This window comes from Rhinichthys klamathensis, unplaced genomic scaffold, assembly GCF_029890125.1.
Source record: "Rhinichthys klamathensis goyatoka isolate OS25496 unplaced genomic scaffold, OSU_Roscu_1.1 h1tg000378l_1, whole genome shotgun sequence".
In the NCBI taxonomy this organism is placed as follows: domain Eukaryota; kingdom Metazoa; phylum Chordata; class Actinopteri; order Cypriniformes; family Leuciscidae; genus Rhinichthys; species Rhinichthys klamathensis.
Genome location: NW_026606885.1, coordinates 1,295,820 through 1,439,998, shown reverse-complemented (window position 1 = coordinate 1,439,998; position 144,179 = coordinate 1,295,820). Strand labels below are relative to the sequence as shown.

At 38.8% G+C, this 144,179-nt stretch overlaps 2 protein-coding genes across 4 annotated transcripts; both read right to left on the bottom strand.

Annotated features, from left to right (window-relative positions):
- Positions 1-67,939: 67,939 nt before the first annotated feature.
- cylda (cylindromatosis (turban tumor syndrome), a) lies at positions 67,940-126,227 on the bottom strand. 2 transcript variants are annotated; one of them, XM_056233843.1, is made up of 17 exons: positions 125,861-126,227; positions 97,251-97,887; positions 96,644-96,949; positions 91,059-91,164; positions 85,716-85,808; positions 81,944-82,060; positions 78,844-79,235; positions 78,233-78,398; positions 75,248-75,389; positions 74,655-74,777; positions 74,373-74,464; positions 72,257-72,323; positions 72,012-72,144; positions 70,456-70,564; positions 70,164-70,282; positions 69,693-69,909; positions 67,940-69,518 (listed from the first exon to the last, which is right to left on the bottom strand). In XM_056233843.1, the coding sequence occupies exons 2-17, from the start codon at positions 97,740-97,742 to the stop codon at positions 69,334-69,336; spliced, it is 2,859 nt and encodes a 952-aa protein (XP_056089818.1). In that variant the 5' UTR covers positions 97,743-97,887; positions 125,861-126,227; the 3' UTR covers positions 67,940-69,333. The 2 variants fall into 2 exon arrangements, with proteins under 2 accessions (XP_056089818.1, XP_056089819.1); XM_056233844.1 differs by lacking the exon at positions 81,944-82,060.
- An 830-nt stretch (positions 126,228-127,057) lies between these two features.
- On the bottom strand, positions 127,058-133,341 carry nod2 (nucleotide-binding oligomerization domain containing 2). Of its 2 annotated transcripts, none has more exons than XM_056233841.1 (11): positions 132,999-133,341; positions 132,191-132,716; positions 131,394-131,520; positions 129,319-131,083; positions 128,883-128,966; positions 128,691-128,774; positions 128,514-128,597; positions 128,337-128,420; positions 128,061-128,144; positions 127,866-127,949; positions 127,058-127,207 (listed from the first exon to the last, which is right to left on the bottom strand). In XM_056233841.1, exons 2-11 carry the CDS (start codon positions 132,665-132,667, stop codon positions 127,135-127,137), a joined length of 2,946 nt encoding a protein of 981 aa, XP_056089816.1. In that variant the 5' UTR covers positions 132,668-132,716; positions 132,999-133,341; the 3' UTR covers positions 127,058-127,134. The 2 variants fall into 2 exon arrangements, with proteins under 2 accessions (XP_056089816.1, XP_056089817.1); XM_056233842.1 differs by having other exon boundaries at positions 132,497-132,716.
- Positions 133,342-144,179: the final 10,838 nt, after the last annotated feature.

Below are 144,179 nucleotides of genomic sequence, written 5' to 3'. Positions count from 1 at the left end.
GAGCTGGAGGGTGCACATGTGTTTGTGCGTTGCGTTGGGGGGAATATCCAATCTGTCCAACGCTCCCCCCTCAACAGCAGCTGACCCCTCTGGGTCGTCACGACTTAAGTAAGAGTGAAGTTGCTTAAACAGAAGAGCTCTGGTCAGAGGGGCCTGGCCCGAACCCACAGCTGCACCGATCTCCTCTCACGCTCAGGCCTGTCTGTGATCCTTTAAGAATCCATACATATTGATTCAGACTGATAATAAACAATTTGATTAGCCTTCTTCTATAGGCTGTCAGTCCAATCACTCTCAGCGAACCATCCGAGTGGAAGAGGAGGGGAGGGGAAGGAGGGAGATAGAGAGATAGAAAGTGAGCGAGAGAAAGCGGCGTAAAGCTGAAAAGGACGGATGGAAGGTACGCGGCCCAGGGGCGAGAAGAAGGGAGGGCAGAAAAAGGGATCCTGGTGTGATTAGGCGTCAGCGTTTGCTGAATTGGACAGGACAGCTGAGCTGCCTGGTTATTAACTCCCTCAGAAAATTCTCAGGCTCTCGCGAGCGTGCCTGAATACTGCCATCTGGATCGATAAGCAATCTCCGCTGTGTACTGAGCAACTGCACCTTTCATTTGTCTCAGGCGGTCCCACTCTCTTACTCTTGCCCCCTCACCATTGAACAGGTGTATTGTCCAGTCAAAAGAGAGGGAGAAAGAAACTTCTTCTCCTCTCTTCCCATTTCTGTTTCTCTCTGGCCATCACTCAGATTTGGTCTTTCTTCTTTCCTCACTAACTCTTCTGCAGTCTCTAGCTAGCGACTCTATCACCACTAACATAATGACCCTGGGGGAGAAAAGGTGAAGCCATCACTCCCCAGCACAGGCGAGCATTCGGAGGGGATGCTAGGCTTTCGCTCGGAGGGGGATGGGTTTAATGTTTGATGCTTAACAGTGGAGCAGATGTCATGACCAGGGCTCCACCTCAGCCCAGAAAGGACAAGCATTTGGCAGACACTAGAGAGGGGAAAAATTAGAAAATGGGAATTGGACATGTTTCGCTAAACACAGAGGATGCCTTTAATAGGATGATCTAGCGAACACACCTGTGTACGCACCATATCGCTCGGCAGTGTGTGGGTTTAATAGACCCTTAAACACTCATTTGCGTTTGCAAAATGGGATCCGTGCTTGGGTTGAAGCATCCGCACATAATAGCAATGTTGTAGAGTTTTAGCTAATGTTTTGGCCGCAGCGGGAGGGAGAGAGTGTAAATGTGTGTGCTAGCTTAACGCTGCAAATGGCCTGTGTGTGTGTACTAAAAAGATGAATGTCCATTCTGATTGTGTGCGCGGATTGAGCAGGCCTTGGGCTGATCACTTTGAGTGATTCTGCAGGCCATTGATTGGGTGGATGGATCTATTGATGAGCCAGGCAGCTGATGGGGAAGATGGGATGAACATTAGCCCGTCCTCTCACAGCACGTACATTTACTTCAGGATTCAGAGGATCAGAACACAAATGAACACATAAACTGCATGAGGAAAATCATAGAATGTAAATGAGGACCCCAATGACTCACCATAAGCCTTATCTAAAACAGCTGTATAGAGAAATAGTACAATAATGATGAGATATTTAGTGTATTGTTTACAATAAGTGACTTATTTTTGCAATAATGTCATTGGTTTTCCTTGACTATAGCTATTATTGACCAGCACTAGATATTTTATTCTTATTTTGATGTACACATAGCATCGCTGTTGACCATATTTCAGAATTATTTTTTCATAAATCAGTGCTATTGGTCAATCTTTTTACTTTTGTCTGTTGGATTCACAAGTATTATGCAAGAGCTACATTGTGTGACCTAAAGCAGGTTACGCTGCATTAAAGGAAACACAATCTCATAGTCTCATTTTCACAGTAGCCTGTTTGAGCAACAGGAATGCTCTTTTCAAAAGTAAGTCACAACAGGAAAATGATAAATGTGGAGGCACAACACACACGCACAGTACACCCCTCACTAGGGATGTATTTGTCATAGGCAAACAATATACACTAATAGACACAATACAAACAGCACTCTAATGTCACCAGACAAAATAGGAAGAGCAAATACACTTTTAATCAGTGCAAAGCTGCAGCTGTGTGGGTGTTTGGAAACACAGATTATGGAATACGGCTCCAATTTTCCCACATAATGATGGATAATTACTTGTCCTGAGATATATTTAAAAGGAATGTCATAGCTGCTGTAACACTTAAAAATGGAATATGTGTACAGTAAATATAAATTCATGACAAACACTGGAACAGAATCACTGTAAATCAGTATTTTGAATAGTGATCTTTTTACTTTAAAATGCTTTTCTGGACTTCCCCTACTATCAAACTAGGTTAATTTCCTGTTGATATTTCACTGATGTAGACACTTTTCCCTAAGAGGCTTTTTTTTATCATGTCTTTGTCCACTCTTCTTTCAAGGTCATTTCCAACCTGGAATCTATAAACCTCTAAATGGGCAAAGTTATATGAATTCTTACTTTTTAATGAGCAAGTAAAAATATTTCCATCTAAGACTCACCTATTTAAAACGATCCCACAATCTACTGAGTGGAGAGGGTGAAATTACTGTGCAATTACTGCTTGCTCTTTCTGTCTTTCTCGCAGTCAGTCGCACTCTGGGATGTGACATGTCTGTAGTCTCTCTCTTTGAAATTCAGAATGATTCCGACTGCTTGATATTGTTGGTGTCTGTCATTACTAAGCTTTTAGATGATGCAATTGTGAAGGCTGAGAAGTGATCCATGATCTGAAGATCCCATAGTCCGTCTCTCCGTTCTGCTATCAATAAAAAGCTCTGATTCACTGTCACTGGATATGTCTTCATAAAGCCCAAGGCTCAGTAGGCTCAGTAAACAAATACAATGTTTGGGAGCATGACAGTGATGGTAATATGTGGCTAGGTGAGCTGCCTCCTTGAGTTGGTCACCTTTCACCACCTGTCATCCACACCTCATATCAAACACACACAACTACTCGCGTATGTTTTACTTGCTGAAGCATCTCAGAGGTGCCAACATGCCCTAACCCTGCTAACTTCTCAGGAAGATGCATCTGACGCTCTTTAGATTCCCCTCCAGACATGTCTCACTCTCTGGGGCATTGATATAAATTAGATGGGATTGCATGCTGTTTGTCTGAATCTTCTTTCTACCTGTTTGTGATCTATAATTAGTGTCCATGACACCTGCTGTCAATGGGTAAAAGTGCAAGGCAAAGTTTAAAAGCTTGTAGAGCAACAAAAAAAACAAAAAACAAAAAAAAACCTCCACTCAAATATCACTTATCAAACAGCCCATCCTTTAAAAAAATATTTGTGTTCTTAGCGGCAGTGGCTCAGTGGTTCATGTAGGTTGTCTACAAACCGAAAGGTTGGTGGTTCAATCCCCGGTTCCACCTGACCAAGTGTCGAGGTGTCTATGGGCAAGTCACCTAACCCCAGCTGCTCCCGACGAGCTGGATGGTGCCTTGTATGGCTGACACCGCCGTCTGTGTATGTATGAATGAATGAGTGAGTGAATGGGTGAATGTGAGGCAATATGTAAAGCGCTTCGGTGGCCATTGGGTCTGTGAAAGCGCTATATAAATGCAGTCCATTTACCATTTACCATTTAACTACAGAGTTTTGCTTCCGAAGATTTTGGTTACATTACATAAAACAAACAGTATAATGATAATGTGCTTATTACTGTGATAATTAAGCACTTGCATTTAAGCACGCAGTAGAGATGCCATAGATTATGCTCTCGCGGCTGCTTCTTGAGAAAGTGCATATGTAGGCATCATACAAATTAGAATTCATTTGATGACTTATGGATTTAAATTTGCAACAAATTTGATTGAGGATGATTCACCGGCTTGGAACCAGATCCATCCAGCCTTCTGCCCACTGTGTCCCTTGATTGATTTTTAAGTTAGCGGGAAGCAATCGGTAAGCACCACCCAATCAAGGTCTACGAACATAGCGCAGATTAGACAATTTGTGGTAATCAATGAAAATATTCCATGATTTGCTAGCACTCAATCGGCACCGTAAATCAAGACCGTAATGCCTGAGTTAGTTAGCGATAAAACAAGAGCCCCTGACAGGACAAACTATAATGGATGAATTAGAAGGGCAGGTCAGGAAGTGGGGGGTGTAATAAGGCTGATATACAGGTTTCATACCCACCAGAATACTGCGCCCGCACCAAAGCTGTCAACTACTAATGGGTTAGCAAAAGTACTGGAGTTTATCATCTGTCTTCCGTCCACATATTTATTCATTTATTTAGTACTCTGATGCAGAATCATCATTTTCAATGTTTGACATCCTGCCATCACACACACACACACACACACACACACACACACACACACACACACACACACACACACACACACACACACACACACACACACACACAAGCTCCTGCTGAGCTCTATATTACAGTCATAAGTAAGACAATCAATTGAATGCTGTTTTTTTTTGTCATGTTACTGTAAGTGCCGTTTGCATCACATTTTAAGCATATGTCATGACACAGTTCTGATACAACATTCTGCTGATAGAAGTGTCTACTAAAGTTCTGAGCCTCTTCTCTTCAATTGTAAAAATAGTGTTTAGCCAAAAATGAAAAAGCATTTACTCGTTATTTGTTTATTTATTTCTTTATTCCAAAAAAGGTCTAGGATTTACTTTGAAACCATTTTTCACTCAGAAATTGCTAGTAAATATAGTAAGTAATTATAAAGTAGCACATTGAGTTAAAGATTACATTTTGATAATTATTTTCTTCACATATCACAATCTCTAATCAGTTCTCATTTAAAAAACACAAATTTTCGCATTCACTGAATGCAATTATTTTGATTTGTTTATAAAAACAAAATCTATTTGAACTAAAATGCAGTTTTCTAGAAATCACAAATGTTTAATGTTAAAAGAATTGAGCTCTAACACTGAGCCCTACAAACCCATAGGTCGACCCTGTCTCGACTCTTCGAAAAGAAATAATCTCATTTGGTTTGGAAAAGACAAGGATACCCAACGCATTCTCATCCCAAAGCGTAATATTTTGACTCTTTTGCCAAAGCGTCTATATCCAACGCATATGGCACCCTTTAGCGTCAATATAACACGCTTCGGAAGGGTGCCATGTGCGTTGGATATAGACGCTTTGGCAAAAGAGTCAGTATATTACGCCTTGGGATGAGAACGGGCTCGGATACCTTAGACCAGGGGTCTCAAACTCGCGGCCCGCGGGGTGATATTTTGTGGCCCCCTACTTGACATTAAAGTTTAATGTTAGTGCGGCCCGTCGTTGTGTGTGCCGCGTAAAAAAAAAAAAAAAAAAAAAATATCCCTTATGAGCTACCATAGATAGTCTCGTGACAGCTTACGGAGGGTTTGTTGTCAATAGTTGTCATAGACAACCGCGAAGTACAAACATACTGCGCCTGGAAAAAATGAGCGCGTCGCTTCAATTATGAGCGCGCTTGCCGCGCGCCTACATTTGAAATTACGAACTTGAGCGCGCAAAATATGTGAGCGCGATATGTGAACGGCCCCTTGGCGAGCTACCACCAATCAGGCCACGAGCTACTGGTAGCTCGCGAGCGACGTGTTGGAGAGAGACACTGCTCTAAAACAATGTGAGAATAATCACTTTGAGCTTGTAATATGTGTCCAACAGGTTGATAAGAAGGTTTGCTTTGATTTGTGCAGTCAGTAATTTGAGACACTATACAAAGAATTCAATAAGACGGGCAGACATGACTGCAAATATTTGTATTTCAAAAGCAATAATTGTTTTTCTAAGTATAATAAAAGGAAATGTGCCTTCCAAAAAAAACATTCAATATCATTAATGTGTTGTATAAAGAAAATAAAAAGGACATAAGCAAATATAAATATCACAAATATGTGTTATAGACAAAGAAAGTTTGTAAAATGAACTTCAACTGTCAGAAGGACAGCTCATGAAGAACCAATCATGTACAGAAAGGAATGTTCAAATTCAGAGGAACAGTTCAGAAGAAACGTTAATAAATATTGAGAAGATTGGATCAGTTGTGCTCCTTTTTTGGAATACTTGAATACTATTTTTTTGTGGAATACTTGATGCGGCCCAGCCTGACCCAGACTCTACCTCTAGCGGCCCCCAGTTAATTTGAGTTTGAGACCCCTGCCTTAGACTCTTTCCCTCTTGCCCACCTGTCTTGCTCTTTTGACAGGAGCTGGGTCTTTGTTTTCTGTTGTAATGGCTTGACTAGACTGATGCTCCAACGGCTGACCTCTACCAGAACATTTGATTCTATCATCCTCTACCCTGCTTGGGGGTCAGACTGCGTTATCAGAGGAATTACCTAAAGTGCCTGTTATTTCATCATCCTGCCCGCCAATACAGGCTATTCATTTAATTTATAAACCCCCAAAACAACTGCAGTCTCCATATATCACCCTCTTCCTGCAAGAGGTAAAATATCACTCGCTCATCCGAGGCCAGGTGTAGAATCATTAACCTCCGTCGGAGTGAGAGCAAGGGGCTATTATGGGATGGAGGGGATGCCCATACAGAGAGAAAGAGAGAGGCTATTGTGACTTGAGCTGTCCTTTAATATACACTTCTCAGACAACGGCATGCATCAATACACTGACTTCCTGCTCCCATATGCAGCTGCTGAACTCAGGAATGTGAACTGACGTGTAGGACTTGCATTTGGTGCAATTCTATCCTTTGATGAGGGGAAATCTAAGAAATAATTACTTTAAATGAATATTCTCAGTTCGATAAGTTAAATGGGTCATGAGTTGAGAAATCACATTTTCAAAAGCTTCATGCGTGCGGTACAGTTTTGCATGTGTGTGAGACAGAGCTGCTTTTTTACAAAGTGAGACTTTGTTGTGTGCTTGTTTGTATGTGAGGTTAATCTAGTTGATTAAGCTAAAATTAAACCGAAATCGCGATTAGTGGGATTATAAAATCACAAAGTTTTCATTAAATAAGTATATGTGCATCGTGTTTCACAGTGAAGCACTGCACTGAGATCAGAGCGGATCGATCGGTTCACAGTAAATGCTGCTCCATCACTGCAAGTGCTGCGAGTATGAGTCAAAAGCAACACGCGCCAAACATCTTTCCAAATAATGAGAAGCGTTTACAAACCTATTGTCCAACATAAATATTTATGACATGTTTTTATTTCAAACTCACTTCTTAACATCAGTCAAATGTTTGAAAAAACTTCATTTTGTGATCTGACGTGGATTCATATCATAGAATGAGGCAGAAATGATATTATAGTACCATAGTATTCTGTGCAGTGATAAATTAGCATTGCATTATAAGTAAAATACTTTATTCTTATGAAAATACCCAGGATGTCTAAAAGAAAACAGATAAACCATATATGTATTGTATTTGTATTGTCTTCATGTTTCAGTTAGTCAAAACATCATTATCTGTATTTTATTCTGCAACAGCAATTAGCTGGATGCCTTTTATAAGAGACATCCATATATGACTTCTATGAGTCTCACTTGTGGACTTTCTGTGCTAGGGCTATGAGTATGAATGAAACAGACATTAGTGTGTACTCATATATAGTATGTACTATATTGCTTCTTCTCTCTAAAAAAATTGAAGTAAACATACAAATCCATACATTTTCTCCAGTATAGAGAAGTGTACAGGAGTTTTTTTTCTCTCTCTCAGTGCATGCATAAGATTTCCTGACAAAAATTAGGATGTTACCATTGCAGATTTTAATCATAATAATTTCATGTTTAAAAATAATACAACTTTAGACCTTTCTATGATTTATAGGAAAATTAAGCAAGTGCTCAACCAAAACGGATGGATGTTGTTGTTGATATTGGGCTATATAAAGAAAATTGACAGTGTTATTTTCCTGCAGTCTGACATTTCTGGCAAGAAAATGTTTGTCTGAAAACATTTCTTGTTAAGGTTTGGATTTTATGTGCCCTGTATGGAACTTTAATGTCCTTTGTCAGTCACATGCCTGTTTAAGTGATAAACTGCACTACTTGTGGTTGTTTTGGTAAGAGATGGTAACAGACGTGTTATTGTGCTACAATTGTGTGGCCTGTGCTACAAAATGTTCTTTCTTGTGTAGCGTACTCGTATTACGTACAGCCCTGAGATCATTGTTCTATAAAAATATCAATAGCTTTAGACCTCAAAACTTCCTTGTTAGTCCAAAAACTGCTTTTCTTGCATCCAAGCGGCCGAGACAAATGATAGAGATGCTTTCGAAGATTACCAGATGTTTTGCAGTGCCAAGTTGTGGAAAAACACAGTCTTTGCAGTGCCAAGTTGTGGAAAAACACAGTCATTGCATTGAACTTTATTTTTAAAGAAGGACCAGAATGCATCAGCAAGACTGTTCATTTGTTTGCTTGATTTTAAACCGGACTCTTTTTTAAACAAGACGGTTTTAACGCAGTATTTTAAGAACGACATACTAAAAGATGATGCAGTGCCGATATACACTATCTGACAGTAATGTCGCAAAACACACAAGTGTGAGTAACAATAATTTTACCATGTGTCACTATTTTTTGTCTGTTACAGATCGTTTCATATGTACTCCCTTCACTTTCACTATACTGAAAATGATGAACGTCGATGAATATAAGAAGCAACAAACGAATCATTATCGAATCATCATCGTAATTTCTCCTCTGGCCAACGAACAAACACGGTGCGATTATGATTCAGGCTGCATCGTCAGCAAGTCAGAAATCAGATTTTGGATCAGTAACATTCAAATATTTCATCCAGTTCCTTTTGCTTGAAGATTGGATTCATCACTCCAGTTTGGAGACGAAGCTAGTCATAGGGTCTGTGCAGAGGAATTGTCTGGTTCTTGTGGTCTTTGCATCGGTGCCTGTGGCTGTCATGACGACAAGGCCTTCACAGGGGATTGTCTTTGACAGGATCTCTGCTGACCTTCAGGGCTTCGTTGTGGTCGTGTCTAGGTGCAGCTCCACCATTTGATCTGGATATGGACTGGATACGGCTGACTACAGTAACCTCGGGATAAACAGAGAGACTAAAGCCGCTTTTCCACCGTCAGGCCAAACCATTCTCTTTGCTTAACCGTTCCATTCCATGCCGATCAGGGCCAGCCGGTATGGATATGGTTTCATTTTCCACTGTGGGGCTGATGTAATACAAATGTGTCAGTCGTTGCCCTGGAACCACAACAGTTTACTGATGATATGAGATGTAAATTGCGACCACATTATGGATGATGATCAGATATTTATTTTACATTTATTATTAATTTGTGTTTACGTCACTCAAATAGCGGGCTTAACCAGCTACAGAGAAACTGGTAGCCAGGCAACATACAAATGATCAATCTTAAGTGGCGACATCTCTAAACACATTCTAGCAGCATCGTTCAGCGCGGTTGGCCAATCGCGCTGAGAAATCTGAGCCGAAAACGGTTTGTAATCGTGCTGTCCCATACCAACCTCAAGTGGAAACATAACTTGAGCCGTTCCTTACCGTTCTTAGAACCGTTTCACCCAACGGAGGTATTAACGTTGATTCCGTTCTTCTTACGATGTAACAAGCACATTGGTGTTATGGGAAGTGTTTCGGTTGACCTAATTTATGCAGCCTTACTTTAAATAATAGATATCACCATGAAACTTCCTCAGTTGATTACTTACTCAAGTATATAAAAAAATGTATTATAAGTTTTTGAAATTTGTACGTTTAATTATGCAAATTAGGCATTATCTCATTAAATATGCGCAGTTTTGCATATATTTTCGGTAGATAGATCTGAACATATGATAAAGCCAGGTGCAAAATTCTTTTTTCATTTTGTTTACACACAAGATGAAAAAAAAAGTTCAGAGGGATTTCAGGATATACACTCACCTAAAGGATTATTAGGAACACCATACTAATACTGTGTTTGACCCCCTTTCACCTTCAGAACTGCCTTAATTCTACGTGGCATTGATTCAACAAGGTGCTGAAAGCATTCTTTAGAAATGTTGGCCCATATTGATAGGATAGCATCTTGCAGTTGATGGAGATTTGTGGGATGCACATCCAGGGCACGAAGCTCCCGTTCCACCACATCCCAAAGATGCTCTATTGGGTTGAGATCTGGTGACTGTGGGGGCCATTTCAGTACAGTGAACTCATTGTCATGTTCAAGAAACCAATTTGAAATGATTCGAGCTTTGTGACATGGTGCATTATCCTGCTGGAAGTAGCCATCAGAGGATGGGTACATGGTGGCCATAAAGGGATGGACATGGTCAGAAACAATGCTCAGGTAGGCCGTGGCATTTAAACGATGCCCAATTGGCACCAAGGGGCCTAAAGTGTGCCAAGAAAACATCCCCTACACCATTACACCACCACCACCACCAGCCTGCACAGTGGTAACAAGGCATGATGGATCCATGTTCTCATTCTGTTTACGCCAAATTCTGACTCTACCATCTGAATTTATCAACAGAAATCGAGACTCATCAGACCAGGCAACATTTTTCCAGTCTTCAACTGTCCAATTTTGGTGAGCTCTTGCAAATTGTAGCCTCTTTTTCCTATTTGTAGTGGAGATGAGTGGTACCCGGTGGGGTCTTCTGCTGTTGTAGCCCATCCGCCTCAAGGTTGTGCGTGTTGTGGCTTCACAAATGCTTTGCTGCATACCTCGGTTGTAACAAGTGGTTATTTCAGTCAAAGTTGCTCTTCTATCAGCTTGAATCAGTCAGCCCATTCTCCTCTGACCTCTAGCATCAACAAGGCATTTTTGCCCAGAGGACTGCCGCATACTGGATGTTTTTCCCTTTTCACACCATTCTTTGTAAACCCTAGAATAGGTTGTGCGTGAAAATCCCAATAACTGAGCAGATTGTGAAATACTCAGACCGGCCCATCTGGCACCAACAACCATGCCACGCTCAAAATTGCTTAAATCACCTTTCTTTCCCATTCTGACATTCAGTTTGGAGTTCAGGAGATTGTCTTGACCAGGACCACACCCCTAAATGCATTGAAGCAACTGCCATGTGATTGATTGATTAGATAATTGCATTAATGAGAAATTGAACAGGTGTTCCTAAAAATCCTTTAGGTGAGTGTATAAGGCCTACAACTGCAGTAACTCAATGAATTAACATTGGCAGAGTACACCACGTGATGCGTCTGAGCGAATCACGTTAGCAGAAACCAGCAGTAGCCAATGAGATTTCGTCATTAGCTTTAAATCACCCTTTGGACATTCACGATTGGTTACTGAAAGAAAGAAAATGCCCATATTTGGGTTACATAGCGTTGTGCAGGAGATTCAGAGCTTTACAACGATACCGCTCATGACAGACTTCAGTAAACAGACGGAACGCGGCATGACGCGTTGGAATGCTAACTTCTTGGTAAATTCGGGAGAAATTTACTGCCGCAAGTAAACAAAATTTAATAAAAATAAACATCTTAATTAGGGCTGTCAGTTAAACGCGTTATTAACGGCGTTAACGCAAACCCATTTTAACGGCGTTAATTTTTTTATCGCGCGATTAACGGTCTTTTTGGCCTAGCAAACTTTGTAGTTTTTTTCACATGCTTTTGCAACAGGACGCGGCATGCGCGGCGCTGCGCTATGAAACCCATTCATTTCAATGGCTTGCGCCGCGCGAGGACGTTTTGAAAGTGCAAGCGGATCTAGCTAGACCGGAAACAAAACAACAGGCACGACACTTGTTTAGGCTTGTGAGCCGGCCAAATAGTTGGTTAACGTTACGTTTTGAGTGGATGACGAGCGTGAGACGCCGATGGATGCCAATAAGATTCTGAATGGAAAGTTTAATTTTAAAAAGTTGCCAAATGGTTCCATTGACAAGACCAAAGTGATCTCGGAGATAGAGGGGATGAACGGATACTCTATCCTGATCGTTTTCAATACTCGCAATTCCAACTCCTGACTCGCTACAGTGGTTTTGACGAAACAAGATGGTTTTTATACTGCCATGGACGTGGTAGCTCGTACCAAGGGCGTGGTAAGCTGAAACCTGCTTACGTCAGCTCTCACCGCTACACACACACAACCAGCTGATGCGAATTCTTCGCCCCCTCGTCAATATCAGGACCTCGTCAGTATTTCTTTCACCCTTTTATTGATGGACAGTTACATTGTGTGAGAGATTATTTGCTCCAAGTGAGAATGTTAGTGTGAAATTGAACACAGTATATGCCAATGTTGTTTTCAATAAAAAAAACATTTGCACAAAGCAAGCCGATCCACTTTTCCATTTTGATAAGAGCATTAAAATGAGAAAAAATAATAGGACAAAAGGAAATCAAGAGACATTTAGAATAGATAAAAATGTGCGATTAATTGCGATTAATCGCGAGTTAACTATGTCATTAATGCGATTAATCGCGATTAAATATTTTAATCGTTTGACAGCACTAATCTTAATGTATATTTTCAACGTTTTCTTTATAGCAGCTTAAAAGAACACATATTGGAGTAAACTAGCCCAAAATCTCAAAACTGATCACTGCATGAAAAATGTTTTTGCCTGCCGTGTCTCACCTTAACAGATATAAATTATAGAAATGTGATAATGTGTTATGTGTATGCCAGGTTAAAGAGATGTGTTTTGAGTCTAGATTTAAACTGACAGAGTGTGTCTGCTTCCCGGGCAAGGCTAGGAAGACTGTTCCAGAGTTTGGGTGCTAAATAGGAAAAGGATCTACTTGATTTTGATATTCTAGGTATTATCAACTGGCCAGAATTTCGAGATCGCAATAGATGTGAAGGACTATAATGTGTTAAGAGCTCGCTCAAGTACTGAGGAGCTAAACCATTTAGTGCTTTGTAAGTAATTAGCAAGATTTTAAAATGTATGCAATGTTTAATAGGGAGCCAATGCAGTGTTGACAGAACCGGGCTAATTTGGCCATACTTCCTGGTTCTAGTAAGAACTTTTTAAGTGTCTCCCTGTAAATCAAATATTTGTGATAATCACATGTGCTGTCAGTTGATCTTAACGCTTGCCATAGTATGTGAAAACTTTACTAAAGGACAGTATAACTATGAGAATCAGTCTCCTTAAAATCAGTTTCAATGTGTTGTAGTATACCATTCTGCTTTAACAAGACCCCTGTGAGAATGCGCTTCAGCAATCTGTCTGTAGCTGTAGTATGTTGATGTTACAGTAAGGGCTTGCCTGACTTTGCTTACCCTTGGAAAGCTTCTTTCTCCCTATGATCCAACATCTGAAGAGATGATAAAAACCCCCTGGTAGCCTCAGAGCAGCTGCCTGGCTTAACATTGTCAAAAAGCTTTTTTTACTCCCCCCATCGCTTCAACCTCTGGTGTGTATTTTATTGAGCCGTTCTCATCCCTCCCAACTGCATAAGCTGTGTTCAAAATGTATTTCCCTGCTCATTAAAACGGACAGGCATGCACACTACATACAGACACTTTCTTGTTCTGAGATCAGGCTATGAATGTTCTCTGAACTTACTTTTAAGTTTTCACAGAATGAACTTCATTAATATTCTATAACTTTGATAAGTAAAAGTAAAAAAATATTCCATCTGCACTGCTTTTTTAATCATTTGTCTTTGTGCAGGTTCATCGGACAGATGAACTTATACACAGCCAAACTATTTTAAGATGCCTGAGGTAGTTTGAAACATGCATCTCCAGACCCTTTCTTTCTGTTGCACTCCAGCTGTTTTTGAACACAAGAACAGCCTCACCTGTCCTCAGTAAGTGTTGCATGTTGCCTTTAATAGCAGTATGGCTACAATGGTAGGGATGTTAAATACGGTTCAGTGGGCATATAATTGTGAGTTTTTTTTTAAAAATAATTATTCACAGAAAATTAACGTGTTAAATTGACGGCCCTATTAATAATACACTGTATGGATATACAAGAAAGCACAACTATTTAAAAAAATCACACCGTGTAGAAGCTTAAGGGTTCCAAACCTTACATAATTTACTAACTAGAAAATTATAAAAACTGTGTGTATATTATAATGTGCATATTATTTTTTTATCAATGTTTACAATGGTTCCTAAAATTTATAGCATATAAAGTTCCCTTTAGAACCAATTCTATGGAGCATCATCATATCTTGAGATCATTTAGATATTAATTCTTTACAGGATTAGAATCTTTTTCATGTTGACATCTCTAAAACACTCAGTAGCTATTCAGTAATTTGTCTCTAGGCATGCACAAATACAATGGCTGAGGTAAAGTTGTGGACAGAAGAACTCTCTTGAGACACTTCTGGAATCCCATGCACACCTTAAATGTCTTCACTGATGATGACTTGCTAAACTCAGCCTCATGTGTAAAAATGCACCAGCACAAATCTTTCTAACACCAGGCAGACCTTTTCTTCAATGCATTAAGACCAAACTCCCTAAGCGCCCTCACAAGGGTACAGACAGCTCCCAGTACACTTCACGGGCTGTTTTCATCTTATCTCCCATCATACAGAGCAAATATCAAAAATGTGATTTGAATGTCAGGGAAAATTATCACTGAAGGACAAAGGAAAGAGGTTGGCTACAAAATGACAAACTCTTTCAAAAGCACATTCAGTTTTCTTTTATTGGAATCAAACGAGCCGTCTTCCCTCTCTCTTTCCAGTATTCCCTTATGTAAAGACCTCATGACTGAGAGAGGGAGAGAGATGAAGAGAAAGTGAGGGAGGGAGAGAAAGCCTTCGCTTCTCCAGACAGGCTAACAGCCCAGAAGGTTAATTGAAGTCTGGGAGAGTGACTTTGGTGGCCTATCTTTAACAGGATGACCTATAAATGTTTAAATGTTTGATTTCTGCTTAGCTATAGAAAAAATGGATCTTGTGATCTTTTTTTGCATGGCTAATGTCCTTGGACAAGGACTTTGGACAGGTTATTGAGTTAGTGCACTAGATAAATCTGAACACCAGTCTTACATTACTCAACTAATGAGCTAATGAAATTTGAAAAATCAGTGCACTTCCTTCAGGGGATTGGACAGAAACCGAGACATTAGCAGGTGGCATGAAGATTGTTTGGAACTTTGAAAAATGCCCTGACTTATAGGGGAATCGGTCAACAGCGTTTCATCCATCAATGGGAACCTACAGATATTTCAAAGCCATGAAACTTCAGGCCTATCTGAGAATGAAATCTGCAGAGCATCCTAAATCTTTAAAAACTAATTTAGTTAATGACTTACCGCTGGCGATTAAAAGCTCTGCCTCTAGTTATACTGGCCTACTGATCAAAGTGTTTCATGATTTACTCTGCAGCATTTGTGTGTCCCTGCGTGTTTGAGTGTGCGCGGGCATAATCCTCCTTTTGCATCCTCGTCATTTGCGAGATAACCTTGTCATCGATCCGCAAAAAATGCCTGTAGATGAAACGTGCATTCTTGAGTTCTCTTAATCAAGAAGCTTATTGATTATATGACTAATGATGGACCATTAAGATATGGCTGAAATGAATGGTCTGTCGTATCATACTGAGCTCTCAGCTAATAGGATGTTTCAATCAAGAGATGTTCATGATATCGCTTCTGTTACAACTGCTCTCTAATTTTATCTGTTCTTTAAGATAAGTTAATGTCCTTGTTATGTCTAGAATGCTATTGATTTGCCACCGCTTGGGTATTACAACACTATTTCATCTCTTTTCCTCTGCACATAAAAGTATGATACGCTCTGGAGGGGGGCAGAAGCAGTGGACAGGTGTGCTACATGACTGACCGAGCAAATATTACACTTCCTGTGTCTTTCATATATTTTACAATGACTTTTCCCATTTCGTTTTTATGTACTTGTGTTGTTTTGGAACCATTTCAGAGAGAAATTCAATTACATTTAAACAAACACAGCGGAGAAAAAAATGCAGGTCAAAGAGGGTCAGGCAGTAAAATTAGAAAAGAAGAAAGAAAGAAGAAAAGTATAGCAAGGTTCAGTCTCAGGTGTACTTTGTTGCTCTTCCTAAGATTACTAATTTTCTTTTGTTAGTATCACATGAGCTGTAAGTTGACTGAGATGTGTATTGTGTTAGTTGTTAATATATATATATATATATATATATATATATATATATATATATATATATATTTAAAAGCTAGTGCCAAAGCTAATGGTTTAAAAATGGGGTGTTCGGATTGGTTTGAGGCTAAATAAATTGTAAGAAAATATATAATAAAATAAAACTGAATATCTAAAATAATATGGTACAAAATAATAATAAAAAACAATAAATAAAATTATATACATTAACTTTCAAAAGTTTGGGGTCAGTATGATGTTTTTAAAGAAATTAATACTTTTATTCAGGAAAGATGCATTCAATTTATCAAAAGTGACAAAGACGTTCACATGTAACGGTACACAGATGCCATGGTTCATGCATTTACATGTCGCCCCCACCCACACAACAATCAGTAACTGATAGGGGTGTAACGGTACACAAAAATCACGGTTCGGTACGTACCTCGGTTTTAAAGTCACGGTTCGATACGTTTTCGATACAGCAAAAAGTAAGAAATGCCAGAGAAATTTCCTATTTGTTAAAAGAAAAAATATTTTTTAAATAAGTGTGAGTTTTCCTACATCTTGAAACTTTCAGGTTTATAAATGGGTGTCATCTTTGAAGGATGAACAAATAATGTTTTGGTCATCACATTAAAAATAACATTTAAATATATGAAGAGTTCAGATGCAAAAGCCATTTGAAATTTTCTTCTAGAATGATCATTTTTATCAAGCTTGTATATTTAAGTTCAGTAATTTCACTTAAATGGCAATGAAGATTACCTATTAATTGTCGTTTGATTACTGAACTTAAATATACAAGCTACATAAAAATGATCATTCTAGAAGAAATTTTCAAATGGCACGTAGAGGCTTTTGCATCTGAACTATTCATATATTTATTTATATAATATTTGAGTTTTGAAGTGCTGGAAAAAGATGTGTGTGAAGTACTTGAAAGCATTTCACTATTCCAGCCAAACTGGTTACATTTAGTGTTACTATATTAAATCCATGGTGAATGTTGCTGGTCTGTGGACGTAAAGTATTACTAGTTCCCTTTCGTTGTCACTCCGAGTTCCGTCGGAGGACGACGAATGGGGTTTTCGCATCGAAAGCCTATCAACTTCAACTATTACAAAACGAGCCAATGGCAAAGAAATGCCATGGGTCTGCGGAATTTGCATAGCGTATCTCCGCCCCACCTCGTGGGTATAAAGCGGAAGACGCCGCAACATGCAGATATGTTTTTTGCTTCGGAGCCAAGGCAATCCCTTCGCTCCACAAGCCATCTCTGACTGTCAGCTTTCTACAAGACGAGATTCTTCGGTGTTGGTGTGACGGCTATCTCCCAGCGACTGCACACTTTCCTGCTTATCTGTGCAGTGGTTTGCCAGTGAGTGTGTTTCTCCCTGGGCGCTTCAATACCGAGGTTTCCACTCTAAAAGAGCTTGCACGCGGCACGTCTTTTTAAAGATGCCTCGCCTGTGCACTTCTGGTTGCGGTGGATTCGTGTCTGACTCTGATGGGCACGAGCGCTGTCTAGTGTGTTTAGGCATTGATCACGCTAGATTGGCGCTCGTGGATGACTCATGTTCTCTCTGTGGGAACATGACCATCACGTCACTACGGTCGAGACTCAGTGATCTCGCAAGAGTGAGAGTCCCCTCATCCACACCCCGATCTACTGACTCTAGAAATAGAGCTAGTACTTCGGCTGGTGGCCAGGGTGACCTGAGGGTGACGGTGTGGAACAAAGCGTCGACTATCAGTCCGTGCTCTGCACCTACCCCTCTCGTGACGGTGCCCGTTAGTGTCCAGGGGATTCCCGCGGGTCCATCTTCGGATGACCCGCGTGTTTCCTTTGGCGCTACAGAGGATGACACGATGTCCATCGCAGCATCACAAGGTGGGCAGGATTCTTCGGATGATGACTCGACAGCGCTGCCTCCTTCGGGTGCGCAGTCGTTTGCCGAGTTGGACCCCGAGATGACTACCATGCTTGCCCGGGCGGCCGAGAGGATCGGGTTGGAGTGGACTCCTCCGCCCCGTCCCGAGCGCTCGTGGCTAGATGATTGGTTTTTGGGTGCGGCTGCGGATTCACGTCCGCAACCAACCCCAATTCCTTTCTTCCCGGATGTGCATGATGAGATCTCGAAGTCCTGGAAGCCTCCCATGTCTTCCCGTGACCGCTCGTTGATTTCATCCGCCTTTCCTCCCCTCGATGGAGCAGCTGCCCGTGGGTACACTGGGCTCCCCCCGGTTGAACGCTCTGTTGCGATGCAACTGTGTCCTCAGAGTGCTTCTTCTCGTGGCGAGCCTAAGCACCCATCCAAAGCCTGTAGGTACTCGTCTACGTTAGTGGCGAAGTCCTACAGAGCGGCGGGACAGGCAGCTGCTTCGCTGCATGCTATGGCCACTCTGCAGGTCTACCAGGCCCAGATGCTCAGAGACATGCACGAGAGTAGGACAGACCCCGGGCTCTTTGATGAGCTGCGCGCCGCCACCGACCTCGCTCTACGGGCGACGAAGGTGACCGCGCACTCCCTGGGTTTGGTGATGTCCACTGCCGTGGTCCAGGAGAGACACCTGTGGCTGAACCTGGCTGACATGAAGGATGCCGAGCGGTCCCGGCTGCTCGACACCCCCATGTCCCAGGCCGGCCTCTTCGGCGGTGCAGTTGAGGACTTTGCCCAACAGTTCTCAACTGCTCAGAAACAGACTGAGGCTATCAAGCACATCCTGCCCCGGCGAACCGCTGCTGCCTCCACCCAAGTCGGCCGGGCAGGTCACTCAGTCTGTTCGCCGCCGAGGACGCCCTCCTGCGGCTCCCGCCCCTCCCACCTGGCCCAAGCAGCAGCCTTTACCCGGGCCTGGTCGTGGAGGAAGCCGCAAGAAGGTGTCCCAGCCCTCTCCAGCCCCGCCCCCCGCTAAACGCCGGGCCAAGCGGCGCTCCTGAGACGGGCTGCTCAGGGATGTTGACAGTTACTTCACAGGAGGTGGTAGCAGGACCACTCCTTCCCCCGGTGGAGGGCCGGGGGAGAATCTTTTGTTCTCCACTCCCCGCTGCTCACCCCCGGGTGGGCAGCACCCCAATTTGGTTAAAGAAAGAAGTAACATGTCCATCCCTGAGCACACAGAGTTTTCGGACGACACGGAGCGCCGCCCCCGGGCCGTGCTCCCCTCGTCCTCCTCTGTCCCAGAGCCGGATGACAGTGTGCACCGTCCCCGGACCGTGCCGCTCTCATCCCCCTCTGTCGCCAGCCCCCTGGCAGAGCAGACCCCCGTGGAACGTTCGTCCTTCCCTGGTCTGCTCTGTCAGGGCGCGGTCAATGACTGTGCCCCCACTTCGGGCCGCTATGCCGTCCACGTCTGGGCCAGTCATTCCGCCTCGCTGCACCACCGGTGGGAAGTCTGTGGTTCGTATGACCCCGCTGGTACAGTCGTTGGGAGCTTGGCTAGAGCTTCCCAACCTGTCCGGCTGGGTCGCTCGGACAATCAGGCTCGGCTACGCGATTCAGTTCGCGCGGTCTCCTCTCCGCTTCAGGGGTGTCCGCTCCACTATAGTCGGTGGCAATGCCCCTGTCATGAGAGCGGAGATTGCTACCCTGCTGGCGAAGGATGCGATCGAGACTGTCCCTCCAGCCGAAATGAGGTCCGGCTTCTACAGCCCGTACTTCATTGTCCCCAAGAAAACCGGTGGGTTACGGCCAATCCTGGATCTGCGCGTTCTGAACCGCTCACTTCACAGGCTGCCGTTCAAGATGCTCACCGTCAAACGCTTTTTCGAATGTGTGGGCACCAGGATTGGTTTGCAGCGATCGACCTGAAGGACGCCTACTATCATATCTCCATCCTCCTGGATCTTAGCACTGTGTTGTAACAGTGTCGCTTGATCGAGATCGGCTCGCGCTGCACAGATGTTGCTGGTCCGAACCGATAAACGATCCGTGAAGCACATAATAAGTAGCGCGGTTTCGTTCCGCTTTCATTACGCTTGCCATTTGATGTTGCGCAACGTCGTGGTGGTCGCGCCAGCGCGAAATTTGTCGGCAGAAAAAATGCTCCAAGGAATCGTTCGGTTTGTATGCGTACCGAACCGGAAGCCTCGAACCGAAACGGTTCAATACGAATACATGTACCGTTACACCCCTAGTAACTGATGTGTTACTCTAATTAATACTCTAATTGATAGATAAGCCAATGCTGCGTGGTAAAATACAACGACTGTTTTCAAACTTATTGGTTTGATTAACGTCATCAAAATGCCGCTGTCATTTTCTTTTTGGTGAGAGTTCATCAAAGTATTTATATTATAATGTTACGCTATTTATATTATAAAGATTAGCGAGAAAGAGAAAAAGTGCTTTCTACATCTACTTTCCACAAGGAGACAGCGAGTGAAGTGGATTCCCATTTCCAGGACACCAGCATATTTCCAGCATATTTCATCACTGGACTGTAGTGAGACTTCCACGACACAAATCGGCACAATGCCACATGATTTTGTCTCATTATAACAGTGGAAACAACTTAAATAATCTTTAAATTTATGGTCAAAGAGATAAGAGTAAGACATCATTCGAAACTGTAAAGGTCTATTTTTATTTGTGTTCAGTCACAATAAAAACTAAACATTGTGCTTTTGTAAAATAAAGAAAACAAACAGGATGCCGCTTTCTGCCATTCCGGTTTCTTTTTCCGTGAAGCTTGTGGAGCACGTCACAAAAATGAATCGAAACTCAGCGTATAGGCAACTAGCAAGCTCTTGCATGCCATCTGAACTCTTGTTTTGGGTTGGTGCAAAGATAGTCTCTTCTTCTTCTGCTCTTTTTCCAGTTGTGTTAGTCAAGTCAAGTCAAGTCACCTTTATTTATATAGCGCTTTTTACAATACAGATTGTATCAAAGCAGCTTCACGGTGATAACATGAAAATAATACAACAAAGTTTGTTTCTAAAAGAAAATTGCGTCAACGTCCACCTTAAGTAAGGCAGATCAATAATATTATTGAATATTAAATGTCCCCAACTAAGCAAGCCAAAAGCCAAGGCAACAGTGGCAAGGAACCAAAACTCCATCAGGTGACAGAATGGAGAAAAAAAACCTTGGGAGAAACCAGACTCAGTCGGAGGGCCAGTTCTCCTCTGACCAATGAAGGAACAGTGCATGATTCGGGCAGCATTACAAGTCAAATTGGATCGGAACATTTTGAGTATTTATCCATTTCCATCTTTTTGGAAGTCGAAGTAATCACGCCGGTATGGAGACGAGTTGTTGAGGATCAGTGCCGTGCTGTTAGTTAGCAAGAAGCATTGTATGAACGCGTGCTTTTGAACCCCTTCTGGATTGGAGTGTGGAATACCTGTGATTGAATGTATTCGTCGTCTGACTGTCTGCACCGAATCGTGACATGTACTATCATGTACAGTTACACCCCTTATATATATATATATATATATTAGGGGTGTAATGGTGAAGTTTAGTTTATTTAATTTATTTAACAGGGACTATGCACACAACAAATATTGTGCCAGAGATAGCTAGATAGCTAATTTGCATATGTGGTCCCTAGGCAGGATGTTGTTACATAAAATTACAGCACTCCATTACAATCCAGAAAAAAGAAGAAATTAATAATAATAATAATATCACATAACAATATTAATGATCACATGATTGATTTTTCTTAAGCCATAGTTTAAGTGCAGTTTTAAAAATACTAAATGATGTAGACTTTCTAATATTAACAGGCACTGAATTCCATCTTTCTGCTGCTCTAAATGAAAAAGCTGATTGTCCAAAGACAGTTTTCTTAAATTTAACTGAACAGTTGCCTCTAATGGATGCCAATAAGAGTTGGTGGCGCAAAATCATGGATTGCTCAAGGTTCGATTTGTATCACGGTTTTAGGCTCAGGGTTTCGGTACGGTTCGGTATGTGCAATGTTCAGGGGAAAAAGGACTACTGTCAAATAAAAATAAAGAAAATAAGAACAAATACAACAAGAACAATATATATATATATATATAAATTCCCAAATACCAGATGGTAGGGATGCACTGATACCACTTTTTCCAGAACGAGTCCGATACCGATACCTATATTTTTACTGAATTTGTAATTTTTTTAACTAGTGCAATGCCCATGCAAAATCAGTTTTTGTGTGTTTTTAGTAATTGTTGGTTTGGTATGTTTGAGTTGCTTAATAGCCTAGGCTACTATTACACAGGAGCCTAAACTCTGAGAAAATGCTAACGTTAAGCGCACCAGAATAAAATATAATATTCAGAATTAAACAGTTTAGCTGACTTACAAATTCAGTTAAATCGCTACTTTTTCAAAAATGAATTGATACTTTCAAAAATGAATCGCTACTTTTTGAAAAAAGAATCGCTACTTTTTTCAAAAATCACTACTTTTTCAGAAAAGAATCTCTACTTTTTAAAAAAGAATCGCTACTTTTAAAAAAAGAATAATGTAACAAAATAATGTAACAAATGTATAATAATGTAACAAATGTATAATAACACTGTAATAAACGTATAATTACATTGTAATAAATGTATAATAACACAGAAAACAATGTATAATTACAATGTAATAAACGTATAATTACATTGTAATAAATGTATAATAAGACTAACAAATGTATAACTTTTTTACACTACTTTTTTCAAAAAGAATCGCTACTTTTTCAGAAAAAAATGGCTACTTTTTAAAAAAGAATCGCTACTTTTTGAATAAAGAATCGCTACCGTTTCCAAAAGAATCGCTACTTTTTAAAAAAGAATAATGTAACAAAATAATAATGTAACAAATGTATAATAATAATAATGTAACAAATGTATAATAACACTATAAAAAACAATTGCATTGTAAAAAATGTATAATAAGACTGTAACTTTTTACACTACTTTTTTCAAAAAGAATCACTACTTTTTCCAAAAAAGAATCACTACTTTTTCAAAAATGAATTGCTACTTTTTCAAGTGAATCGATATTTTTCCAAAAAAGAATCGCTACTTTTTCGAAAGAATCGCTACTTTTAAAAAAAAAGAATCGCTACTTTTTCATAGTTCTACACATAGTTTTTCATAGTTCTATACATAATTTTTAAACTATGTATAGTTACATTGTATGAAACGTATAATTACATTGTAATAAACGTATAATTACATTGTATTAAATGTATAATTACATTGTAATAAATTATACTTTTTCAAAAGTGAATCGATACTTTTTCAAAAATGAATTGCTACTTTTTCAAGTGAATCGATACTTTTCCAAAAAAGAATCGCTACTATTTAGAAAGTGAATCGCGACTTTTTCAAAAAAGAATCGATACTCTTTCAAAAAGAATCGCTACTTTTTCATAGTTCTATACATAGTTTTTCATAGTTCTTTACATAATTTTTAAACTATGTATAGTTAAATTGTATGAAACGTATAATTACATTTTAATAAACGTATAATTACATTGTATTAAATGTATAATTACATTGTAATAAATTGTACTTTTTCAAAAGTGAATTGATACTTTTTCAAAAGTGAATTGCTACTTTTTTAAAAATAATCGCTACTTTAAAAAAAAAATTAACAAAATAATAATGTAACAAATGTATAATATTAATAATGTTACAAATGTATAATAACACTGTAATAAATGTATAATTACATTGTATTAAACATAACAACACTGTAATGTATAATTACATTGTAATAAACGTATAATTACATAGTAATAAATGTATTATTACATTGTAATGAACGTATAATTACATTGTAAAAAATGTATAACACTGTAATGTATAATTACATTGTAATAAATGAATAAAAATACTGTAAAAAAAAGTATAATTACATTGTAATAAACGTATAATTACATTGTAATAAATGTATAATAACACTGTAAAAAATGTATAATAAAACTAACATGTATAATAAAAAATTGTATCCAACTTTTTCCAAAAAGAATCACTACTTTTTCCAAAAAGAATCGCAACTTTTTTCAAAAAGAATCGCTACTTTTTTTAAAAAGAATGTAACAAATGTATAATAACACTGTAATAAACGTATAATAACACTTATGTATAATTACATTGTAAGAAACGTATAATTACATTGTAATGTATAATGAGACTGTAACAAATGTATAATTACTTTTTTTTTAAAGAATCACAACTTTTTCAAAAAGAATGGCTACTTTTTTCAAAAAGAATGGCTACTTTTCCAACAAGAATCGCTACTTTTCTCAAAAAGAATCGCTACATTTTCAAAAAGAATCGCTTCTTTTTAAAAAAAGAATCGCTACTTTTCAAAATAATAATGTAACAAATGTATAATAACTGTAATCAATGTATAATTACATTGTAATAAACGTATAATAACACTAATGAATAATTACATTGTAATAAACGTATAATTAAATTGTAATAAATGTATAATAAGACTAACAAATGTATAATAACATTTTTTACACTACTTTTTTCAAAAAGAATCGCTATTTTCAAAAAGACAGTGTTAAAACATTAGTGTTAAAAAATATTTTTTTACACAACTTTTTCCAAAAAGAATCGCTACTTTTTTTTTAAAAATCGCTACTTTTTGAAAAAAGAATCGCTACTTTTTCAAATAGAATTGCTACTTTTTTAACACTAAGGTATAATAACACTAATGTATAATTACATTGTAAGAAACATAATTACATTGAAATAAATGTATAATAACACTGTAATAAATGTATAATTACATTGTAATAAATGTATAAATACATTGTAATAAATGTATAAGACTAACAAATGTGTAATTACTTTTTACATTACTTTTGAAAAAAAGAATCGCTACTTTTTTCAAAAAGAATCGCTACTTTTTTCAAAAATAATTGCTACTTTTTGAAAAAACGCTACTTTTTGAAAAAGAATCGCTACTTTTTTCAAAAAGAATTGCTACTTTTTGAAAAAATCGCTACTTTTTGAAAAAAAGAATCGCTACTTTTTCAAATAGAATTGCTACTTTTTTAACACTAAGGTATAATAACACTAATGTATAATTACATTGTAAGAAACATAATTACATTGTAATGTATAATAACACTGTAATAAATGTATAAGACTGTAACAAATGTATAATTACTTTTTACACTACTTTTTCAAAAAGAATCGCTACTTTTAAAAAGAATAATGTAACGAATGTATAACAACTGTAATAAACGAATAATAACACTAATGTATAATTACATTGTAATAAACGTATATTGTAGAATTTTTTAAAAAAGAATCGCTACTTTTTGAAAAAAGAATCGCTACTTTTTGAAAAAAGAATCGCTACTTTTTACAAAAATAATATTGTAACAAAATAATAATGTAACAAATGCATAATAACACTGTAAATGTATAATAACACTGTAAATGTATAATAACACTATAATAAATGTATAATAACACTGTAATAAATGTATAATTACATTGTAATAAACGTATAATTACATTGTAATAAATGTATAATAACACTGTAAACAATGTATTATTGAAAAGTATATAACAAAACTTTGAAAAGAATTTACAGATATATTTAACGATATCTTTTGCATTTCTAATCCGAACAACGTCCAACTCTGCACTGCACTTACTCGTGCCTGTAGCAAGTTACCTGTCAAGTTTGGAATCCATCGGACTAACGGTTCGAGAGATATTCGATTAACAGACAGACGGACAGACAGACAGACGTTCCTGTAATTTATAGATAGACTAGTGCAATGCCCGTGCAAAATCTGTTTTTAGTAATTGTTGGTTTGGTGTGTGAGTTGCTGAATAGCCTAGGCTACTATTACACAGGAGCCTAAACTCTGAGAAAACGATAACGTTAAGCGCACCAGAATAAAATATAATATTCATAATTAAACAGCTGACTTACAGATTCAGTTAACATCCACAAATGAATAAACACGCTGATTCAGGGAGCAGGCTACACAGTGAACTCCGAGAAAACGCTACGTTTGAGCAAACAATTTGTGAATAGGCTACTACAAATGATGGCCGTGAATAAAAGTGGCCAGTGGTTAGAGCAGCAAAAGCCAATGTGTGCTTCTTTTACCAATATATTTAACGATATATTTTTGCTTTAATCCAAACAACGTCAAACTTGTGCCCGTAGCAAGACACCTGTCAAGTTTGAAATCCATCGGACTAACGGTTCGAGAGATATGCGAAGAACAGATATGCCCGTTCAAAATCAGTTTTTGTGTGTGTTTTTAGTTGTTGGTTTGGTGTGTTTGAGTGCTCATTGTTACAATTACACAGCAAAAGTGTATTTATTTGTGCATGGTTGAAAGCAAATACTGATACTGACATAATGATATACAATAAATATGGAAAATTGAACTACATAGCCTATATAACTAACTACTGACAACTAACTACTTGTGAATAACTACAATATTCAGAAGTAAACCGAGTAGCTGACTTAATGTTTAGCTGACAGAATGTTTATATTTAAACAACACATTTTTAAACCACAGACCTCTCTAATGTCAGAATGTTTATTTTTAAACCACAACTTCAATGTGTGCTTCTTTTACCGATATATTTACCATTCTAATCCAAACAATGTCAAATTCAGCACTACACTTACTCGTGTCTGCACTTAAGACACCTGTCAAGTTTGAAATCAATCGGACTAACGGTTCGAGAGATATTCGATTAACAGACAGACGGACAGACAGACGTTCCTGTAATGTATAGATAGATACTGTATATTGGTTAAAGAAACCAAAAGAATATGAATCATATTAGTTGGCTTAATTTGTTTAGTTTTTTTTTTTTCAGTTATTTTCATGCTTAAGTAAGTTCAAATCTATTGTACAAGCGTCTGTTACTTTTACTGTTCATTCTATTGCTCTGTCATGTTTTATCTATCATTTAATTGCACAGCACATATTTAGAGCTGTTCCAGCAGGGCTCAGTGTTGAGAATTCAGGAGGCAGCGGTTCAAATGTTTAGACACCAGTGAAATATCACAATTCTCTATTCGAATTTTGATACTATAGGAATACAAGCCTAATTAATGTCAATTTAAAACATTATAAAATACAAGTAGCAGTAATAAAATAGGAACAAATAATCAAATTACAAGTAGCACAAATAAATACAAAATAACAAAGTAAGGCTACAAATGAAATAAACAGCTGTTTTTTTTTTGTTCAGGTAGGTCTAACAGTAGTTTTCAGGTAGGCTAAATAATTTAAATAAAGTAATCACATGTGAAATAATATTGCATATTCATCAAAGTAATAAATTAAATAGATGAATCTTTATAAAGTTACAAAAGTAATTCAGTCAACAGCAGTGAGTGATACTTTGTCTTTTGTAAGGTTTATTAGGCTGCTGTCCCTTTAAGACCGAATGCACAGATGCAATATAGCCTGCCCTATTGTACATGCGTTTTCTTTGTTTACGTTCATAAAGATATAACAGACTATGCTCACCAGCATACTCGCCAAGATGGACGTTTTACATAACGGGTGAATTTGTTCAAGCGCAAGACGTGAAAGAATTCAAAACTTTCCTGTAATAATGCAGGGAACCACTCATTATACATAAATCACGCAAAAGTTTATGTTTTACTTACATATACGATTTAGTTTTAATCCAAATTATGCATGTGTGCTGAGTAAACAATCAGCAATCAAGAGCATGCAACAGAAGCTCTCTCTCTCTCTCTCTCTCTCTTTAACGCTAGTGATACATACCTTGTTTTACTGTTTTTGCCATTTACATTTCCGACCGAACTACAAACTTTTTCAATGATGTATGTGCAAGGGATGTGCTCGACAAGCTCAATCCACTGCCTGTTTTCGCTTATCAGCTTGCGCAAAATAACTATATTGGAGTTACTATATTTTATTTAATATTTCACTAATTAGATACATTCACTTAGTAGACAGCCTTCTCTTTTATCCCCATTAAACTCTCTGTTGTCAGTGTTCCCTTGTCTGGACACAAACACTGTACACACGCTGCGTGGTACCGGCTGTTGGTATTGGAGCATTTTTATGAGTACACGAGCGCAGTATCGGGCACGATACCGATACGTGCATCCCTACCAGATGGCAAGACTTTGCTGACTTCTGCACTGGTGTGTTTGCGCAGAACGCCGGCCCTCCAGAGTGGTGTTGTGTTTCACAATACACAAAGGCCATAAGTGGTGTAAGCTTTGTTTAACAGAGAAGATTCAATAGCTTGAAGACGGGGTTCAGCTACATCCCGACCAGAAGGGAAGCACGACAGACATCCCAGGGGCGTGTGTGTAACCTTCACTATTGAAGGGGCCACTGACAGTTTCCACATGGTGTGAGGGGGTGTGCATGAAGCCGGTGAATGAAGACCACCACAAATATGATACCAGATGCACTGCAGACCAGGTGTCAAACAGCCAGTACCCAGAACGCACCACTGCATGTCAGGGGACATCTATAGACTACGAAGAGGTGTTCAAATGAGTGTAAATCCATCTCTATGAGACAGATCTGACTCCTATGATGGAGGTCGATCATCTGAGGCATAGACTGAGATTTGTTGTACGCTTGATCTTGAACAAGTAATGAAACGAACAGAAAGAATAATGTTGAAAATGTCCATCCCGTGATCCCGAACACCTCCTGAACCCAGTGTATGTGTGCTAGAGTGCATCACCTGTCTGGGCTTCAGCTCAGTTGTCTATTCTGTCTGCATCTCTGCCACGTCCTTGTCTGCTACATCTCCCTCCCCGATCTTGGGTTCACGCGGCTATAATGGCAGGCGCATAAACAGAGTGTGCAGCTTGTCAGACCTAATGGTGCAATGTTAAAACATGAGGCCTCTTGGGGTCCATATAGCGTCGCACCCACAGACCATCACACCCCCTGCCCTCAGCCAGTATCATGATCAAAAGCTTCACCTTGCAGCCGAAGGTGGAGAGAGGCAGAGGAGGGATGAGGAAGAGTCCTCATTATGGCTCTGAGACATCCATTTGGGCATTTTTAATATGTGTATCCTATTAAGCTCTTTAAGTGCTTTTTGATAATTGTGCTTTGTACTTTTACAGCACTCCAGTCTATTCCCAGTTCAATTTCCTCTTTTATCGGACGTTTGAAATATTGATCTCTGACAGATAAAAGCAAACACTATAATCTTGCTCCTGAGAGAGAGAAAGCGAGAGAAGGAGAGAGCGAGGCAGCGCTGTAGGAATGCACTGGGGACGTCTTTTCCTTCCAAACCCTCTTTGTTTTATTGCGTTTCTTTGTCAACAGAATTTGCTTACTGCTTACCGAGATGCTTATGTAAAGCACCTGCTCGCTGATGGCTCGTTGATATGACTGTCTCCCTCGGTCTCATTTACCTCTATCTGACTCTCTCTCTCACGCTCTCCATCTCCCTTCATCCGCCCCCTCCCTCGTCCCCCATCAAATCCCACACACCCCCCTCTACATTTTGCGGAGCGGAGCGGAGGGGCGGCAGAGGTGCTTTCGATGATTGCCACAGCTTAAACGGCTGTCACGCCAGCCTGAATAAGCATGATTTATCCCCGTAGTGCTTTATGGAAGTTAGTGTTTTCTGTTAACCTGAGCTCTCAAATGCAGCTTGCTGCTGCCTGGCCGTCACATTAACCTGAATCAATCACATCTTGATTTTTCCATAAAAGAAAAGCCAGCTGTAAATAACTGGGTGGACGCCGTGCGAGGATGAATGTGCGGTGCGGCGTATGGCCGGCTGCTGCGGCTGCCACTCAGCGCTCCAGCGGGGACTTATTACAGCACTGCTGTTTCTCCACCGGGTCTTTTCTGGAGGCTAGGAGACACGCTGTTGGGGTCTCTTACTTACACATTTCACATTCACTCAGTAACTGTAAGGATGATGTGTCTCTGTCTCACTCCTCCTCTGAGCATCGTTCTTATGTGAGCTAGTGAGCTAAGACTCACAACCCTTCTGACGACTCAGGGATCTCAAGACTTTTGCAGTTCTGTCAGTTTTTTATTAGGTAGACAGCAGAAAAAGAAAAACCTAAAGCAGCTCTTCCATTTTTCTGCTGCCGTTTTCGGGCTTTTTAGCTTTCACAGACACTATTTAAGATTTACTGCAAACATTTGAGCATCCAACCCACTGTATTGACTCCGTTTGACAAGTGTAATCCTTCTCCTCTTTCCCGTCGTTTCCATCCCAAGATCAATCACCTCATCAATGCTGCCTGACTGCTATGAAGTGCAGGCAGGAGGTTCGATTCCTGCTCAGCACCCTTACGGACTTGCTATAATATAGAAATTGATTAATCTTCAAAGTTTTCTTAAGTGCTCGCCCTGGTGTTGGGGGATGTCACTGGTTTTGTGGAAACCAAAGTGGAACTTCTAAGAAAATAGCCCACACAAATGGATCACAACAACAACTAAAAGCTTCTCTGTAGTTGTGAGGTTTTTCTTTGTCTGAAGTAATTCAATCATTTCACCAGCCATGATATCAACATATATGACAGACAGTTGCTATACTGTAGTGTGGAGCAAATGTCAACTAAATATTGATAAATTCACAATGAAATCTTAAAACATGGAATTGGATATATTTGAATAGGCATCCAGCAAAACAACAAGATAATGTAATTAAATATCTATATTACAACATAATCGCAATATAAAGTATTTGAATAATGAATTAAACAAATAGTATATTGAATAATTTCATTTAAATTAAAAAAAAAATTAAAATAAATCTCAAATATGAAAGCAACGAATCTGAATAGAATGGATATATATATATATATATATATATATATATATATATATATATATATATATATATATATATTATGTGGGTAACCACATAAAGAATTTTAAATAATATTCTGTGCAAAAGAGGGAGAGAAAGGGGGGTAGAAACAGAGAACGAGACACCAGACACACTTTTTGTCATTAATTTTCTTCAATTCTACTCGGTCCAGACAATAACTTATAGCTTTTCAAAATGCCTCTGACATATTCATAGACCCACAGCTCAACCCAGAGAATCGAGACTGTCAATTTTACTTTAGTCCCCTCTTTCATTCAAAGAATACAACTGAAATGGACATCTCCCTCTCCCTTTCTCTCTCTCTCTCTCCTCTCTAGTTCTCTTTCTTTCTCTCATGCCCAGTTGATGAGTACACATGTTCCTTATAAAGCAATCTCCACGCGTGTGAGCTATACATTCACACAGTATAGCCACATTGTGGACTCTAGTTCTTGCTAATATGCCTAGGTTAGCATTAGGAGAGCGGGTGTAGGGGTAGAGCTGCTGCTGCTAGTGTTTTGGGAAGTGTAGTAATTACTGTTCGGATGGTGTCAGCGACCTCCAGATTGCAGGATCTTGTCTCTTTTGTCTTGGCTGTGCCACTCTCTACACCGGTTGAAATTGTATCTATTCACGTTGGCTCTGTTAAAAAAATGCTGGTAGTATTGGGAGCCAGTGAGCCGTGATAGTAAGGGCTTCTTCTCTCGCCCAGTAAAAAAACACACACACACACACACACTTAAATGTGAGGTTCGTACAGAGCAGCTGGGCCACAGGGTATCAGAGGTTATTGAATGTGTGTGTGTGTAGAAAGCTAGGAAGAAGTGAGGAAAAGGAAGAGAAAGCATGAAAGGAAAGGAAACAGAAAGCAGCATGCTGTGTGTATAATTTGATGATTATCAGGTGAATGCCATGCCCCACCCGGACTATAGACTATGTGCACGTTAGCATATGCTACTTCCGGCTGCGAAACCGATAGGGGGTGTCTAGTTTCCGGTAGCCTGATGGACGACGTAGAAGTAACGTTAAACATTGTTTACTTTTCACAATGCAGCAGCGCCTGGTTACCGTAATTCCTCAAATAAAAACCGGTATTCAAATAAACGCCGGGCCTCTGATAATGGCCGGGTGCGTGATCAACGCGGACAAATAAAGGCCGGGGGAAAATTAGTGTGGATAATCTCCTAAATGACTTTCATTGAAGAGATGTTACACCTGTCCACTTCATGCGTGTTCTGTGATCTGATCGTGAAAAGACCATGTATAAATGCCATCCGAAGCACATTCGAGACAATTTAAATCCGATCGCTCAAACCACTTCTTCAGGAGGAGATCTGAGACGAGATTCCAGACGAAACTGCACAAGTGTAAATCAAATGCATCTGATTGTTGAAACCACGTATCTAAATTTTACTCCTCCCAAAAACGCTAAAAAATAAGTGTGAGAGCGTGTTATAGGCTATGTAATGTTATAGCAAGATGTGACAACGCTACTGCAACACGCATCACGGCAGCCGAGCATCTATCCATAAAGCCAACGTGCAAACTATTGCAAATTAAAGTGAAAGTAAGTCGCAGACAATTCTCCTCATCATTAAAAGTAAAGAAACGAAATGATCTTACCAGGCTTGTTGCCGCTCTCGCTTATTGCGGTCTTTTGATTTAGAAATGAGCTGATCTATCAAATGCAGCTCATATCTGTTGCTTTCGGTGACGTCCACTCCATTAAATCCGCATATAGCGTGGGAATTGAAGATTTATATCCGTTTTGCGAAAACGCATTTGTGAGCAGATTTAAGTAGAATTGTTTTGATAAATCAGAGAGCTTTCCGATCTGAGAAAACACATGAAGTGGCCAGGTGTAAACATCCCCTAATATGCATTCAAGTTCATCGTAACGTACAGCCAATAGATGGTAGTAGACAATAGATGTAACACACATATAATTTAGTGCTGCTAGTGTAACGGTCTTTTCAACAACTTTAATGAAAACGAAATTGTCTTGAGGAGCATGGAACCCAGACGGAAATTTGATTTAGATTTTTTTTAAATAAAGCGCCTGCCTCTAATAAAAGCCTGTTACCTTCTGCAGTTTAGGTAAATAAAGGCCCCAGCTTTTATTTGAGGAATTATGGTATTACCACCGACTGCCCTTTGAAAAGTGAATCGGTTTTTTTTATGTTTTAGGTCCATTGCGAACGATTAAACTAACTTAACGCCGGTCCACTGATGTAAACAAGACGGCAACCGGAAACGAAGTACCCAATTTCCACCCTCAAGCCGGAAGTTAGCATTTTTCTCGTGCACAGAGCGAATTGACAGGTGTCAGGTGACATGTAGACCGTGGCAGTATTTGTCAGCTGTCTCTCTGAGTATCTCTGGAGTCTTGAGTCATGCATGCACACACACACATGACGCAAATATATTTAATTCAATCAGTCACTGTGTTTGCGCTTCCCCCCTAAAATTTCACACTCTACATCCTCACTGTTTTCCTTAACACAACAAGTCTGTACTGCCCGCTGCTTGTCTGTGGGACCCATTAAGATGCTTTCAGCCTGATACACCCCAGCACTTTGGCCTAAGTTAGCATGAGCGGTTAGCGTCAACATGCTAATTGGTATTCTGCAGCGTGGTGGGAGGCTGTTCAGGATGTGGGAGAGTGAACCAGTGTTCGATCCTATAAGAACAAACACTCTGTTCCCTGCCCTGCTGTCAGAGCATGGCGATACGAAGGAGAACAGGACCTGACATTGCATACACACGATACAGAATAGCTCAAACACACATCTACACCATGGGATTTAAAATGCATGATGCCATTTATATCATTGGATAGTAAATGGATTACTATTTCGTGATAGATTTTTCGAAACCTTTTTCATCTCAACGTTGGCCTGTTTGTATTTTATCAGGGAATGAAATGTTAAATTCACTAATAAGCCTGTTAATTTCTGTTTGACCGGTTCAAAGCTATTTGTCACTCTCAAATAGCATTTTATAAGCAATGGTGACCATGAAGCACAGGACAAATTCTGAAATAATCCTTTAACCTTTTACAGGGACCGTAAATATGCATGGCACAAATCAATATCATTAACTGCAACAAAATACATAAAATAAAATCAATGCTAATAAAGTGACATCAGTCATACTCTGCTTCATTTCCACCCTTAGCCTATTGCACCACGATTCCCATAATTCTTTGCGCTACCATATGCTACGGCATGGATCTTTTTCATTACAAGTGAGGTCGGGTCAATTAACAGAGCTGTTAACAGTCTTTAGCTTAAGTTCACACACCAGCCAGCTGTTATTACCATCCTATTCTAAAGCAAAAGGGTCCGGCCCTTTAATCTACTCTGTGTGAAGAGACAAAAAAAAAAAACTGTATAATGCTTCTCTTTTCAGAGACGATGACCAAACAATATATGATTTAAATTATATTTTATAATGTGCCACACTACTACAGTAAAAATATCATACACAAAACAGAAACAACATCTGTAAATCGTTTAAAAATACATTTAAGCTCTTCCATGTGATGAAATTTCCAAAAAAACAGGGAGAAGAATATGGGTAAAATATGTCATTGGTTCAAATTTTCCTGTAATGATCTTGTCAAGGCATTTCTGCATTGCGTGTTTTTCTTTTATGTTTGTGAGTGTATGTGAGAGTCTCTGTTTGTGAGTAAGGCAGTGTGCTTGTAGACCCTCATACCTGTGGGAACCCTGTGGAGCCCAGCGTGTTTCCTGCTCTTGAGTTTGAAGTGCTCTCCAGCTCAACCGTGGCCTCCGAAAATCATTAACACGCCTTTGTTTCCCAACGTCATCCTGCAAAAAAAGAGAATGAGAGTGAGAGCAGGTTTTTAAAAAAATATAAAAGGCAAGCAAAATGAGTAGATGCTAGATGTTAACGTGTTTAAATTCATGTCCTCTAAAGTAATAATTTAACAAGATATGATTTTCATTCCTTAACAGTTTTTAATACTTTATATAAATACTGCTGCATCATGCTTTGTGGAAATGACATTTCAAAAAAGTAAATGACACTTTTAAAACCAAATCATTTAAAACAAGTATGCATGTTATTTTGTCTTATGTTTTTTTTAGCTTAAACACATTTCATTACACAAAATTGTATTTAAGCTAGTAGAAACATCCGAGGCCAAGATGAATGGCATGGCATTAAAATAAATGCAAAGCAGTCATGGATTTATTAAAGAGAGAGGGGTTACAAGTGTTGCACTGTTAAATTTAATTTAGTAAATAAATAAAGGTTTAATCGATTTTTATAATACTTAGATTTCTTACTGATTTAACCCTTTTTGATGAGAATAACTTCATAGTGTTTTAGTTTGTGAACCCAGAGAGAGATTTACGGTATGACCCTCCTCTTTTTCACGACATTTAAGCAGGAAACCTGTACAACACACACACACACACACACACGGACTCTAGGGGTTTTGTACCCATGCCAGTCTTGCATAAACATGCATACACTTTGGGAGTCGTGTAAATTGCCCTAGAAGGGAGGTCAACTAAGTGTAATTGTGCTGAAATTGGCCATGTATCCGCCCTGCCATTCCTCTGCCATTACTCCATTCACTACCTCTAAAATAAAAACTCCCACAACCTAGGTGAAGGAAAACAGTAAAGAATCAATAAATAAAAAAACTCAAGTACAAATTAGTTTTTTTTTTTACAAATATATATATATATTTATTTAATCGTGCAAGTTTCATCATGTCTTTTGTATTATATTATGCAGTTTGGCTATTAGCTTTAAATACCTACATTATAAAACGAAAGACATAATGACCATAGTCTTTTTTTGCACTTCTTCTACATTTCTTTTTTAATGTATTCTTTTTTTTTTATTACTGTAAATGTACATTTGACCAATAATCATCTTTTAGTCTATTTACAAAAATGTTTTGATTAAATTAAAACATATTTTAAACAAATATTGTGATGCATGCATTTTATTTAAAACACAAATAGGCAATAAATAATTTTGGTTTTCAGCCACAAAACTGAAGCCGAATAAAATCAGAATGAAAATCAGCACAGGTGAACTGAAACCGAATTACTGTTTGTCCTACAAACCCAGATATGTCACTCACTGTGCAGAATAACCCTTTATTTGATTTAAAGTGATATGTTATTTGTCTTTTCTCCAAGTTAAGCACATTCCCATCTGACAATGACATCTGTCTGCACTGCAGATTTAAAATGACATTAGCTGTATCCGCTCAGCTGTGTGAGATTGGACACACGGCCGATAGACAGAACCCTCTCCTGACATTAAAGCTCTTTGTTTAAAATAATAATAAACAAATACATACATAAATGAATTCTATGTCTAAAGTATGCCTCACTCGACATTTGAGAGTGCATGTGTGTGAAACCTAAAAAAAAACACGCTGTTGAATTCGTACTGTTAAAGTTATGTTGTGGACTGGAGTGCAACGCCTCCTAGTGGCTGCACATGTGAGCGCGACTCGTTTCTCCAGCCGTTCACGTCTCTCACGCGCGCGTTCGAAAAGACCGAGATCAAGAGCGAATTTCCATAAAGGCACGATAGATCCCGTGCCGTTTATCTTTTGATCAGCTATGACTGATGCTCAGTTGGGCTAACTCAAATATAACGTCCGGAGAGAAAGCTTCATTAATGTGGGTGTGTGTGAAGGAGAGATGCTGGAATGCAGATGTGAGAGGAATAGCAGGTAATTAGTAGATAAGAGTTCTCATTTGAGTGCAATACACACATCATACATAATAAAACGACTCGTGTTATTATTATTATTATTATTTACATAGAATAGGCCTACCCAACAGAATATAGCCTAAATAGTAGGCTCAGACCAAAAATAAACATTGTGTGGGGTTTAACGAGCTGAAGAAAGCTCAGTGTGTGTAGCCTACGTAAGCTGGAATGAGATGTGTAGGTTTAACAAATGCTTGGTGCGCGAGAACAAGAGCTGAACAAACAGATGAGCTGCAGATAATGATGCTGTGGTAGTATATATAATCGTTAAAAAATATGTAAATAAATTTTAAAAGAAGTTGGCAATATTGACACTCCCACTAAATCACATCCAGAGAATCTTAGGACTGTAGCAATAAAACCCTACTCTTCTAAGCAAGATTATACATAAGATAATAATAAAAATTGTATACATAAGGTGTTTTTAAATAAGTGACTTGCTCTGAACCGGCTCTACCCTGCATGGCTATTGAGCTATATTATGTTTTACTAGCCCTGAATCCGATTTATTTTTCATGTGTGTATACTGCAGCAATTTTAAATGCAATTCTAAGTAATTTAATTGATTTTTGACTTTCATGAATAATGATTGCTGAATTTTTAAGAATTGTCAAACACTTTTGTATAAAGTATAGGTCATTTTCTGCTTTGGTTCTGTGTAAATATCATGCAGTAATAAATAAATAAAAAATAAGAACAGAATTTATTTCATGTTCTCATTAATTGTTTCATTCATATTTGAATCATTCATATTCATAATTAAAGCAATATTATACCGTGATTTCTACATTTGTAATTCCTGTGTAAAGGCATTTATGTCAACTATGTCAGATACAGATACAAATGTGCAGTTTAAAGGTGACAAAAGCTTATTGCTTTTATCGAGAATTAATGACAATGACAACACACACACACACACACACACACACTTCTCTGTATGAGACAGAGAACCGAACATTTTCATGATAAAAACTCAACTGGACAGTCTAATTATTAAGCACAAAAAAGTTCAAAACATTTCACAAAAGCTACAACTAAATGGAGTAAATTAGAATGTTGTCTGTCCCTAAATAGAGAATTAAAACTGTCAGAATTCCTGAAAAGAAAAAGAAAAGTCCTGACAACGTATAGAGTCAGCAAATGCTGCCTTGCCGTAGAGACACAGACAGACCTGGTTAATGCATACTCAACTACACACCACAAAACCATTTTCAGTGTATATCCACTATCTTTGATAAAAGTATCAATTAATTGATTATTATATTTTTTCTAATTTCTTGCTATGAAACCCTATGTTTATCATTCCTAATAAAACTTCTTTAAATCATAATAAAAGGACTACTGTTATTGTCAGTGGACACACTGTTTGCCGTTCCTCTTTATTACTTTTTGCTACCCCCTCAGTCATTCTCAGATACTTTTAAGTCTTTCACACACACTTAGTTACACATATGTACACATGCATTCACACTCTGTTTCACACACTTGTTAGCTGGATAAGTTATTTGAACACTGTACTAGGACCTGTTGACTGGAAGTGTGTCACTTTAACCCCTACTCACTCAAAACACACACACACACTAAAGTGTCATCCCACTCACCGCGGTGGTCCACATGCTGTTGAGAGAGCACTGCAGAACCACTCCTGACACTGACACACACACACACACACACACTCGCTCACGCTCTCTATCTCTCTCGTAGCGTTAGTAGAGCTGTAAGAACATGAGAGTGATGGTAGTAGCAAAGACGATGTGTGTTTGTTTATGGATTAAAAGGATATTGTGGCAAACTCAGTGAGCTGTACATCATTATAATGAAGGGAGAGAAAATAGTCTATGAGTGTGTTATTCTGGAAAGGTGACAGTGGTGAGGAAAAACGTCATCAGTTCCCAAAGCAGCAGAGTGGTTTAGACCAGGAACACACGTTTCTGGACAGTACAATAGCACACATATGTGCTTGAGAAAAAACTACAGTATTTTTATCCTTTAGGAAATGTTCTTACTACATGTGTTCACACAAAAAAAGACCTTTTACATTTGGTGTAATCTGGATGGCTTGTTCTCTCTTTTAGACCTCGGGCTATAAGAGCAAATTTAGTCTCAGCTGTGTGTGTGTGTGTGTGTGTGTGTGTGTGTGTGTGTGTGTGTGTGTGTGTGTGTGTGTGTGTGTGTGTGTGTGTGTGTGTGTGTGTGTGTGTGTGTGTGTGTGTGTTTTCTCAGAAAGTATGTTTACAAGCACTTTAAAGGCTTGAGTTCAGTCGGACTAAAGCAATAATTTGTCATGATTTAACTAACCTGTATGCAAGTTTAAAAGTATTTTAGCATGTCCTGATCATTAATGAGAATGCAAAATGGACCAAATATATTAGTTATAACTGAAAAATATATCATGTTAACATGTTATATATGTTTGCCATTTTTTTGATGAAAATACAGTAAAAAATAATATTGTGAAAGTATTATTACAATTTAAAATAACAAATTTATTGCTGTAATCATTAATATGCGGATATCAATATGCTGATTTGGTGCTCAAGAAACATGTCTTGTTATTATTAATGTTGAAAACTTCACGTTGTGCTTATATTTTTGTGGAAACTATGATACTTTTTCAAGATTTTTGATAAATAGAAAGTTCAAAACAACATAATATATTTAAACAGAAATCTTTTGTAAGATTATAAATGTCTTTACTGTCACTTTTGATCAATTGAATGCATCCTTGCTGATTTTTTTTTTAAATCGTACATTACAACACTAGAGTATACAATATATAGGCCTACACAAGCATAATTGTTTGCATTATTGTAAGATACTGTTCTGTCAGGCTTTCAAAAGGTCTACCATTGTCATCCGTGTCTGTGTGTGCGTACAAGTATGTGTACCTTTCTGTCTATCAAAGAAAGGGCTGTGCCACTTTGTGTATCAGTTTGTCAAAGAGTGTGTTTATCTGTCCATAGAAATGTTTGGTTAATGCTACCTTTTTTCAGCCCCCCTCTCTTGCTCTCTGTCTCCCTGTTTTATTGAATGCATTACCAACGTTTGTCTTCAAACATCATTCATTCTGGCTCAGGTTTAGAGATGTTCTCCATATTAGTGATAATAGGCAAATAGTTAAGAGGAAAGCAAAGAGGGTGAAACTCAAGATTGCAAGTGCAAAGTGACCTGACTCACTGTGGGCAATAATTGGCCAAATTGAGGAAGAATGCCTTGTGAGCAGAGTGGTTTTCATGGATGCACTGAAATAAACAAAATAATACAATTATTCAATGTTATTAAATATTACTATTAAGATAATATTATAAAATATTCAATAAAACAGCATGTGTATAGCTGTTTACAGAATTAAAGTAAATTGTTTCGTCATTCAGTCTGTATTTGTGGAGAAGCAGGTGCTCTTCTGCTCAGCCCTGTGCAAGGGTCTCCAGACGGAGGTGGGGTAAAGCCGGTAGGGGTCACCAGGTAGAACAAGGCTAAAATCTAGTCAGGAGCCCTGTGGTTGTCATTTAACCCCTATCCAGCACCTCACACACATACACCGTGTCCCCCGGTCTGAGGCCAGGAGAGACGGGCTATTGATCGTTAGCAATGAGAGAGCCAGCTGCCATTACACCATTACAGCTCTGACAGAAGAACTGCACTGCATTGATCTGCAGGCCAAGGCCCTCCTGCTGGTATTTATAGAGGTAGAGCGAGAAACATCCTTACCCCATCCTTCTTTATCTTTCTCTCACTCGCTCATCCTCCCTCCTTTCTTTCTTTCTTTCTTTCTTTCTTTCTGTCTTTCTTTCTTTCTTTCTTTCTTTCTTTCTTTCTTTCTTTCTTTCTTTCTTTCTTTCTTTCTTTCTTTCTTTCTTTCTTTCTTTCTTTCTTTCTTTCTTTCTTTCTTTCTCTCTCTCTCTCTCTCTCTCTCTGATGAGGTGTAATTGATTGTAAATGAGAATGTGTTTCCTACCTGACCCCAGTGCACTGTGGGTAAGATTGATTACATCTAGCACAATTATGATTGATATATGATTCAGTTGCTGAACACACATGTGTTTACGTTTATAACCAGTTTACAATGGGTTTTTCATAATTGAACAACAGTCTAAATATATACACAATGCACAATCAAATATTTCAAGTATTAAATATCTATTGCGAGTCACCTCTGTCTTTTGGAGCAAGTGCACAAGTTGTAGTTTGATTATTAACGTAAACATGATGAACAAAGCTGTGTTACAATCACATTATCAGGGTGGTAGTGCTGGTACAATTTCAGTCGGATAAAAGTATTTAGAGATGGGCAATGACCAGGGGCATGGCTAGACCCTTTTAACTGGGCCACAAGCCCCATTAAAGTTTTGTTGTGCCTCAGTAAAATGTTCCTGATAAATCATTGTGTGATGATGTAGATTACAGATATGTCTAAAAGCAGGCTTTCCTATTCATTATCATTTACATAATTTGAATAATTTAAACCTTGAAGACTGAAAACCTTAACGCCAGCTGAAGCGAAAATATCCAGTCAGACAGACGATTATTCATAATACAATGTTGTACAGTAGCTGAGGAGTGGTAACACTTATCGCTATTATAATGAATAGTAACGCTATGATAATAATTTGTATTATTTAGTTGAATGAGGACATCTCGTTTTACATATCTAATTAACTTGGCTCAGATTTGATCGATAACGTTAGCTTGTAACTGCTAAAAGAATGTTTGCTTATCTCTTCTAATTTGGGATTGTTCGCGATGTGATTTAAGGCACCCACAAACTACAAGATAATCGTGCCAATTTTGGGCAAATTCTCCCCTTCCAATAATCTTCGGTAAAGTTCAGATTATCTTGATGGTTCTACAGATTATTTTATCACATTTACTGTGTGATGTTTGTTGTGATGTGTGTTAAAGGGACAGTTCCCCCAAAATTAAATTATGTCATTATTTACCCACCCTCAAGTTGTTCCAAACCTGTATGAATTTCTTTCTTTTGCTGAACACAAAATAAGATATTTTGAATGTCGGTAACCAAACAGTTGATGGGCCACATTGACTTCCATAGTATTTTTTTCCCCCATACTATGGATATTAATGGTACCCATCAACTGTTTGGTGGGGCAGAACCTCTTATATCCATATTTCGTATTTTTCCCCTCTAAATCATACTATTGGTCACCCTTCATGTTTGTCTGCGACTCCATTGGCTCCTCAAACTGTCAGTCAAACCTCAAACCTATCGTGAATGAAGTGCCACACACATTTTGGAGTGTTTCTGCTTGTTGGCAATGTAAAGGTAGATAAAGAACTGGTTCTTTGAATAAGTACAGCGTTTCAGTCTAAAAGTCTTTAAGGAGCAGAGAAGTGTCTTATATAGCATTTGCCGTCAAGAGGCAGCCAATACTGTTTTAAATAGTGCGCACTGCGAAGCAGCACTTCATCTTTTTATATCATGAGTTTTTTGCCAAATGACAGAAAAAAACTAAGCACCCACATAGCTACAACTACAATAAACTTCATAACCTCTAAGTTGATGAAAACTTAAAGGTAGGGTAGGCCATTTCCGGAAAGGCTAGCAATAGCGAGCATTCAGTCTTAAAGGGACAGCAGCTTAATAATTCTGCTGTTGTATTTTTAATGTTAATCAAACAATAAAGGACAAAGAAATCACTCACTGCTCTTGACTGAATGACTTATGAAACCTTAATAAAGATGAGTCTATATTTAATTTATACAGTCAAGACTATGCAGTATTATTTTACATTTGATTACTTTATTCAAATTCTGTACCTGAAAACGTCTCGGTTACGGATGTAACCCTCGTTCCCTGAGTAGGGAACGGAGACGTTACGTCGAATGACGACGAAATGGGGTTTCGCTTAGAAAGCCTATCAACTTCGAGTATTACAAAACGAGCCAATGGCAAAAAAATGCCATGGGTCTGCGGATTTTGCATAGCGTGACTCCGCCCCACCTCGTGGGTATATTAGGAAGTACGCTGGCAATATGCAGATATGTTACTTGCTGAGGAGCCGAGACTGAACTCAGGCTGTTTCAGCGGTACAGCAAAAGTGGCAGGGAGACGTAACGTCCGTACATCCGTAACCGAGACATTCCCTTTCGTAGTCACTTCGAGTTAGACGACGAAATAGGGTTCCCAGTCTAATCTTCCAGTGCCCTGCGTAAGTCTGAGCTCCTTGTTGCGAGACTAGCACGGACGAAGGACTCCTACTTAACACAGGAATACCAAGGTACACTGGGAAGCATATCTCAGTGGAAATATGCAATTATTGCCTGCCCGAAGGGGACTTACAGAATACACATATGACCCAGAGGGGCTGCATATGGAGAAGCACTGGGGTGTCCAGCCCGCAGGGTGGAATGTTTCAACTCCAGGAGTGGCAAGGTGGCTTGCCAAGGGAAAGACATATGCTCGGAGAGGCTTACAGTGGAAATTCACATGTGGGGGTCACCAGTGGGGAACCAAGCACATGGAGGCACCTAGCCAACGCGAAAGCTGCCGCAGGCATAGACTCTGCCGTTGACGTCAACAGCGCTGGAGGAACTCAGGGCATGGGGAAAGCTCATCTGAGAAATATATCGCACGTATCCAGTCCGTGGAGTGGAATGGCGAGCAAGCAAAGACATAGTGCCGGCTGGTTGAAGCGAGTACATGGGAGGACACTGGCTCCACTCGGAGATTGTAGAATCTGGCGAATGTGTTGGGTGTCGCCCAGCCTGCAGCTCTGCAGATGTCTGTTAGCGAGGCGCCATGCGCTAGAGGCCAAGAGGAAGCCACACTCCGGTTGGAGTGAGCTTTTACACCAAGGGGGTACGGTCGACCTTGCTGCTGATATGCCAAAGATATGCCACTATCCAGTGAGACAGCCTCTGCTTGGAGAAAGCCTTTCCCTTCAGCTTCCCACCATAACAGACAAAGAGCTGGTCTGAGGTCCTGACACACTGTGTTCCGTCTATGTAAGCACGGAGGGCGCGTACTGGACAGAGCAGTGCCAAGGCTGGGTCTGCCTCCTCCAGGTGCAGCACTTACAGGTTCACCACCTGATCTCGAAAGGGAGTGGTGGGAACCTTGGGCACATATCCAGGCCGGGGTCTCAGGATCACGTGAGAATAGGCCGGCCCGATTTCCAGGCACGCTTCATCAACGGAAAATGCGTGCAGGTCCCCTACCCTCTTAATGGATGCCAATGCATCCAGGAGCGCTGTCTTAACTGGCAGGAACTTAAGCTCCACTGATTGCAGAGGCTCAACGGGAGCACTCTGCAGGGTAGTTGGAACCACTGAGAGGTCACAAGAGGGAGCGAGAGGAGGGTGAGGAGGATTCTGTCTCCTCGCTCCTCTCAGAAACCTGATGACCAAGTCGTGCTTTCCCACGGACTTACCCTCAACTGAGTCGTGATGTGCGGCGATAGCTTTCAGGGTGGAGGGAGATAGCCTTCGCTCCAACCCTTCTTGCAGGAAGGAAAGCATGACACTGATCGAGCACTTTCTGGGGTCTTCTTTGTGAGAAGAGCACCAGTTGACGAAGAGTTTCCACTTCAACGCATAGGAATGTCGAGTGGAGGTTCCAAAGATCAGGACAAGGGTGCCATAGGGTGCCCCGTCTCTGAGAAAGGGTCCATCCTCAGAGGAATTGGCCAGGGAGGCGCTGTCGTGAGGAGTACAAATTCTGAGAACCAGGTCCGGCTGGGCCAATGAGGCGCAACCAATATGACCTGCTCCTCATCCTCCCTGATCTTGCACAGACCCTGGCTCACTGGGGGAGTACCCTGGCCCTGCGGCTAGCTGTGCGTCCGTGCCGAGCGTGGCCTCGGTCAGGGAGTAAAACAGGTCGCAATGGGACGAGTCGTGGGAGGCAAACAGGTTTACCTGTGCGTCCCCGAACTGATCCCAAATCAGCTGAACCGACTGGGGATGGAGTCACCATTCTCCAGGAAGAGGCTGAGACGTGAAAGCTCGTCGGCTGCACAATTCAGGTTACAATTGTACGTGCCTTGTTGCCATACCCACCTCGGGACTCGATCGCGAAGCCAGAGCTGAAGCGGTCTCATATGAAGCAATCCGAGCGGCGTTGCTGTGGCTGCGGATGCCATATGCCCCAGGAGCCTCTGAAATAACTTCAGTGGAACCGCACTCTTGCCCTCGAACTGTCTAAGGCAAGTCAGCAGTGACTGCTTGCACGCGCTTGCTCATAAGCTGCGCGCACATGGCGACCGAGTCGATTTCCATACCGAGAAAAGAGATCCTCTGCACGGGGCAAAGTTTGCTCTTTTACCAGTTGACCCGAAGGCCCAGACGAGCTAGGTGCCGGAGCACTAGGTCCCTGTGTTTGCAAACCTGGTCTCGAGAGTGAGCTAGGATCAGCCAGTCGTCGAGATAGTTCAGGATGCGAACCCCGTGTTGCCGATCGACACAAGGGCTGCCTCGACGACTTTCGTGAAGGCGCGAGGAGACAGGGCTAGTCCGAATGGGAGAACCGCGTACCCACCTCTCGAAAACAAGCTGAGGGAACGGTCTGTGTCAAGGAAGAAAGGAGACATGGAAGAGGCGTTCTTCAGGTCGATCGCTGCAAACCAATCCTGTGGCCGCACACATTCGAAAATGCATTTGGCCGTGAGAATCTTGAACTGAAGCCTTTTTAGAAGGGAACGGTTTAAGACGCGCAGGTCCAGGATTGGTCGAACCCACCGGTTTTCTTGGGTACAATGAGGTCGGGGCTGAAGAAGCCGGACCTCATTTCGGCTGGAGGGGTGGTCTCAATCGTACCCTTTGCCAGTAGGGTGACGACCTCTCTACGCATGACAGGGACATTGCCACCCACCACGGTATAGCGGATTCCCCAGAGCGGGGAGGAGACCGTGCGAACTGAATCGCATAGCCGAGCCTGATGATTCTCGATAGTTCAGGATGCGAACCCCGTGTTGCCGAGCGACACAAGGGCTGCCTCGACGACTTTCGTGAAGGCGCAAGGAGACAGGGCTAGTCCGAATGGGAGAACCGCGTACCCACCTCTCAAAAACAAGCCGAGGGAACGGTCTGTGTCGAGGAAGAAAGGAGACATGGAAGTAGGCGTCCTTCAGGTCAATCGCTGCAAACCAATCCTGTGGCCGCACACATTCGAAAATGCGTTTGGCCGTGAGCATCTTGAACTGAAGCCTTTTTAGAAGGGAACGTTTTAAGACGCGCAGGTCCAGGATTGGTCGAACCCACCTGTTTTCTTGGGTACAATGAGGTCGGGGCTGAAGAAGCCAGACTTCATTTCGGCTGGAGGGGTGGTCTCGATCGTACCCTTCGCCAGTAGGGTGACGACCTCTGTACGCATGACAGGGACATTGCCACCCACCACGGTATAGCGGATTCCCCAGAGCGGGGAGGAGACCGTGCGAACTGAATCGCATAGCCGAGACTGATGATTCTCGTGAGCCAGCGGGACAGATTGGAAGCTCCAACATTGAACCAGCGGGGTCATGTGAACCACAGACGTACCCACGATGGGGCAGCTAGGCGGGATGACTGGCCCAGACGTGGGAGGCGGAGGGTCCCGATGTGGGGGCACGGTCATATGCCGCATCCTGACAGAGGAAGGATGAGCGTTCAACGGGGACCTGCTCTGTCAGGGGTCTGGCGACAGAGGGGGACGAGAGTGGCGAGGCTCGTAACTGCCATCCGCGCCCTCTGGGGGCTCAGAGATGGGATGTCAGTTTTTTGGAGAAGAGGTTCTCCCCCGGCCCTCCACCAGGGGAAGGAGTGGCCCTGCAACCACTTCCTGAAAGAACTGTAACCCATCTCTGAGTTGCCCGTAATGGGAGCGCAGCATCGCCTGGGGTTCGGCAGGCTGCGGGACTGGTACGGGCTGGGACGCCTTCATGCGACCTCCTCCACGGCGCGGCCTGGTGCTGCTGGGGCCGGGCGGGAGGGGGCGGAAGTCGCAGGAGGGCGCGTTTGGCGGCAAGCGGACCGAGGCGTCTGAGCCGGCGGCTGGGTGGCAGCAGCTGGCCACGGGGTCAGAACATGTTTGGTAGAAGAGGCCAGCCGGGGATATGGGGGAGGGCATATCGGTCACCGCAGGGAGCATGCGGTCACCTTTGTCGCTCGTAGAGCGAGGTCGGTGGCGGCAGGCAGCTCTTGGAATCAGCCCTACCCTCGTGCATGTCATTGAGCACCCTCAAGGATGGTAATAACATGCAGTGAGGCGGCAGCCTTCCCCCGCAGCTCTATAGGTCTTTGCCACCGGAGTAGAAAGAAAAACCTACAGGCATTGGAGGGGTGTTTAGGGTTGCCACGCCAGGTGGAGGCGCTGTAGGGACACAGATGTGTTGCCACAGAACACTCCACGGGGGGAACCCCAGTGTACCCTTGGCCGCAGCCTCTGCGAGGGCAGAGAAGGTGGAAGAGGCCGCTGAGCAGTCGCAAAAATTCGCCCAAACTCACGGCGGCCCGGGAAAGCATAGGTGTTAACTCCGGATCAGACTCGTTATGCTAGCACACCCGAGAGTGGCAGCACCGACAAGCCCTCATCTCCAGAGGACTCCAGCTCCCCTTGTGATGCGTCCTCGAACGCAGCTCTGGTCAGCGAACTCATTCAGAACCACACGGGTTGCAATGTGAAAGGGGGGGTGTGGACCGAGGATATTTCGTCGGTTTAGTTCCACACCAGCCGCCTCAGGTCACCCTGGCCACCAGCCAAAGTATTCTCTCGCGTGGAGAAAATAGATCGGGGTGTGGGTGAGGGGACCACTTAGCACTGAGCCCTGCTAAAGCAGCTCTAAATAAAGATAAAATAGTGTAGAGCAAAAGAAAGAACAGTGAAAGTAACAAAGGCTTGTACAATACATTTAAACAATTATAATTAAGCGTGAAAATAACTAAAGGGAATAAATATTTGCTAAAAAAATTAAATCAACGAATATGTTTCATATACTTTTAGTTTCTCTGCCTAGTATTAAAAATTACAAATGCAGTGAAAATACAGGTATTGGTATCGGCGATTACCAAAAATCAAAGTATCGTACTGGGAAAAGGGGTATCGGTGTAGTTTTAGAACTACAGTATGTATGTATCGTTATAGTTATCATCCTTGGTGTGAACGGCCTTAATGCTGTGTTCCATTAACCTCGGAAGAAGGACGTAGGAGCTGGGAATGACGTCACACCAAAGGTGACCGCATTCCAGTGCAGAGGTCGAAAAACTAAGATGGGACGCATCCAGACAAACCTTTGTTCTGCTTGCTTTTTTCAGAATACAAACACATAAAAAAAGCAGTATTTTACAAAGATAATGCCGAATATGTCCACAAAAAGAGCTTAGATAGTACTGTGTGCACCACTGTGTGAGTTACAGACAAACAGTTTCTACTACCTGTTTCACTATGGTTGATGTGCTGAGCAGTCAAATTGGATTCTGAAATCAGGGTTGTTCCACTTCACCAGAGTTTCCCAGTCGCTAATCCTACTTGAGGGGCGATTCCAGTTAAAAGTTCATACTGGGGCCTAAATGAAACGCACCATAAAAGATTGATTCTTGTGATTAGAATAAACCTGGTGTCCTTCATGATTCCTATTCTTTCCAAAAACAAAGCACTTGACCGTGACAAGCTCATTCTTCACAAGTGGGAAGCAGGAAATTTCCGATAGCATGTGAAGGCAGCATCAAGAATCGATATTGGTTCATCAAAATGAGAATCGATTAAGATTCAATATTTTCAACCCAGTCCTACTTTACATGACATTTTAAAAAGCTGAATTATAGCTTTAGTCCAACTAAAATCAAAGTTTTAAAGAGCATCTAAATGTCTGTGTGTATTTGTGATCTATTTCCCACAGATCCATGAAAAGTTTACACATTCAAAGTTTGTACACCCACAAAAGAAACCAATTATGAAAAAATGGATGTTTAAAATCTCACTTAATAAATCCCACTTCTCTTTCTTTCTTTCTTTCTTTCTTTCTTTCTTTCTTTCTTTCTTTCTTTCTTTCTTTCTTTCTTTCTTTCTTTCTTTCTTTCTTTCTTTCTTTCTTTCTTTCTTTCTTTCTTTCTTTCTTTCTTTCTTTCTTTCCCTTTTCACCCTGTGATATAGCACATAATCATCTCTTCTTTGCCAGTGTTGTGACAGCACACAGTGCCATGGTGAATATTTTAGTATGTGTAAAAGTTGAAGCAATCAGCACCGGTCTTATACTGCTTGCTTAGCAGGAGGTGTTAAAAAGTATTGGCAGCTGACATAGCCTGACTTAATATCCAGCTAAGTGATTAAATAGCTTCTATTGGATGCTTAACTGCTGTTTTTTCTTGTATTGATTTATGAGCTCATCAAATGTACAGTGACTTTTCACCCACCATGGGAGCTATTGAACCCACCATTTGATATTTCATATCAGCTCAATACAGTAATTACGCACAATTTGGCAACCTTTCCATCTGAGAATATACGGTGTGGAGACATCACAGCAAGATTGTGAGTCACAGAGATGTTTGCTCTATTTTGGATGCTTGAGAACATGCAAACGCATGTATGTGTCTGGTTGCTTCTATATCTATTTTAACTGAAAGTTATTTTGCTGTATGTAAATCCATCATAGTTACTAATGCGTGCTTCTCACTGGCTGTCTTTAGCCAAAATAGTGCCTACATGTTGAGCATTAGGTGAATAACATCAGTGTGTCCAAGAATCCCAAGAACTACCATATCTTCCCTGTCAATAACCAACATACGGCTCCCCATCAATCCATCTCTCCATCTTTTTATCTGTTGGAGTTTTGTCCTCCATAATTCAGTTATCGTGGGAAACCATAATGAAATTTCTGCATTGTTTGTTATTCTCTCACAGTCTGTAATTCATCCCATCATACAACTAAATTGAAGTGTCCTTCTGCCTGTTAAATGCAGAGAAAGAGTCCCTTTATATGACCCGGTTATATTTCAGACCTCTCTGGGCAGCCTGTCTCTCTGAGGGGAATTAAGTTAAGCATGTGGTTGAAATGGTTGGTTATGAGTGGAAGCATTACAGCAACAGGCTTTTAAAATCCATTTTGCTTTCTCTGATTAGATTTGGTGTTATCATCACTGCAGTGCTGAAATGACTGTAGCTTGTTCATATTTCTGAAGAAAAGCATAAATCCAGATAATTGTGGCCTGTCTGCTCCAGTTAAGGCTGATGAAGAAATATTGCCCGCAAAAACCACAAGTTACTTACGGCTCCTTTTAAGGCTGTGCCTGGGGTCTCTCCGTTTCTTGCTTACCCTCATCCATCCATCCATAGTGCTATATCTACACTGATGTTTGAGTTCAGTAAGGTTATTTGTTCATTTATTTATTTTAATTGTTTTATTGGTAACACTTATGGTATTCAACTAATAATGAACTGCACTTATACAGCATTTATTAATCTTTGTTAATGTTAATTTTAACATTTACTAATACTTTATTAAAATCTTGTTAACATTAGTTAATGCACTGTGAACTAAAATGAACAAACAATGAACAGCTGTATTTTTATTAACAAAGATTAATAAATACTGTAACAAATGTATTGTTCATGGTTAGTTCATGTTAGTTAATACATTAACTAATGTTAACTAATGAACCTTATTGTAAAGTGTTACCGTTTTAATTAACACATTAAATTGATTAAAAGGGACAGTAAATACCTTTTTAATGTTACAATCAATTTTTATTTCAAATAAATATGTTCTTTTGCATTTGCATCTATTCATCAAAAGATCCTGAAAAAATTATGGATCACAGTTTCCACAAAAATAATAAGCAACACATCTTTTCAACAATGATAACAAGAAGAAATGATTATTGAGCAGAATGAGCACCAAATCAGCATCTTTGAAAGATCACATTTCTGAAGGATCATGTAAACACTGAAGACTGGAGTAATGATGCTGAAAATTCAGCTTTCCCATCACAGGATTAGAATATCTTAAAATTAGGGCTGTCAAACGATTAATCGCGATTAATCGCATCCAAAATAAAAGTTTGTGTTTACATAATATATGTGTGTGTACTGTGTATAATTATTTTTAATACATAAATACCCACACATGCATGTGTATTTAAGAAATATTTGCATGTATATACTGTATATAGACTGAATGTAGCCTATATATAATGTATATTTTATATAAATATAAACATTTTATATATAAATAACATATTTTTCTTAAATATATACATGTGTGCATTTATATACAAAATAATTATACACAGTACACACACATATATTATGTAAACACAAACTTTTATTTTGGATGCGATTAATCGTGATTAATCGTTTGACAGCCCTACTTAAAATGGAAAAACAGTTATTTTTAAATTGTAATTATTTTACTGTATTTTTTGTCATATAAAAGCAGCCTTGGTAAGCATGAGATGGTGTTGTACAGCATATCTAAAATCAGCATGACATTTTGTTCGTATTTTGAGGACTGCCAAATTTCTCAAACATTCAGAGCCAAAATGCTGCAAGTGAAGTCAAACTACAAGCAAGTCTCTCACAACATTTACAAAGTTAAATCATTTTCCTCAGGGTTACATTACCCACATGGCAAAGTGTAAAGCAACCAGCTGTGTAAAACTATACTAATCTGGCAACGCTATTGCAGTGAACCAACACTACAAAACTGGCAATCAGTAAGTATGGGATGGCATTCACAAAGCTAAAACTCCGCTTTTTGCCAGAGTTCCTAGCACCTGCAGAGCGGTGGAGTGTGTTGTAATTGCAGTTGTATAATGGCCTGTTTAACACCATGAATAGGAACAGTGCACCTGATGAAAACAATGAGCAAACCCAAGCGATTGAGTGTCTGCCAACACTAAACCCAACCATTCAAACTGCACACAGATAAAGTTACAGTTCACTACTCTAGACTGCATTAAACTAATGGCGTTCATTGATATGGCTCAAAATGGAGTTGTTTTTCAAAATATTCTTTAGAATAAGGAATGGCTTGAGTGCTTAACATATGGCTCAGCAGATTACTAATTGAATATTCCGTCTCTTATTTTGTGTATCACCTTTCGTCAAGGCAGCATACAACCTCTCACATATTGCATGTGTTATTTCGTCCATAAATTACATGTGGCGTCACATGATATTATCAGCTGTAATCATGAATAGGGAGGCAGTTGGCCATTAGTGTGGGAGGATGAAGATGAGTAGATTAACTCATTGCTTATCACATTTTGCTAGAGAGCATGTGAAATCTATACAATACACACCATATTTAGATTGAAAATATCTCTGTAATATATGGACATTTTGGGTACAAGTTAAAAGCACTTCTAATTATTGGACATTACATGCACTATTCTGTTAGAATGTCTGGGGTCAGTAAAGTTTTTTTATTAGAAATTAATATTTTTATTCAGCTAAGATGCATTAAATTGATCAAAAGTGACAATAAAGACATTTATGTTTTATTTCAAATAAAGGCTGTTTTTTAACTTGCTGATCTTTTGAACTTTGAACTGCAGCACAACATTTATAGTAATAAGAAATGTTTCTTGAACAACAAATCAGCATATTAGAATGATTTCTGAAGGATCATGTGACACTGAAAACAGGAGATATGGCTGCTGAAAATTCAGTTTGAAAGTACAATTTGAAAATTAAAAAATTTCACAATATTAACATTTTATTGTATTTTTGATCAAATAAATACTGCCTTGATAAGCAGACTTCTTTCAAAAATATATATACACACATACAGTAGGCCTGTGTGTGTGTGTGTGTGTGTGTGTGTGTGTGTGTGTGTGTGTGTGTGTGTGTGTGTGTGTGTGTGTGTGTGTGTGTGTGTGTGTGTGTGTGTGTGTGTGTGTGTGTGTGTGTGTGTGTGTGTGTGTGTGTGTGTGTGCGTGCGTGCGTGCGTGTCAATTTATTTTTTTGTTATTTCATCATAAGAGAAGCAGTGCAGTGATAATGTTTGGGTTGGTTTTTAAAGGTACGGCAGAGGCCGAGAGATTTCTATTCACCCCCCTTTTTTCTGAGGTTCTGTTTGAATGGTTTGTTCAGATTAACATATGTTAAAAGAGGGAGCAATAAATGATTTTAGTTTGCTTTTAATGCAAGCACTGTAGCCTTAACCATAACTCTGACACAAGCCCACTGTCTATGGCTGTTTTATGATTACATCACAATGGTAAAGTTATGGGATGGCTGTATTGTTTTGGATCAGTGGTATATTGCTTTTGATATCTGTGCTTTTATAATAAGTACATGCTCCATTTGGGTCATTATGTTCTCTCTAATGCCTGTTCCTTTTGTCAAAATGTTCTACAATATATCTAGCAAGGCATGCTTTGTGTGAATAATTGAAGATATCAGAATTTTAGAAGTTAATAAGCTCAGCGTTCGGCCATGTGAGAGGCGTACTTTGACAAATGCATTATATTTCCTCCTCCCTGATGCACTTACTATCTGTTACAGCTAATATAAATATGCAAATCTGCCTGTTGAACTTTACTGGGGCTGCTGTGATTCGTCTCTTTAAGATATTCATTTGCATGACCGAAGCACCCATGCATCATGCCAGTGTCATTCTGAAAGCAAATATTAATCAATTTTGCGTGATGTACCCCATCCCCCAGAAATCCCTGTTTCTTTGTTTGACTGTAACATTTGCTTTTTAACGTTTATTTGCTTTACAATTTAAGAATGGTCTTTGTGCATGACCCAGCTATTGTTGTATCTGGCCCTTGTACAATAGTGAACAGAGATGGTGGCATAATGAAATTGATTCATCTGTGTGAATTACATATGAATTTAATTAGATTGAGTTACGTCCAATATCATCACAAAGGCTCTCTTTGAACTTTAAACCAATATTTCCATGAGCGGGTGATGTTCTTCGTAAACCACACCACTGATTGACAGTGGTGTGGTTTACGTGTGGTAGGGTGTGCATACAACACTAAAAAGGAGAATTCAGTGACTCCAGGATAAAACCAGAACCTGAAATCCATGAATGCAATTAGAATAAGAAGACATTATTATAGGGGTATTGCCAATCAAATAATTATATTTGCACTGCAGAGGTGGCACAGAAGCTGCATCTGAAGTGGCATTTAGTTGTATTTTCACAGACTGTTTAATGCTGGCTGCTCAGAGATGCCATGAATGCAGTTTTTTTTAACTGAACAGCTTCGGAGTTATTGGAATGGTTATATGACTTTTTTCGGGTTGAATGGTGGCCGTCTCGCCCCCCCCCCCCCCCCCCTCCCCTCCCCTCCTCCCCCCCCTCCTCCCCCCTCCCCACCCCCACCCCCACCCCCACCCCAGTCAAAGAGAGAATGGGATAGGAGTCAGCATGCTTTCTTTCTTTCTACTCTGTGTACTCTCTCACCCTCTCCAGCAGGGTTAAGAGCATTGAACTGCACACATTCATAACACAAATAAACTAGATGTTAGATAAATAGCCAGTTATTACTCAGAATAAAATACAAACCTATCCAGAGGGACTGCTCTCTCTCTCTCTCTCTCTCTCTCTCTCTCTCTCTCTCACACACACACAGACACGGCCCCGGTGGGATCCCCAGTCAGACAAACAATGATAAAGTAGTGCTCTCATGCCTTTGACACTCTGAGGAGATGCAGACCTCAAAACGTCTAACTAATAAACCCTGTCTGACTGCCACAAACCTGTGTACACAGATATCAAATGTAATGTTAGCGATGCCTGTGTATTTCTTGAAGAATATTGTTTATTAAGGTATTGCACATGTTCCCCAATCCCATTGGAAAAGGTCAATGTAAGGTAAAATAAAGTAAATCAGGACACTTTTTGTCACTGAGGTGATTTTTTTGTTTTTCAGAATTCAGTCTAATAGCCGCTGAAAAAGACAACATGTGGTCCAGATGAGCAATCTTCCCTAAAGCCTGGCTCAGACTACAGGAGTTTTTATATCTTAAACGATTGTGAAATCTGGTTGCTAAATATCAAACATGTTTGATATTGTCGGGGCAGATCGGGAGGTGTAAGATTTGAACGCCTCACATTACCAGATAACTAGGCCGAACATCGGAGCCAACCGATGCCCTGGACGTGATTTTTTTCTCCAAAAGTCGGGAGGGGTAAATCGAGCATAAATTGAACTGAAACTCCTGTTGTCTGAACAAAACAAAACGACTGGGTTTCATCTGGGTCCCGCTGAAGTAAAAGGGCACATGAGGAGAGCAAAAAGTTTGGTTGTGCGCAAGACCCGCGAAGTTACGGAGGGAGGACGGATGAGTGGATGGGTGGGGGTGCGGTTGCCGAAAGGTCAAGCATGTAATATAAGAGCAGGATCTTGGCCGTCTCCGTCAGACAAAAGCCTCCTATTCTCTGTTCTCTCTATTCTCTTAATTACAGTCATATCACCCTGCCACCGCCGCCTGTCCTTAACATATTCCTCTTTATTTGGAGTCCTTTTTTCTCAGCTAATGGAATGTCAGCTCTCTGCTATTCCCTCTCCTCATCTCACACCGATCAAAGTGACCTCTGCCTCTCCGCCAGCGCGCAAATCAATACGCACACTGACAGAAAACCACACAACATATAATAAATGACAATCTGCGCACACACGCACACGAGCCGTCCCGTGGCATATCTGACAAAAGCCTTTCATAGCAGTCATTCTGGCACGATGGCAGTGAGTTATGTTTAAGAGAGGATTGGCGGAGCGCTCGGGTCTGCGCAGGTGTGGATATTACAGGGCAGGGTCGGTTAAAGCATCTCTCCTCGGTGTGTGAGAACGCCTGTCCCGGCCCGGGGCTGACAGCACCAATGCCATTACAGTTGTAGCTGTTTATTGTGGTTGTCTTGCTGGGAGAGGTTCTATCCAAAGCAATTTTCCTCTTAAAGGGGCAAATTGCTGGCGGAAAATTGTATGTGCTGTCGCTCAGCCATGATTGGCAGGGAGGCCGAGTTTGGCAACAGCGAATAAAGGAGAATGAAAGGATTTCATACTCGGAGTCGAGAGCAAGTGAGCAATGGAGGGACGGATGGAAGAAGGAACGAGAAAAAGCACAGTGCATATTAAAATGTGTTGTGAAAAACGGGTGTGAAATTTCACACAATTCTGAAAACGACTGCTGTTCTTCCAGGTGGAGAGAGAGAAGCCAGGTGTTTGTGAAGACCTCATAGAACTAGTAAATCTCTCCCTCTATCTTTTTTTCCATCGGTGTGCGCTAGCTTTGTAAAGGATCAGGAGGATTTGTAACAGCTGGCATTCTTCCAGTCACTTGAAACAAAGAGCGAGAGAGGAGGAAAACAGTGAAGTGATGGAGAGAACGGCAGACGCTTGCATTCAGCCAACTTTGATAGTAGTTATTATCTGCAGACACTCTTATTGAAATAAAGGGGTGAAGTGATGTGAACTAGTTGAGTTGTCTAAACTCTTTCCTTCTTTGTTTCTATTGCATTAACAGTGTGGGCAGCCTCTCTCTCTTTGTGTTCTGTCTGGTTTGCTTTTTTTCTGTTCATAAACAAATATGAAATATTCTTCCTTTCTTTCTTTCTTTCTTTCTTTCTTTCTTTCTTTCTTTCTTTCTTTCTTTCTTTCTTTCTTTCTTTCTCCCTCCCTCGATCCCTCTACCTTCCATCTTTGCATCCTCCATTTCTTTCTTTCTTTCTTTCTTTCTTTCTTTCTTTCTTTCTTTCTTTCTTTCTTTCTTTCTTTCTTTCTTTCTTTCTCTCCTCGATCCCTCTACCTTCCATCTTTGCATCCTCCATTTCTTTCTTTCTTTCTTTCTTTCTTTCTTTCTTTCTTTCTTTCTTTCTTTCTTTCTTTCTTTCTTTCTTTCTTTCTTTCTTTCTTTCTTTCCAAACCTCCTTATTTTCTGTCCATGCTTCTTTCTGTTCCTTCCTCCCATCCCTCCCTCGGTTCTTACTATCTTCCTCCCTCCCATCCTCTTCCTTTCTTTCTTTTTTCTTTCTTTCTTTCTTTCATTCTTTCCTGTTCATCCTTTTCTTTCTTTCTGTCTTTCCTGTTTATCCTTTTCTTTCTTTCTTGTCCAAACTTCCTTATTTTCTGTCCATGCTTCTCTCTTTTCCTTTATCCTATCCCTCCTTCCCTCAGTTCATTCTTTCTTTCCTGTCCATCTTTCTTTCTTTCTTTCTCTTTCTTTCTTTCTTTCTCCCTCCTTTCCTCCCTCTACCTTCCATAGTTTTTTATTTCTGTCTGTCTCTTTCTTTCTTTCTTTCTCCCTCTTCCTTGCATCCTTCCTTCCTTTCTTTGCTGTCCAAACTTCCTTATTTTCTGTCCATGCTTATTTATTTTCCTTCCTCCTATGCCTCACCCCCTCCTTCTCTCAGATCTTTCTTTCCTTCTTTCTTTCCTGTCCATCCATCCATCCATCTTTCCTTCATTCTTTCAGTCTTTCGTTCCTGTCCATCCTTTTCTTTCTTTCTTTCTCCCTCCCTTCCTCTACCTTCCATTGTTTTTTTTCTTTCTTTCCCTCTCATTTTTTTTCTTTCTCCCTCCCTCTACCTTGCATCCTTCCTTCCTTCTTTCCTTCCCTCTCATCTGGCTCTATCTCTCCTCCCTCTGCAGATGGCGATTCAGCCTCATCCATTAACTGTTATTGTTTTTCCTGAACATGACATTGATTCAATTTAACACCAATCAATTTCAAACGCTTCTGACATTCAGATCTGACCTTAAGGCAAACGACTCATGAACTATGATCAGAATTAAACTTTTGCTAACGAGGTGATCTCTCAGCCATGCCCAACAGCAATGTTCGCTAAAAATTAGATCAATTATTATAAGGCAAACAGACCCTAAGTTGATTACCCTGCCCTCACTAATTTGTGTAATTAATAACCAGGCCTGGACTAGAATAAGAAGTTTATTAATCCATATCTACAAGCCGGTAATGAAATTGCATGGGCAGGTCATCCATTTAGATGGTAATGTCATAATCAATGCTGCCACACCATACATGTTAATGAGCATTGTTATGAATTGTTACAGTTAGAGCTGTGTGTATGGAGACGTCGGCCTTTTTATGTTGTTATGTATGGCAATCAGACGCGTGAAAATGGCAAATCTAATTAGGAATTCCGACTGGAGCGGCTGGGAACACAGAGAGCAGTAGACGGTATCGGAGCTGACAGCTGCCAGCCGGAACGGCGAGTGTCGGAACAAAACCAGCATTCTGCGCCACAACGGGAATGACAGGAAAAAAGGATGTATCACAAACGAATAATTGCACTCTGCGTGGCCTCTTGCCATATAGCACAATAGAACTGCCAGCACAGGAAGAAGATGCTATTGTGTGTGTACAAGCACTCTTTATGAGTTTTACCTTAGAGTCGAGGGATAGACTCGTGTCATCTGCATGGCGATGAGGCTCCTGTTCTCACGTTCAGTCTTCCTCTGCAGGCCCTGTGTGGTCCTCCTCTTCTGCATGCTAGATACTGCACTGCATTCATCTGCCAAATTCACACATATAGAGAACTCATTCTAGTTATAAGGGTTTACACTAATTCATAATATAAAGTTTCTTTATATTATGAATTAGTGTGTTAAAGTTTTATTGTGATGCAAGGCCCTTAAAGGGGTCATATAATGCCATTTTTGTACAAGCTAATATGATTCTTTAGGGTCTAAATTAAAAGTTTGTAATATACTTTAATTAAAAATTCTCATTAGTATTGTAAGAAAACACTTATTTTACCTGGTAAAAAAACAGCTCTGTTTTCAGCACGCCGTTTCAGTGCATATGCCTTTAAATGATCATGAGCTTTGCTGACTCCGCCTCTCTGTTCTATGCGTACACCAGAGCCGGCTCTGGCGTATACCGTTTGTAACACAATAACACAATAACCATAACACGTTGTTCAGTATAAACGTGGGATTATGCATTATATTGAGAACGCCATACATAGAAAACATGCCGTAACGTACCCTGAGTGTAAACCTTAGACGCATTCATTGTGAAGCGTGCAGCTAGCGATTTACAAGGATTAATATAAATATTAATATAAAGTTTAATAAAACGTTACACTCACTTCAGTTCTTCTGGAGCAGCTGCAGGAACACGAATAGATGGTACCGATCCTTTCAGGAGCAGCTTCTTAGCAAAACCAGCTTTATACCTCCTCGTTTATAAAGCAGTCTGGTGTGAGAAATGATTCGCGCAAACATGAAAGCATTGACGTTGCTCGTGGGGAATATTCCCTTCGAAAACAAACTCAGCCACTGCGTCTTCGGCGGTTCGGATTTAGGAACATTAAAATGACTGCTGTGTTCGTTATTACACCCAAGAACAGAACACCACAATCGCTTAGACGCCATTCTGCTCATAGACAGTGCTCCAGCATATCAACAATGACCGCGCCGGTCCGCGCGGACTATGATTGACAGCTAGCTCACGAGCGAGGGCGGGTCTGTGTTGAAACCCTTCTGTCAATCAACAATCGTGGGAGGGGCGTGCGAGCTTGTGACGTCACAGGCTCGAACGGCTCGATTTGAGGCAGGGGAAAACATATAAGGAGATTAAAACAAAGCCACTGGATGGATTTTTATCATTATATGATGGTTGTGTACAGGCACTGCCAACACACATTTCAGTACAATCAACTTGTAAAAGTGCATGTACCATTATATGACCCCTTTAAAGATTTGCCATGAGAAAAGTCTGCCACATTGGATCCCTTTGAAATTAAATATTCTATACGTCCACTACCTTTTAAAAGTTTGGGGTCGATACGATTTTTCATGTGGTTTGAAACAAAGTCTCTTCTGCTCTGATTTTGATTAAACCCCTCCTTCCGAAATACGAAATGTGCTGTGATTGGTTAGCTGGCCCAGTGTGGTTTTGATTGGCAGTGCTTAGCGAGTGTTCTGGAAATGTCCCGTCTCTCCACAACTGCGAGTTCTACTCTAGTGTAAATATTAAGGTTATTTCAAACCAATTTGAGCCTGAATCAGATCCTGACAATGTTAATGAACAAAAGGGTCTTGCAGAATGGATTTCATGCACAGACTTTGCAAGCACGGATTTCACAGGACATTTCAGAGTGGTACGTTTTTTGTAATTTTATTATACATTATAGATACGATGTTATCCACCTTTTAATCGTAAAATTTGTCGGAAAACGAAGGTAATACAAACAGTAATCGATCACAAAACCTTCCTAAGGAGCGGTGAACCGTCTTACAAAAGTGAGAGCTTACAAAAGCAACAGAAAACAAGCTGTTCTCCATAAAATCTGCAGCGCACTGATAAACGCTGGGGTTATAATGTTCAGGAACAGTGTTTAAAATAAATTAACCACTCTAAGTTCGTCAGCCTTAGGAAGGTCAAACAAATGAGTTTTGGAAACGTTGAAACGTTGTGGAAAAAAACAGTGTCTCTGATATAGTGACAACACTGTCTTCTCTAATGCAGCTCAACCAGGCCTCGTCCCCTTTTTTCACGTATTCCGTGGGCATGGATTATTTAAATTAGTAACATTGTGACTTCATATTTAAATCGCATTGTAGTCCAAACAAGCCGTTTGTTGTAGTTCTTGAAAAGGGGATTCTGTTAAATAAAGTATTTTGAGCTTTGTAAACTTGCAGATCATTTTTATGCTCAAACAGCAACATTACACACAAACTAAAGTTGAAAAAGTGGAAAAGCATAATAGAACCCCTTTAAAAAGGAAGTGTACTGTATATGTGGGGTATACAGAGAGATATGCCATTCACTCACATTGATTCACTACTACTATTACTACTTTGATGAAACCTGAATTTACTGTAAGTGTACTGTAAAACAGTCCTCGTGTCCTAGTAAGCACCTGTAAATAATGCAGCGTGTGAGACATATGAAAGGAAAGAAAAGAAAATGAAAAGTGCACAGGTGTGTAGTCAAACACACCAGTCCTGCCACAAGTTGCACACCGATGCTAACTGCTTTTAGCACCTTACACATGCCACTGTGTGTAAGTGTGTGTGATGCCTGTTATAAGCTTAAATATTTTACACATGCACGCTGCATATGTAGCTCTGCAACACCTGTTCTTCAGAGCCAAGTACTGCAGCATCTGCTACACAGCTCATTAATGACTACACAGATACACACCAACATGTATTTCAACAATGTGTATTTTTCTCCTATCTCTCACACCTTTCACAGTTCGTATTAAACCTCTATAAATTTCCCTTTGATTAGTGAAGACTGTTTTACAACTAAAATGACAAAGTCTGATCTAAGTTTGATCACAGGCATCAAGATGATCATTAAGAGCTTGAGATGAAACTTAATCAAAGAGATTGTTTAAAGAAGGGTGAATAAGAAGAGGTAATGCTATCATCAGTCATCATCCCAGCATTACCTTCTCTAGTTTTTGAGCTTTGAAGACGGCCAATAAAAGCTGCTGTTAGGATGAAGTTAAAGTGATTCTCTGGGTTTATATTGGGTTAGTACTGATTGGCTTTAAATTGCTCTGTCTCGAGATTCCCTTTCATCTTTACTGCTGGAAATCACTGTTTTCCTGTTGTCTGAGTAGGTTTAAACATTTACTTTCTCTCTCTCACCGGTTTGCATGGATGTTTTCCCTTGGGAACATGAGGAGGAACAGCTCAAGGAGGGAATTTCAAATAACTAGCAGTAAATGTGAAGAACAAGACACATTGAATCAGTAAACAATTGTCAAATCACAGCCAATGTTTGTATATTTCCATGCTGAGTGCACAGATTATAGGCATGTGCACTATGGAAAACCAGATATAGGCAAAGCTGAAGGCCAACCTGTGAGAGATGCATATTCACACGCAGTGTTAAGAAAGACATGAAGTGATTCTTGAATCTATTTTCATTAATTTTCAACATACTTTATCTTTGTGTCAAGAAGGCAGCGGCTCAGAAGCTTCAATGCTACAGCTACGGACTCAAAAATATTTTCGGCTGAACTAATTTTAAATGTGGACAGTAGCCTACATGTTGGAAATTAAATTTCTTAACATGAAATTGCCATGTCAAGTCAACTTCACTGACACTGGCCAAGTTACTCTAAAACGATGTTTTGGAATTTGCATACAGAGGATTGGGATAAGTTCTACACACACAGGAGCACATTAAGGACAAAAACCTGACAAATGTCTGAAATGAAACATGTGAACAATGTCTTAAGGTAGCTGTGGTATTGAAAAATAATGCAAAGCTAACCCACGTTAATTATTCCTTTTTTCCTTATGTAGGCCTATATTCAACATTAGAGTAAGCATAACATTTTTAATATATTATTGATTGATACATAAATAGTTTTCCAGAAACTTTGAATGCCTTTAGCGTGAAGGTCGATCGTCTTAATGTTGTTTTGTCCTGTTGTGGGACACTTCCTCAAGATTGAATTTTATGCGTAATTTTCGCATAAATTTCCATACACTGCGCTGCACCAGAAGTTGTGGTGGCAACTGAGGCTATATGCAAAACCATTGTGCTGGCCATTAGAAAACGTAAATACACTAGTCACCACACCTAGCGCCACTCTTAAGCATTATGGTTACTGCCAAAACTCACTCAAAAACCTAAAATAAGACTTAACTTCAACATTTACTCTCCCATTCATTCCCATGCAAAGCATGCTTGAAATTAGAAATCCTCTGGAAATTTTAAGTAAATGGCCCCAAAAATTTTTTTTTCATGTAGTCCCAACATAAACGGATTAACCGCTTTAACCCGAAGTGTTACTCTCCTAAGTGCAGAATTATTTGCTGATAAATAAATAAAAAAAAAACTTTTTTGTCAACATCATACAGCTCAGATAGTCATGTGTCATTTGAAAGGTCTCATGGAGTTATTAGAATACAAAAAGCACAATTGTTTGGGGACTAAACTTGAGCGAGTTTTTGTACGTGAAGCTCACAAGCCCCATATAAATAATATAGGCCTACTAATGCGAAATTTGTCACGTTTTGGCTCGTAACTTTATGATCGTGGAAAATAACACAATATTTTAGATTTATAGATTCTCACGATATGACACATACAACTCCACAGGCGCTAACTAAAAACAAATATGTAACGTTAGCTTTCACGTGGCGCTTTCGCTCGTAACTTCAGTAAACATGCACAGATAGTAGAAAATGGCACATTACTTACAGTGGATGTCAGGATGCTCCCAACTGAAATGAGTCCAAAATCAACATAATCCGTCGATAACGAGGAACCATTTTAAAAATGATTGGTGTCAAGGGCTAAACAAAAAGGTTCCAAATGCTGTAACTTTTGATTACTTAAAGGTGCACTGTGTAATATTTAGGAGGATCTGTTGACAGAAATGCAATATCATATACATAACTATGTTTTCAGTGGTGTATAAAGACCTTACATAATGAACTGTTGTGTTTTAATTACCTTAGAATGAGCCATTTCTATCTTCAGGGCCGGGCCCGTGGCATAGGCGGCATAGGCAAATGCTAGGCGCGCCACCACTCAATAGGGGCGCCAAAATGAGTGAATTATTATTATTATTATTATTTTTTACTAATAGGCTACTATTTTAAAACCATCAATTCGAAATACTACAAAATAAAGCAAAACAACTCCACAAAAACTTAACAAGTCCCCCGACTCCGGTCCGGCGCATCAATCACACCAGACATTTTAGTAATATTACAAAATAATTTATTAAAATAATATAAACTTTCACTTCACCACGTGACAGCAGCAAGCAGGCTCCTGATTGGTTAACGCGGCGCGAATTGACGCAGAAGTTCAAATTTTTCAACTCGGGCAGCAGACGCGAATTCGCGTCAAACGCGTGAATGCACAAATAGCACTAACTAAATCATTCGCGCGTAACGCGCTTCCGCGCCAGACGCTTCAATTCGCGCCATTCGCGTCTACCGCGCCGCGCTCTACGCCTCATTCGCGCCGCAGGAATTTTTTACGCGCGTAACGCGTCTTTGCATTGACTTAACATTGAAATCACTCGCGCCTGACGCGCTATTCGCGTCCGGTGTGAACGCACCATTAGAAACAGAGCGCGCGCGATCAGTTTACAGCTTTTATGGTGTTTTCACACCGAACGCGAATAGAGCGTCAAATACGCGTCTATGGCGTCTAGTTAAGCCTTGTTTATACTCGACGCGTCCGCAAGAGCGCGAAGGTGCGCACGGCAAAATTACGGAATTGCGGTGTGGGCGGTCGTGCGCGTTGGGTGCGCAAGACCCCATTTCGCCTGGCGGTGTGCACGGCACTTTTTGTAACATCGCTCGCGGCGCCGCATCCGAAGATGAACGACTTCGAGCCGAATCAGGCCGAACTGGTACGTCTGTACCAGCATGTTTATGATCCTTCTATACACAGAGACATTTGCATTGATGGGCGACCATAAAAGCCTCTAATTTTGTGAATAGGAACACATTTGCATTAAGCACCCAGTTTGCACTTGTCTAAGTAACTGCTTACATTTATAAAATAAGCCTACAATAGCAGAAGTAAGCCCTGCTGATGAAATTAAGGTTTAAACACTCTTCAATAAGGCTTCAGTTGTTTAACGAGTTTGTACAAGTACAATACACCTACTGCATTTATTACTCTTTTAATATGAATTTATTACTCTTTTAATATGAATCAGCTATTAATAAACTACTAATAAACGGCAAACTACTTCTTCACTGCTGATTCCTGGTGGTTTAGAGGAGAATTACTCCGAGTCGCCCCCTGTCGTTTCACAGAATAGCACAACGGCGAGCGCGTCAAGTATAAACGCCTCGTCCGTTTGGAGAGGTGCGCGCGCAGTCAGCGGAGACTCGCGCTCGAGCGGACGCGTCGAGTATAAACAAGGCTTTAGACGCTTGAACATTCGCTCGAATTCACATTTTTCAACTTGCGCAGAAGACATTCGCGGCAAACGCGTCGCCCAATTCGCGTCATTCGCAACGCCCGGCACGAATGATGCGTCTATTCGCGTCTTTGCATTGACTTTAATCTACTCGCGCAAATAATTAAATTCGCGTTCGGTGTGAACACACCATTACAGTCTATGGTTTACAGTTGGTCATTTGTTGTCGTGTAGCGTCGCCCCTCGCCGCATCCAATGTAGACAGCATTGCTTTCGTTTGATGGCGCTTAACACGCTCAAGCACTCCCGTAGAAACGGGCCTGGCTGCTCACGCCAGGTCTAGACACGGTGAAAGTTACCTCATTGTGACGGATGGCCGAATTTTCATGACACATTTAAATTAGCATTATAGTCTGCGATAGATACAGTGCCAAAAAGAAGAGAAGAGGATACAAGGGGATAAAGACAGAGGTAAAGTGATGTAATGAATGAACAGTTTATCTAATTGCATAGTAGTAAGATGCTATAATTTAATGGCAGTTATTTTTACCTTATAACTTTATGCTAACAGTAGTTCTGAGTTCTTCAAAGGCAGAGCCCCCAGACAATGCGATTTGTAGCAATCATGTCAGTCTTTTTTAGACGCATTTACTATCACTTTTATTATTTAATGTTTTACTATACATTTGTGCAGTTTTGAGGGGGATATATGGCTTTTTTTTTTTTTTTTGCCAAAATTATTAACGATATTTATAGGCTACAGGTTTATTAAAAGTACCAATGTTTTATGTAAAATTCACATTAAAGAAGACATTTCGCAGTTTCATTCATGTTGAAAACGTGCCACAACGTGCCATAATTTAGTGGAAGATTGCTGCCATCAACTCCCAAACAAACACTTTTGCTTTTGCTAGTTCAAGAGAATCTCCTGAACTCCAAACTGAATGTCAGAATGGGGAAGAAAGGTGATTTAAGCAATTTTGAGCGTGGCATGGTTGTTGGTGCCAGACGGGCCGGTCTGAGTATTTCACAATCTGCTCAGTTACTGGGATTTTCACGCACAACCATTTCTAGGGTTTACAAAGAATGGTGTGAAAAGGGAAAAACATCCAGTATGCGGCAGTCCTGTGGGCGAAAATGCCTTGTTGATGCTAGAGGTCAGAGGAGAATGGGCCAACTGATTCAAGCTGATGGAACAGCAACTTTGACTGAAATATCCACTCGTTACAACCGAGGTATGCAGCAAAGCATTTGTGAAGCCACAACACACTCAACCTTGCGGGGGATGGGCTACAACAGCAGAAGACCCCACCGGGTACCACTCATCTCCACTACAAATAGGAAAAAGAGGCTACAATTTGCAAGAGCTCACCAAAATTGGACAGTTGAAGACTGGAAAAATGTTGCCTGATCTGATGAGTCTCGATTTCTGTTGAGACATTCAGATGTTAGAGTCAGAATTTGGGGTAAACAGAATGAGTACATGGATCCATCATGCCTTGTTACCACTGTGCAGGCTGCTGGTGGTGGTGTAATGGTGTGGGGGATGTTTTCTTGGCACACTTTAGGCCCCTTAGTGCCAATTGGGCATCGTTTAAATGCCACGGCCTACCTGAGCATTGTTTCTGACCATGTCCATCCCTTTATGGCCACCATGTACCCATCCTCTGATGGCTACTTCCAGCAGGATAATGCACCATGTCACAAAGCTTGAATCATTTCAAATTGGTTTCTTGAACATGACAATGAGTTCACTGTACTAAAATGGCCCCCAGTCACCAGATCTCAACCCAATAGAGCATCATTCGCAACCGCACCACTTATTATCCTCCTACTTAATTTTTGTTATGCATGTCAAATAAGAGATATGTAAAATTATTGTTTTTAAATAATATATTTTTTGTCTTTTATCAGCAGTTTCTCAGCATAAGAATGCCCAAATGTAATGATTTTTTTTTTTAAATGAAAGTTTTCTATCAAACAATACCTACCTTTTGACTCCTTGCTATAGTTTTAGAGTTATGAGTCTACTTTTGTGTATGTCACAAAAACAACTGTCTTCAGGGCTTGAGTAAACTTCTGTTTTACAAATTTAAGTGGATTGCACACAATAAAGTTAAGTTAAATAAAATGTTCAAGAATTGTGTTCTGTTAGCTTATTAAGTAAATTGAACAAGCAGCAAAATAATTTGAGTCCGCAAAGTAAAAGCACACATTAAAACCCATCGTTATATTCCTGAACTATCATCGGGAGTGTACACCTCTAACAACAGCAGATCTTCTGTTTGTCAGAATCAAAGTTGACAGAGAAGGAAACCATATGCTTTGATTTTATTTGATATTCACCCCCCAAGGCGATAGTCTAATGGTGAGAATGGCAATACTGTTCTCCATCTGGTCAGGTAACGCCAACATAGGCTAAATTAGCACGTGGCACACAGCAGGCATATGCCACAGCATAAAGCTACAAGAGAGCATTGTGAGCCAGCTGTTGTGACGACAAATACTAGCATGACAATTGTGCAGTTCGCAGGCTTGAAATGGACGTGAAACGACAAGACTAAAAGGCAGAGATGTGTTTGAGTTGCTTAAGTGGAGTGTACATTTTTATTTGTGAGAAACAATTTATAAAACTCCAACAGACTTAATTATGAGTTTTCAAATGTACAGTTGACGAAAAACACTTTATTTTAATGTGTCCTTGTTACACGTTACATTACTATTGTAACAAGAGTAAATTATCGATAATTACTAGCAACTAACACTACGGTAAACCAACCCCTAAACCTATAGTAAGTACATGCTGTTAATTAATTACTGCTTTATTTATTTATTTAATAAGTAATTAATTACTTATTTGTGTAATTACACCATAACAAGGACACATTAAAATAACCCAGAAATCTATATGGCTACATCTACTGGTACAACTGTACATGTAATTGCCATGACCATACGAGGTCATCAGGAGCGGGGCCTCAATGTGGTGTGTGTGTGTGTGTGTGTGTGTGTGTCTCCGGTTGCTGAGCCTTCACTACACATCAGCCCCATCTGTCCAGCATTGGTGTGTTTGCTTCCGAGACCACATCATGCCCCGGCCGTGACACCATGTTAATGAGATCCACAGAGGTGACAGGTGAAAGCAGCAGCACCGCTGGCAGTAGACAAATCCCCACACAAACATTTGCAGACTTATGACAACACTGAAGGCAATGGACATCCAAACACACCTCGCCCGTCTACCTGCTGAAGACAGTCTACAAACACACTTTCACACACGTGGCAGATGAAAACACTGTTGGCATCAAAGCACAAATGCTGCACACATCTCGGTGACATGCGAAGACAGAGAATCTCACAGCTTGGTGGCACATCTGTCAACTTTTCAAGGTAAATATCCACTTCACATACACACACAAACTGCACTCCTTCCTCTTGCTTATCTTCACTTCTATTTAAAAAAAAGCTCATTTTACCAGACATAATCCCAAATGAGCAAATCAAAAGCAGTGCAGCCATTACCACAAAAAGCTGTTTTCAAAATGGCGTTTTAATTTAGTTAACATTTAGGAGAACAGCACAGAGATAATAAAGTCCACCTGGCTTAATTTTACACAAGTACACCAGTCGTCATCCTTTCTCCCATTACAGCCGCTCACGGAGAATCTCTCCCATAGTGTACGGTTACATTAGCAGAGATTAAAAAACAATCCCAGTGCATGTTTCTTTTCATAGCTCTTCAGTTATAACCAGGCTGTGTAAACAATCCAGTAACCCATAGGTAAAGTGTGTATGGTACATCAAACCAGTATTTCGATGAACAGTGTTACTGCAAATTAGCCAACAGTGCTGCAGTATAGCGAGACAGCTTTTGCCCATTCAACCTCATCAGTGAACACTCAAACCAGAGCATGTCATTTACAAACAGGAACTTGAATCAGCTTTGAAACTTTTTAAATATCATAATGTTATCATAATACTTGCAAAAATTGACTTGTATCTGTAACAAGTAACTTACTGATATTTTTACCACTTCGAGAGCATGGCCTGGGGAGCTGCTATTATTTTTTATATATATTTAAAAAAAAATCTATATTTATAAAATCAATAATTATAATAAAATGAAATAACTCCTAATTCAAGAAGAAAAAGCTCAATTATATTATTCTTCATGTCAAAAAAAATTGTGTGCTTAATCACCTCATTTGTCGGACCAGTGCATGGCAGTCGAGGGCTTTATGTATGTGAACACACCTGACAAAGACTTCACAGCAAAATATAAAGGCAAAAAACAGGGACTACACACAGTCCGTCTGAACTATGATTAATGCTGGATGCTGCAGTGCATTAAAATGGGTCATTGATGAGTGGAAGCATTCAGACGGAAGGGAAACATCTCGTTTTGGTCCTTCATCCAAGGCTTCATTTACAGGGGTAGAGTATGTTGCCGTTTGGAGGGGTCAGTTCTGGCGGAAGGAGGAGAATGTTAAGCCATCAGGTGAGTGAGTGTCTGCGATATGCTGGAAAGATCGTGGATTCTCTCCATGTAGCAAAAACGCCACTCCGAACACTCAAGAGTTTGAGCTCAGTCAAAGACGGCACAAATCAGAGAAAACAACAACACTTCAACAAACACTCAAACACATACGCTCTCACACAGTGCAAATAGGCTTTTTCCTTCATTCTCTTGATCTCGCCTTCGCTCATATGGCCGTATTTACCCTGCGGTATGTACAGAGATGCAGAAGAGGATGAGGCAACTGGACATGGGATATTCAATCTTGAGTGCGTCTTCCTGGGCACTTTTCTTCTTTTTTTTCTTCCTCATTCTCTCTTCACCACAGCCCCTTTGTTCCCTCGTTCCATAATCTCTCTCCTTCTCGGCCATTTTCTTTCCTACCTTTCCGTCCGTCTTTATTTCTCCCTCTATTTATAGAGGCTCATGGTAGGACTCTGGTACATGCACATATAGGCGTCACAGAGAAGTCTGCGTGCATAGCCCTGGATGTTCTTGGGGTCCAGCGCGTGGAGTTCCTCTGCGGTCATCTTCAGGTAGGCCCCTACTTCTGGGCACGGGGATACCTGTGGGATGTTAAACCCGTTCTGACCACCTGCCACCAAAAACGGAGAAAATGAGTTAGAAAAAAAACAAACAAACAAAAGAGTTAGCGACAGTAAATTCAATAAAAGGTAAGAATGGTGAGTCAATTTATTATCGTGACTCAAAAATGAGTGAAAGTTCAATTGAAATCAAAAAACAATAACACAAAAAAGGTCCTCTGTACCGTCGCGGTCAGCCATACTATCGAAGAACAGCCAGGCCGAGTCTGAGGATCCGTATTTGACAAAGGCGACATAGTGGCTTGTCTCAATGCAGAGCACGGCAAACAGCTCCATCTGCTGGTGAGGGTAAGATCCCTGCCTCCACACTGACTCCTGCAGCTCTTTAGGGACAGATAACTTGACATACCGATGAGACTTGCGCCGTGGGTGCAGATGTACCTAAAGGTCCAGGAAGTGAACACATATTCAGTGTCAAATATTCTGAAAAAACAGGTACACACAAATATGCACATTAATCTATATTCAACCACTGTAAGGAACTGTTATAGTTGTCTGAACTTGGGTAAATGCATTTGAACAATGATTTATTTGGAAAAGCCTCCATCTAGTGGATATCAAAGGTATTGCAGACAAGATGAGATCCAGATGAGCACCTTTGTGCTTAAATGTGCATGTCTGTGTGTGTGTCCTACCTGTGTATTGCACTTTTCACAGAACTGCTTTATCTTTCCTGGTGTGATGTCACAATCTTCGTAGCACTCTCTGCACTCGTAAAGAGCCAAACAACCACAGATTCGACATTCTCTAGGGGCTGACAAAAACATTTGTTATACCATTTTCCTTTAAACACTGAAAATGCAGAGCACAGCTAGAATGATACATTACTATAAAATTAGTTCTTTATCTCAAACACAGATTCATTACTTTGGTATGTGGAATTTTATTCAAATAACTGCAATCTATTCAGTTATTGAACCGACTCACTGTCATCTAATAGATCTGTGATGTCAAGCTCCAAAGAAGGGAAGATCTTATTAAACATCTTAAAGTCCTTCCCAAAGCGAGGCATCTGAATTATAAGGCAAGAAGGGGCCTGGACAGAAACAAACAGACAAGAACATGACAGTCCCCTTCATTTGTCCTAAGCAACAATATTTGGATGTGTATATTCTCCTCTGAATGCATCTTTCTCTTTTAATTTTGTGATTGTTCTATGTGCTTATTTGGAGAAATTCAACATCTAATTTATAAAATAATAATATTAGTAGTAGTAGTAGTAGTAGTAGTCATATAATGTGCAGTATAAATGTAAAAGTTCAGAAACAGTAGCTCAAATTGATTTACCAATTACTCTACCATTCAAAAGTTTGGGGTCAGTAAGATTATTATTATTATTATTTTTTTAATGATCATTTTATTTAGCAAGGTCCAAAATTGATTAAAAGTAACAATAAAGACATTTATAAATCAATCAAAAGTAACAATAAAGACATTTATAAATCGATCAAAAGTAACAATAAAAGACATTTATAATGTAACAAAAGATTTATATTTTTAAATAAATGCTGTTTTTTTTTTTTACTTTCTATTTATCTAAAAAAAATATCATGGTTCAAATCTGATAATAATAAGTTTTTTTTGCACCAAATCAGCATATTTGATTGATTTCTAAAGGATCATGTGACATTGAAGACTGGAAGACACCGCTTTACCATCACAGGAAAAATATACACTTTAAAATATACTCAAATAGAAAACTTTCAAAATATTGTTTTTACTGTAGTTTTGATCCAATAAATGCATCCTTTGTGAGCATAAGAAAGTTCTTTCAAAAACATTTTACAAATTTTTCTGAACTCAAACCTTTTAAGTGAGTTTATATACAATTTTTAAAAAAAATATTTTTATCAAGATATTGTAAAGAACAATAAAAATATGGAAGTAAAAGTGGCCTCTCCACTAACTACAGTCAAACCAAAATTTATTCAGACACCTTCAACATTTCTCACATTATCACATTTTATTCGCTATAGTTTCGAAAATGGTAATAAAATATGACAAGAGTTATCAAATCAGTTGATATTTCACTGGTTTTGCCCATCCTTCTGTTAGACTGTCTCACAAATGAATTAGGTTGAATAGCTGTCAACTGTCATCTGTTAAATTTGAGTACACAATTAGATAATACCAATTTAGTTCAACCAATTACCAAGCAATACTTAATTTTGTTCAGTCTGTGGTGTTAAAAGGTCGCATTAGCAATTAAAGAAAAAACACTTAAGCAAAACATGGTCAGGTCAAAGTGCCTGAATAATTTTTGGTCCCAAATTTGTATAAATTTTACTAGTAGTCCACTGTATGAAGAATATTTGGGTATATGTCACAGTTTACTTTATATTGCTATCCTCACTTACATAAATGAACTACAGTATCCTGCACCCACTAGTAAAAAAAATCAGAAATTATATCTGGTGTCTGAATAATTTTTGATTTGACTGTATATGGTTATCAATGATACAGAGCATGCCATGTGTACATACCTCTGCAAATTTGAGATCACTGTTGATGAAGGACCACTCCAGAAGTTGCTGGCTGGTTGGCACCATAACTTTATCTTTCTTGTCCATAAAGATTTGATAGAAGTAACAGTCCTGTACCTTCTGCCCTGCAGACCTGCAAAAAAGGTAAGATAAAAGATAAAAACACCACTTTTTAATACTAGCTTTGTTGAGTTCCCAAATATGCTGATTCTAGCATGGAGTTGAAGGGTGTGTGAGAGGCACACCGAAGTTTGAGAAGAGGGTCGACTCTCAGAATGTGATGAAACAGGATGTTGAGGAACTCTTCAGGATCTAAACAGAGAGAATAACTTATTTCAATTCACACCATTCAAATCAAAATGCGAAATAACTTAAAACAATTCATCTATTAATTATTTGTAGTTAATACGCAGACCCTAATAAAAAAAAATGTAATTTTTTTTAGGTGTTTAATATATATCCCATTGAGGTCCCACATAATTTAAACGTACAGTAAAATAAATATTTAGCATTTAATACATATTTGGTGCTATAGATCATGTGTGTTTTTATGAACAACTAGGTTTTGAAAACAAAAAAATTATCATCCTTAAAATTAATGACTTTATCTGTAACGTTTTTTTTTTACTCTGCTTGTACAAAGAATGTAATGTTCTGTGTGTCATAACAGGGGATAGCTTCATAAAAGCACAAAGTGGACATAACTGTGCCACCTGCGTTTCAGTATGGAAGCACAATGTTCCCAAAAACAGCAGGATGTACTCAAAATAAAATTAAATTGGAAAAATCCATTCCCAAACCAATTGGTATAATAATAACAGGTTTTGAGGGGATACTATAGTATGTTTTATGTTTTAACATCTAAGAACAAGATTTCATATAACAATATTATGACAGGTCTGATATAGTTTTGCAGTCGTATTGTGTAACTGAAAACATTATTTCTTCATATTTCATAGTATAGAGTACTGTTTTCCAAACAATACAATGTAGTATCAACATTTCCTGTAAAAAAATCATATGGATAAACTTCTAATAATTAATTCTCTATTTGTGTTGTTCCTCAATATTGCAGATGCTCAAAATTAAAATAACTCAACTGCTGAATAAAACAATGTATTTTTTTAAAGGTGCTATATGTAACTTTTCTTCTAAAATGAATCCTGTTTTTTTATTGCCTGTGTGTGAAGGGGTTGTAATCACACATTACAATGATCCACTTGCCGGGTTTTGCTATTACCTCTGAACGCCAGTATTCCTATTTCTATGTGAAGTCTCCGGGTCGGATTTTCTGCGAAATCCATCGGATGTGACGTGCATGCGTGCACCCGAGCCTCTCTCCTTTTTATATACAGTCTATGCGACGGCACTGCAGCTGACGACATGGAGTCTGATAACACCCCAAAACGACCTGCCTCCAGCACACACACACTCCCAACACAAACTCCACATAAATATAAAAAACAAAACAAAAATGTATCTGCTGAAGCTCGTCAGGCCAAACGTGAATCGGATCGACTTAGGACGAAAACACGGATCAACATCGGCAGAGCGTTTGAATTATGGAGAGACCCCCGCTATTTTTATTGTGATAAATTACAAGTTTTCAGATATGCTGAAATAATGGTAAACTGTAATGAAATAGCAAGGTAAACTACATAAACTATAACATACATTTTGTTATCCTGTTCCAGGATAACAAAAAGTAGGTGCTTTAGGATGTAACTTTTATTTTATGCACTAGATCTACTGTCTAACGTCACTCATCCCACTACTATCATATTGTTTATAATACACATTTCCAGACACGTTAGTACAGTAATGTTACTTCCTACGATCTTACTGTTACACTGAAATTCTTCAGTCTAGTTCACTAACTGTTTTCGTTATCATATTATACATTCACCTATGTTGACATTGCTGATTGTGAAAGATACACGAAGAGTTAGTGAAATGCCTTATTATGCTAACACCACATGTCGGCTAAATGCAGTCAATGTAACGTTATCATGGTACGAGCATGGAGCATTAGTTCAACGTCAAGCTGATAAAAGTAGCCTATTATTGTAACGTTGCAGTGAGAGTTTACATGAGTTTCCAGCATGTTGTGTGATGCTTTCTCCGGTGTGTTGAAAGTCTCAGTGTGGCCGATACCATGAGTGCTCGCTCTTGAGTTCGAGCACGCGCAAGAGCACGAGCGCTCTTGTAAAAATTGGTTGCAATCTGAAACATCTCCGATAGAGGCCGCTAAAAAATACATATAGCACCTTTAAGAGTGAAAATCATTTTCTGTTTGCACCTACAGAGGGCAGTATCAATACATTTCTTCTACAGTGACATGAAACATGAGACTTTTCTCACCCTTCTCTTCTGAAGTGAATCCTGACGCTGCCTCCACTTTCTCCAATATCCTCCTAAGTTTCATGATTTTAGTGGCACACACGTAGCCATGTCTAAAAAATACACATGAACACAGATTAATAAAATACACATGAACACAGATTAATAAAAGATTATAACCAGGCCTGTCACAGAGAATAGGTAAAAGAGAATTTGGATGAATATTTAGATGAACAATATTATATTGGCTAATAGAGATAAAGCAGCCAAATAATGTGTGGTAATAAACTGTGTTTCACTCACATTCGTAGTGGGTTGACTATTTCTGTGCGCAGTAACTCTTGAGTCTCTTTGTAATATTCTACATCAGTCTTGGATCTTGGCCTTAAGAGTACTGTATCCAACACGGAACTAAAAGAGAATAGACTGACATACAGAGAGAGACAGAGAAATACATATTTACAATTGTAACATTAAATATTAGTTTATAATCTGTTAAGCATCTTCTATGCATTGCATGTCAAACAAATGTAATGTCTCTGTGTAGATATCATGGAGATACAGAGATATTAAACACTTGTGTGTAAGTCAGTAAGTGTGTGTGTGTGTGTGTGTGTGTGTAGTGTACTGATTTGACCTACATTGTGAGGACCATCTTTATATTGTAGTGTGTATTCAGGTTTCAGGCCACAGCCCCTACATTATAAGGATATGCCGATGTCCTTGTAATTCAAAAAGCTAAATAAACATTCTAAATAATTATTTATTAAAAATGTAAAAATGCAGAAAAATTTTTAGGGTAGGTTTAAGGTTAGGGGCTAGGAAATGTCATTAGCTCAGTATAAAAACCATTACACCGTGTGTGTGTGTGTGTGTGTGTGTGTGTGTGTGTTCACCAGAACAGCGTAGAGTCCAGATAGCAGGAGTTATAATGTCCTTGAATTCCTTTCTTCTTCCCCACCATCACCTCCAAACCGTCATTCTCCGTCCGGGGAGGAGTGTTCTCATTAACCACTTCACTCAGATAACCCCCAAAAGCTGCAGCAAAACATACTGATGAGTCACATCAATCAAGTACAATATGAGCTTCAATGGTCTGAGATAAAAAAAAAATGGGTTCTGACATCAATACAAGCTAAGCTCTACTGACAGCATTTGTGGCATAAATGTAATTAATACATATACCACAAAACTTTAACTTCCAGTTAACAAAATATACAATATAAAAACATGCTATTTTCAGAGTATAGTCACAAAACAGTTTTATTGTACATGTTAACATACAAAAAGTGTGCAAGAATCACTTCCTACTCTTATCTGTGCAAAGTTTTATTCAAACTGTTTTGTCATGGAGAAGTAAGCTTATGCATGATTCACAAAAAGATACCAGAAAAGGATTTGATATACACCTATCAGTAAACCACTTTAAACTTCACCCACACGTCTGTAACACATAACCGGTAAGTTCATCCACTTTAAAAAATATTCGCACAAAAGAACTGTAGAGATAAAAAAATAAACATTCCTTTAACAAAAATACTGCTTTTAAACCCTCTGGAATGCTGGTTCATTCACTGTTAAGCCAAAAGTTTATTTCCCTTGCCTGACTTCGCAAAGTCTTCGTAATGTCATTTTCATCATCAGCAAATAATTTTAGCGCTCAAACACAAAGGTCCACTAGGTAGTGTGCACACGCCAAATACGTCTAACCACGTTCAGGGTCAATAGAGTATACTTTTAAGGGCTTGCGCTCTCAATAATGTGCTAGACAGAGCGGAATGTGGAAAAAGAAGAATACCTGTTGGGAAGTAAAATAATGCCAAATGTTTTTGAAAGAAAAAGCCTGTTGAATTGCACTACTTAAAAAAAAATGCATTGCATTAACCATGCTTGCATTTTAATGCATTGTATTTTTAGGACTTGCATTTTTTTTATTGGCTCAAATTCGACATGGTTGAATATTTAAGCTGTGAATATTTCAATTCAAAATATTTCAAACACATTTTCATTATTCAAAATTCAATAATCCATATTCACCCTTCATATTTCACTTCCAAAATATTCAAACTTTTTAAAAATACAACCTATAATATTCAACAGGCAATTTTCGGTCCATTTTATTTCGCTTCACAAATTCGCCTTTCACAAATTCAGTGGTTCAAATTCAACAGTAAATTCAACACTGACATCCAGGAACTGCAGGAAAAGCAGTAGATTACCGAGCATAATCCCCATCTGCTGTTAGTCGAGCTCACCAGCTACGTTACGCGGTTTATATGTCCTTGCAATCCTGAAGTATTGAGGGGAAACCCTAGTACTGCAGCACATCGCCGCGATATAAAGTTAAGGCAACTAAACAACCAAGAGAAATCTGTCTACCTCAAATGTAGGCCTAACATTTGATCTGTAACGTTACATCAGCATCGGGGGAATAACATTATAATCTCGTTCACGGTAGAGAAAGATGCATGTAGGCTACACAGGGACCACGAAGACACTGAATTAAACATAAAAACAACACTCATAATAATCACAAATACACTTACATTACTATAAATGTGTTTTTATGAATGAATGGCTTGCTCTAACTGTGTTGTTCGGTCTTCGCCAACATGTCTATGTTCGCCAACATCCATAGATATATATATACTATGGCCAACATCACGCGCTTGCACCCCCTGCTGGTGAGCTCGACTAACAGCAGATGGGGATTATGCTCGGTAATCTACTGCTTTTCCTGCAGTTCCTGGATGTCAGTGCTGAATTTACTGTCGAATTTGAACCACTGAATTTGTGAAAGGCGAATTTGTAAAGCGAAATAAAATGGACCGAAAAATGCCTGTTGAATATTATAGGTTGTATTTTTAAAAAGTTTGAATATTTTGGAAGTGAAATATGAAGGGTGAATATGGATTATTGAATTTTGAATAATGAAAATGTGTTTGAAATATTTTGAATTGAAATATTCACAGCTTAAATATTCAACCATGTCGAATTTGAGCCAATAAAAAATGCAAGTCCTAAAAATACAATGCATTAAAATGCAAGCATGGTTAATGCAATGCATATTTTTTTCAAGTGGTGCAATTCAACAGGCTTTTTGTTTCAAAAACATTTGGCATTACTTTACTTCCATATACCTGGGCCTTTAATGTGTTAATGTAACTGCAATATCTGCTCTAGATCAGGCCCTTCCAATCGGAGCATGCGACACAACTCCTTGTCCAAGCTCTTGTTCGATCCAGATGGGCATGCACTGTCAAACCTCTGCAACTGATCCAGAATGCTGCATCAAGAGTGGTCTTTAACAAGCCGAAGAGAGTGTACTGTACGTCACACCTCTCATCAATTTGCACGCGTTGCCTATAGCCGCTGACATCAAATACAAGGCACTGTCATTTGCCTATAGAACAACCACTGGCTCTGCACCCCTATACCTAATCTCACCACTTCAGATTTATGTAGAAGCTTGCATTCTGCAAGTGAACGGTGTCTTGTGGTGCCATCCCAAAGGGGCACAAAATCACTTTCACTGATCTTTACCTGGAGTGTTCCCTGCTGGTGGATAGACCTGCCTATCTCAACCTGAGCTGCTGAGTCTTTAGCCACTAAATACTTGACTAATAATTACTAACACTTACTACACTATTCTGTACATCTATTTATTTATTTTTTGTTAAAAAAAAACTTGCTACATGTACTGTGCTAGACTAACTGGGATTAGTCACAGCACTTACCGGTACATATTGTTGCCCTATTGTTGGATATTGCTTTGGATAAAAGCGTCTGCTAAATGATTAAATGTAAAAGTAAACAATACTGTAGGCTTATCATAACCGCATGCACTGACACATCTCTGACACTTGAAGTGTGTTTATTACCTATGGAGTTGCATCGTTCTATGGGGTTGGGTGAATGATGTAAGGATGGGAATCGTGAGTCTGGCCTGCAACACTTCAGTTTGACAAACAGAGCTTTCTTTGGTGGACACGTGAAATAACGGATCCCTTTAAATGTGCCATCAGTGCAGCCCACACACTCTTCCTCCTAAACACACACATAAGAAACAAACACTTTATAATATAGCAAATGTATATACACTAATATACACTACCTTTCAACAATTTGGGATTGGAAAGAATTTTTTAATCTTTTGGAAATAAGTCTCTTATGCTCACCAAGATTGCATTCATTTGATCAAAAAATACAATGAAAACGATAATATTGTGAAACATTATTACAATTCAAAATAACTGTTTTATATTTTAAAATTATAATTTGTTATTTATTCCTGCGATGGCTGAATTTTCAGCAGCCATATCTCCAGTTTTCAGTGTCACATGATCCCTCAGAAATCATGCTGATTTGCTGCTGAAGAAACATTTCTTATTATTATCAATGTTGAAAACAGATTTGAATGCTAGTTTGAATGCTAGTGTTTTTATATTCACTTCATAGTTACAGTACAGCAAACATGCATGAATCTACTGACCAGCTCTAGACCAGCTAGTGGCTCTTGTAGTCCTGGAGGTAGACCAACCCAACGGATGACCCCACACAGCGGTGGGTTCTCTTTGACCTCCACCATTGACCCAACCTCTAACCCTGGCTGGCCTTGTGGTGGTGATGGAGGCCTCTGGACAGGCGTGGTAGCAGGTGGCAGGACCTCCTGCTGCTCTCCCATCACTGAGCCAGCAGACAGGGAGAGGGGGCCGTGGCTCATGCTCCCATTGGGGCCAACTTTGCGGCTCAAGCTGAAGGGCAGGGAGTGGAACTTGTTATCAATGGACATCGAAGGGGTTGTGGGTGGAGCTCGAGAGGGGGACGAGCTTGGGTTGAAGTCTGGGGGCATGTCCGTCAGGGATTTGGCCGGGTCCTCACCGACTATCAAGAAACAAAGCCAAAAAAATGAGAGGTACCAAGAGGTCATAATAACCAGAAAATGCATCAGTGTGTGAAAGACCAGGAACTGATCAATCAATATAAACCATCAGATGACATCACAGCTAATGTTATGAAATTACAATAAATGGTTCAAATGACTTGAATGAAACAGTTGTCTGTCATTAAAGAGATTTACATTTATACACTGCCGTTCAAAAGTTTAAAGGGGTCATATTATGCCCTTTTACGAAGTCTTGATTTAGTTGATTTAGAATATGTTTTCATGCTTGATTGTTTAAAAAACGCATTATTTTTCACATATTTTACATTACTACAGCCTCTCTCCCGGTCTGGCTCGAACACGCCGATTTTGATAAAGCCCCTCCTTCCGAAATATGAAATGTGCTGTGATTGGTTAGCCGGCCCAGTGTGTTGTGATTGGCAGCACTTAGCATGTGTTCTGGAAATGTCCCGTCTCTCCATAACTGCGAGTTCTTCTCTAGTGTAAATATTAAGGTTATTTCAAACCAATTCGAGCCCGATTCAGATCCTGACAATGTTAATGAACAAGAGGATCGTGCAAAATGGATTTCATGCACAGACTTTGCAAGCATGGATTTCACAGGTTTCAGAGTGGTATGTTTTTTTTGTAATTTTATTATACATTATAGATACGATGTTATCCAATATTTAATTGTGATATTTGTCGGAAATTGAAGGTAATACAAACAGTAATCGATCACAGAACCATGGTTAATTTTCCTAAGGAGCGGTGAACCGTCTTACAAAAGTGAGAGCTTACAAAAGCAACAGAAAACAGGCTGTTCTCCATAAAATCTGCAGCGCACTGATAAACGCTGGGGTTATAATGTTCAGGAACAGTGTTTAAAATAAATTAACCACTCTAAGTTCGTCAGCCTTAAGCCGGTGCGATTTTTGCTGTCGTGGGAGCTCACAGGCGATTTACCTATCTACCTATTGTAGCCCAAACGAGTCGTTTGTTGTAGTTCTTGAAAAGGGGATTCTGTAAAATAAAATATCTCTTTGGAGTGGACTTTGAGCTTTGTAAACTTGCAGATCTTTTTTATGCTAAAACAGCAACATTACACACTAACTAAAGTTGGGGAAAAAATTAAGTGAAAAAGCATAGCAGGACCCCTTTAAGGTTGGAAAGATTAATAAATAAGGTTGGTAATATTTTTGTAAGAAGTCTCTTATGCTCACTAAAATGCATTTATTTGATCAAATACAGTAAATAATAACAGTAATAGTAACTAGTAATATTGAGAAATATTAATATTAATAATATAATTCAGTTGTTTTCTATTTGTGATGTGATGGCAAAGCTGGATTTTCAGCATCATTACTCCAGTCTTCAGTCACATGATCCTCCAGAAATCATTCTAATATGATGATTTGGAGCTCAATAAACATGTATTATTATTATTAATGTTGAAAACATGATTAAAAAAATTCAGTATTCTCTGAGGAATAGAACATAAAAATAAGCTGTTCTTGTTCTTGTTCATGTTTTCAATGGTTTTCAACATTCATAATAAGAAATGTTTATTTGAAATAGAAAACCTTTGTCACATTATAAATGCCATTACTGTCTTTTGATAATTTAATGCATACTTTAAAATTATGGATAAAATGATGAAGAATAAAAGGATGAATTTCATTTTAAAAAAATCTTACTGACCCAAACTTTTGAACAGTAATGTAGTGTATACTAAACCACAGCTTAGCTAAAATATGATGTCCTCTCAGAGCTGATCAGTGCTGGTTATTTTCTCCTCACTGAAGCACATATCAACACATAAAATATGAAGATATTGGTAAACATTGTTATGTGTTGCAGAAAAAAGTCACCATAGGAATCAAGCATAAGAATTGTGGTGAACAGACGGTGAAGGAGAACAAAAGCAGCACAGGCCACAAACACAACATAAAACCCATAACCAATAACAAGCCGCCCCTGCAACATCCTCCAATAGTGCATGTTAGTATAGTGTGACATGAAATATGAAATAGTTACACAGATGAAAGCAATGTTATAAGGAATACAGTGTCCCAATATGTTTAACCCCAAATACACATACATAGAATCACAAACATTTACACAATGGATGAGTGGAGATATGGCTTGATTGTACCAGCAATACCAAATATAAAAGGCTTTCACAAATCATACAAACATAAAATTACCGGTACATAGTCACAAATAATAAATATGCCATATATGGTGCAACTAACAAATTAATGCAGTTAAAAAAAAAAAAAAATTACTCTTTTTTAATTAAACTATTTTAATTGATTAATTTTGTATTGCCTTATAGCTAAATTTAGTTGAAAACTGAATATGAAATGCAAGCACAAATGTCTGTAGTACAGAACATTCAGAAAAACACCTGAGATGTTCATTTTCTGATCAATGATGTCATGCTATGAGGTCGCATACCACTCACGTCACAGTGAACCAGACTCCCAATAAAAGATCTCAGCAGCAAGTTGCTTTTAAAATCACAGCTGATGTATTCAAAGGCATTGATTAACATGTGATGACTTATTCATGACAAGATTATTAAAGGAACCTAAAGTGAAGTGAGCTCTAATTTTAGGCTAGACATCAGAAGGATGGCACCTTGCTGTTAAGATGTTTATCAATAGAGTTCTGCAGTCTTCCATTTGTATTGATTATTGATTACCTTCATCTATGTACCATGTGCTTTTGGCTTTGGACTGGGCAGGGTGATCGACCGAGCTGCCATTTAGTGTATAATAAAACTCAGACTTGCTCCTGCTGCCAGGCTGCAGGCCTAACCCTGAATAAGAGTCACGATAGGAAGATAGACAGTAAATAGTGTGAGTCTCTCTGTGTGTGTGTGTGTGTGTGTGTGTGTGTGTGTGTGTGTGTGTGTGTGTGTGTGTGTGAGAATGAGAGAGATAGAGAGAGAGAGAGAATTCAAGAAAAAGGGGGAATATGTGTTTCTACATGTGGGATTAAGCAAAATCTAAGATGTGTAAATGGATGTCAAGTCACCATAACAACTCAGACATTTGTGTGTATTCTTGCAGAAATTAGTGAGTGAGTGTCAGTGAGTGAGAGAGAGAGACTCCAAAGCAAGGCATGCAGTGTTCAGCAAAGCTTATTATGTCATATCCAGCTCATGTTAAGATAATAGAAAATGGTTCTAGAGAGGGATAAAAAAAAAACCCCCAAAAACACCATTTCCTTAAAGAGGTCATGACATGGATTTTTTAAAATTATTTTAATATGTTTCTTTAGGTTTACTTATAATGTTTACAAAGTTTTTTGCACAAAAAACAAACAAATATATATGCAGAGAAATTATTATTTTCAACCTTCATTCTAAACCGCTGTCTGAAATGATCCTGTTTTTTAGAGTCGGCTCCTTTAAGGCTTGTCAGTAAAAGGGCCACTGTTATGATAGTCTAACGTCATTGCATAGGAAACAGTATGAATGCCCACTCGTTATTGTATACGAGTAAGTGTTTTGAAAACATTATCAATATAATGTCATTTACAGACATAGCATTATAAAATCATTTACTTGTGGTTTGTGATGCAGCTGCTGTCAGATCCAAAACATCTTTCAACAAAAGTTTACTTACAAACTCTCCATTACAGTGTGCCTCGTTTACAAAACAAAATGCTCCGAACAAACATATAATCCTCCGATGCGATCCGGTACGCAATTAAAATAAACCATCCACTTGTTTCCGATTCTGGGATCCTTCTGAAGTCAGTACAGAAATGTAAACGTGCTGTTTAAACTGGACACGTCAAAGTGAAAATTCTTTCATTCTTAAATCTGTCCTGTTGGCGACAGACTCAAGTGCGTGGAGTTTGTCAGAAACTGAATGCGCATCTGTTTACTGTATCCAGTATAGACAGCGTCAGTGATTATAATGGGTTCTATTTGCTTTTGATGTGACGTGATGATCGCATCTAGTGCATAGACTGTAAAAAAAATGGACAAAGCGTCTGTGACGTCACCCATAGACTTTCTGAATAACGGTTTTGAGGCCGTTTATGGGGGGTATGGGCGGCGCCATCTTTTGAAAATCTTGGGAAATCCTAACCCCACCCACCTTCTGGCCAATCCATATATGGGTAAAAGTGCTGCTTCAGCCAAGCAGCCTCAGCTATCTGTAACGTTACAAGATCGACTGGCAGACTAGGCTACTTTTTACAGTCTATGGCTACTACATTCACTGGAAAGCTGCTGAAGAACACTCCAATGTGGGACATATCAGTCTATTCTTATGTTACATTTATTCATTTGGCAGACGCAAAAAAACTATACGAGTGTGGATTAGAACCTAGAACCTCTGACACGCCTTGGCAAAAGTTCTGCCACTGGACCATTAAAGTGCATGCATGTAATTGTCGGATCTATGTATTTCTTCACATGAAAATTCTCACCAACAACGACATATTAGATCTCATTAAACGACAAATTAAACACAATGTAGTATTTAAATCGATTGGTGGACATCGGTATGTTATTGTACATAGGTACATCTGATTTATGATTTAGCATTGTATTAGCCCCCCAAAACCCCACCTGTCCCTACCTTGGACGCTAACTTATCTGAGGCAGCAGCAATGCTAATGCTAACTGTTGCAGTGCCACTGCCCACAAACATTGATGCTAAATAGTGCTAACTACGTGAAATAGTAGTGGAATGTCACTAACCGGAAAAAAAGGAGCGAAGTACTGCTAGTCCTACAGTGTCGGTTAGTGCAGTTTATAGCAGAGCAACCCATTTTATGTACGATATTTCAATACAAATGTTCAGAAAGAATACAGAGGTGGTATGATGTATTGTGTCAGATCATGGCCGAGACGTCAAATTTCAGGAATTTCACTCGGCCCAGCCCGTTATCAGCTGTCAATCAAGCTGTCAATCAAAGTTAACCACGCCCTTATTTGTCATACATTTTATATCTAAATACGATCTAAACTAACGAGTTAGAAAAAAATTCACCCCCCTCACAGTTGTCAGGCACTCGGAACCTATCGAAAAATACAATAAAAGTCCATGGGACCAACCTGTAAAAACATGAATTTATGCTGTGAAAACGGACATTTGCTCCCTTTTGGGACCTGCCCCTAGCGGATTTTCGATGTATTGCAGTTTTTCACACTTCCGGGTAGGCTTCATTTTTCAGATTAGAATGTTGCCGCTTGATCTAGTGTAGGCAAATGCAATGAATGAAAGTGGACGGGGCCTATGGTGCAATGAAGTATAACTATTCATCGATGTCTTGCTCTGGAGTCATATGCAAATGTATTTTTTGTGATGTCACAGATCCCGCAATATCAAACACAGTCGTTTAAGGAGCTTGATCAAATAAATGATTTGTTTATAATGAGGAGGATGTTTAAAGCTCTGAAACTTGCAGGATGTTTTAATGGTACAAGACCTCTTATATGTCCAGAGATCAAGGCAAATTTGATTTCTCATGTCATGACCACTTTAAAGGATGTCCATCAGTACCAAAGAATGACTGTTTTTCTGCTATCTTTTTTTGTTAACATTTCTTTCAAACAAGCAGTTTTTCAAACCAGACTTTCATCGTATCAAGTAAATAAAATCCAACAATTTTAACAACAGGCGTATGATCTTTATGTCAGGTTTCCCTAATATAATAGCACTGTCAATACCAGTGATACCTATGAAGAAGAATCCAACAGAAATTGCACTACACAATACTAAAAACCGTATATAAAAAATAAAATAAAAATCACCAAAATGGCTTAGCCATAATAAATGCATACTATAACATCACAATATATAGTGTCTGACAGGCGGCTTCCTGTGTGCATTCTCTGAGACAGAGCAGGATGAGGACAGGTAAAGTATTCTTTGGGCTTAAAGGCCATTTCACATGGGACACTGCAGTGGTCAGTGTCTAGTTTATTTTTCAAAGGAGATATGTTGAAAGGGGCAAGATGTAGGCAGTTTTTCTGATTGCACACAACCAGTGAAATCTTGCCTAGTCAATCCTTGCTAGTCATTTGGGCTCATGACTAAATGGTCAAATACTCACAAAAATATGTCAAAATCTCCATCTTGAAGAGCATTCACGTAAAAAAACTGTTGATTATGTCTTAAGTGAATGTAAACACTTGGGAGAAAATCGCATTGTATATCAATAATATATATGATCCGTACATTAGGTCTTAAAGTGATATTAGCCTGCTGCTGTCTATGCCTTTATTTTAATCAAACAACAAAAGAAAAAGAGAAAAATCACTCACAGCTCTTGACTGAATAACTTTAATGACTGTGTACTTATATTCAATAATTACTTAAGATCTTTTTATTTACTTTGGCTATGCTAGTATTAGTCTTTGATGTGGTCTTTCAATGAATTATAGCATCTAAAAATGTTATCTTGTAAAAACATATAGACTACTGTACATACAGATATAACCGGACACTTACCTTTGCTCTTTGGTTTGCTCTGACTGCCAGGTTTGTCACTGCCGCCCCTGCAGGCAAAGACCTTGGTCAGCCTCTGATCCTGCATGGAGTATTCTGTAAGCAAATAAAGACACACAAACTGCTCACATATTCTATCAACATTTAATCATGTCATTCAAAATCCATAAGATTATCTTCCTTACATGGGACAAATGAGATATTTTTCTCACTTAAATATATATATATATATATATATATATATATATATATATATATATATATATATATATATATATATATATATTTAAGTTATTGGATTTATCTAATAACATTAATAATGTAATAATCTGAACTTTCGGTTTGATTCCAAAAATGTCCACATTGTGTGTGCGAGTTGATATTGCGAAGTTGATATTCTGATCATATTTTTTTCCCAAGCACATTTTACCAATTCCAAACCACATCAATCTTAATAACTACAATTAATTTTGTATTTAATAATTTATAAGTGATATATAATTGTTAAGGAAAGCTGGAAGTGAAAAATGCCTTAAATTCAGGTGTTAAGCAGGTTTTCTTTTACAGGTAAAATGTGCCAAAAGAGATTTAACTCGCACCGAAAAGTCAAAAAAAAAAAAATTCACATCACTTCAGCTTGTGATTCTTATTAAAGGTGAACTAAGTAACGTTTTTACCTTAACTGAACAGCTTTGGAGTCATTGTAATGTTTATATTAATGATTTTGTGTTGAATGGTGGTCGTCTCGCACCCCCCTGGTGCCTGTGAGCCGCAAAACCACCCTTGCAACTTTGGGCCGGCGAGCCGCCGGCCTCAGTGTTAGGAAGTATCGTGTGTGATATCAGGTCTCGCGAGGTAACGAATTGCTTTACGGCAAAAAACAGATCTGATAAAATTCTGATAAAATGAACATCAAACAGAAATAACCCGGCGCCGTATACATGTGGTGTTGGGCGCGCACAGCTCTTAAAGGGGCCATACCTTATTTCCACTCGTTACAGCGTCCATCCTACTGAACAGGTACCGGTGTACAGGGGGAGGGGATCCGGCCGTGAGTGCGAGCCATCTCTGCGTGAGTGCTATTCACGACAGTTCAAGTACTCGACAGCAGGGCTCCAGACTAACTTTTTTCACCTCCGTCCTGAAACCGTCCTGATAAACAATTTGAACCGTCCTAAAGTGAATGTCAACCGTCCCAAAATAAAAATGTTGTTTCTGTACTTTATTATCATCTATAGTTGTTAGTCACATAATAAAAACACCATTAAAGTGTTTATGATATATATTATAATATTTAGTTAGCTCCATTCAAAGTAGTTATCTGTAAATAGGTAAAAAAACAATAAAAAATAAATAAAAAATAAAAGGAGTTAAATGCTTTTTTGTATTCATGCAGAACAAATCTTTTTTTTTTCCCTTTTTTATTTTTTACATGGTTGGATTAAACAATAACAAATAAATACTGGTGACTACTTCTCAAAGTGGTAATGTGTCATAGCTGATCATCTGGAAATGTGTTATTAAGAGAAAGGGCTTTAAAAAGTGTAATATGACTTCTCTAGAACACAGAATTTGGGGAAAAAATCGGTGTCTCCGTCTCAGTCTTTGTACTGACTGAGGTCTTTGTGCCGGAGAAAACATTAACCTGTTAATATGAATGATTTTAAAGTTTGAACATGCAATACAGATACAGATTTAACTACTGTGACTTAAAAAAAATATCTTACAATTAAATAAAACCACTTTTCCTAGAATAGAACAGTCTTCTTTCCAATTAATGATATATGCATTCTTTTTAACTTGCATACATCATTCTTTATTTTTTCAAGCAGCAGACATATTTATTTGTATGAATTAAATATAATGAATCCTTATTAAAGCTATTAACGAGCAGTGAATGATTTTCTCTTTTTCTTTTGTTGCTTGATCAATATTAAGGACACAGACCGCATTAGGTTTATTGCCCACTGTCACTTTAAGACGTCGGATCATGTCCAATGACATGCTGATCCAAATCCACTGATGCACATCCGATACATAACCGACCTAGTTTAAGTTAATACTCTCCAAAACGGACATTTAGACATAATGTTGTGTGTGTTTTGTCCATTCAGACACGAAAGAGAGCTCAATTCAGTCCTCGCGTGCTGTGTGTCTATGGCTGGACGCTTCGGTCGTGTGTGCGCACAGAAAACCGCACCGAATAGAGCTTTTTTTTTGCGTCGTCACTCTTATTCAGATATATGTGCGGTCTACTCATTCTCCCAGACGTTTACATGTTTTAACGTTTTATGAGACATGCAGTGCATGCCAACTCGTGTGCCGCTGGGTAGATAAGGACGTTAATACAAAAACATCTACCACAAACGCAGGACATCTCTGACTGGATCTCTTCCTAAATCGTCACTATCTAACATTTTTGTCTATTTTTTATTCATTGAATATCCGTTGTTTAACCAGCGCAACATATTTGCGATGTCATTAAGCCATTTGATAGATGTACCGCGGAACAAGTCTCCGGGTGAGTAGCCGGCCAGTGATAGTAACTATAGTAACAGCATGAGAAGACGCGCTCCGTTGTAGTCAGCGCTTGGTCGGTTAATTTTGGCATTTGGCATAAGTAAGTTAGCCTAATAGGCTAGTAATAAATGAACACACATACAAAAATGTTTTTCGTCCTGTAGGCGTCCTGGAAAATGTTTCTGTTCGTCCTAAACACATTTTCTATCGTCCCCAGGACGATAGGACGCCGTTAGTCTCGAGCCCTGCTCGACAGCGACTCTAGGGGTCTCTGTTTGACAAAAACGGAATTCCTTAGGAAATACTTAGTGCTGCTTTAAGTGTGGGTTATATTTCAGGATTCTTTACCATAGCAAAGTCTCTGAGATCCTGACACATTGTACTTCTGAGACTCCAGGTAGGTTGCCGTTGGCAACTGGAGACTAAAGGGTTCCTGGTGGTTTCACATCTAATGCTTCACCTTAATTCCTTTTCTTTTTGCAGTTAACATGTATTTTCTTTTTGGTCTGTTTTTGTATGACCCTGCTGAATCAATGAGCTTTTTGCTGTCCATTGGTTACGCCTTAATTTAGCAATTTCTACTGTTGCATTGGTATTACAATTACAAAGTACTATTACTGACCTATAAAGCCCTAAATGGTTTAGCTCCTGTGTATTTAATGGACCTTCTATCGCCCTACAATCCATCGCGTTCTTTAAGATCACTAAATTCGAGGCTTCTAGTCATTCCTAGGATATCTAAGTCCACTAAAGGAGGGAGGGCGTTCTCACATTTAGCTCCTAAACTCTGGAATAGCCTTCCTGATATTGTTCGAGGCTCTGACTCGCTGTCCCAGTTTAAAACTAGATTAAAGACGCATCTCTTTAGCCAAGCATTTACATAATGCTTACCTTTTATAATACTGCTGAATCAGATCAAATGCATTTAATACTACAAAACTTGAAGAGACTGTAGGTTATCTGTATAGGTTGCATAGTATTTACAGTCATTACGTTCCTGTGTATTGCGTGAATGACGGGTGGTTGGGCAGATATTGTGTTGCGGTAGGTAGTATGCCATACGGAACCGTTGTCCACTGAAACTGCCTATTCACGCACCAGTGGGGCTCGACAGCCTTAGTCAACGGGTTGGCGCGTATGGTTGGGTTGCGGAGAGATTGTGAGATTGTGGTTAGGTCTCAGCAGCAGGAGGGACGTAGAGGTCAGTAAGCAAGGCGGAGTTGAGTGGGGGACGGAGGGGGGTGATTTTGGGACGCAAGAGTCACTGTCTTCATGTTTTGTCTTTTACGCCTGTGTTATGGAAATCATCATTATGAACAGCAGCTACGCTAATTATTTTCCCTTTGCTTTTCTGCTGTTATCTCGGGACGCGAGTCCCGAGAAAATGGCGTTCGTCAGCTCCAGTTTGTATCCAGCCTCTCACGGAGACTTCAGATGCTCCAATCACAAAGCCTATGAAGTGACGACTCAACACGGGCGATATGGACTCTCTATGGTGGACGGCACTGATCCTCAACAACTCGTCTTAAGACCGGGGTGCATACTTGGACTTCCAAAAATACTCTAAATGTTCCGATCCAATCTGACTTGTAATGCTGCCCGAATCATGCACTGTTCCTTCGTTGGCCAGAGGAGAACTGGCCCCTGACTGAGTCTGGTTTCTCCCAAGGTTTTTTTCTCCATTCTGTCACCTGATGGAGTTTTGGTTCCTTGCCACTGTTGCCTTGGCTTTTGGCTTGCTTAGTTGGGGACATTTAATATTCAATAATATTATTGATCTGCCTTACTTAAGGTGGACGTTGACGCAATTTCTTTTAGAAACAAACTTTGTTATATTGTTTTCATGTTATCACTGTGAAGCGCTTTGATACAATCTGTATTGTAAAAAGCGCTATATAAATAAAGGTGACTTGACTTGACTATTGCATTTTTTCTCATGGGCATTTCATATTTTTTTACTTTTTAGTGCGAGTTAAATCTCTTTTTTTTGGCCCATTTTTCTGAAAAGGAAACCTGCTTAATAATTATGCACACCTGAATATAAGGCGAAAATGTATACCGGTAGTAGTTAAGATTAATGTGGTTTTGAATTGGTAAAATGTGCTTGAAAAAAATATGATCAGAATATCAACTTGCATAATAATTATGCACGCACTGTATATAAATCGCATACAGTATCACACATAGAGCCGCGGGCTATACCCTGGTAACTGCGTTAAATATCCCTTTAGTTTTACAGATTGAATAAGGAAGAGTGGTAGCTTTAAGACATTAACAACCAAGACATCTTGCCCACACACATAAACATGCACACAAACAAACAAATCATTAAATAGAGAGAACAAAGAGAGCTCCACACACTCCACTCACAAAAACAAGACCTTTAGACAAAAGAGCTTCTGTTTCCTGAAAGTTAACATGACTCACACACACACACACACACACGCGCGTGCGCTTTCTGACAACAAATATTTAGCCTACACCCTGACTTGAAGTCTAAAACACACAATGAAATATCTATATCTATAAACAATAACTCGAAAGAAAAGCAATTTAATAAACTATACATTTTAAAATAAATGTAATGAATTATTTTTACTTTTAAAATTAATTTAATATTTTATAAAAAAAAAAAATCTTGTCCTATGATTTTTATATTCATAGGTACTTAACATCCAAGGTACTTGTTGTAAAACTTTGCATCTGAGGTGCTCAAACTCAATCTAGAAACAAATAGTACAACTAAAACCAGGTTTCTAGCAGCAAGTAACCACACTAAAAGCCAGAATAAAATCCAATACAGAAGTATGAAGTGAGAACCCTTACCTGGCATCACATCACAGACCGGGACGAGACGGGTGTGTTCAAGACTAGCAAAATTACACAGCTGTTTACCGTCGATGATCCCATCCCAGTCTCCAATGGGATTGTCCTGAGGGCGAGAGGTACAGCACCCTATTACTGCACCTGACCTAGATCATCTCACAAGCATTCACAGCTACAACACTGTAATTTCCACCTCAAAATAAACAATTTCCAAACAAAAGTTGGCCTGTCTCTATCTTCAACTGCGTTCATTTTCTGACCCAGACAGGACCCATTTCACTAACTGAGAGCTGTAATTCTCCAATGGCTACACTACACAACCTACACTATCATCAGAATGACTGATGTATCTGAAGTCTAAATTCACACCCTTCACATGCCAGATCTCCACTGTTTTCGGTTTTAATTTATATTTCTAATGTATAGCCCTTTCCTTGATACTATTTTATGCATCTACTCGACCAAATAAAGCCAAACTTGTCATCAAATCTTATTCAAATACAGCACTTAACTTACAAAATAGATACAAACATATCAAATCTAATCTATACAATCTATTATTAAAGACCAATAGCAAACTAAAAGTAATAAAACTCCTCAAAACCTAAATGCTATTCACATCATTTAGATCTCAGTGATAGCAAGTCCAGCTGAGCTCTGCTGAAAGAGCAGTAGGAGCTTAACAGAAGAGAGAGAAACAAAGGGTGAAAAGAGGAGAACAGTGGAATGGCGTGTGTTGGTTGTGTCTTGTGTGAGCATTTGGCAGCACGCCATCATGGTGGTCACACAGAGCAAACTGAGCTGTCTCTACATTTCTCCTTCAATCCATCCCTCCAATCAGAGGTTTTTTATCTTATAAAGTCTCTAATACTCTGCATTTTGTTTATCAAAATTACAATAAAAACAGTTATATGGTGAAATATTATTAGATTTTAAAATAACTTTTTCATTGTAATATATCTTAAAATGATGATTTATTCCTGTTATGGAAAAGCTGAGATCTCGGCCTCCATTACTCCAGTCTTCAGTGTCACATGATCCTTCAGAATCATTCTAATTTGCTGATTTTGTGCTCAGGAAACAACCAAGATTCTTTAAAAAGAAACAGCATTAATTTGAAATAGCAATCTTTTGTAACATTAGAAATGTATGGAAGCCCGTTTCTGCCGCAGTTGAGTAAAAAAAAAAGATTATCTAAGTCATAATAATGAGAAACTTTCTCGTAATTGTGACTTAGTTTCTCATTATATTGAGAAACTTTCTCATAATGATGACTTAGTATCTCATAATAATGAGAAATTTTCTCATAATGACTTAACATCTCATAATTATGGAAGCCCATTCCTATGGAAGCCCATTCCCGCCACATAAGAAAAAAAAATAGAGCATTCTTAAGTCATAATTATGACATAAAAAGTCGAATTTATGACTTACTAAATCGAAAGTATGACTTTCAAAGTCATAAGTATGAGATACAAAGTCAAAATTTTGACATACTAAGTCGAAATTATGACTTACTAAAACGAAATTATGACTTACTAAATCGAAATTATGACTTTAAAAGTCTTAAGTATGAGATAAAAGTCGAAATTTTGACATGCCAAATCGAAATTATGAGATTAAAAAAATCGAAATTATGACTTTAAAAATCGAAATTATGACTTTCCGACTGGCACCCTCATTGTTCTGACGCGACCCGACACATGATGAGTTATGAACAGATTAAGGAGTATTTCACCTCTGCACTGCAAAGATGGATTTTGATTGAATGAATGAATTTGACTGGTAACAGTGGTACTGTATAATTATTGTATAATTAAGTATTTTATACTATAAATAAGTATAATTACTGTATGTTAGTATTTGACATAAAAGGTGATGCATAACTCTAAATAAGTTTAGAAAGTATGCCCATATATAGGTGAAAATGCCCCTGGAAATCAATTTAAGGTGGCAAATATTGCCCCTTAATTAAAAAAATAATTTCTGTCACTGCTGTGAACTGACCACTGCATAGAATATGAAAAATATGAATATCTTTGTGAGTCAGCTGTCAACAGGCCTAAACCAGCCATGGCACCAGCACAAAAACACAATCAGTAAAATATCATCTAATTATTATCAACAAAACGTTGAAAATATTGAGATGTATTTTTGTCAATATTGCACACCCCTAATGTACGTTATTAATTTTGATTTCTTCAGGTCTTAAAAAGCCTTAAATTTGACTTTAAAAAGTGTGCAGGAACCCTGTAAACGGTTAGACGTAGTTACCTAGCAAGTCAGTTGTTTTCAGTAAATGAATTAATAAGCTTCTTGGTCCCCATTGCTTTTGCTCTATTGTTCTCACCAAAATAAAGAGAAAGAAGGACATCATGTCAATTTCAGTTACTGTGACGGACTAATACTGAATATGTAATGCAAACGTAAAAATATAATGGAAATGCAAATACATTGTTGAATGATGATAATAAACATGGTATTTTGCCTGTTAATGCCTGCAGTGCAGTGCAGAAAATGATATGACAACAATAAGATCTAAATCTGGCCCCTCTAACAGTACAACTGGCCCCAGCTTGGCCCCCCCAGTTGAAATGGTCTAGAACCGCCACTGGAAATAGTCCTTAATCTGTTCATAATTCATCATGTGTCGGGTCGCATCAGAACAATGAGAGTGCCAGTCGGAAAGTCATAATTTCGATTTTTAAAGTCATAATTTCTATTTTTTTAATCTCATAATTTCGATTTGACATGTCAAAATTTCGACTTTTTATCTCATACTTATAACTTTTAATGTCAAAATTTCGATTTAGTAAGTCCTAATTTCGATTTAGTATGTCATAATTTCGATTTAGTAAATCATAATTTCTACTTAGTATGTCAAAATTTTGACTTTGTATCTCATATTTATGACTTTTAAAGTCATAATTTCGATTTAGTAAGTCATGAATTCGACTTTTTATGTCATAATTATGACTTAAGAATGCTCGAATTTTTTTCTTATGTGGCGGGAATGGGCTTCCATACATAATAAAGAGAAACTTTCTCGTAATAATGACTTAACATCTCGTAATAATGAGAAACTTTCTCGTAATAATGACTTAACATCTCATAATAATGAGAAACTTTCTCGTAATAATGACTAAACATCTCGTAATAATGAGAAACTTTCTCGTAATAATGACTTAACATCTCATAATAATGAGAAACTTTCTCGTAATAATGACTTAAAATCTCATAATAATGAGAAACTTTCTCGTAATAATGACTTAACATCTCGTAATAATGAGAAACTTTCTCGTAATAATGACTTAACATCTCGTAATAATGAGAAACTTTCTCGTAATAATGACTTAACATCTCGTAATAATGAGAAACTTTCTCGTAATAATGACTTAACATCTCGTAATAATGAGAAACTTTCTCGTAATAATGACTTATTTTCTCGCACTTCTACGCATGCGCAAAGCAGCAGAGCAGAAGGAAGTGCCACGCTAGCAACATCCGCTGGTCAAAGCCGTGTAAACGCATCACAGCAAACATGGCACGCTCTGCAAAACAGTTGTTTTCATTAAAGTCAGTGTGATCTACGGAGTGGAATCTGTAGTATCATTAAATAACATCAATTAAAAATAAAAAATAAAAATGTACATGCGCGCGAAAAGGTGTGAAAGTGGAATGCAGAAGCAGGACGGTTACCATGGTAACGAAGGACGCCTGTGCACACTGATGAAATTGTGTTACATGAACTTACAAAACTATCTGATTAAAGTTGGAATATTACATTTATTCGTTAAGTTTAAGTGTAACATCTTCATAAAATATATGGGTATATGTGTTATAACACGTATTTTGCGGTAGCGTCTAGGATATTTGATGTGCAGGTGGAAGATTTCAACAGGCTACAGAAATCACCTTTAAGATGTTTATGACTTTGGAGACATTTACACATAAGTGGGCAGTGGAATGGGGGACAACGCAAGGTCTTGAGACGTGTTTTTAAACGCTGAACTCCTTTTCAATTGAGCGCTGCTTTTTTAATACGCCGTGTCATGCGCGATATGCTGCAAAAAAGCAACGAAAAAGCGCGTTCTGTATGAACGGACCCTTATGCAAAAACAAAACTGTTTGAAAATATGTTTGTACAGATTTCCAGATGAACAGATTTGGAAAGGTGTGCTGTCTTATCATTCCTCCATCTATTTGAAATCCATGGATCACCCTTATGTGTTGCTGCTTTATACACACAAATACAAATGAATATTACAAATGAATAAAAGACTATCTAGTATAAAAGCCCGTCTCATATACTGATCATTTATTAATGTTATTCACTGTGGAATGTGCCATGTTTGCTGTGATGCGTTGAAGTGCGAGAAAATAAGTCATTATAACGAGAAAGTTTCTCATTATTACGAGATGTTAAGTCATTATTACGAGAAAGTTTCTCATTATTATGAGATGTTAAGTCATTATTACGAGAAAGTTTCTCATTATTACGAGATGTTAAGTCATTATTACGAGAAAGTTTCTCATTATTATGAGATGTTAAGTCATTATTACGAGAAAGTTTCTCATTATTACGAGATGTTAAGTCATTATTACGAGAAAGTTTCTCATTATTATGAGATGTTAAGTCATTATTACGAGAAAGTTTCTCATTATTAGGAGATGTTAAGTCATTATTACGAGAAAGTTTCTCATTATTATGAGATGTTAAGTCATTATTATGAGAAAAGTTCTCATTATAATAAGATACTAAGTCATTATTATGAGAAACTTTCTCAATATAATGAGAAACTAAGTCATAATTATGAGAAACTTTCTCATTATTATGACTTACAGAATTATATTTTTTTACTCAACTGTGGCGGAAACGGGCTTTCATAGAAATGTGTTTACAGTCGCTTTTAATCAATTTAATGTGTCCTTGCTGAATAAAAGTATTATTTCTTCCGAAAAACAATTTATTACCAACACTAAACTTTTGCGTACGGTACAGTATGGCATACGGTGGCGTATTTTATCATGTATTTTATATTTTTATAGGCTGACATTACTGTTTGTTTCTTTTTGTTTTTTGTTTGTTTGTTTTGGAGGGGGGTGGTCTGCATCAGTTGACAGTGGATATTTATTTGTTCATGCTCATTTCTCCTATTTTTAGGTTACCTTTGCCATCATCTAACACTCACTTAAAGTTAATCTTTAAACACACTAATACATTAATAAAACTGTTAAATGTAATCTTTATCAAATCTCAGAATGAATATCCATTTTCTGTACATTATAATGTGATGCCTGTAGTATGTAACATTTAAAATTACTGAGTTTAGGTTTCAGGGATTTATTTATTTAGACCAAAAATAATTTAAAAAATGTATCGGTTATCAGACAAAATGTATTGCATAAGCCAGAATTTGTATTCCTTGTATTTTAATAATAATAATAAACTTCACATAAAAAGCACCTTCTAAAATATCTGATCTACCTGAAAAAATACATATCTTAATGCAAATGCTAATATTAAACTGTAACTTTGCAGCTAAGAACAGTTATTCATCATCTGACCAGTCTAATTAATTTACCATATCAACACCAACGTAGTATCCAAGACTCTCGTTGCCAGGCAGTAAGTCACAGAAGATAACAGTGCCCCGTTCCGGGCCGTCCCGTGTCTGCACCAACACTCGAGAGTTGATCTCCAGTGGTGGTACTTCGCCTTCCACTTCCGGGTCATTATCCTCTAGCGTCACACGATCCACCTCCAGGTCCTCATCTTCCCAGAGCTCAAGTTTATCCAGTGCAACGAAGACACCACATTCATCTTCACAACGAAACAGCTGCTGACCCTGATAAGAACCCTCTGTGAAACCTTGACCCCGGCCCTCCTCCTGAAAGACAGAAAGGTTTTCAGAGGATAAAAAGACATTGCATACACCAATCCAGTCATAAGAACTCACATAAATAATGTCACAAATTTGCCATATGAACAAAGGTTATTGTTGATGTGTGAAGTTCGAGTCTGGCCTTCACCCACACAACAGCCTACCGGCTGTAGTTATGTTCGTTCAAATCTTCCAGCTGAGCCCTGGAGACAAATGCAGCTTTGTCCTGTAATGATCACACGCTCAAGGGCTGAACCCAAAACAAAACCAGACAAACAACGCAAACAAGACAAACAGCATTGCTCACCAGTAACTCAACACCAAACCAGATACCACTCAGCGCCCGGTCAGGCAGCAGAGCTCCTTTAAAGCGGACCACGCCTGGAAGGGGCTCATCCCCGGACCTCAGCTGCACTCGGACTTTTGATCCACAATTGATGTCATGGGCCCTGTCCAGGCGCGCTCTGTTGCACAGCAGACTGTAACGCTCTTCGCAGTTGGTGATGGGGAACAGCAGCTCCGCCAGCTTCTCCTCCAGCTCCAACACGTCCCGTTCATCCACGCTCACCACCACATTGGTCTGGTCCAGGATGCGTAGGCTGCGCTTACCCTTGCTGGGAGGGATCGTGCGACCAAGGCTGTTACGTTCCTGACAGGCCTGACCAAGGCTGCCGCGTGGGATGCGCTGAGTCTTTTGACCTGGCTTTTCCACGGTGCACTCCTTCACCACAATGTAGAAACGCCAGTCGTCCCGGAAACTGCCAGCAGGCTTCTCCTGGCTCCATAGCGCAGAGCTCATGGCTGCATAGCAGGAGTGGGTTGAAGATGACAGGAACACACGTCGAAGGTCAGAGGGTCGTGAGGGGTCAGTGGGACCAGGAAGAGGGAGCTTTCATGACCTTTTCAATGGGAAAGGGATAGATGGATTGAACGGACATAAAGAGCTGTAAAAAGAGAAAGTGGACATTTAATAAACAGAGAAAGTATAGAGGTTTAAGAATGAGGTTGGTCTTGTTTTTTGTTTTGTTTTTGCCTGTTTCAGATCTTGAGTAAGTTTTAGGATGCCCCCGACTAAATATTTTCTAGTCAACTAGTAGAGCTGCACGATTCAAACACCCACACAATCTTATTCCTAAATGACAATTTTATTGCTATGTCTATTAAACATTTGACAAGTACGATCACAGTGAAACACAGCGTTGCCGCTGACTCAGAGAGAGTTGTCATGTACAGGTATGAAACAGCTTCAGAAACATAAACCACACAGTATAATTATTTCTCTGTTACAAATAGTTCAAATTATCACAAAAGTACTAGAATAAAAGTTTATAGTTCAGATATAAACAATGTCTACAGTAGCGATCAAAATAGAGTAAATCACCTTTTGAAAGTAACTTGAAGCTTCAAATAAAGATTGTATCGTTTACATCATTACACCCGTAGTTGGTGAAAAGTGACTGTTAATAAAATGTATTTGTCACTGAATCATTAATTCAAGATATTCCTTCAAAAACACTGATTCATCCAGTAATGAATGAAACAAGTGAAGTCTTTATGAGTGACTCAATGAATCATTCATTTAAAGCTGCAGTCCGTAGCTTTTTTGGGGTTAAAAATTATCCAATACATATTTGAGAAAATACATAACCAGCCAGTGTTCAAAACTCTCTGCTTGCCGTAGCTCGATTCAAAGCGGTAAGCTTGTAATAATGTTTTTAATTCCAGTGGTACTGGTGGATTTCCGCGGGAGATTCGAGCATGTCTTTGCGTCATTACGTCACATCTGTACACATAAAGAAGGAAGGCTTGTTCGACTTGAACCAGCGCTGCACAGACCGATCGGTGAATGACATCAAAATACCGCGAGAGCGATTAGAGAGCAGACAGCTCTGCATGCCTTTCAATCGCTCTCACGTTACTTTGATGTCATAAACCGATTGGTCTGTGCAGCGCTGGTTCAAGTCGAACAAGCCTGGAGTCTCAGCTAGTAGGCTATATTGATTATGAGGATGTTGGAGGTGGAGATTTATAGCCTTTTCTCACAGCACTTGATATAATTAAACGTATCAATTTGATGGCGGATCCAGAAAGGTGCAAACGACAATCACCAGTGACAACAGATTCACCCGCTGTAAAGCAAAAGACTTCGTTCGGACTTTACAGAAAAAAAGAGACTGCAACCGGACCCATGCGAAAATAAGGATACATATCGGAAGGACATTACATGTAGTCACGCAATGCTGACGTTGTTAACATTAACAATTTGAGAACAAAGTATAATTTGCACGGTTTTGCGTGATATGATAAGCTATTGTTAGATTTAATCAGCGCGATTTACTGCAATGTCAGAACCAGAACAAAAGTGGATGTTTCTTACTTGTTCAGATGACATTTTCCGGTGAAAATTCTTATGTTGGTCATACTTCCAAAAAGAATAATCTGTGATTCTGAATGCCAGTATCCACACCGGCGCGGTGATTGACAGCCTCACAGTCTCCTCAAACAATGTGTTCATCCGCGCTGTGCCGTGTCGAAGTACAACTCACGTAAAGTTGATAACTCCGCGAATAACTGCGATTGCAGATTTGAACAGAGATGGCGACAAAGAGGAAAAACTGCGGACTGCAGCTTTAAACAATTTTTTATTTTTATTTTAAAGTTCAAATTAACTCGATATATTTTTTAAATAGACTGCAGCAGAAAACATTTCGTCAGAACCTCTAGAAAATTATGTTATTTTGTTCAGTTGTCTATTCAGAATTGTGGGAGTATTGTGATCTCTATTGTAAAAAAAATAAAAAAAATATGTGATTCTCAATTTAACCTGAATTATGTAGCTCTATCGACTAGTAGTTGTTAATTTAAGCAGCAAAGAAGAAAGAATATTATATATATATATATATATATATATATATATATAACATTGCTAACCTTTTGTACATTGGGTCAATGACGTGACAGGTCATTTTTTTTGTCCAAAGGCCTTAATAATATTTTAAATATATATATATGACATCCAAAGTATGCAAGGTAGTACAACTTGATCTCTTTTATTGAATCCAAAAGGTTTAAATTATATTTTACTACATATAAAGGTATTTTAAAGATTTTGAAGTGTCAAAAGGTCATTCGGTTTTACCGTCTGAAGGCCAATACAGCCATTTCGTTTGTGATTAAAATATCTTCAAATGTAATAAATTTATATCTTTTTTATTTTGGCATGATTTTATTACATTATATATCAACATAGTGCAAAATGGTATTAAAATTATGTGTAGAAGTCATTGCTTTGTTATGAGAAAGAATGTCCGGAAAAATGAATTTCATTGATGTCATTCAGAGTAACCTACATAAAGGCACCATTTTGGATAAAGTCATGCGGTCAATATCATGTGACAGGATGTGATATCATTCAGACCATAGACATAATAAATACATAGACGCCCTATTGGCCGCTTTGGAACGTTGCTGCGATACGTCAACGCGTCCGCCATTTTGCGGAGGGCAAGACTGCACTGTAATCTAATGCAAGTAAACGGTGAGCTAGGGTTTTTCTGGATAAAAACAAAAACAAATTACATTTATCAACTGATTTCAGTGGTTTGTACGTGGTGTACAAAAAGTTCCATCTCTAGTTATTTAAAATCTCGATAGTTAGACTTATAAAAAAAAAATGTAATAATCTTTTGTCAAAGCTCAGGCTTGTCATGTAGGCTATCTGGCTTTTTATTCTTGGATAAGAATTGTGAAGATATAATTAAAGTTTTAGATAAATTAAATAAAGTTTTCTTATTGTGGAAAAAGCATTTTCTGTGATTGAACGGATTTTAGCAATAACAAAGATAACTGATGGATCCTTTATGATAATACATATTTTATGGTACAACTATGCAATGCAAATAGTAAATATAAGATAAAGTGAGAAGTAATAGTAAATAGTTTAGTCAATAAAATAACAAACAGTATACGGCAAATAAAATAGTAATGAATAGTATAATTATATAATATCATAAGTACATAATATAATAATACAAATATTGATCATAGCATATAGTTTATGTATAATACTATAACAATGGAATAATAAATATCAATTACAGTATATAGACAATAAAAAATAATAAGTTAAATGGTGACTATGAATAATACAATCATTTAACAGCATAGCTGTAATAGATTGATAATTGCAAGTGGTATAATATTACAATAATAATAATAACAGCCAATACAATGTAAAATCAATTGCAGAATAATATAGACAATACGAAAAAAATATTAAACATAATATTGATCATTAAACTGACATTTAACAAAGATTTGTGTCATTTTATTTTATATAGGCCTACATACAGTGAAGAGAATGTATATAAAATAATTTATATATTTTAAAATATTCCTACATAGGATAAAATAAAATGTCACAACCCTGTCTCTTTTTGTGAGACCAAAGATCGCCCGTTAGATATACACAAGACGAATTATACCTCATGTTTAACCACTAGACTAGAGACATCAGAGCCAGCGGCAAACGTCAGAAGCACTAGCCGAGGTACGGCTGTTCCAGGCGGGGTAGACGAGCGCTGAGCGCCAGGTGAACGCCTGAATCTCACAACTCTGAAAACGTCAGATCAAATTTTTAAATAGGCGCTATCTTTATAAATAAACCACAGACTACAATTTTGCGCCTTTTCTCCTCTGAACGTTACTATTACTAATTATATCATGACCAAATACAACCATAAACAAATGTTCAGTCTTGCTTGTGAAAGATAATTCCTCGAGACCTGTTTTCAATTGTGTGGCGATTTGTACAGCCCCAAGCAGCACACGAAACAGGCATTTTCCTCAATTATCGTTATGAGAATGAGAAAGTTGCCCTCCGCAATATGGCGGCGCCGTTGACGTACGCTCCACCGGCCAATAGGGCGTCTATGTATTTATTATGTCTATGATTCAGACACCTGCAAAGGACCCCATGGTCATGAAGCTAAGTAAGTAACTCACTCTAACTATTTGAAAAACTCACTTGCTTATACGCATGTCCCGAAATATCAGGTCATTTGGTACAACCGCTATAAAACATGAAACATTTTGTAATATTTTAAAAACTTGTACTAAATATAAAATATTTGATTGTCTTTTTGCTAGCTATCTAGCCAGCTAACTAGCTAGCTAGCTAGATATGAGCCTGTAGCATTGTTTGAAAATATTGTCATTCGGTTTTACCAAAAGTGTCATTCGGTAATACCGAAAATATGGTTGTACCGAATGACAGCAATGTATGTAGGTCATATTTGTACATATCTGGAATAAATAAATACAACATTTTATTAATAGGAAATGTGCAGAGTATATTATTGCATCATTTTGACCAAATTTTACTTTTGCAGATCAAATAAGGAAAAAGCAGCTCGCTATTGGGAAAGGATCAAAGCTGATCCTGTTAAAAAAGAAGAGATACTTGCCAAAAGAAGAGAAAAGTATAATTTGTTTTTATTATTTATATTATTTCATTATTATTATTATTATTACTATTATTATAATACTATATAGTAGTAATTGCATCATAACACTTACAATGCATACAATAGGCTCTATTTTGTATTTAGTAACTAAAGAAAACTGAGTGATTAACAGGAACACCTGCCAATATTAAATTTTTATTAGTAGTAGTAGTAGTAGTAGTAGTAGTAGTAGTGGTATAGTTTTCTTTTTGTTTTTAGTTACCAAAGAAGAAAACTCAGTGTCAAAAAATAACAAGTGTCAATTGATGAAATTGGCCAAAAGGATCAAGAAAAAAGGATTCTTATATGGATGAGGGCAAAACAGAAGCAGAGAGAGAAGTTGAGGACCATAAACAATATACTGAACCTGAACCCAGAGTCTTTAAATGTGACACCTGACATCCCAGTGGATGAAGTGCCACAGGAACCACATTTGGCATCAGACCCTGACAAAATCTTCTACTTTAAATAAGACGTGCATACAACCACAGAGCCAGAACCTCTAAATTCACGGTCCTCAAGATTATGCTCCAAACAGGATGACTTTGATGAATATATAGCATCTAACAATCTAATCTAAATGTTTAACAATTTAAACATTTGTTCCAAGAACAATTACATGCTTCAATGTTTTAATTACTTTAATATCATTAACAATATGAGTTGTATGTAAATATGTTGGTTCCAATAACAATAAAATCAAGTGTAGCGTCAGTTCTGGCAGGTCACGTTAGTCAATCTCGCCTCAGTGACTCTCAGCTGATCCACGTCTACCTATAGAAATACGACTCCTATCACTGTATATATATATAAGCTCCTTCGGTATTATCAGCATTCTCAAATTATATTGTACATTAAAATATTGAATGAATGATATCTGCAATACATTCATGTTGGTTCTGTTCTGTTTACCCTAAGGATGCATGGATGCGCAGGGAATTCTCGCCCAGAACAGAACCATACCGCCAATCCAAACTGTATGCTAATTGTCAGTTGTATTTGATGATAGTGGTCCTGACAGAAATCTTTTCATGTTTGATGTACTTACATTACATTAATATTATATTAATAAAATGTGCCTTTGTAACTATGTTTGTCTGTGTATTGTCTTAAATATTGTCAAGGGCAGCAGACATAGTCATTCGGTATAACCAGCCTTGGTCATTCGGTAAAACCGATATATAGTAAATATTTAAATAGAATATTATTATTTTTAATAACTAAAGGAACAACAATAATACAAATATAAAGCAGATTAGGCTTTTTTTCTACATTTCCCCTTTTCTAATTTCCCTGTGCAATGTTTTACTTTAATATGTAGGACGGTTTAGAGTAGTCCAATAAAATGAGATTTATGAGATCTGTGGTAAGGTTATTTTAGATTTATTCTGTGGTACACAATATAGCCTGGTTTACACCAGACCATTCTCAGTTGTAACTGAGTTATGGTCTGGCAAAGCGTCGACAAATCATTTCCAGAGGGGCGTCACCAACGGACATCGCGGATAGACCTAAAACCAATCAGAGCGATGAAGGAGATGACGTATGCAGAGCGGCAGAAACATCTCCGAGTGTTGTTCTTTGCTCGGTTTTTAACAAAAAGGAAACATTCAAATCACGTAAAACAGAAGCGATAGCTGATTCGAACGAGTGATGTTCGACGGCGGCATCCATCTTTGTAATGTAGGCTACAAAATCCGCTTCAAAATCCCAGCGCTGTCGTCATCGTGTAAAGCCCGCCCCAACGTTTCTGATTGGTGCCTCGATTTCGACGGATTGGAAATGGGCTTGAATGAGCTCTTTGCCAGACTAACTTTCAGAGCAAATCTAAATTTGCCGGAAGTTGTCTGGGTTTTCCCAGGCTACACTATATATTCAATATCTCAACATCAATTTCAAATCAGGTTTTTTCATGAATAATTATCTGCAAATTAATACTTTTAGAAATATTCATGGTTAAACCGAATGACTTTTTTTGGTGACAAATTTTGTTCATCTTGTAAAAAAATGACATTTACCACATAATCTCATTGTTAACACTTAGTAAAAGTAAAAAATGGTTTCAAAATTAATCATATCTCCATTAGATTTTTTTACACTTTTAAAAACCTTATCCGTCAATGACCCATTACAGAGAAATACTAAACCATAATAATGAGCCTTCAAAATATTTATTATATTAATTAATAATAATAACATATTATAAGCGCACACATAAATCTTGCGACAACAGTAATGATTATGAGTGTGTCGGGAAAAAAACAGAAAGGAGACTGTCTAAACATTTAAAAAATGTATTAATGAACTAGTGTTTCCTGAATCAGTGTCAGCTGCAAAGAGAAAGTTGACAATGTTGACTCGTCATCTCTGCAGTATAGTGGATGTGACTACAGAAAGAAATGCAAAACATACAAACATTTATATCAGCAGTAATAGTAATCTGGTTGACACTGCAACATAGTAGGTGGTGGTATTTCTCCACCCGTCACTTAATGGAAAAAAGACGACAACACAGTGTGTAGGTTTCACTGTGAAACAAAATCTTGTCAAAGGAGACTTCAGACAAAAGTGAGACGCTCTGCCTGCTGCAGCTTAAAAATGTGAGCTCGCCATTCTGTAATAAAGATGTGGTATTAACACCCCAGTCAGCAAGAAGCGCTGATCAACAGCAAGTTCTTTTTGTATGCATTTGTACAGTTCGGGTGACGGATAGCTAACAGATCAGAGAAAATGCATGAAGTGACCAAGTGTAAATAGGGCCTTTCGTCTAGAACAATTAGCTTTTTTTAATTAGCTTGATCAGCCAGAAATACATAGGCCTAGTTTTTTTGTTTTGTTTTGCAGTTTTTGCACGATTTGAGCTAAAGAAGTCAATTTATTATACCATTGTTGTAAGATTGTATTCCTGATTTCAAATATGTTATTGAGATACAATGTTGACAAACAGTTATGTCGATTTTGTCTTTCTCAAGGGGATAAATAGGAACGGTAATTGCATGCTGGAAATAGCTGTCTGGGGATGTTACAATTATGGTCGCCGAGTGAACTCTCATGCCTTAAAGGGACTTTGGTACCCTTCGTGTTGCCACTTAAAATTACCAGCTCTGACCAATCCTTCCTGCTCCCCTCTAAGGAACTTGCAGTGGCCCACTAGCATTTGCCATATTATTAACATAATTAGCAACTGCAAGGCCATGGCTGGGGACATTCGTCTACTACAGTTGTGCCTAAACGAGCTTAAAATGCAGTCGTTTAACATGAGGTTAAAGAATATGAGAATTGCTCAATATCAAATGTTGTCGACATCTTTTAGGACATTGATGCTAAACAATGTGCCATCGGTTTCATTTGATTAAAGGTGACCTATAGTTCAAAATTGAATTTACCTTGGTATAGTCAAATAACAAGAGTTCAGTGCATGGACATGACATAGAGTGAATCTCAAACTGGACTGTTTTCGCGTTCTCATTTAATTCACGTTTATGAAAAACACCCCTGAAAAACGGTCGGTTCTCCACACAATACCGACTGTGACGCAATAGTCGGGATCATTAATATGTACGCCTCCAAATATTTGCATAATGCCAGCCCTCAATGCCAGGCGGAACTGCGCAGCCGAAGCATGGCAGTTGCTCAGTGTGGATGTTCACATGAACACAAAAGTATTTTTTAGTTCCTTCATCTGAGCCTCTGAAGAAACAATGGGTTAATTTTATTTTCTCTGGAAATTTTCAAACATTTCACCGACGACTGTTTCCTCAACTTGGGCCAATACAGAGCTGGCCTCGGATCGAGCTACCAAGCAACACTTTCTGATGTGTAATTGTTCAAGTTCAGACAGGTAATCTTTCTCTCAAAATCGTTCAATACTGTTTATGCATCAGTAAGTCAAGCCAGTGACTAAAATATCAGCTTCACATCGTTTCTTTTAGTAGGATGAAAATAATCGTATTTAATTTGTGAACAAATTATATACAGAAAGCGATCAAAGAACAATCTTTCCACACAGCGCGAGTTTATCTGGACACTTGCCAAACTCGTTATGAAATCAATGACGCACGTTACTGCACAACGAAGCTCTTACTGTATTTACATCATCGTGTTTGCATTGGTGAAAGCAGAGAGAGTGCAGAAACTGCTTTGCAATGATAAGATCTTCATTCTCGCGATCAACACACTGTCATCTGCTCAATGCTCATCACGGCAACATTTTATGTGATGGGAATAGATCTAAATACTTTAAAAACATCTCACGATTCGTTAATCTCGATAGCTGTTATAGTAAAAACGTATAATAGCAGTAGTAAAAGTATTCGGGAGAGAGTTTCACATGTAATGCGTAGCTATTTCATATGCAAGCATGTCAGCCAATCACAGCAGTGGCCGCGGTTACACTGAATCCCACAGCAGACACGCCCCTTTAAACAGAGTGTTCAAATCAGAGGCTAAAAGCAGGCTAGGAAAAATGCCATTTATTTCTAAATTATGATTATTTTTTATCTAAAAAACATACTAACATTATAAGGGTAACCCAGGAAACATTATAAAATAAAAAATAAAAACATTCTAGGGCACCTTTAATGTTCCCATGTTTTAAATAAGCAAAAAAAAGCAGACACAGATGACTTATGACAACTATTTTAAATGTAATTAATGCAAATTAAATGAATTGTGTAAAATGTAATACACATCCCCTGATACAGAGTACTTTGACCATGGTTCTGTTCTTAACTAACACAAAGCTAAATCAGTCTCTCATACACTACATCATAGGCTACAGGCTACAACCAGCTACAGATACTGATGATTGTTCAGTAACTTACAATCATGTAGCAAGTCATGCATTGCATTAAAGTTCGCATGCAGCTGAACATCCCCATAAAATCGCTAATCAGAATCACTATTAGATTATAACGGGTTCTATGTGTTTTTTTGCGATGTGTCGCGCCTTTCGCATCCAGTGTAGACAGAGTGTAACCTGCCAGTTTACACCAATGAGACTAGAATCAACAGTGTATGATTTCCATATCAATGGGTGCTTCTCATTTCTAATTTGTGCATCCTCGTTTCCTTTCCTCGCATCTCAGGTCCACCACCCTCCAAGAAATGGAGTAACCCCAGAGTGCAGTCTGGACGATGGGGCGGGGCGACACATTTAGGCAGGGCGACACGTGTTGCTCCACCCACACCCGATTTTATTGGTTTATAATACAGCAATCTTATTGGTGTAGACGCTTGAGGCATGAGCATGCGCATTCCTTTATGTAGGAGTCTATGGTACGAGTTTATGAATGATATACGATGCTGTTTGGCCGTACTATAGACATATTAAGTGATAACCATGGCGATTTCAGTATATTTCAGTCATATTGTAAGCTTTAAAGGGCCCCTATTATGGATTTTTGAAAATGACCTTTCATGTAGTGTGTAACATAGCTCTAAGTGAATGAAAACATCCTGCATAGTTTTAAATCTTAAAGTGCACCGTATATTAAGTTATTGTCTTTCAAACCGAGTCGACTCTGAGTCAATGAGATGCTGTCTGCACACGCAAGGTCTCTCGCTCGCTTACCTCTCTGCCGTGCGCGCGCGCGGATTGGAGCACAATTCTGTCTCGCATGCACGCTCGCTCTAGATTACGGGATATTTTAACTAATTTGCGGTATAACTAGTCGATCACGAGTGGCTCAACAGGTAGATCTATAGATAAATTCATCTTTCAGGCATTTGACCGACCGGGTTGAAACTTCAGCGTGAGAAATCGGGGGTGTGGCGTGAAGCCCAATTTATACTTCTGCGTCGACCTCCCGCCGTAGCTACGTCGTAGGCTGTGTGTAGCGCGCATACCCTGACGTGCACCTCTCCAAAAATGTAACAACGCGTCAATTCTACGCGGACGCAAGCGCTGTGATTGGTCTGCTAGAACCCCTCCTTCGGGTTTGACATGTTCCCTCTGCGTGCATCAACGCGGACAACAACGCAGAAGTATAAATTAAAACCAACGCCTAGTCTACAGCGTAGAGGCTCCGGCGTAGGTCCGACGCAGAAGTATAAATCAGCCTTGAGAGCGTGAGAATTGGGTCAATTGACCTATGGCTAAGCCACGCCCCCTCCACTCACTCGGACAAACAGCCAACATTCGGTGACAGGCGCTGTCACAGTAGGAGACATTTCACAGGAGGCAATTGATGATTTTTGGAGACAGAAAGATTATATATCATCTCGAAGTCACCAAAAGGGCCTTAACTATTCATTGGAGGGTTATATTAATAATTTTATTGTTGAGAAAGTCGATGAAAAGCTTCAGCTCCAGGCAAAAATTTACAGGTCACAGTGTAAACGTGATAAACGTACCAGACAACAAGATAGAGGATCAGCATTGTTCATGCACTGCATTATTTACATGAATCATTCAGCCCAACATTGCTAACATTTGTTCAACGGTTCGGTTAATCTCGGTTATTTAAAGATACGTTAATGAAGCTAAGTGACATGATGTACAACGCAGCTAGAAGCTAACGTCAACGTTTTCTAATGTTAGGCTAACGTTAGCCTAACGTTACGTTAGAGATGTTAAAGATAACGTTCAAATACGTTGTTGACTTAGAACAGATGTAGACATTGTTTAATTTATCCATGTTTAGTTGGTGTTGTGGTCTACCGCATAACTTTATCTCGGTTGAGATGTGGCTTGGGAAAGGGTAAAAAATACATACCGTCGCCCTGCCTCTCGGGATACCTAGTGCCGGAGTTGCATGTACCCCATGCACACCGTTTTACCATTTTAAACTTAAAATGACAAGAAAAACAGGGTCCCAAATTAACTTTTTGGCTCACCTGCCACTGGGACTGGTAGATGAAAAAATCCACCAGCCAAGCATATTTTTTACCGGCCAAAATAATAAACAGCCTTTTTGTGTCACATATACATTAATTTATATATAGGCTATATTTAAACATTTTTGTCATATTTCTGGTCTATTATTTTCCATTTTTACTTTTATTTACACACATATTACACAATTTACACACATTAAAATAATATTTTTGTGGTGGTGCCTATATGAAAATAGTTCTGTACAAATTAAATGTATATTTAATAAAATATATGCAATAATATATTATAATTATTTAAAAAAAAATATTTAGTTTTACGCTGACTATTTTTTTTTTACTCCATTTACTCTGACTGATCCGATCAGGAACTGAAGGACTGGAATTAAATATCAGTTGTTTTAACCATTCATTAAAATGAATCGGTTCAAATGAGTCATTAGTTCGCGAATTGGACGTGTCATTATCGGATGTGTTCGCGTTGTGTGATTATCCCAGAAGCAAGGACCAGGCACGCCGACAGGGGGGGACAAACGGGTCTGTTGTCCCGGGCCCAGGGTAGGGAGGGGGGCCCAGAACTGGGCCCTCATTAAATTATGGAATAATTGTTAAAAAAATAAATAAAATAGGCATATTTGTTGAAAAAATATCTAATATTTGAGTTACATAAAAGCTTTTTATTCGTTTTCTTCCTAATTGTCCTTGAAATTGTGGTCAAGAACCCCCCCCCCCCCCCCCCCCCCCCCAAACAAAAATGGTTTGGCCACTGATCGAAATATGATGTTGTCATTTGATTTGAAGTTCAGTAGGCTAACGTTACGCTCAAAATGTCCGGTCAGCACAAGTCCGGTGCTCAGAAAAGAAAAGAAAAGAGAAGAAGAAAATAGAGGCCTTCGAGATGTCCTAAACAAATATTTTTAAAAAGGTGGTGACGGTGAAGCTGGAACTAACGTTAGTAAAGTCAACGTAGAGCAAGGTAAGAAACAGCGCAGCCAACGTTTATGAGTGTTGTCAAAGACCCGGCACTTCGGTACCAAGTCGGTACAAATTTCTTTTTAAACGTCACGCCACGGTACCAGGTTTTCTCAAACCCGGGATGCGCGTGCATGCCCAAAGCGCGTGCAGTTGCGTCCTCTTCATAAAAGCGCTGAGACATGGCGACCGGCGGTGCTGCTGCTGTGGTGGCTGTAAATCCACTTGTTGATAAGAAAGGAGGAAAGAGCCACATATGGAAATATGTTGGATATTAGCTCATAATAGCGACGCGGCGCGCTCGTTTTTACAGGCGCGCCTAAGTTCATTGTTGCATAGCAACGACAGACGCCACGGGAGAGCAAACGCTTGTGGAAAGGAGAGAGCGGTGCGAACTGCGCTCTCCATGATGACGAGGAAGTATTAGCAAAGAATTCATTGATTTCTAGCCCTTGGATTAGCTTTACTACTATTTATGGAGATGAGAAATAAAAAGCCGGCTGAAATGCATCGTCATCATCGGTGAACAGATAATGGGTCAGATCCGAGTCTATTTTTGCTGCGCTGCTCATGCTTAAAAGTGAAAGCACACTTTTGATGGACAAAAAATAAATATGATTTCACACAAAAAGTGCCCAAAATGCACAGATTATGCATGTCTAGTGTGTTTTAACAAGAACTGCAGTAGGCTATGTCAGAAAAGAAAATGAAGACATTTATAGAAAATGTACCCATTTAAACGTGTTTTTATTATTCATTTTGGGTAAAAGTATATGGTGTTTTATAAAAATAAAAAAAATCGTGGGGGGGCCTCATCTAAGATGATCTTGTCCCGGGCCCAGGCAAGACTGTCAGCTGGCCTGGCAAGGACATCCCACAAGATTTGTGTCAACACAGAAAACACTGGATCACTGGATAGGTTTTTTCGTTTATTTAAAGTGTGGTTTATGTCAGCTGAATGTGCGGAACGCTTCAGAGAAGATAATGTATTTTAGCACAATTCACACCCAGCGGTAATTCAGGAAAAAATATATCCGAATGCTCCACATGAAACTATGGTCTTTCGACCTTTTACCATCGTGTCGATTTATTTTGAATAATATGTGACAAGGAGAGAGAGCAAGACGGCGCTAAGAGAAAGAGTGCGTGCGCGCGACCGGGGCTCTCTCTCTGCTCGTGCTTCAGTTGTGCCCTGTCACACGCACTACTGTCGTCTGTTACTCACAGATCAAATAAGACTATGGCGGGACAAAAATTCGCTTTGGAGCAGGAGGAGCATCGATAAGAGGACTCGTTAACGTTAACTCGTTACATTACTATTTTGGTATGAACATTCACCCGCCCGTGGGGCGGATAGCCTTTTGAGATTTACTCGCCAAACGGAAAATCTACCCGCATTTGGCGCTTGGCGGGTGTTAATTTCGGACCCTGAAGAAAAAACATAAAAACGAATGAAAACTGACTAACTGCAATGCATTTCAATGGACGTGGAAGCAGAGAATGTCCGAGTGTATTGGGTTAGCTATGCGCACTGTGATTGGCTCATCGCGTTTGGGGGCGTGGCTTAGCCATAGGTCAATTGCGTGAGTCTCACGCTGAATGCGTGAGAGTTGGCAGCCCTATCACAGCAGTATCATCCTAAACTTTTGCTGTGTTCCCTTTATTTTACTGACGACTGCTTCTAAAATCTCGGAGTTCAATGCAGGATTCGCACACCGCTTGCTCTTGAACGATGGTGTTCAAAAAACTTAGTTTTGAGTTTTATATTGTGTAGGTCTCCTGCTAACTGGCTAACTCACATTATCACTGTCTTACTGAAATACTTCTGCTAATCAGTTGTGGGCCACTATTACCTAAAACTGTGTCTATTAATGCAGATGTCGTTCTCAATACTTTTGAGGAAATATTTGTTTTACCAACGTTTGTTACATCAGATCATTCACTGTAGAGCTCGGCTAATGTACATTGCATAACAGTTAACTACATGTACTGTTATCGATACAGTTTCCGCAATATATTAGAAAAATACTCGGAAAATAAATTAGTACAACTAAAATAATCGGTTTGTTGATGGACATGCACTTGTCAGTGCTGATGGTGAGGAATTACAGTTGCAACATATTATAATGTACCTCAAACTGGGTACCGCTAGTGTATCACTGAGAAACGTCCTGCTCGAGTCGTCCTTGCGATGGAGGTTCGGGTTGAACAACTAGCTCTTCCAGTGTTTAATCATTGGACTCGCGCTCGCATTGATATGGTCAAAACGACGTGATTGTTCGTTACTGTGTTTAGTTACAGCAAAGAGTATAGAAGAACGTTCTTTGGTTACAGTGTAGGAAGCCTCAGGACCATGGACAAGCATCAGGAAAAATCCATGCTGACGACGTTGTTACAGCAAAGGGCGTTTTTGTTTTCGACGTGTGCGCTGTACACGGTAGGCCAATCACAACAGACTGAGCTGTCTGGCCAATCAGAGCAGAGTAGCTCGCGGAAAGGAGGGATTTAAGGCCTCATTATGCTTCTGCGTCAACTCCACGGCGTAGCTACGCCGTAACTCCTACGGCGTCGTGGCCGTTTTATGGTTCTGCGTCAGGTTGCGTTGCATCGCGGTGCATTTCACACCAGAACGCTAGGGGGGTGTGTGCTTCGCGAATCTCTTTGCTAGTTTGTTTTGGTTCCGTGCGCCGGTTCCGCTTTCGTTTCCATTACCCTTCAAATTGCACGAATTGAAAACGCACAATGGAACCACGTCCATTTCGCATAAACTCCCGTTTATCGCAAAAAAGATTTTACGCTCGCATGAGGAGGTTTTTCAGGCAATTCGAAAAAGGAATATTTAGCAAAACTGCAATGGAAGGTTTTGCGCATTTACAGTCACTTGACTTAGAAGACGCGGTGTGTTTGGGGTCCGTGTCCGCAAATAATAATAATAATTATCATCATTATTATAACATTTATTAGGCTACATATATAGAAGACGCTTTTATCCAAAAAAGGAACAAAGCAATTCGTCACATCTCATTCAAAATACAGGTTGGACAATAATAATACGGGGCTAAGATTATCAGAAATAAACACAAGATTTTGACGCATATCCAAGTGTTTGTGCGGAGCGCGCACTGGATGGCAGGGATAGGCGCGCTGGCGCGAACACTTGCATTTACCTATCAACAGTGGAAACAACTTAAAATACTCTATCATTTCTGGTCATACAGAAAATAATAATACATTATTCGCAACTACTTTTATTTGCGTAAACTCACAATAACAAGAAAGCGTTGTGGTTTTGTAAAATAAAATAAAACAATCAGGCGCGCTTTCATGGTCTCCGTGAACTGAAGCGCGAGAACTGAAACAAAATAAAGCCTATAGGGTAAAGCTTGAAATGTCCACTTTAAAACGAACAAATTCGAATCGAAAGCTAATACCTTCTGATTATGTAGGCTAATCCGTATGAAAGGTGCATTTCTCTCTAAAGGTGCATCCGGAGATGGAGATATGTTTTTAGCCGACATTGATTTATTAAACAATAGTTTATTTATAAACAATTAAAATGCCTCGTTATTTTTTCAGACACATTTATTATAGCCTATAACTCACCTATACATCCCCTTTCTGTAGGCTGTGGTTATGGTCTTCTCATTCAGCACTGCGGGGAAAATATAATTTCCAGGTTCTAATTTGGCCTTAGAAAACCAGTAAAATCTACATTTTTTCCATATTAATTTGTGAATATTTTAAATGTTAAATAGCAAAATGATAAAGGAGCAAAAAATCAAAAACAAATAGGCTATCTTAAAATTCGTCGATATTTTTATTTTTTATTTTTTTTGCGCAGCATTTGGTGTACAGTTCAAATTAAAATGTTGGTGTTTAACTTTGCGTTTTAAAAATACAACAACCGTTAATTTTTCGTTTTGCAATTACGGGTTAAATAAGGGAAAACGAATGGACACAAAAGTAGGCTACACTGACCGTTTGGAATTAATACGAGACAGAGTTCTTTATTAAATTCATAAAAGAAACAATAATTACAGGAATAGCCCACTGGACTCTAAACCTCAAAGAAATGCCACAATCAAGACCTCGGAGCAGAAATGAGGGAGAACTCCGTGTCTTTCCCTGCCATCAATGCTTGGATAACACACCACGTCTCCTTCCATTAATAATAATAATGTCTAGTGCGGTGGCTAGTGACACAAGGTATAGGCTACATCTTGCTTTTGGAAACATTGGACCCGAAGCCTGTATATGTTAAATGATGCCTCATCCGCATCATTCTTAATTGTTTTGTATTGTTTTTACATTTATATCTGTACTGTGTTGTCTATGGACCTCTGTGTCTTGAATAAAAGTTGATATAGGCTATAACGTTAAACCAACGTCCGTTACCATGATTTTTGGAATGGCTTATGGCGAGAGGAAAAAAAAGACGTTTTAGTCGGATAACATCGGTTAACGCCGTCATTTCGCAATAGTTTTTTATCTACATATAGAAACAAATCGCAAAAGTTTTGCGCAAATCTGTAATGGAAACGCACCAAAAGGCGAGCGAAAGAGAGAGAATGTTGTTGCAGCTGGAGCTAATCGACGCTGAACAACAAATGATTTTATTGCAAATGTTTAATCGCAGAAGAATCAAACGTTCCTCAACTTGATATCGTTAAAACAAACAGTGCAGTGGTCACTTTAAAAATGGCGGTATAGCGGGAGGGGGAAACCGGAAAAGCTTCACTCCCGAAATGATGTATCTGACCAATCACAGCCCTTGTGGTCTGCGTCGCCTCGACGCGTAGTTACAATTTTTTGGAGGTGCACGTCGAGCTACGGCGGAGCACTATAACATAGGGCTTTACAAAACCAATATAGGCTATAGGCCCTCATATTTTACTAACAGGTAAACAACAAGGAAACATGAGTTTGCCATTAAAAATTGTATGCACTTTGTACCAAATAATGCAAGCATTAGACAACAAATCTCGTTAAAAAAAATGACAACAAAAAACTTTTACTATTTACTTTTACTAAACTTTAACTATTAATTCTGAGGCGAATTCAATGGATTTCTTCGGGTCTTTATTTTACTGTCAATGGTTCGGGGCGCTGCTCCATTGATATACATAAGAAAGGCTATGCGCTGCTCTGTCTATTATTGGTCCGGAATAGATTGCTCATTGCTCAGACGCACATAGCAGCTTGTGATATTTGTCTCCGTTTCCTTCCCACAGACACGCGCGCTCTCTATTTTTGTCACACTCACTCATTCCAGATTCATTGACGCGCCCCTTCCACGCTTAACCATGCGTTTAACGTGAGGCAAATTTACTGGTCGCACATGTGCGACTGGATGTAAAATTCAGTCGCACACTCTCAAATTTTAGTCGCAAAATGTGACCATTTGGTCGCAGTCTGGAGCCCTGCAATTAAACAACTAAATCATTCCTGAAAAATAACAATATAAATACAGAACTAAATAGTAAGTGCTGTAAAATAGTATAAACTCCTACATAAAAAAAAAAAAAAAAACTAGGTTCCTAGAAATGCGATCCTGAAACTCCAGCATCTGGTATTGCAGGAATACCCTACTCCTTCAAATAATGATTGTACAGATTACATCGTTATGCCACCAGGTGGCGACAAGTGACTGTAAAAAATGTGCAATTTAATCATTCACTCAAGAGATTCATTCAAAAACGCTGATTCATCCATTAAAGGTGCATTGCGTTAGTCTCTGAGTTTTTGCAGAACTATGCCCCCCTCTGGCGACAAGCGAAACTGCAACCAGAGGTGCACGCTCATGGACCACACGCACGCTTGCATAACCAAATGAGCATCAGCCGCTCAAACCTTTTGTTTAGTCATAATGTCTTCAGAGGTAATAAAGTTATAAATCTGCAAGTCATTTTAAATATATGAAAGGAAAGGCATTTGAGTAAATTACACACTTATGTGTGAGGGGAAAACGAGGGTATCTATCTCCATGTTGAACTATTTTATCTGTTTACTATCCACTTATGATTGTATTATTATGGAAATACGTTAATGAACCGTTTTATCAAGAAAAAAGCCAACTGAGGATCCCGTTTGAGCCCTAGAGCAGACCGGAGATCTCTCCATTTGTTGAAAGCTTTCCCGATTTTGACTCTCGTCTTATTCCGACGCCTGTCTGACTCCAATTTGGCCCTTTTGGTGGCACTAGACAAACGTTTTATTTTCTTTGTCTTACGTGGAGTTTGTGTTGGGGTTCGGAATGAACTACAAGCCGGTCTCTTTGAATCCATCTTCTACTTTTGTCGAAAGTTGACTAAAGTTTTGTCGCTCGAGTTGTCTTCGCTGATACGGAGAATGGCGGCGCCGGCGAATACACAAACCTGCCAGACATAGCCAGGTGAGCGCGCATGACGTCACGCCCAGTCTCAAATTCCGTTCCGAATCCCTCTTATTTATTTTACTGTACAGGATTATAGAGGCAATCGCAGTGATCAGAGAAGGGCTCATTCAGCCCATCAGGCAATTGTTTAAGCATGTATGGGTTAGAAAAACGGGTATTTTTAACATGAAATGTTGCGCAATGCACCTTTAATGCCTGCTACAGACTGTAAAATTTCGCCAATCCTATAAGATCATTACAAATCGCACTATACGACATGCATCCAATAAACTTGGGTACGACATGAATGTAGACTGTATGATGATGACACCTATTGAATCGTAGGCTACGACGCAAAGTTAGTATAGAAGAATAAAATGTCATCAGCATGTGCTACAAGTAGAGCAAGATGAATCGCACTTGTGGCAATTGTGGTTTTTATAGGCTATGCGCTGAAAAATATGGAGAAAGCGAAAAAGAGGAGAATATGGACGCGGTCATGCCAGGCTAGGGAAAAGATGCCAACTTGGCTGGCATGCCAATTGGAGCATGAGGTAAGTAGTTTTAAGTTTTATGTTCCGTTGATCATTACACCATTTCATGTTGCATTTTTATTGGCTAGTCAGTAGACGTACAGTAGGTCATAGGTCGATGACCTACGACCTACTGTAGATGATACTGAGATGATCATGCTAAATTTTCGATACTGTCAGAAAATGATCGCAGGCTATCTTTGGCCGCAAGAGAGTGACAACAGCCGTCTTTGAACCTCTCTCATAGTACGACGTAGGACAACTGTTTAGGAGCCACAACCACAGAAATTGCAACGATAGGTCATCTTTTGTCTGGGACAACCAAAATCACACAATGTGTACGAGACATAATGAAACAGGTGAAGACTTTATGAGTGAGTCATTGAATCATTCATTCAAACCGTTTTCTAAAATAATTCATTCCGATTAATTAAAGATTTTAAATAGACTGCAGCAATTAGCCTAACATTTTGTCAGTAAATTACATGTTATTTTGTTTAGTTGTCTGTTCAGAATCGTGGGAGAATTGTGATCTCTGTTTGAAACAAAAAAAAATCCATTTCAATTTAACCAGAATCACGCAGCTCTTCATAAATATTATTTCTATTCACAAGGCTTTTTGTTGCTCCTTGGAAAACTAACGATAATGATATTTCAACTACCCAGTCAAATCAAATCTGAAATGTGGTTTTCAATTACATGAATTATATATAAGTGAATAATAGTAATATTATAATATACACCTAAATATATATGTGAATCCATATATATATATATATATATCCATGTGAATATATACATATATATACAGTGTTTCCCCTACCATTGTTTTGGGGGGGGCGGGCGGCCGGCCCCCCCAAAACGACACCCCGCCCCACCTAAAATGCTGACGAAATCCAGTCATAAAAACGGAATTTACTGTATAACACGGAATTTGTCATTTTTTTGAAGATTAAATAGAAAGCAGTTCAGTCCACTTGAAATCAAATCGCGATGTAGACTAGTGTGTGTGGATATTAAACCACAAAGACCATTTAAATACGAATCCTGCATGTTCTGTGTGAATGAATGGTGCAGCCGACGCGCAGTTTCATTTACCACACACACACACAGGGAAGCACGTGTGACGCTTGCGTTGTATTTTTGCCTATATGAAGACACAAATGCATGAATTTCCTCTCCAGGCTCTAGATTAGGGCTGGGCAAAAAAATCGATTTTTCGATTAATCGTTTTTCAAAATGTGGTCGATTCAAAATCGATTCTCAACGGCCACGAATCGATTTTTTCCATATTCAGGGCTCGCGGTGCTGCGTCTTCTCACTCTGCACAAGGCAAGCGTCAAGCGCTGCAGGCGTCGATACACACTCGTGTTTAGGAGTCGGGACATGATTCACTTGCACAATCGGGCCAGCATTGCATCGTAACTAACGTTTATCATTTTCACGTCTTTAAGTTTTACCAGTTTAAACATTCAAGCAATTTTAAACTATCCTGTGCTCGCGCACTCGCGCATGTTTTTCACTGCGTGCTCATACAGTAAAGCCTAAATCCGCCTCACAAACAGCTCGCCAGTAACAAAAGTTCTTTTTCGTGGATTATATCGCTTTAACAGTTAAAAACACGCAAAATGATGTCAAAACTCTGGTCTTGGTGAGTAACCTCATAAAGACAGTCGGTTATGTCTTAAATAAGCTTATAAAACGGTTAGTTCCAATCCTTGATTCTGATTGGTCAATAGCTGTGCTTTATTCACGATAAAACACGGCTATGACCGCTTCACCCAACGGTTCTATGTATCACTACACAACACCCCTAGCAACCACTCTTAGCAACTTAAACAGATGTTTCATCTCATTGATATTGTTCATTTAAAGCTAGAGCAGAGCATTGTGAGAGATCGAGTAAGCGAGTGTATGTACCTGCATTTACAGTAGACGTAGCATTTTCCTTCAGGTCAGTCCTATATTCATAATAAAAAAATGCGTTTGAATGTCCGCTGCATATTTTGTCCTTTTAACAGTCATGGGGTTTTCCGTGCATAACGTTAGTCATCTGTCAGTTGCGTCTGTCTTCTCCGTGATCACAAGTTCGAGTCCTTTCAAAAGCCTTCTCTACAGACTCACTCACTCACTCACTCATAAAGACAGTCTTTGCCGCCATCTATTGGCGAAATAATATATGTAACTTCTGTTGCTGTTCACGTTCCGGGACTATTTTTTCCAGCGGAAGGCAGGCTTTTAGTGATTTTACTTCATGAAAGTTGCATACAGGGCCGGATCTAGAGTTCAGAGGGCCCTGGGCACAATGTCTTGTAGGCCCCCTCTTAGGCAGGCCAAATGTATATTTTGCCCAAGGACATTTTAATATGGCATTTACAGTTTTACTGACTTAAAAGGAACTTTGTTGTACTATGCTGGATTAAAGTTCATAAATGGTTGTTCTTTCACATAGGATTTTGTAAAACTATGTTGGGTGGACCTCTGTGCCTCTAGGGGGGTTCGGGGGCATGCTCCCCCGCAAGAAAATTTTGTACATTTTAAGGTTAAATGCATCAATCTGGTGCTCTTTGAGAGATCAAAATTAAGAGCTTCAACCCATGAACTGCTCGTTGAACAAAGAAAAAGCATTGATTTGTACCAGGACAATAAAGAGGGCTCAAACATCTTTTTAGTTATGAGAGTCTCAGTCTACATTACATTATCAATGGTGTTTTAGGATGCCAAACAATTATTATAATACTGTAATAATGATTTATATAATTATTCCTATGACGTAAAATCCGTATAGCCTATAAATGTACTATAAATGAAAATGAATATTTCAAAAGTATATTTTAGTCTACATTACACTATAATACAGGAAAATTAAAATACTTTTGTCCTAATTTCTTCACTTGCAAGAAACCCTTGAGCTTTTATTTAGGAGAAAACACCAGATAACCATGCTGATCGCGTGAGCAAAGAGCGCACTTTTCTTTAAATCACCCAGCACACACAGGATGCCTATTCTTAAAGTCTTGTGCTGTTTTATAAAGGCACAAAGCCATATCATGGTTTCGATTTTATTTCGTTGGCAAAATATAACGCTAGAGACCTTTATGTTAGGTTATACATTTTACATCTCATATGTGTTGGGAAAGGGGAGAAGAGAGAGTTCGGCAAAAGGCGGATTCGAACTCGGGTCGAGCGCATCAAAAGATATTATCAAGCAGTTCGCGCGCTACGACCTACGCCACTGTAGCTATCCCGTGACGGGCGTCTTTTTGCTAAAAAGACAGTCACTTAGTGAAAATATACGCTCCGTTATCTAAAATATTTTTTTCTTCCCCTCGCTTGGGCCACAAGTGCGCATGGCGAACTTGCAATGAATACATTTTATCAGACCGGCCCTCGCGGCCTCGAAACACTACCGGCCCACCGGGGAAACTCCCGACTCTCCCGATTGCCACTCCGCCCCTGGTGCCCAGGGCCCCTTAGATGTCATGGGCCCCTGGGCAAGTGCCCAGTTGCCCTAATGGTTAATCCGGCCCTGGTTGCATAGATACATATTTTTCGGCTTTAATATTTTTATTGTGTGGCAACCGTTTTATAAAAGCAATAAGGTACTCGAGGCAAGTGCTGTATCGTGAATAAGTAACGGCTGAAGGGGTTGCAGGCACTCCGCTTCGCGTCGTGCCTAACAACGCCCTCCAGCCGTTACTTATTCACGATACAGCACAGCCTCTCGTACCTTATTGCTTACATAAAACGCGTGTGACAGACAGTAAACAGTAATGGATCCGTGCACTAGTTCTTACAGTGAACGCAGCCATGTGTGTCTGTCATTAATTTTGTTGGCAAAACAACATAATATAGCATTAATTGTAAGGAATCAGAATTAATAGCCTATGTATTTAATTCAGTCAGGACTAAAAGACTATCCAGTGTTATTTTACATTGGATTACTTTATTCAGTTTCTGTAGTATTTCTGACCTACCCAAAAACTTTTCTTTGTATGTCTCTTTATTTGTGTCTTTAGGCCTATTCTATTGTATTTATTTGTGCTGCTTTTTTCAATTTAATTCAAAGATTGAAATCAAGCTTCCATGTGCTGTATAAACTCTTAACAAAAAAATTACCCCATTGTAAAAACAAACATTTAGGTGAGATCAATGTAATAGAAAATTGTCAAAAAAATTATAACTGATATTTAGACTGAGATTTGTATTACATCTATATTCATTATAGTCGAATCGAGAATCGAAATCGAATCGAGAATCGAATTTGAACATCTGAATCGATACCCAGCCCTACTCTAGATCCACTCCTAAAGTCACTTCGTGATCATTTAACCGCTTCATTTGAGAAAAACTATCATCATGACATAAACACACAGAAACTCAAAAGGTCTTCACGGCAACCCGTCAAAATAAAAGTTCGGTTTAACTTGACAGAAATATATTACTGTTGTACAGTAGAATTTAGATATGTCCCAATGTAATAATACTAACACTAATCCAAATAAATTATCATCAAAATTCAGTTTTTTAAGGAATAATCCATGTTTTAATTTTAACAGTAAAGCTCATTGTGCAGCACGTTATTTGACAAAAAGTTTATTTAATTTCATATGATTAAAATTGATGATAAATGATAAAATTTGTGTTTTATGTCTTCATTTTATTACCAGAAAAAACAGAACACAGAATTAGGGTGAATTTTTTTTTTCATATATTTTTTTTAAATGTTGTATAAGTTCAATGATTCACAATACATTATTTCAATTAATTAGACATGCTTTTTGATTGTTAAAAAATTTACACCACGTATCCGTAACATGCCCGCACCGCCACACTAGCGGTTTCACCACTCCCACCATGATTATTATTATTAGCTGAAAATGATTGTGCTATAAAAATGTGGAATGGGAGGTGTTTTTTTAATCAGAATTTTTTGATGAACTGAAAGATTGAAATAGAGATATGAAATGATAAATCTATTTTTCAATCTATTTTTCAAAAACAGGATATCTTCTAATGGAGGGATAAATATGATTATTTTTCACTAAAATTCTATTAAAAACATTCACTGAAAATTAGAGTTAAAATCACAGTAGAAAAAAAAGCTTTTCAAAAGTTTCAGGAAAGGAAGAACTGAAAATCCTTCTGTAAAAATTCCCCTATGGATATTTCCTGAACAAGATTTTGTAACAAGTCTAACTTAGTGGATCCTTACTGAATGAAAGTATCAGTTTCTTTTAATATAGAATCGTGCTGACCCCAAACATTTGAATGGTGTAAATATAATAATAGGCCTAATTATAAAAAATGCTGAATAATCATCAACATTAAAATTTATTTAGGGAAGTCTACATTTTATTTGATGGGGGCCGGTGAGGGACCTAGATAATGGGTAGGGGGCTCTGGCCCAAAATACGCTGAGAACCACTGATCTAGGCCTCCACGGGTTTAGTCTAGTTAACTTTTTAGGAAGAAATTGTGCTGAAAAATGGCACAACATCTTTTAAATCATATTTTAAATTAGTGGATCTCAACTGGTGGGTCGCAGCCCAAAAATAGGTCACACGTCTGTTTTGACAGGGTTTCGGAGAGCAGGGAAAAATGGCACTATGTGAAATGCAAATAATAAAATGCATCTATGCAACTTGTGCAAAAAGTTATAGTCATATAGTAGAAAGTAATACGTATATTACCTTTTCAAAGGAAGGAGAAAATGCTTCCCATATTTTTGTTCCTGACAAAAAAATGCAGTGCATCGCATCCAAACAAAAGGTATTTTGGTGAAAATGCATCTGTCATTTATAGAAGCTCAAAATGGACCAGTAGACATGCCCTTAACCTCAAAAACCATGACCAAAACATATCAGGGTAAAGAAAATTTGACCAAGACTACATAATATGGGCTCACTTAGAACGAGAATAAACATGAGTTTGTGGTGACCAAAACGTCCGACAGTTGACAGTTTCATGTGATTAATTATCGGCTGTCAAGAGCATAAAACTATCAAAATCAATTTGTATAGGCCTAGAAAATAAAAATATATAAAATCACACTTATTCTGTTTGTGTATTAAAAAAATATTGATTTTCAACTAAATTATATGGTAATAATAACTTTTTTGGTCCTGTGTGTGCAGTACAATTGACTTTGTTTTTGTTTAACCCTTTCATGCAAGAATTATGACAAACTGAGTCAGGATTTCCCCTGTGTTTTTAATGCTCTTATGGGGCATGAAAAACAAGATTTTTTTTTACACATTTTCAAAGAGATTTTTAGATGTCTATTTGGTTGTAACTGAAGAGATACTTTATTAAACATAATACAGTAATAACACAGCAATATTGTGTGTATTTAACAAACCAATTAATAAAATTATATCAAAACATGTGAAAACTATAAAATATATACAAAAAATATAAACGCAAAATATTGCAAATACAATTGAGTTCGTTCCCTTTCGACCAGCAGACAGAGAACAAATTCAACAAGTTGAACTTCTCGTGTCTTTGATATCAGAACATGAGGACGTTATTCCTTCAAAGATCTCTACAACCGGTGAAGGTACAACTCTGTGGAAAGTGGTACCCAACTCAGATTATGTAGATAACGCTGACGCTCCAGCCAGTCTATTTACCGATTTGTCGATTTACCATTATTAGCTAATAATTCTGATGATGTTCAAGATGGACACATTTCTAGCTCTCCTCTCTGAGAAAACCTCAGACTGAAATCTACATTCATCTATTGATGTTTTCCTTTGTGTTTTTCAATCTCATCTGACATGAGCAGTGTCAGGGGTAACGGTAACAGATTACAAGTAACATGCATTGATGCTACAACATTTTTTTTTTCCTGCAAGAGTCTCCTAGGACAGAAGGAATGGATGGACATCCCGACGCAACTTGGCATTTCTGACTGGCTTTCGGCCATCTTGGTTTGGAGAAAAAAATGTGACATACAGTACAACGGCTTGCCATTTGGTGGCAGTGTATAGGATGATGCATATGGGTCCACTGTAGAGGCTGATGTGCAACTATGCCATCAATACCTATTCATATGCAAGAAAATGCTTTTTGAATAGCTGACCTCTATGCATGAAAGGGTTAACAACCATTTTACTTACTTATACTTGTGTTTGAAAAATTCTGCTACTCTGTTGTGTTACCACTTGGCATTCAATTTAAAATGTGGGTCCTTAAAGGGATAGTTCATGTTCATCCCAATTATGTCATCAGACTCATTTCCTCACCATCATTCTTCTATGGAATACAACAGAAAATATTTTGAAAAAGTCTGTCTTTTGTTCATACAATGAAAGATATCGAAAAAAGAAAAAATATTCTACATTTTTTTGAATATCCTCTTTTGTGTACTACAGAAATTTTTGTGTGCTACAGTTTAGAAATGATATGAGGGTGAGTAAATGATGACAGAATCATCATTTATGGGTGAAATTTTCCTTTAGGCAACATCACATGACAACCACTGACTTGGCAAACTGGCATACCTCATCAATGACCACGATATTAGAATAACCAGCCGAACACACTTGCACCAACAGAGACTGTGTGACTGGTTGGTTTTTCCCCCAGCAGCAGGGGAATTCACACAGCGAATTAAATCTCACTCTGAGCTTCCTGTATGCACAATAATAGTGCACACATACCACTACTGCATAATGACTAATAGCAAGAATAAAAGACGAGACAGGCAATGCTCTACTGCATGACCTTTTACTGATATTGCACGTGTCATCTACTTCTGTCTGAAATGTAAGATGTAGCAGCGAAGAAAGATCCTGCAGCTTAGGTGGTTCGGCAGTGATTTGGCCCATCCTAAAAATGACAATACGGTTTTGATTAACGTCTACAGCCGAGCCTATCCATACAGAGATCAGTGTTCTGGTAAATATTAGTGCTCTCTAGGCAAACAAGTCAAAGGGTTCCAATTCTAAGAGGTCGTCAAGCCAGCTTAATTCCATGTGAATGGATCAAGGAGGGCTATAATGCCAAAGCATAGTGTTAGCATTCCCATTCATCTCAATGGTACTTGTTTTGCTGTTGTTGTTTTGTAGCTGTGAGTGTGAAGCATAGCCTATGACATGTAAAACAGGGCAACCCTAAGAAAAAAGTTGAGAACCACAGCTCTAAACAATACTCATGATCACTGTGAGGGACTCTCAAGCTTTGAGCGACAACATTCATGCTGACTGTCTCTCCCTCCACAGGCATTGATATTCAACAGACAGTGATCTATGAAGTTGATGCTTTGTCAACATAGGAAGCATGCAGAGCCAGGAACACCCACCTGTAATGCCAATGTATTAGCAATATGTACCGGCTTTTGTAAGTTCAATCACTGTATCCATGATGTAATACACCCAATGTAAATATCACACCAGCGTTATGTACTTTCTCTAGACTCTGACTGCCGGATGAAAACGATGCAGTAGAGATGGACAGGCCTTACACTAAATGACAATGACCAGGTACAGAAGGCAAACTATCAGCTTCTCTGTTAACGGTTATTCCTACTCATAGAGCTCGGTTTGGAGATAATGTCATCGCTGGATAACCCTGTGTTGTCATGTATAATCAGCAGCTCTGGTTACAGTTACGGATCTAAAGCTAGTCATGTGTCAGAGTCAGTCTGTAGAGGTAAACAGGTGACATCAGCATGAGCGGATCAGACTCCTCTTACCTGACGTTTAAATATCCCGGTATTCACCCGTCCGCCTTCGATGGCATTTGAGATTGTTCCAGTGAAACTCTCGTGGCGCTGTTAGTAATGATGATGATGGTGTTTATTTGACATTGTCGGATGGGCTCAGCTGAAGCCAGCGCTGACTCCACTCCGCAATACTACCGGTTAATGGAGGGACAGTCGCCTCCTCCGTGCACTTTAAACACGCTGGTAATAATCCTGGGTGAAACGATGAGGGAAACTCGAATAAAATCCGGTAATATTGGTATAACCGAGGCCGTTGTTTCATTTGAAATCAGTGTGAGTATTATTTACAGTGTGGTTGTGTGTGTATGTGACGGTTAAACCAAACGTGCTACTTTATTGGAGAGAAACTTGCTCTCTTATTGGACAGTGAGTGACAGCTCAAATCTCATTGGTCATTTCGGTTGTCCTTTACTTAGCCCCGCCTTTTGGGGTTTTCCAGTAGTTTGGCTGAAGAGTTTTTAAGGAACTGGCTGGGTGACAGGTTGTACACTGCAGTTTATTTCCTTTTTGTTCTTCCAAGCATATACATCTGATGCTTACTTTTACAGCATGTTTCACATAGATCCTAGATGAAGCTCTTGTAAACCTTTATCAGTAACAGCTGTTTAATGAATTTTGTGTGAATAAGAATAAACAAATAAATATATGGTTTTCATGAAATATAAGTCATAGAAGATGTAATTAAAGGGATTTAAAAACATCATAACAAACCCTGACAAGCTGTGTTGCAAGTAACAGACGTATAGACCATGAATATACAATACAAAAATTAAACTCCCATATAAAAAAAATACCATGTAGCCTACCATAAATGAAAACTAAGGATGTGTTCAATGGATAAAGTCAGACAAATGTTGTGTATGCTCCTGATGTTCTGTGTAGAAGTTCAGTTTGTGTACTGCTTCGGCGGTTTACATCTTATTATTAAGGTTTTCCTCTACAAAGAGTACATTTTTGACAGTCTCGATGGAGCAAGCTGGGGCACATTCACGTCACAATGGTAACAGAGGATCCCAGTCATTCTCCGGCCCCATCTGACGCTCTGATTGGACCCTGGATATTTAGCTTTTAAGCTACCTCTACTCCAGTCCAGATCAGCCATTTACAAGACAGGCACTTTGAATAGCTATGGCTTCCTGCTTGTGTGCAAGTTTTTTTTTGTTGTTGTTGTTTTTTTTTTTCAAGAAAATGATGAGCATTGGATTTGGGAGTTTGGTGGCAGGCATTACAGAGCCTTCTTGCCCTCAGAAGGTCAATCTGCTTTCTTGCTTGCTCAGCTCCTCTTCTTCCTCTGGGCTCAGATTATTTTGTCTCAGCCTTTAAGAGTACAAAGCAAAGAGCCTTTGTATTAAGGACATTAATATTATTCACAGCACAAACCATTCACCAGGCATGGGTATTAATGTAATAAAGTATAGTTGAAATTATGTTTGCACTAAGATTAATCAAGTCCCAAAGTAGTTGCATGATAACTGATAATCATTACATGGGGCATGTTGTCACATTAAATTAGGTAAGTTTACAGGCCTTTAAACAGTTGAACCACTATGAACAATATATTACACAGCAACAAAAAAAAACTCCACACAAAAAGCACACACACATTAAAAAATATCTAACTATTGTTTTGGCAAAAAAACTATTGTAATTAATAAATAGTATGCAAATGTATAACTTGTGACAAAAAAAAACATGTGACAACATGCCCCACATTTGTCCAGGGAACACAGTTTAACCCTTCTGTTAACACTTCTGTTGATTCTTGACTGCATGTATGTATGGTTTTATTGGTTTCACTTGTTGACACAGTTATGAGAATTTTTTAATTTGGCAGACAGAATTCATAAAAAATATTCTAAAGGGTATTTAGGTATTTACAACCAACATACAAAACCACTACTAAAGAAAACACATGAACATTTATTGAGTAAAACTAGCACACACAGTCAGCTAAAATACTGGAAAATTACCTTACCAGACTTCCTTAACACTATAGTTAATTTTCAGTGCCTCTATCAGACACTCAACTCCGTCCCTGCTGATGCAGTTTTTGCTCAGCCTGAGTGAGAAAGATAGAGAGAAAGCATGTAATTCTGACATTTTTTTTAATTAAAAATTAAATATATATTCAATTTTTTTAAACAAAGTAGTTTAAATAAGTCACACTCACCACAGTTCCCCCAGAGTTTTGCTCTGACTGACGAGTTTAGCCAGAGCACATGCACCTGCACTGCCCACACCATTATCCACCAGACTGAAACAAACCAACGCAAACATTATTATTACACACAAAAAGAAACACATGCTGCGTAGAGTAGCTCAGTGCTCTGCAAATTTAGTTTGATCTGACTGGGCAACCTTTCCATTTCCACCGTTTAGCATTAGCTAGCTGCAAGGTTTTTTTTTTCATAGAATGCAGAATTAACACAGGATTTTACAGGATTACCTTAACCATATTAGCGATGTGTTATTCTTCAGCGCAGTTGCCAATGCCTCAGCTCCCCTGTCCCCAATTTTATTACCCCATAATCTGAAAATAAGAAGTCAGAATGGAAATATAATTTAATAAAGCCACAGAATTGGAACATTAGAGCACAGTATTCTTTCTCATCATTGACCTCACCCCAGATACTGCAAAGACTGGTTGTAGCTTAGGCCTTCTGCAAGCTGCTCTGCTCCAACGCATGTGATGTTATTATTTCCAAGCCTACAAAGTAATTATATATTTGGTATGATTAGAATGATCATCATCCCATAGGCCAGAACTAACATAATAACCTTAGATAAAGTAAGTGCTGACCTCAAAGCCAGGAAGTTCTGCTTTGCTTTTAGCAGCCAAGCAAAGTGTTGGGTGCAAGCATCTGTGAGCTTGTTGTTGAAAAGCCTGATGAAATGATGAGGTAGTAATAAAACTTGGTTGTATAAGTATAACAATAAAATATGCATTATCATTATTTATAAGATGCAGAATTTAGTTGTTTGATATTCTCACGCTATTTTTTGGAAGCTTTCGCACTTCATTCCCTTTTCCAGAAGTTTCCGGATTCCTTCATCTGATATGTTATTGTTCCTTAAACTGCAAAATTCAGAAGTTTTAGAAAATCATGTATTTATCCTCACATCTTCCAAAATTGCATTACCCTGTTTCTTCTGCAGAACAGAAAGGAAGATATTTTGGGGTCTAAACAACACTGGGCCTCATTGATTTTTTTTAATGTGTGGACCAAAAAAATCTGACATTTTTTAAAATATCTTATTTTGTGTTCCACAATGCATACAGGTTTGGAATGTAAAAAAAGGTTGAGTAAATGATACAAGAAGTAGATTTTTGAATTTTCATTTTTGGGTGAACTAACTCTTTAAATTAAGAAAAAAAGAAAGCTTAAACATCAATTCAAACACAACCATCAGTTAATCTCTCATCTTACTAAAGGGAGTGACAAATATGTAGACACGGTAGAAGCTGCTCCACGCCCACATCTCCTACTGAATTGTTGTCCAACTGAAGCCCAACAGGATTCCGCAGGTACTTCAGCACGTACGTCAGCGCTGTACATTCCATCGGTCCAATGTTACAATAGGTGAGCTTCAGGTGTTCAACGTCCAACTTAGCCACGGCATCTTGAGCAATACTGTTGTCTTGCATTTCATATATGCACTTGATTAGCCAAACAAAACTTGGCATGGCATGCATGCTCTTCTTTTCCCCTTCTACAGGACGAGGTATTGACTTGAAATGTCTCTGCATCCCTTTAGACAATGACTTCACTACCTGCTTGAACTTGCGTTCACGCACAGCAGTAGGACAGCAGTCCAGGAGGAGATTATGGTGCCGCTGAGAAAAAAGTCCTGACACAAACTGAGCTGTAATCTGGAGGTTTGGTGTCTCTGCCACATGGGTCTTCACCTCCTCAACTGAAGGATCAATACAGTGTCCAAGACACCTTTGAGACAGGCCAGACAACTGCCTGTACTGAGGCTGAAAGAGTCTGGAGATAGCAGAGCGATTGTTGTTACGATTCAGAACAACATACAGAGCAGCGAAGAAGCATTGTAAGGTGATGTGCAGAAACTCATAGTGTTTGCAATCTGTCACAGATAGGTCATTGCAGTAAATGAGGAAACCCATGCTGACATCCTGTTCTGTGAGCCCATTTCTTTGCAGCTCATATCCTGAGAACACATAACAAGAGGCTTCCAGGCCTTCCAATGCCAACTGTCCAAGTTTTAACACTGTGTCCAAATGTTCCTCCAACCAGGCCTTTCCCAGGACTCCTTGGGGCTGAGATGACTTTCGCTGGAAGAAATGCTGTAAGACCAGGAGGTAGACATCAGTGATGGTCTGAGGAATACCATCTTGACCACCCAGAAGCTCCCGGTGGCACTTGGTCACAATCCAGCAGAAGACTGGGATGTGGCAAAGACCTAGCAACACCGTGTTACTCTGGAGGGACTCTATGACACGTCTAGCTATAGCAGGGTCGCTATGATGTTTCTTCACAAAGCAGTTGATACCTCTAGGAGAAAAACCCTTCAGGTGCACTTCTTTGCGGAGATAGCGCTTCAGCGATGGGCCCACAGCCTGTGGCCTGCTGGTGACCACCTTCAAAATGCCCTTCATTAGCGTACCCTGCAACAGATTGAAAAGCAATACATGTATAGGCACTTGATTTGTGGGGCAGCAGTGACGTTCTTCATCTGTGAAACCCTGTTTAAATTCATCAAGCCCATCAAAAGTAAAGAGGACCATATGAGGGTGGTCTAGGATGTACTGGAAAACCTCATCCTGACTTCGATCAGGCCAGCAGCAGTGCAGGAAGAGGAGCTCTTTCAGAGATAACTCTCTGTGCTCTGCATTCAGTTTGCGGCAACTGAAGGGGAACAGCAGGAAAGTGTTTGTGAGCAAAGCTTCTCTAGCCCAGAGCAAGTGCAGTCGCTGAAGCAGTGTGCTTTTGCCACTTCCTGCTTCCCCAGACAGAAGAATGGTGTCAGCATCTTCATTTAGACTCCCTATGGGACCTACCACATCCTCCAGCCCTAATGTAGTAGTTTCACCAGAACCATCCATCACTTCAAGAAGTCCATCAGTGTAAATATCATCCAAGGAGAAACGTCCTGTCCCACCGTAGGTGCTAAGAAAGAGTGACTGTGCAGCAACAGAGCTTCGCAGCTTCGTCTGGTACAGCAGACAATCTGGAGAAACAATGTAAAGTAGAGGACAAAGTGTATTGACAATTACATTTATGTTTTTGATAAGCTAACTTATTAGTAATAAAGAAAAAAAATAAATGTAAAAATGATTGTATTATCTTGTATTCATTATTATTTTATTTATATTTCTAAATGTATTTATATTTATTTTACATTTATTTATTTAAGTCAACATTTATTCAAATAAATAAAAGTGACATAATTATGCCCATTTCTTGCATCTTATGCAACATCAAAGACAAAGACATGAAAAAAAGACATCCTGTCCATACGACTGAGAAATGTCTTATACCAGCAGAAAGGTGACTTTCTTTATCTTCAGGGTTTGGTCTGGTTGGCTCTGTTTGTTCTAGATACTGTAGTAAGGTCTTTGCAGCAGTTTCCCCTTTAAAGTTTACTTGGTCTAACAGCCTCCGAACCTGCAACAATCCAACAAGATCACTGGATATACATTCATTAAGCAAGTAAAGGACATTTACTGTGAACAGGCTTGGAAGAAAGAAATGTCATATGTGAAACTAATTTGAACTTATCAATTACTATTGGAAAATAGCTCAATTTCTAAAGCATGTATGAGAGATATATCACAATATGACAATTTTCATTTGGAAATTGTTCATGTTTGGCAATTCAACTGTCACTGACAATGAATTTAGTCATGGGGCAAGTTATATGATAGTTCACAAGTTCACACTTACATGTAATTAAGTGGAGTAAAGGTTATGTGTATTTGGCGTGCTGTCCGGGGGGAGGGCTCCGAGTTCGGAATTTGGCCCGAACCCAGAGTACTCCCCCCGGTTGTTGTAAGAGTGGTTATGACTAGAAGTGAGGAGAAGGGGTGGTGGAGGGATGCTATTAAACTGTCAACGAATGGTGGTAAGTCTGTATATAGCTTCCTCTTATTTTGGCAATTTGTTGATTAACTGAGTGCGCTCCTCTTGTGTTAATTTAGGTTAATTATCTGAACGTGCTCCTCCCGAACTTTGTTAATAAAACATAATTTAGTCATGGGGCACATTAAATTTCAAGATTTCATAATACAAAGAAGTAAACAAATGTATGGGTTAAAGCAGTATTCAATCAAGTTACCTGTTGTGACGGTGTGTATACAGGTAGTTGCACCCCATCACAATCTTTGATGGTGAAGCACCCAGTTGTCAGTAAAACATTCAAAGCTCCGTCAATATTATCTCTGAGCTTTGTCACTAAGACTGGCCTGTCAGCCAATAACGTTAAAGTTGCAGTGTCTGGTCTGTTCTTGCCCACCACAGCACACCCGTTCCCAAAACACAGGACAGCCTTCTGCTCCTCTGGTAAAATCTGGTTAATTGCAGCCAAAAAAAAGCTGCATGCATCTTCTCCTTTATCATACACCACATCTAAAAGTTGCCTGACATTAGAACATAAGGGTTTCTCCGCCACTCGTATGTTTAGGTAATCCTCCCAGACAAGAACCTCCCAAGCCAGAAGTAAGTCCAGAACACAGTCCAGAGGTTCAGCACTGCCTCCACCACATAGGACTGCCAGAAGCTCTGCTCGCTGTTTTAGGATCAACTGAGTGCTCATAGTGGAACTCAGCCTTTTCTCAAAGTCAACAGTCACAATCAGACCCCAACTAAAGGGATGAGACATAGAAGACCGACATCACAAAGAGATATATAATATTGGCACAAGTTCCTATTAACACCGGTCCTAGAGTCAATTTGAGCACTCGTTTCCTCATTTTTACCAAAAGTGGATAGGCCATGCAGTAGCATATTATATTATTATTTTTAATTATGTCTAGATTAGTGAATTATGGTTGTGAATTTAGTTTAAATAGGAACAGTAGCTACACCGCAAATGGTTTTGAATAAATCTACTTCCCAACGGCAAAAAAAAAAAAAAAAAAACTTACCAGACAAGGTCCAAAATAACTCCTGAATGTCATGCTCCCCCACTACAGAGGCGATGTAAATGTTCCATTCATAATCATACGCGTATGCGTAGCCTATAGCCTATAGTTTAAGAACAAATGCATCTGTGTCTCATTTGAAACTTTCGAAATTAATATCCCAAACGAAACACGCTTACAAACGTCTGTCTGCTAAATATTCCATAGCCTGTGATTCTTCATTGACAATCTATATAGACTAAGCTGGAATATGAAGACACCACGAACACAGGCTTATCTGTCGGTATATTCTGTTTGGTCACTTTATGGAAATGATCGTCCGAACTGAAAGTGAAAGAGGAGGCGCTGTTCTCCTCTGAATCTTCAGGAAGTTGGTGACATACTGTATGTAGTTGGACAACAACTGTGTTGTTGTTGTTGTCGGCAGGGTTGTTGTAGACAGAGGGGTGTTGTGGCACTTTATTTGCACGACAGTAAGTCGTTGTGGTTTTGTGTTAAAAACTTTAAGTCTTAAATGTAGTTTGAAATATATGCTGCTTATGTATAGCCTACTGCGTAAATTGAGTGGCAGGTAGGCTGCAAAGAGTGTTGTTCTTTCAATAAAAAATAAATAAATAAAAAAAGAGTGTTGTTCTTTTTTATTGGATGCAATCATATTGTGTGTGCAGCCTACTGTTTTTCTTCTTCTTAAATTTTCTTCCCATAAAAGTGTAGGGCTAGGTGTCAGAGACTTGTTTTCTCCTGTAAAACCTCCTTTTGTTCAATATAAAGATTAGGCTACAAATTATAAACACTTCAAGGGTGGTGCTCATGTCGTCCAACGCTCCCCGGGTCTGCCCTGGTCATGCACACTGCAGAGTTTCGGGAGTGACAACCACAAAAATGATCGGAGCGATGGCTCACAATGACAGACAAAATAGTATCGTGACTGTAAACAAGAGACAAGTTTTGCCACATTTTCTAGTAATAAAAAGGCATGCAGAACCACATTTCAAACTCAAGAGGGAACCCTAGCATCATGGAAAATGTTTACCTATTACTTTATCTCAGCAAGCAAACTGTGTCTTTTTTTTTCTTTTTCTTTTTACTGTAAATGATAAATAATAGTTTTGAATAAATTATTATTTATGAATAAAAATTCATAAATAATAGTTTTATGTTCATAGTCTTTTGTTTGTTTTTGTAAATACTAGGCTAGTGCTCGTGTTTCTATAATTTATCAATAATGTTCAAGAAACATTTTCAGTCAGTTACAACAAATGTTTAAGCCTAAATATTGTTTGATTTCCCTAGCTAGTCGGCTCAACAGCTTCTGGCCGTATAGAGGGAATTATTATGTTCTGTATAGACTCAGTACATAATACTGATCAGTTATTGCCTTTATACACTATTTATGTAGTCTGCAATCATACAGTGTCATTTAGAGTGTTAGCAATAGCCTATATGTCATCTTCTGATGATGAGACACAGGAGTCAACTGGGCAGTGGAAGCTGCTGTGCGGGTTTGGTGTTCATCCCTTGTGTGGGTGGGCTGTCTGGCTTTGATGAGACCAGAGCTGATCAGCATGATGTCTCCATCCCTCTGTCATCCACAGTGGAAAAGACAGAGCCTATTTAAAAACTTTGTTTTTCTCGTTAAAAATACATGAATTTCTTTGCATTTCAATTAATTTGAATTCTACCTCATTCATTCAAATTTTAAACTGCAGTTGTGCATTCTGTTTCTTACTTCAATTTGAACTGGAACTAGAATTTAAAAGGCATTCTCAATTCATTTCTGAATGATGCACAACCCTGGTAGGTAGAATTTGAGACCATAAACAATTTTGAACAACAGTAATGGGCATTTTCTTCCACCAAATTAACTGACTGACTTACTCTCCTTAGTATCTCTCAATGAACTTGTCTATCATGCTGGTGCATTTCTGGCATTGCACTGGACACAGAAGAACAGTCATGCAGTGGCCAGCTGACATGTGCTGACAGTGACAACACAATTAGCCAGTGTCTCAGCAGAGAAACAGAGCAGCATGACAGAATTCTTATACTTTGCTTTTTTATCTCGGAAGTTGCTCTGTTACGTGCTCAAAACTCTCGTCAGAAAAAAAAAAGAAATTCAAAAATCTTCAGAGCTTGGAAAAATATTCAGGATTTTAGTCACGAAAACAGAGTTAGACACCCTGGTCAAATCAGGCTTATTGGCATAATATCCAAACAATTGAAAGCAATGCAAAAACGTCTTTATACCTAAAGTGTGTGTGAGATAGATATGTGGCTTCTCCAATTTGCCTTTGATCTAATGAAAACATGAGAAAGAGAGCTGTTTTGTTCCTGTATTGCCTGTTGTGTTGTCATGATTGCTTTATCTCATATTTCCTAATGTGTGATGATGAGTTTGTCATCTTTCTTATCAGTGGAAAATATAAAGCTCAGATGGGTTTAACAATGACAGATGTAATGATGACAAACAGTGAGGTGTGGGTTGTCATGTTGCTTTTCCACAAAGACTGGGGAACATTGAGGAGAGTTCTGACAGAAATGCTAATATCCAATTTAGAGAAGAATTGAGCTCCCTTTGCATAAATGTTCTTGTCATTTCAGATTTTGTAAGACTGGCTTGCTCTCAAATTGTAAATATTGGGACAAAAAGAGATGCATGATTTTTACAGTCCCTTCAGCATGATGGGGTGACCTTATAATATACGTTCGTGGGTGATACATCATGTATGAGTGGACGTATACAAGTGAAGAATCACACATCAGTGTTTCGTATAGAATATATATAGCTACGGGATCTTCATTTATTACATAAAAAACTCATTGTCATATGGACAATCAGTCAGTAATTATTGGCACAAAACATGCTTCATTTCCATACCGGCATCAATAAAAAATAAACTAATGATAGTTGCAGTTCAGTGAGTGAGTCAAATGTCAACTCATAACTGTTCTGGTGAATTGTGATTGAATTATTGAGAAGGATTCATAAGACTGATTTAAACAACAAGTCTAAATCATCTTTTTGACCAGCTCATAAGAGACATTAGTTTGGGATTCAGAAAACAGTTACACTCAGTGTTTTTGATTCTCTAAAAATGACCAGTTCATAAGAGGCATTCGTTTAGGAATCAAACTACACTGGTCGTGCTATATTTTTTTGATTCACTAAAAAGAACTGATTCATATGAAACATTCGTTCAGGAATCAGACTACACTGGGCTCTTTTTGATTCAATAAAAGAACCAGATAAGAGTCATTTGTATGTAAACCGGACAACACTGTCGCATTGTATGTTTGTTTAGGCATGCAGCACCCTGCAAGGACAATTCAATAATAAGACGTTGCCATTATTTCATGGCACACAATATTTTTTATTGCAGCACATTCAGTACAGACAATGAATTCACATTCAGTACAGACAATGAATTCACATTCACAACTCCAGTAAAATATAATTTCTTTTGTCGGGGCACCGACGAAGCAGCAGCGGGGGAGCATCACTGAAAAATACTACAGGACACACTGGTACACGAGTAATGTCTCTGACAGGTTTGGTACTCCAATCATGAAGTATTTAATTAATAACTTCTTGACGGTTCTGAATTCTAGCTTGATTTTCAGTAAGGATCTTATTTGACCACATGCAGGCAGGCATCTGCACTTGTCACTGAGTGGTTATGGCTGATTGGAAGGGCAGCACACCAGGGAATTTTGGGTAAGGGGGTTCATACCACACTTACCCCAGAGAACATGAAATGAATATCCACTTTTCACAACTCTAAAATAGCCCATCTATATAGATGAACACTAGATCTTTAAAGCTGGATCCTCGTCTGCCCTCAAAGTGGTTTGCTGAATGCAGTGATCTATTTCATCACATGAAAATGGTAACAACAGCCATAAATTCATATTTCTGTCTGGCACACCTTCATGACAACACAATTTATAATGTCTGGTTTTATAAAATAATCAATTAAAATACATTGTCTCTCTCTAACAAGTTTGTTCTTCTGTTTGATCAGCCTTCAGTTGCATTCAGCCTAACGACACTTCATCACACATCCATTGCAGGACATTTCCAGTTTGCACTCTTTTTCTGAAATAGCCTATCAAAGAAACAGGTGAATTGACACTGTTTGAGAGTGATGAAAACTCTGTCAGCACAGCGGTGGACACTGGCTTCAAAAAGACCGAAGAGGCAAGCTGGTAAGCGATGTCCTAATTGAGTCGAGTCTTGGTGAAATTGGAAGCCAATTAGTGCTGAGCTTAGAGAGACATGCTCTGTCAAAAAGAAAGAGATCAAATGTCTTTCAGAGAGAGAGAGAATGGAACAGAAGAAGTGCCAGAGCGTGTTGCTGCGCATCTGCGACCGCAGTCGCAGGCACAGGCACGCGCCTTTATCTGTGTGTTTGTGCGGTTGCTTTTGTATTGAGTTTTAATTGACAAGAAGATTAAAGCTCACTTCTCTGGAGTTTTCAGCGGACGGCTAAAAAGAGAGAGCGAGGGAGTGAGCGATAGTAGTTAGAGGAGGAGTGTGGGGCGTTGTGTGCGTCGTTGAAGGTTAGCTCTGGCTCCCGCTGCGTGAGCACTGCCTGAGATGGGCTACTTGTTGGACATTCATTATCAAACCCTGTTTGGTCCTTTCATCTGCTGCTCTGCAGAGCCCTCCTCGCAAACTACAGAGGCACCTTGCAGCTTGACATCTTTCCATTCACTCTGTACCTTAAACAGCATGCTGCCACATCAAAGCAGACACAAGCCCTTTGATGTTGCAAAAATAAAGAGCCCCAATGATCTACTCAAAACCAATGGAACTTTTGGTGCCTCTCTCTCCCGTACGCTCTCCCTCTCTTTTTCTCATTTTGTTGGCCTCTGATAGACTTCATCAGAGTTTGAGGAAGATAACCAGGGCTAACTGTGATAACAACGGCCCCTTTTGCACCTTTGAAAAAATGTGAACAGCATGTATGCATGGAATTAACATATCAAGGGCTATAAGTAACGTCAGATGCAGATAAGCAAAATAATTGGAATGTAATTCAATTAGACTCACACTGTGTAAATGCCATGCATCCATCCTGAGTGTGCGTAGTGGAAAACATCTACAGCATCCTGCCAAGGGATCGTGTCAGTAAAATGACAAAAATTGGGGACGTTTTTTTTGGCCAGGAAATAAATGCCTTGCTCATACACCTTATTTTTCAGCACAAAAGTAAGCTATTTTCTGTGAATGTCCGATTCATTAGCCGCTATAAGAATAACAAAATGTTGTAAATGGTAAAACTTTATGATTGCATTATAATCATCATAACAGACTGTTTTTTTTTACAGCTAAAATAACTAGATGTAGCTGACACCGGAAACCTTGCGCATTCAAGTTAAAAATGGCCGTGCGTGCTCTAACATTATAAAAGCTTTTGACAACCAAATAAGAAAATAAATAAATAAATATTCATCAGCGAACATAAACAGAAGCTTTACCGAACCTGCTAGATGCACAAGAACAAGCCTCATTGGTTATTGCGGAAGTGCTGTGTAACACACGAGAATGAACCTCATTGGTTCTCGCACGTCAAGCGAACATGCTTGAGTTTCTTTTTACCACAGCTGATGTGTGAGTTGATTCATGTTTATATGTTAATAAAAGACTAAATTCAATCTGTTCATCATATAAAGCAGTCAAGTCTCTTCAGAAAATGTGGACTAAACTGCTCAATTGATATCGATTAGTTTTAGGATCTCTTTATGAACATTTGGAAGCGTCAAAGTGTCAGTTCCATAGCTGTCTATGGAGGGACAGAAATCTCTCCGATTTTTTTTTTGTTTGTTTTGGTCAACTAACCCTTTAAATAAAAGACTCCTCTATCCAGAGCTGCGTGAGCATGCTGTTAGCATGTTAATACCCCAAAGGGGAAATCTACTGAACCGCAGTAGATTTAATTAAATTAATCATTGGTTTACTGAGAATCGAGGTTATTCAAAAAAGTTCATGGCAAGTATTCCAAATGCCCAGCAGAAAATGACTGAATGCCAATGCAACATTTTGTATTTCTTACTTTTACTTTTCTAAATTTCTATCTTTACACACTTGCAGTTTTAAATACTATACTCCTCATTCTTGTTTCTTTTGTCTATTTGTTTTGAGATTTTCTCAGTTTCATCTTTGTTTCTTTATATGTCTAATTTTTTAGTTGACATTTTCTCTATTAAAAACAACCCGTGGAAGACAGAAACACACTTTTGGAAGTAAAAAAGTTCATTTCTGTTAGGTCAAAGACAGACAATTTTTGGGTAACACTTTATTTTAATGGTCCCCTTTTAAGACATTCTACTAAGTTACTTTGCAACTACATATCAACTTATTCTAACCCAAAGGCTAACCTAACGGTCTACTACAGTCCACTTATAGTCTAATAAGAGTTAGTTGACATGTTGCAAAGTTACTAATAGTTAGTAGAATTTCTAAAGTGGACCATCCAATTAAATTGTAACTTTTTATTGAATTGTCCAGTTGTCTGGGATGTCAAACAAAACACTCACATAATGTTGCACATAATGTCATAAGAATATACACGTCTGGGACCACCAGTTTAGGTGGACCCATAAGACAGTAACGAAGTAAATGTAATTCGTTACTGTACTTAAGTAGCTTTTTTGCGTATCTGTACTTTACTCAAGTATTTACATTTTGGGAGACTTTTACTTTAACTCCACTACATTTCAAAGTCAAATATCTTACTTTTTACTCAACTACATTTTCAAAATCAGTCGTTCCTTTTTATTTATGAGTGGATAAAAACGTAACTAGTCAAACGAGCCACCAATCACAGTACAGCGCGCGCGCGCTTTGTTTTGAAATTGCCTTGGTGGTATCTACTAAGCGCGAATCAGAGCCGTTAAATATGAGAGTTGCGAACATAGATGGTTGTGACCGTGATCTCGCCGCCGCGCGGTCACGTTATTCGTGTAGCTCTCAATAGTTCCAAACAAATCGCGTTGACAATGATTTTAAGCGGGACAGAGAGCAGCAGCTATTATTGCAGCAATTATTGGTAAGTATTGACGCATAATGTACATTGCTTACGTTGCCACTAAAATGACTTGCATATAATAGCTTTTTTTTTCTGGGGAGTAGCCTAGCAGAAACACTGCATTAATACGTTTTTGTGTTTAATTTTGGAGGGAAATTGGCTGCTCCCATAACATAGAATATATATATATATATATAACGTTATGTAGCCTATGTGTGTGTGTGTGTGCGTGCGCGCGCGCGCATGTGAATATGTGTATGTGTGTGTATATATATATATATATATATATATATATATATATAATTGGCGTTGTGCAGGTTTATGTGAATGTATCATAACATTAAGATGTTAATAATTATGACCATAGGCGCTGGAGAAAAATATATACAGTAAATACTGTAAATGTTTTATACCTTATGGGAACAGTCCCCTTCCCTCCAAAATTAAACACACAAAAAATTAATTCAATTCAAATATACACACACTAGAGTTCTCAACGGGCCTGAAAATTACAACCCGACCCGACCCGGCCCGTGGCTTTTAAAGCCCGGACCCGATGTAACCCGACACATCAACATGAATTATCTGCCCGAACCCGACCCGCGGCCCGACGCCACCCTTTTGATCGGTGAGTGATGTATGTAGAATAGAATGTATTCTATGACTGCTGCGCTTGACGCAGAGAGTGAGAGCCCCGGCCGCGCGCACGCACTCTCACGTCTCACACATTCCGCCCATCCAGCTGACATAAACCACATTTCAATAAACGAAAAAAACTATCCAGTGATTAAATGTTTTCTGTATTGACGCAAATCTTGTGCGATGTCCTAAACTGCCGAGATAATCACACAACGTGTCGCGCCGCCCCTGAGCAACGGTGATTTCACCTGCAGCAAGTTTACTTTTCACCAACTCCATCTTCTTCTCCGGGCTAAAGGCGTGCACGCAGCGGCGTCAGGTCTGCCCTCGCGTCGCGATGCACGTTGCACGCAGCAGCCAGACTTTCTTTACAGTGAACAGCAGCGATGAATAATAAATGTATTTTTTTCTTTCACTGTACAATTCAAAAGATTAAGCCCGAGGGCCGACCCGACCCGTTGAGAACTCTAACACACACACACATATATATATATATCAGACTAATTAAAGGATTAGTTCACTTTTAAAAAAACTTTTGCTAAAAATTTACTCACCCCCATGTCATCCAAGATGTCCATGTCTTTCTTTCTTCAGTCGAAAAGAAATTAAGGTTTTTGATGAAAACATTCCAGGATTTTTCTCCATATAAATGAACAAATCTTTTTTCGATTAATTTCGTTCATTCAACTAACGAAATGAACGAAATGACTCGAAAAAAGATTCGTTCATTTTGATGAACGAGTTCGAGCAGGAGAGTCACGAACGTGTATCATTTGTGCTTTTTAAACTTCAACTTTTCTATTTATTTTTGAAATGGCCGATCGTTTCGCTAGATAAGACCCTTATTCATCGTCTGGTGTCGTTTAAAGCCCTTTGAAGCTGCACTGAAACTGTCTTTTGGACCTTGAACCGTCTGGTTCCCATGGAAGTCCATTATATGGAGAAAAATCCTGGAATGTTTTCATCAAAAACCTTAATTTCTTTTCGACTGAAGAAAGAAAGACATGTACATCTTGGATGACATGGGGGTGAGTAAATTATCAGCAAAAGTTTTTTTAAAAGTGAACTACTCCTTTAATGTCATTTCATTAATAGATTGGTGTGCCAAGAGTGACATTAGTCTTCACTTAGACTGAGTTAAGCAAGAGTCTTGTGACAAATTATAATAGGACATTATAGCCATAAAAAAATCTAAGTACTTGGATACTTAAGTACATTTGAAGGCAAATACTTTTGTACTTTTACTCAAGTGAATGTTTAAAGGCAGCACTTCTACTTTTACTTGAGTAATATTTTACCTTGAGTATCTTTACTTTTACTCAAGTACATGGTATGTGTACTTCGTCCACCACTGTCGGTTGATGGGTCAGTCGTAATAAGACTGAAGAGGTGTAAGTTAATGCTTTCTTTCTGAGACCTCAAAACTTAACATATCCCACATAAATCTTAACATATCTCACACTGATTCACCATAAAGAGATTCCAGAAGAGCAGGTGACTCAAGAGGGAATGCTGAAGTCACAAGTGAAGCATGCGGCTCTAGAGGAATCACAGGAGGAAACACTCATTCAAGACTATAGGATATGGGGAGTCATAACTGATCCAAGCAGACTTTGAGAACGTAGAGGAACAGGGGAAAAAAGCAGGTGAAACATAATCAGAGACAGGGGGTTCATTTAATCCAATAAACTGATCTGTGAGTTAAGATTTGTACAATAGTCCAGATTTATTGGAGAACTTACTCATATCTACTATCTGTAGCTCATTGGTTCAAGCCAAATGAAGAAGAGCTTTAATGTTCATAAAGGCTTGATTATGCTGTGAAAGTGGGATTTACGGCTAATTGGAGAGACATGAGCCGAGGTCTCAGCAAAGTAACTAATCTCTTCATGATGATACACATCACATTTTGGTTCTCTTTATCAGTGTAAATTTACCATCTAAAATGCTATAATTACAGGGGTCTTGGTTGAAAAACTAGCCCTCAGGCATTGTCTCTCTCTCCTTCAGAATAATTCACCACAGCTCATTGACACTTGAGTTCCTGACTTTATTTATTTATTATATTTATCTTTTTTGGTTCCCCAAAGAACATTTCAGTGATCAGTTCTTAAATGAATCTTTTTTTTCTAGTGTGTAGAATTTAGGTTCTCATTTTTTGTTTAAGTATTTTTTTTTCAAATCTATTTACATTTTATTGAAGCTCTGATTTCATTTTTTATTTCAGCAGTGGTTTTTAATAGTTTTAGTTTCAGTTAACAACAATGATCACAGTGAGGAATAAAGAAAAGCCATTATTTAAAAGGGACCCCATAAACAATAATAGTTATAACAATAACATAATAAAATCAATAACACTGATCCTCAGATATTTTTCATTTTCATAATTGATTTATATTTTTATTTATATTAATACTTAATTATAATATTTTGTAAGACACAGACATAGCAAGACTTACACTGTGCACTCTAATAGAAATGTGCAGCCTGCGACATTCACACCTCCATTTACCATCTCCTTCTCAGCTGTCACACATGCCCTTGTGATTACAACGGGACGCTTTTAATCTCAATGACTGTTATCTCATCATACCCTTAACAGAAGTCGATATGGAGCAAATGTCAACAGGGCACCGAGACCTTGAGTGCTACTAACAAACCTCAAAGACAGACAGAGGGAATTTGAACTTTAGCACTCTGTCAGCATCTCGCCTAATTCAATGAACTTGACAGTTAATAAAGTGCTTTATATTCGCCCTTCTTCTCATACATAAAAGCCTACCACACCAATTAGCTTAAATTCACTTCTTTTTCTCCTCTCCCTTTTCTTTTCATGCTCTTGAGCCTGCAGAAAGCGCCATATTCCAATCATTTGCATTATCCAGAGAATCTGCTTTGAAGTTGTGAGATACTGTAAGAAAAAGGGCTGCACTTATCCTGCAGAAAAAGAAAACCATTCAAAGCCTCTAAATACTCTGGAACAGATGTACATTATCATTGGATTTGCGTTTTCGCCTCTTTGCTCCTGTATGGGTAATGGTGTAGCGTGCAGTCGCGTGTCCCTCACATCCTCTGTGTTTAGCATCTCCTCTCAACAGAAGCTAGCACCCCACTGGGCCAATCCGCACTTCAAAGCACTGTGTCTATCTACAGGAGACAAAGCACACTCCACACATATGGAAGCAGCCTCCTCACTCACGCTCGAGTGAGTCAATAGCATCATTCGCTTGCTCGCTCGCTCACTGTCTGTTTGTTTTTGTGACACAGAGATATGGCTCTTTCATACCTACACCCCTCACCACACAAATCCAGCACCCTATTTGAACCTGGTGTCACTTTCATGTACTCCTGAAAATATTTGTTGAGTTAAGGAGAAATAGAGAGAGAGGAAATTAGGTTCTAGTAGCATTCTAGTAGGCCTAGCTCAATTGTTAGAGCATGGCGCTATAGCAACGCTAAAGGGTCATGGGTTTGATTCACAGGAAACACACATGCTGATAACAAATTGATACAT

Coding starts and splice junctions, on each gene's coding strand:
- cylda (XM_056233843.1), bottom strand. CDS start 97,742: ATGAGCTCTGCGCTATGGAGCCAGGAGAAGCCTGCTGGCAGTTTCCGG. Junction 70,565..72,011: donor GTGATCTCAAATTTGCAGAG/GTATGTACACAT, acceptor GTTTCTGTCCAG/GCCCCTTCTTGCCTTATAAT. Junction 69,910..70,163: donor GTGAAAAGTGCAATACACAG/GTAGGACACACA, acceptor CTGGACCTTTAG/GTACATCTGCACCCACGGCG.
- nod2 (XM_056233841.1), bottom strand. CDS start 132,667: ATGAGCACTCAGTTGATCCTAAAACAGCGAGCAGAGCTTCTGGCAGTC. Junction 131,084..131,393: donor AGAAAGTCACCTTTCTGCTG/GTATAAGACATT, acceptor TTGTTTCTCCAG/ATTGTCTGCTGTACCAGACG. Junction 128,145..128,336: donor ACATCGCTAATATGGTTAAG/GTAATCCTGTAA, acceptor GGTTTGTTTCAG/TCTGGTGGATAATGGTGTGG.